The sequence below is a fragment of the Mustela putorius genome, unplaced genomic scaffold, assembly GCF_011764305.1.
Source record: "Mustela putorius furo isolate JIRA1106 unplaced genomic scaffold, ASM1176430v1.1 tig00003858_pilon_pilon_pilon, whole genome shotgun sequence".
Lineage (NCBI taxonomy): Eukaryota > Metazoa > Chordata > Mammalia > Carnivora > Mustelidae > Mustela > Mustela putorius.
In genome coordinates, this window is record NW_025422010.1 from 2,747,064 (window position 1) to 2,868,959 (window position 121,896).

Sequence of the window (121,896 nt, forward strand, 5' to 3'; positions counted from 1 at the left end):
AGTGGAGATGAGTGGACAAGACCCTCTCAGCCTCTTGGATCTTGCAGCACAGAGCCTCCTGAATGATGAGGACTCAGCTGTCCGTGCCCTGGAGAAGCTCCCTGTGGGCCTCTTCCCAACACTGTCCACGGCAGCTTTTGATGGGGGACACACAAAGACTGTGACAGCAATGGTGCAGGCCTGGCCCTTCCCCTGCCTCCGTCTTGGATCGTTAAGAGATCAGTCAATAACTCAAGACCTCTTGGAAGCTGTCCTAGATGGGCTGGAATTGGTTCCTACCAGTGCTGCTTGCCCCAGGTAACTGGAGAGACAGGGTGCTGATAGTGGCGCAGTGACTGAGGAAGTGGGAGTTGGATTCAGGGATGTGGGGCCCAGGCATGTGCCACCAGGTACAGTGTCAATCATTGGGAAGCCTTGAGCCATTGCTCAGGGTCCCTCTGAGAAGAGAGCCCTGGTGCAGTTCAGAGCCGATCACGCTGCTGAGGTGGTTAAGGGGGTGGCTAGGTTTCCGGGGGGTATCCCCGGAGTGTATAAAAAGGTGGGCACTGAGGAGGACCCTTTGAACGCATGGTGCAGGGCAGCAGGCAGGGCTGCTGGCTGGCCCAGCGGCCCTTCCCAGGGTTCACTGCTGCTGGTCTCCCAGCCCTGCTGTACTGGCCTGAAAGTCCCAGTCTCTACTATCCTTCTCATTCCCTGCAGAAGATCGAAGCTGAAGGTGCTGGATTTTACCCATGACTTTGAGCACTCCAACTGGGAGGAGTGCTCTGAGACGACTCCTGCCCCCTTTGTCATCACTCACATGCTGGAAGAGCCGGAGGCAGACCCGCTGGCGCCCAATTCCAAAGAACAACCTCCGCATCACCGAGAACCTGTGGAAATCCACACAGACCTTTTCCTCGGCGGTTTGTTCGGCTTCTTCCACCTGTCGGGGTTCCCCTCATACATACTGCAGAGAGTTGAGAAGAGCCATGGCTGTCTGCGCCTCCGCTGTCGGACCCTGGTCATCAACCAGGTGCCGTTGCGCAGCCTCGTCGAGATCCTGGGAATGCTGGAGCTGGAGACCATCCGAGAGGTGAGGCTTCATCACAGGAGCAGGTTCTGCTTCCGGTCGGACCTGATCCAGTTCTTCACCCATGTAGGGCAGATGAGCAACCTGGGCCACCTCATCATGAACGACATCCCCTGGGATTTCCCTGCAGACTGTTTCTCCTTGCTGAGTCCACTGGGCCACCTCCAGAAGCTCCATCTCATCTTTGGCTGTCTCTCAGGCCAGCTACAGAAGATGCTGAGGTGAGTGTGCGGCAAGTCCTCTAAAGGTACACAGGCCAGGGCTCCTGGACGCCGCTCTGGGCATTGCTGCATTGGAGCAGAGACAAGCCTGGGCTTCCCTTCTGTGAGTCCATAGAGTTGCTGCTGGACCCAGACTCCAGGGCGGTGGTCCTGGGCCAGCCAGGGGCTGGTGGCTGCTATAGAAGAGAAAGAGGCAGGTCTGAAATTGTCATCTCATCCACTCATTCATTCGCTTACTCCATTCATTCATTCATTCATGCGGTTGGTCTGTGCCAAGCAGTTAGCTAAGAATGGATATGCAACCTTGAAAAAAACCTGTCTAGAGTTTATGTAGAGAAGGTGAATAAGGATGGTAAGTTGTGAGAGGGTGGTGTTTGAGGGAGGAAACTGCCCCCCACAACATCTAAGCTGAGCTGATTTGGTGAACGGACTCTCCTCATAAATGTCTCTCAGATTTCTCTGTGGTATACCCTGGAATAGGCAGCTGTTCTCCTGGGGCACGGGTCTTTGAGTAAATAGAAGTATGGGGAACCATCTTCCTGAACCTTCTACCGAGTAGAATCTAGGCCTTAGCATGAGTAGGAGTTATATCTAAATTTCATTAATTCTACATTTTATGGAGCATGAGTAATAACTGTGTCAAGGTGGCTTGTTAGGAAGCTTAGAGGGGTGCCTGACACCATACTCTGAAAATAGAGAGGTCCTGTGGGGAATGGAGAAATGTTTCACTCCATGCTCTGTGTTCTTAACTGCTGCGGAAGATGGCTCCCACCATTTGCATCCAGACTGAGGTAGGCGTAGTGCAAATTTCTCAGGCCAGATTTCTGGATCTTTTCCAAATACATCTAGTGTACACTCCAATTTCCAAGCAGTAAATAGTGTTTGTCTCTCCACAGTGGCCTGCAAAAACCACTAGAGACACTGGTGATTAATGGATGTAGGCTTACTGAGAATGACATCACTTACTTATCCCAGAGCATTCATGCCACCCACCTGAAGGAGTTGGTCCTCTGTGGCAATAATCTATCCCAAATGGTTCCTGGGCCCCTCGAGGTTCTGCTGGGGGAGGTGTCAGGCACTCTGCAGCACCTGAACTTGAGAAGCTGCCGGTTGAAGGAAGCCCAGCTCCGAGCCCTGCTGCCTGCCCTGTGCTGCTGCTCTCGCCTCCGCTCTCTGGTGTTCTACGACAACGTCATCTCCACCTCAGGCATCATGAACGTGCTGCAGCGCTTAGCGGGGCTGAAGGAGCTGAAGCGTGTGCAGTACCCTGTCCCTGCTGAGTGTGTTGTGTACTTGGATGAATACAGGTGGGGGAACCTCAACAGAGTGGAGCTCGCCCGCGTGCATGCCAAGTTGCAGGAAATGTTGCAGGCACTACGGCGGGCGGACATGGAGTTGACGAACGCGACCTCAGTGGCCTGACTTATGAGAATGCACAGCTGACCTGATGGGAAAGAGGGGCAGCAGTGGATCCTGGAGCTGTGGCAGTGGATTTCCTGAGGATGGTGTGGCTTTGAAGAAAACTATGAAAACAAGATAAAACACGACAAACGCTGTGGTGGGGACTCCTATTTCTGGATCCAACTGGGGCTCCCTTACTCATTACATCGACAAGCACTGGTCAAAAATCGATCCTGGAGGTGCTGTTTTGGTGCTGGATATAAAAAGAGAGAGTCTCCCAGCACTTTTCCTTCTGGTCTGTTTACCCAGTTTCCCTTTCATTTTGCTTCAGCATTCCCACTTTGAACACCACGCAGTTGGGTGAGTTTCTTTTCAAAACACTTTTTTTAAAGTAAGGTGGGATCACTGACATGTTCGTCAAGGGAATAGATGAATGTAGGTGCTCAGTACGTAGTTTTTTTCACCTCTTTGTTCAGATATTTGTCGACTTCCTGTTCAGAAGCTGCTCTTATTGAGGAAGAGTGTAAACATTCAAGGTGTCTGCTTTCAAAGAACTTAGCTTTGAAAGGGATGGGTACCACTAAACAGGTCACCAAACCCCTATGAAAGCTGCTTTCAGAGGAGTGCCATGAGAACAACAGGATACCAGTATGGCGAGGGGTTACCGGAGTCGGGGACTGGGATGGTTGAGCATATGTATTGGTCTGTCCTCAGCTCCTGACACAGAGCTTCTGAAAGCAGTGTCATTTCCTAAGTAACAACTCTAGAAGTATCCTTTGTCCCAACATTTGGCCTTTGACCCCCACCCCGACACAGGGCTCTTGAAACCCTTGTACATACATTCCTAAGTGAGAAGAATACTAGGATCATTTTTTGTTCTAATGACACACTTTAGGCTGGGCAATCAGATGGCTCCCAGGTGGGGCTGGTCCCCTGAAAGACCAAACCATGATTAGCTTGGAATTTTCAGCCCCTGCCTCATTTTCCAGAGGGGGAAGAGGGACTGGAAACGGGAGTGAGTTGATACACCTACATGAGGAAACCTCCATAAAACCCCAGTAGTAGGGGTATGGAGAGATGTACCCCAACACTGCAAGGACAGAAGCTCCTGCACTTGGATCCTCTCCCCCCAGACCTCACCATATGTATCTCTTCATCTGGCTCTTCATCCATCCTATTTATCATCTTTTCATAAACTGGTAATAGTAAGTGTTTCTGTGAGATCTGTGAGCCACTCCAGCAAATTAATCCAACTTGAGGGAGGGGGTCATGGGAGCGCCTCTGATTTGTAGCCAGATCAGACAAGTGGTGAGTAAGCTGCGGGCTTAACTACTTGCTCTTGGGCATCTGAAGTAGGGCGGGAGCAGTCTTGTGGGACTGATCTCTTCAGCTGGGATCCGCCACTCTCTCCAGATGCATGGTATTGGAGATACAGTGTGACTTAGTTTTTGTTGCTTGGATCTTGAGAAGCTGCCGGTTGAAGGAAGCCCAGCTCCGAGCCCTGCTGCCTGCCCTGTGCTGCTGCTCTCGCCTCCGCTCTCTGGTGTTCTACGACAACGTCATCTCCACCTCAGGCATCATGAACGTGCTGCAGCGCTTAGCGAATCCCCACACATTTTGGTGACCAGAAGTGTTAGAAGTGCAGTGTTTTCTGTGAGGCATAAAGGAGACCCAGGAGAAAGACTCCCAGCAGCAAAGAACTGGGTTTTTCCCCATGAGGGAGGTAGAACTGGGGTTTTCCTTAACAGTGGCTGGTTTTTTTGTTTTTGTTTTTGTTTTTGCTTTGAGGGAGTTGGTGAGGGGAGATGCAGGAATTGAGGATTCTCTGTAAACATACCAGTAGCTGATAGGTGTGTGTGGAAAAGCATCCAGATATCAGAAGAGCTAGGGAAGCCCCCACTCCAGGCAGAGAAATGAGAGGAGAAATGTGAGAAGGAATCAAGGAGAGACAGAGGATGAAGGATACGTCAAACCTTTTGATGGTGAAAAGGGAGAATCCTTTCTCATGGAGTAGCCTTTTGCTTAGAGTCCCCTGGAGAAAAAGCAACTGAGCTGGAGCAAAGTTGATTAAGGTGGAGGGCAGCATAGTGGAGAGGAATTGTTCCAATTTTTTCTTCATAATAAATGGTGACACCTAAATACATGTCTCCTCTCCACCCAACTCCCTGTCCCAGATTACTTCCCAAGAACTGCCTTTAACTTTCTGGGCCCACTTCATTTCCTTCTGTTATTTCTAATAATTTATACTTTTGTGTTTTCTCTGTCTCTAATTGCAGCAGTTTGATTTGCTAATTTCAGATTCTGTTTCTCTGTTAAGATTGTCATTCCTTATCCCCCCGCCTAGGATCTCCAATACCATGATGAGCGAGAGTGGGTGTCCTTGTCTCATTCCTGGTGGTGTAAGCTGTGCCTTCAGCATATGGCAGTTTGAAATGATGCTGCTTTATTCAGGGTGATGTTTCAGTGTGTCCCACTTCTATGGTTTTGTTTTTTTCCTATATACAGGTGTGCCCCGCTTTTTGAAAATTTGCGTGATGCCACTTGTGCAAAAGACCTCCATTTGTCCCTGTTTCCGCTAAGCAAAAGAACTTCGAAGAGGATTTTCACTTTTATGTAAAAAGCGAAAATAGCATTCAGCGTTTGTTTTGCAGCAGGTCATCATAGAGGCAGCGCACACCCCAGCTTGCGAGAGTGCCCCTGCCGAGTGCACCCCCCTCCACCCCACCCTGGAACTCTGCTCCACATCTCGTCAACCCACCATAGCTGTGAACCATGTCTGTGAGTGTGTGTGCTTTTTCTTGGTTTATTTTGTGCTTTTGTTAGCAAGGTGTGTGCTGAGATGTCAGACAAGCCTAGGAGAGGTTACTTTTTGGGTCTGGGAACACTAAAATGTTTTCCATATAAATTAATGGCAGCTGCTTTGCTTTACACAAACATTTCAGCCTATGAAAGTTTTCATAATGCTCTACTTTTCAAAGATCAGGGTACCTGGGTGTCTCAGTTGGCTAGGCATCTGCCTTCAGCTCAGGTTGTGGTCCCAGGGTCCTGGGCTTGAGCCCCATGTTGGGGGGCCTGCTTTTCCCTCTGCCCACTGCTCCCCCCACTTGTGCACACACACTCAGTATCTCAAATAAATAAAATCTTTTTTTAAAAAAAGATTTATTTTTTTTAAAGATTTTATTTATTTATTTGACAGACAGAGACCACAAGCAGGCAGAGAGGCAGGCAGAGGAAGGGGGAAAACAGGCTCCCTGCTCAGCAGAGAGCCCGATGTGGGGCTCCATCCCAGGACCCTGAAATCATGACCTGAGCCGAAGGCAGAAGCTTAACCCACTGAGCCATCCAGGCGCCCCTCAAATAAATAAAATCTTTAAAAAAAAAAAAAAAGAACGCTCTACTTTCAGATAGCAAAGGAAATCTATAGCCTCTGAAAGCCTTGAAGTTTAGTAGGATTCCCTATGGAACTCTTTGGGCTTGGTGCTTCGTGCATAACTTTTTCTATTCCGTCTATGGAAATGAACCTGTTTTAGGTGTATAATTCAGTACATCCACAGTGTTTTTTGCAACCAGAACCACTCTCTATTTTCCAAAACTTCTTCACTCCAAATAGTCTCTGTACAGTAATTTCCCATTCCCCCTCTGCCATAATGAAGTGGCTTAAAATAACAAATTTTATTCTTTCACAGTTTTGGAGACTAGAATTGTGAAATCAAGGTATTGGCAGGGTTATGCTCTCTCTGAAATCTCTAGCATATGTTCCTTCCTTGCCTCTTAGACCTTTTGGTAGCAGCAGCGTGACTACAGTCTTTACTGTCATCTCACATGGTTGTCTTTCCTCCTTGCCTGTGTCCAGATTTTCTTGATTAGGACACCAGTCATACAGCATTAGGGGCCAGTGTAATCATCTATGATCTCCTATTAATGGATTGCATCTGTAAAGACTTATTTCCAAATGGTGTCACATCCCCAAGTACCAGGAATTCGGCTGCCAAGTAATCTTTCTGAGGGACACAGTTCAACTTCTAATGTAATATGGTCATCTTGATATGAAGTTCTCTGGTTCATGAACATAGGATATCTATTTCTGTAGGTCTTCTTTAGTTTATTCCTGTTTTATAATTTTGTAGTTTCCAGTGTACAGATCTATCACCTCCATGGTTCATTTTATTCCAAAGTATTTATTGTTTTTGATGCTATTGTAAATGGAAGTGTTTTTTAAATTTTTTTGGTGGTTCATGATCAGTGTATAGAAATAAAACAGATTTTTGTATCCTACAACTTTACAAGGAGATAGAACTTTATTTCTTCCTTTTATTTTATATTTTTATTGAGCTAACCGTACGGTCTTGAATTTCTAGTACAGTGTTGTGTAGAAGTATTGAAAGCAGACATGCTTGTCTTATTCCTGATCTTAGGGGAAAAGCTTTCAGTCTTTCACCATTGAGTTCAACGTTACATGTGGTATTTCCTTATGGGTGTTAATTACATTGAGGTAGTCTGTTTCTAGTCCTAGTTTATTGACTGTTTCTTTTTATCATGAAAGGGTATTAGATTTTGTTAGATACACATCAGTTGAAATGATCATTTGAGCTTTACCTCTTCATGATATTAATGTGGGTTGCATTTATTAATTGTTGAATGTTGAAACATCCTTGCTTTCTGGGGATAAATTCCATTTGGTTATGATGTATAATCATTTTTAAATGTTGTTAAATTGAATTTGCTAGTATTTTATTGATTTTAGAATCATTATTCTTGAAGGACATTGGTCTGTAGTTTCAATTTTTTTTTTAAAGATTTTATTTATTTATTGGACAGACAGAGATTACAAGTAGAGAGAGAGCAGAGAGGCTGAACAGAGAGCCCGATGTGGGGCTCAAACCCAGGACCCTGGGATCATGACCTGAGCCGAAGGCAAAGTATTTAACCCACTGGGCCACCCCTGTAGTTTCAGTTTTTTTTTTTTTTTTAAGATTTTATTTATTTATTTCACAGAGAGAGATCACAAGTAGACAGAGAGGCAGGCAGAGAGAGAGAGAGAGAGAGGGAAGCAGGCTCCCTGCTGAGCAGAGAACCCGATGTGGGACTCGATCCCAGGACCCCGAGATCATGACCTGAGCCGAAGGCAGCGGCTTAACCCACTGAGCCACCCAGACACCCCCCTGTAGTTTCAGTTTTGTAGTGTCTGTCCTTAAGTGTCAGGGTAATGCTTGCGTTATAGCATGAGTTGGGAAGTTTTCCTTTCTCTTCAGTTTTTTGGAAGCATTTATGAAACATTGGTGTCAGTTCTTTAAATGCTTGGTAGAATTTACCAGTGAAACCATCTGGTCCTGGGTTTTTCTTTGCTGGAAGCTTTCTGATGGTTTCAGTCTCCTTAAAAGTTCTAGATCTATTCAGAACTTCAGTTTCTTCATGATTTAGTCTTAGTAGGTTTTATGTTTGCAGGAATTTGTCCATTTTTTTCTAGGTTATCTAATTTGTTGGCATATAGTTGTCCATGGTGCTTTTTTATAATCCTTCAGTGTTTCTTAAAACAGCTTTATTGGGATGATTTTGGCATATAAAAATTGTATATATTTAAGTTATACATTTGGCATTTGCAATAAGTGTGTATATTGTGAAATGATCACCACAGTCAAGCTAATTAATACACATATTACTTAGGTAGTGTGTGTATTTAGGGAGAACATTTAGGATGTGTCCTCTTAGCAAATTACATGCATAAAATAACAGTATTGTTAACTATTGGCACCATGAGGTACATATATTAGATCTCCAGAAATTATTCATCTTGTATAGTTGAAACTTCGTATTCTGACCAACATCTTCACATTTCCCCCTCTCCCGACTCCCAGCCACCACCATTCTACTCTTCATTCTATGAATTTGAATATTTTATTTTATTTTTAAAAATATTTTTATTTGAGAGAGAGAAAGAGCATGTGCATGTACAAGTTGGGGAGAAGGAGAAGTAGACCCCCGCCAAGCCGGGAGCCCGATACAGGACTCGAGCCCAGGACCTCAGGACCCCAAGCCAAGGGCAGACCCTTAACTGACTGAGCTACCCAGGTGCCCCAAATTTAGAATATTTTAGACTCCACATGTGAAATCATGCAGTGTATTTCTCTTCGGTGTCTTGTTCATTTTGCTTAGCATACTGTCCTCCAGCTCCATTCGTTTTGTCACAAATGGCAGGATTTCCTATTTAAGGAAACATACATAAATAAATAATAACATACTTACATGAATGGATAAAGGAAACATGATAATCTTTATCCTTTCATCCACTGAGAGATATTTAGGTTATTTCTATAGTTTAAATAGTGCTGCGAAGAATACGAGAGTGCAGCTATCTCTTTGCTATCTTGCTTTCAACTCTTTTGAAATATTTACCTAGAAATGGGATTACTAGATCACTTGATAGTTCTTTTAATTTTTTGCGGAATCTCCATACTGTTTTCAGTGTTTGTACTAATTCGTATTCCCATCAGCAGTGTATGAGGGCTCCCTTTTTCCAGATCTTCACAAACACTATTTTTGTCTTTTTGATAGTACCCAACTGAGCAGGCGTGATGTGAAACCTCACTGTGGTTTTGACTTACATTTCCCTGATGAGAGATGTTGAGAACTTTTTCATGTCCCTGTAAGCCATTTGAATTTCTTCTTTAAAGAAGTTACATTTAGGTATTTTGCCCATTTTAAATCAGGTTATTTATATTTTTAGTGTTGAGTTACAGGAGTTCCTCATATATTTTGAATATTAATGCCTTATTGGATATATGGTTTGCAAACATTTTTTCCCATTGAATGGGTTGCCTTTTCACATGGTGGTTTCCTGTGATATGCAGAATCTTTTTAATTTCATGTAGTCCCATTTGTCAGTTTTTGCTTTTGCTGTCTGTAATTTGGTGTCCCATCTAAGAAGTTATGGCCAAGACGAATATCAAGATGTTTTTCCCATTTCCTTCTAGGAGTTTTGTAGTTTCAGGCCTGAGGTTTAATTCTTTAACTCATTTGAGGTGATTTTTGTGTATGGTGTGGGATAGGGATATAATTTCATTCTTTTGAATGTGGATATCCAGTTTTCTCAAAACCATTTGTTGAAGAGTGTCCTATCTCCATTGTGTGTTCTTAGTATCCTTGCGGAACATCAGTTGGCTATAAATGTGTGGACTTATTTCTGGATTCTCTCTTCTGTTCCATTGGTTTGTCTGTTTTTATGTGGTTTGGTTGTTATGTAATGTAATTTCAGACCAGAAAGCATTATGTCTCCAGTTTTATTGTTCTCAAGATTACTTTGGTATTTGTGGTATTTCGTGGTTCCATACGAATTCTATTTCAATTTTTCCATATGTGTAAAAGGTGTGATTAGAAAGATTTTGGTAAGGGTTACAATAAATATGTACATTGCTTTGAGTGTTATGGACATATTAACGATATTTTTCCAGTCTATAAACATTATAAAACATTGATGAAGGAAATTTTCAAAAACACATAAATGGAAAGAGAGTTAATAATTTAATAAATTTAATGTCTTTCCATTCATTTGTGTCTTTGAAAATGTCTTTCCATTTATTTGTGTCTTTGAAAATGTTCATCAATGTTTTATAATGTTCAACACATAGAGGTCTTATACTTCTTTTATTATTTCCTATGTATTTTATTCTGTTGTTGTTTATTTTTGTTATTGTAAATGTAATTGTTTTCTTAATTTCCTTTTTTGATAGTTCATTCCTTAGTCTTTTTTTTTTTTAAAGATTTTATTTATTTATTTGACAGACAGAGATCACAACTAGGCAGAGAGGAAGGCAGAGAAAGAGGAGGAAGCAGGCTCCCTGCTGAGCAGAGAGCCCAATGCAGGCCTCGATTCCAGGAGCCTGGGATCATGACCTGAGCCGAAGACAGAGGCTATAACCCATTGAGCCACCCAGGTGCTCCAGTTCATTCCTTAGTCTTTAGAAATGAGAATTTTTGTATGTTGATATCATATCCTGTAAGTTTACTGAATTTGTTTTAGTAGTTTTTTTGTGGAGTCTTTATGGTTTTCTATATATGTGATGATCCTACCTGCAAATAGATAATCTTTTTGCATTTTATTTTATTTTTAATTTTTTATTAACATTTAATGTATTATTAGCCCCAGGGATACAGATCTGAATCCTCAGTCTTACATACTTCATAACATGCACCATAGCACATACCCTCCCCAGTGTCCATAACTCAACCACCCTATCCATACATCCCCTTCCCTCGGCAACCCTCAGTTTGTTTTGTGAGATTAAGAGTCTCTTACGGTTTGTCTGTCTCCCCAATCCCATCTTGTTTCATTTTTTCCTTCCCTAACCCCCAAACCTATCACTTGCAAGTAGATAATTTTACTTCTTTATAATTTCTATACCTTGTATTTCTGTTTCTTGCCTGATTGCTCTGGCTAGGACTTCCAGGAGAGTGTTGAATAGCAGTAGTGAGAATGGGGATTGTTGCCCTTGTTCTGGATCTTAGAGGAAGATCTTCCAGTTGTAACTCATTGTTTATGATATTAGCTGTAAATTTTTCATAGATGGCCTTTCTTGTGTAGAAATTTGAGAGATTTTATCTATCACGATTGGATATAGAATTTTGTCAGTGTTTTCTACACCTTTTGAGATGATGATGTAATGTTTGTCTTGCATTCTGCTTGTATTGTGTATCACATTGATTAGTTTCTTTTTAATTTTTTATTTTTTATAAACATATTTTTATCCCCAGGGGTACAGGTCTGTGAATCGCCAGGTTTACACACTTCACAGCACTCACCAAAGCACATACCCTCCCCCATGTCCATAACCCCACCCCCCTTCTCCCAACCCTCCTCCCCCCAGCAACCCTCAGTTTGTTTTGTGAGATTAAGAGTCACTTATGGTTTGTCTCCCTCCCAATCCCATCTTGTTTCATTGATTCTTCTCCTACCCACTTAAGCCCCCATGTTGCATCACCACTTTCTCATATCAGGGAGATCATATGATAGTTGTCTTTCTCCACTTGACTTATTTCGCTAAGCATGATACGCTCTAGTTCCATCCATGTTGTCGCAAATGGCAAGATTTCATTTCTTTTGATGGCTGCATAGTATTCCATTGTGTATATATACCACCTCTTCTTTATCCATTCATCTGTTGATGGACATCTAGGTTCTTTCCATAGTTTGGCTATTGTGGACATTGCTGCTCTAAACATTCGGGTGCACGTGCCCCTTTGGATCACTACATTTGTATCTTTAGGGTAAATACCCAGTAGTGCAATTGCTGGGTCATAGGGTTCCTCAACATTTTGAGGAACCTCCATGCTGTTTTCCAGAGTGGTTGCACCAGCTTGCATTCCCACCAACAGTGTAGGAGGGTTCCCCTTTCTCCACATCCTTGCCAGCATCTGTCATTTCCTGACTTGTTGATTTCAGCCATTCTGACTGGTGTGAGGTGATATCTCATTGTGGTTTTGATTTGTATTTCCCTGATGCCGAGTGATATGGAGCACTTTTTCATGTGTCTGTTGGCCATCTGGATGTCTTCTTTGCAGAAATGTCTGTTCATGTCCTCTGCCCATTTCTTGATTGGATTATTTGTTCTTTAGGTGTTGAGTTTGCTAAGTTCTTTATAGATTTTGGACACTACTCCTTTATCTGATATGTCGTTTGCAAATATCTTCTCCCATTCTGTCAGTTGTCTGTTGATTTTGTTAACTGTTTCCTTTGCTGTGCAAAAGCTTTTGATCTTGATGAAATCCCAATAGTTCATTTTTGCCCTTGCTTCCCTTGTCTTTGGCGATGTTTCTAGAAAGATGTTGCTGCGGCTGAGGTTGAAGAGGTTGCTGCCTGTGTTCTCCTCAAGGATTTTGATGGATTCCTTTCACACATTGAGGTCCTTCATCCATTTTGAGTCTATTTTCGTGTGTGGTGTAAGGAAATGGTCCAATTTCATTTTTCTGCATGTGGCTGTCCAATTTTCCCAACACCATTTATTGAAGAGGCTGTCTTTTTTCCATTGGACATTCTTTCCTGCTTTGTCGAAGATTAGTTGACCATAGAGTTGAGGGTCTATTTCTGGGCTCTCTATTCTGTTCCATTGATCTATGTGTCTGTTTTTGTGCCAGTACCATGCTGTCTTGATGATGACAGCTTTGTAATAGAGCTTGAAGTCCGGAATTGTGATGCCACCAACGTTGGCTTTCTTTTTCAATATCCCTTTGGCTATTCTAGGTCTTTTCTGGTTCCATATAAATTTTAGAATTATTTGTTCCATTTCTTTGAAAAAGATGGATGGTACTTTGATAGGAATTGCATTAAATGTGTAGATTGCTTTAGGTAGCATAGACATTTTCACAATATTTATTCTTCCAATCCAGGAGCATGGAACATTTTTCCATTTCTTTGTGTCTTCCTCAATTTCTTTCATGAGTACTTTATAGTTTTCTGAGTATAGATTCTGTGCCTCTTTGGTTAGGTTTATTCCTGGGTATCTTCACATTGATTAGTTTGCATGTGTTGGACTAACTGTGCATCCCAAAGATAAATCCCACTTGGTCACGGTATGTGACTCTTTTGATGTGCTATTGAATTTAGTTTGACAGTGCTGTTGAGCCTTGAACAGCAGGGGGGTTAGGAGCACCAATCCCCTACATAGACAGAAATCTAACTTTTGACTCCCCTCAAACTTAATTACTAATAGCCTACTGTTGATCACAAACCTTACCAATACAATTAACATATATTTTAGATGTTATATGTATTGTGTACTATATTCGTATAATAGAGTAGAAAAAAGAAAACATTAAGAAAACCATAAAGAAGAGAAAACGGGCACCTGGATGACTTAGTTGGTTAAGTGTTCGACTGTTGATCTCCGCTCAGGTCTTGCTCTTGAGCCTCATGTCAGACTCCGCGCTGGGCATGGAGCCTGCTTAAGATTCTCTCTCCCTCTTCCCCTCCCCACCCCCACTTGTGCACCCACTCTCTCTAAGAGAAAAAAGAGTGAGATAATTCATTTATAGTATTATATACATACTTACTGAAAAATTTTGCATATAGGTGCACTGGGTCAGGGCAGGGTGGTGGCAGTGGCAGGCCTGGCCCTGGGATGGCAATGTTCTGCAGCCTGTAGCCTCAGCTCAGCAGTGGCAGCTGCTGGGTGCGCGCAGAGGTGCAGTATAGCTGCTCCCCCATCTGCCTACAGGGGTACCATCAGCCATGATCGATAGCCACCATGGCCAAGCTTGAGTAGGCTGGTCTCCAGGTGGCTGTGGGGCCAGGGAACCACTACAGGAAGGAGTCCACACCCAGTCCAGGGGGACCCAAGGCCTGCAGTGACCCCAGCACAGTCCTAGAGTCCTGTGCATGGAGGACTTGTGGGGGATGGGGGCACCAAGGGTGTGGGGCTCCCTTTGCAGCACTTTCTCTGCCCTATGGGTACTTTCTTCTACTTGAGCCCAGCCTCCTGCCTGCCAGCCCTAAGAGTTCAACCCAGCCACCCCAGTAGTATGGTTACCTGCACCCTGCCCAGTCCTGGGTTCCCCTGGGGGGGGTGGGGGGATGCTGGCAGCCTCATTAAGCCTCTCTAGGTACTCAGAGCCTGACCTCTGTGCCAGAGGCCTTCAGTTTGATCTTATGCTGTGGTAAATAAATGCCTTGTGGCTTATGCTGTCAGCACTTTAAAAAACCACATGTAAGTGGACCCAGACAGTTCAAACCTGTGGTGTCCAAGGATCAACTGTGTGTTTTTTCTTAAACATATGTACCTATAATAAAGGTTACTTTATAAATTAGGTACAGTGAGAGATCAACAACAAAGCTAGTAATAAAACAAAAAATTTAACAGTATACTCTGTGACCAAAGGAATGAGACTGACACAAAATGAAAATCAAGCAAAGCTTTATTTCACGCCAAGCATCGAAAATCAAACTGACCGGTCTGGGCCATCTCTTATGAAGAGGCGACGATGACGAGGACGCCGCTCCCGATGACAAAGAGGCGATGACGATGAGGACGACAATGCCGCTCCAGCGAGGCTGCTCCCCTGCAAGGCCACTCCCTGGATGAGGCCGCTCTGGACGACAAAGAGACAATGATGACGATGAGGACGACAACCCCAATGACACAGACTCTGCTCCCCATGATGCCACTCTGACAAGGCCGCACCCCAGACCACGCTGCTCCAGAGGAGGCCACTCCGGACGAGGTCACTAGGCCAATCCCCAGACCAGGCCACTCCAGATGAGGCTGCTCCCCGGAATGACACCCTCTGGCGGGGCTGCGGCTTGGGGCAGCAAGGCTGCTTGCTGTGGTGCTGCTCCTGACTATTACTCCAATGACTCCCCCAACAGTTGTTCTAATGGCTACTCTAACAGCTATCCCAATGGCTCTTCTAACTCCTCCTGCTACTCTCCCCCGCCCCAGCCTCACAGACTAACCTTTATAGAGGTGGTTGAGCCTGGCCCACACACAGGTGGCCAATGAAATTTCAACTCACCACAGTAAATATATGCGCGCCCCACTGATTGGATGTCTCCATCTGGCCATGTTAGGGTCTGTGATCAAAGGAACGAGACTGACACAAAACGAAAATCAAAGCGTTGTTTCGCGCCAAGCATTAAAAATCAAATTGGTAGGGGCCATCTCTTACGAAGAGACGATGACGTTGACTTCGACAAGGCCACTCCTGATGAGGCCACTCCGCACGAGGCCACTCCTCCATGAGGCTGTTAGGGTCCATGATCAAAGGAACAAGGCTGATAACAAAGCGAAGGTCAAGCAAAGCTCTATTTTGCGCCAAGCATCAAGAATCACACTGACTGGTCAGGGCTGTCTCTTACAAAAGGGTGACAACAATGACCCTGGCAAGTCTGCTCCCAACGTGGCTGCTCTGGACGAGGCCTCTCCACAGATGAGGCCACTCCCAGGATGAGACCGTTGCTAATGAGATCGCTCCCTGGACAGGGCTGTTCCCCGGACAGGGGCTGCTCCGGCAAGGCCGCTCCCCATACAAGGTGGCTCCCAAAAGAGACCACTCTGGAGGAAGCCTCTTCCCCGATGATGCTGCTCCCACAGGGCCGCTCACCGAGGAGGCCTCTTCCCAGACGAACCCGCTCCCTGGAATGATGCAGCTCCGACAAGGCTGTGGCTCAGGATGACAAGGCCGCTTGTGGCTCGGAATGGCAAGATCGTTCGCAGTGAGGTTGCTGGCTCTTGGGGCCGCTGACAGCTGGAAGCCACTGATGGCTCGCCTCGGGGCCGCTGGAGGCAGTTATAGCTCTTACAAGAGCTGTTACTGCTCTTCTGCTTCCGCCGACTCTTCCTTCTACTCCCTTCTCCTTCCTCCTTCTTCCTCCGACAGCTCTCCTACTTCTTCCCCCTGACAGCCTCGCAAACCAACCTTTATGGGGGATGGTTGAGCCCCACCCCTACACAGGCAGCCAATTGAATCCCAATTCCCCCAGTGGATATATGTGCGCCCCACCGATTGGACATCTCCACCCAGCCTGCCCCGCCCCTATATCCGGGGTCCACAAGCAAGTTCCTCTGGGAGGGGCAGGCCCTTACATTCCCCCCTTTTCTTTGGAATTTAGTCAATCCTTGACTTTTCAGCTAGTTCTATGTTATATTTAGCATATAAGATTAACATTTTATCACTCTAATTTTCTTTAGTACAGCAACAATAAACTTAGAGGTTTTTTTAGTCTTAGTTTTAGTCCATGATCAGTGGGGTCTGTTGGCTGCAGCTCCCATCTCTGGGGGGGCGTCCTTACTCTGGGCTTGTTTGATGTGACCCGCATGAATCCAGGCCTTAATGCCTTCTACTTTTACTGCCGTGGGGGTGGTTAGGATAACAGTAAACGGCCCCTTCCAGCGAGGCTCCAAATTCCCCACTTGATAGCGACGTATCCAAACCAAGTCCCTGGGTTGGTAAGGATGTGGTTCCACCACCATCTCCGTCCCCATGTGGGCAATTTGGATCCCTGCGTGGGCTTTTTTAAAGACAGACTGTAATGCCTTCAGTGACTGGAGTACAGACTGATCAGTCATTTCTGCTAGGGCAACCTCCTGTAGCCGAGGACAGAGCGGGGGGTGGGGGGGGCGGGGTCTCCCAAACATTATTTCAAATGGGGCCACCTTGCTTAAATAGGGTGTACATCGGGCCCTGAGGAGGGCAAAAGGAAGGAAATCTACCCATCCACCACCAGTTTCCAGAATTAGTTTTGTCAAGGTCTGTTTAAGAGTCTAGTTCATTCTCTCTACTTGCTTGGAACTCTTGAGGCCGATAGGCACAATGTAGTTTCCAATTTGTGCCCACGGCCTTGGCCAATGCCTGTGAGACTAAACTCACAAATGCAGGGCCATTGTCTTGTTAGGGTCCGTGATCAAAGGAATGCGACTGATACAAAGCAAAGGTCAAGCAAAGCTTTATTTCGCACCAAGCATCAAGAATCACACTGACCGGTCAGGGTTTTCTTTATAAAAAGGAGGCAACGTTGACCCCGGCGAGCCCACTCCCAACGTGGCTGTTCTGGATGAGGCTTCTTTCCCTGATGAAGTGATGAAGTGGCTCTCGCAGGGCCGCTCACTGGGAAGGCCTCTTCCCTGATGAAGCCGCTCCCTGGAGTAACACAGCCGTTTCCCACTGTGACAGTGCTGAGGGTTTTGGTGTGTGGAGCAGGGCCGCAGGCATTGAGGGACCGCTGACAGCTGGACCGCTGATGTCTCAGGGCTGCAGGCGTTGAGGGACCACCAGAGGTGGGGCCGCCAGGGGTGGGACCCCCGGTGGCTGGAGGCTGCAGGCGGGGGCTCGGGACCCCTGGTGGCTGGAGGCTGCAGGCGGTGGCTCGTGGCCACCAGAGGCTGGAGGCTGTTATAGCTCTTACAAGAGATGTTACAGCTCTACTATTCACCGTTGACTCCCCTGCTCTCGGCCGACTCTCCTGCTCCCCCGGACTCTCCGCGGACCCTCCTGCAGCAACAGCCCCCTGACAGCCTGGCGGAGTAACCTTTATGGGGGTGGTTGAGCCCTGCCCCTACACAGGCGGCCAATTGAATTCCAATTTCCCCAGTAGATACACATACGCCTCACTGATTGGATGTCTCCACTCAGTCTGCCCCACCCTTATATCGAGGGTCCACAAGCAAGTTCCTCTGGGAGGGGCAGACCCTTACAGTCTGACCCGATCGCAAGAGGCAGCCCAAACCTAGGAATTATTTCTTCTAGTATCTTTTTGGCTACTACTGCTGATGTCTCATGTTTGGCGGGAAAAGCCTCCACCCAGCCTGAAAAGGTATCCACAAAAACCAACATACACTTGTGCCCATCTTTTCCAGGTTTCATTTCCGTAAAATCTATTTCCCAATAAATTCCTGGTTCCTTACCTCTTTCTCTTTTCCCTCTTCCCATCTTAGTTCTTCCCACATTAACTGTCTGGCATTGAGCACATCTATCAACTACGTCCTGAACCATACGTCCTAATTTAGAAACCTAGAACTGCTTGCCTATAAGCTCCTTGAGTTGGAGTGTCCCCAATGAGTACCCTGATGTATCTGGTCTACTAACTTCTTACCTAGTCTTCGAGGAAGAATTATTTTTCCTGTTTTAGTCTTGGCCCAGTCCTCTTCATAGTCCAATTTAACCCATTTCTGTAAATACTTTAAGTCTTCTTCTGAATAGTTCGGTTTTTCTGGTAGGGCTGGAGCCGGGAGTGTAACCAGTTCTTGCACTGTTTTTCGAGCTGCTTGCTTTGTGGTTTGATCTGTGAAGTAGTTTCCTTTTGAAATCAGATCAGTCCTCTTTTGGTGTCCTGGGCAATGCATAACAGCCACCTCTTTTGGGTCCCAAATAGCCTGGAAGAGAGCCAATATTTCTCTTCTGTTTTTAATTCCTTTTCCTTCTGCTGTTAATAGGCCCCTTTCTTTATAAATAGCCCCATGTATATGGAGAGTAGCAAAGGCATGCCTGCTGTCTGTATAGATGTTGGCGGTTTTACCTTTGGCCATCTGCAGTGCCTTAGTGAGTACAATCAGTTCCGGTCTTTGTGCTGAAGTTCCATTTGGCAGGGCTGCTGTCCAGAGTTTCTGCTCAGGAGAAACCACTGCGGCCTCTGCATACCTCTTTCCATTGACCATGTAGCTACTCCCATCTGTGAACAGAGTCATCTTGGCATCAGGGAGGGAATGTCACTGAGATTCGGCCTTATTCCTGTGACTTGGGTTAAGACCTCCCCACAGTCGTGTGGATGGTCAGCTAACTCCTCTGGCAGCAGTGTGGCTGGATTTAGCACCGCTGGGGGGTCGGAAGGTCACTTTTGGTTCATTGAGGAGAAGGGCCTGATACCCTATTACTCGGGCGTTCGTCATCCATTGGTCTGGTGGAGTCCAGAGAAGGCCTTCAATAGCGTGTGTGATGATTACAATAAGATTTTGACCCAAAGTCAATTTACTCGCATCCTTGACCAGGAGGGCCATTGCAGCATTTATGCAGAGGCAAGGGGGGAACCCAGCTGCTACTGGATATAGTTTCTTGCTAAGATAGGCCACTGGCGTTTGCCAAGGCCCCAGAGTCTGAGTTAAAACTCCTTTGGCCACCCCTGCTTTTTCATCCACATACAATTGGAAGGGCCTGGTAACATCTGGGATGGCCAATGCTTGGACACTCAGTAAGGCTGTTTGTAATTTCCGAAATGCCCCTTCTGTCTCAGCTGTCTACTCTATCATAGTGAGCCCTCCTTTTGTCAGTTCGTAGAGAGGTCGGGCAATCTCCGCACACAACAGTATCAACATCCTACGGTAGCCCACCATCCTAAGAAACTCCCTCACTTGTCAGGACATGGTGGAGCGGGGATATCAGGTGATCACCTGTTTCCTGGACTCAGACAGTGAACGTACTCCTTTGTGGACACCAAAGCCTAGATAAGTGGCATGGCTCTGACAGAGCTGTGCTTTCTTTGCTGATACCCAATACTCTTTTTCCTGCAGAGTCTATAAGACAGCACTCAATCCCCGCAAACATGACTCATAGTCCTCAGCGGCTACCAACAAGTCATCAACATACTGTAACAGAGTGACTCCTGGGTTGGCGGTTCTGTACTCATGCAAATCCTTGTGTAGGGCCTCGTCAAAAATGGTGGGTGAATTCTTGAATCCTTGGGGAAGTCTTGTCCAGGTGAGCTGGCCTTGAAACCCTTTCTGTGGGTCAGACCACTCAAAAGCAAAAAGGGGTTGAGATTCCCTTGCTAAAGATATGCAGAAAAATGCATCCTTGAGATCTAAGACAGTATATACAGTTCTTTTGGGGCCCAGGAGGGAGAGTAGGGTATAGGGGTTAGGCACCGTCGGGTGGATATCTTCAACCCATTTGTTAACTTCCCGCAAGTCCTGAACGGGTTGGTACTCCCCAGTCTTGGCCTTTTTGACGGGCAGCAAAGGTATGTTCCATGGAGATTTGCAAGGAACTAGGATCCCGTCTCCTCGGAGGCAGTTAATTTGTATTCTGATCCTTTCCTTTGCTTCCTGGGGAAGGGGATACTGCCGAATGTGAATAGCTGTAGCTGTCACCTTTAATTGTACCACCACTGGAGGTTGTTCTTTGGCCAAGCCAGGGGGCTTCCCTTCTGCCCATACCTGGGGAAGCTCATCCTGTAGGATTTGGAGAAGGCTCTCCCACTTTGTCTCCTCTGGTTTTGAGACTGGCTTGTAAAGGAGATATTCATCTACTGCTGCCATAAGCACTTGTACAGTGGGTTGTCTCAGCTATAGTCATGTCTCCTTCCAAGAACTGGATGCCAACTCTTAACTTACGGATGACATCTCTTCCCATCAACTTATATGGGGCATTAGGGAGGACCAAAAATCGATGTTTAACTACTCCTGAGGCCAAATTTAAAGTCCTTTCTGTTGTCCATTTATGGCTCTCTGTGCCATTTGCTCCTTGTACCCAAACTTCCTCTCCAGATAGTTTTCCCATAGGTTTAAGTAATGATGAAAATTGGGCTCCCATATCCACCAGAAAATCAACTGATTTCCCCTGCACTTCAATTTTTATCCGAGGTTCGGGGAGGGTCTCTGAACCATGGCCCCTTCAGTCTCTGGTGGCAAGCATTGCTGTCTTCCTTTTGGGGTACTCCCTGGCCCAATGTCCTTTTTCCTTACAATAAGCGCATTGATCTGAATCTAAGTCTTCCCGCTGCCTTCTCTGTGCTTAGGCTTTTCCTTCCATTTATTATCCCCTACCCGTCTCCTCCCCGCCTCATGTAATGCCAAAACCTTAACCAGTTTTTTTTTTCTGTTTTTCATCCTCTTGTGCATCCCTGTTGTTAAACACCTTTTCTGCTATTCCCACTAACTCAGTCAGATTCTTCCCTTCAAATCCTTCGATTTTCTGAAGTTTCCTCCTTATATGTGGAGCTGACTGACTGGCAAAAGCAAGATTCATTGCCCTCTGATTTTTGGGTGCCTCAGGATCGATCGGGCTATACATTTTATAGGCTTCAAATAGCCTTTCTATGAAAGCTCCTGGAGACTCATTCTTACCTTGAGTCACTGTACTAATTTTAGATAAATATATGGGTCTCCTTGCAGCTACATGGAGGCCTCCCAGTAGAGCCTGGTGGTAGAAACGTAAGCTCTCCTTACCTTCATCAGAGTTGGGATCCCAGTCGGGGGGCTCCCTCAGGCAGTAGTCCTCCATTCGGTGGGGATTGAGGTCCCTGCCAAGTCTCTCGCTTATCACCTTATGGGTTTCTTGCATGATGCGATCCTGTTCTTCCCCATTAAAGAGAGCTATAAGGAGCTGTTGAACATCCACCCAGGTAGGTTGATGAGTAAGAAAGACAGTCTCCAAGAGGCTAATTAAATCCTGAGGGTGGTCAGAAAAGGATTTGTGTTGGGTCTTCCAGTTATAGATGTCAGAAGAGGAGAAAGGGATATAGCTTAGGTAGGGCCGTCCTCTCCCATTGGTAGAACAACCACGAAGAGGCAGCATTGGCACGGACAGTACCGGTGAGGTAAAGGGAGGCTGAGGGGAATAGAGGAAAGGGGAAGGATCAGGGCGGTCTCTCAGCTTGGTGGTCCCATAGGTGGACCCCGACTGTGTATGAGGTGGACTGGTAAAGGCATTTTGAGACTGAGAGTCAAGTTTAGAGGACAAGTGGGGGGGATTCCACATTCTCCATATCCAATGGAGGTAGAACGGTCTTCTTCCCTGGATCCCCCTCATGTGTCTTCTGGTTTTGGTGCTCTGACCTGCCTTAGAGGGAGAAAAATGGTTTCGTTAGCAGGGAGAAGGTGGGACATGAGCCATGACGGCAGCTCTTCTATCAGATATCGCCAGGCCACAATATACGGTATTTGGTCTCAATGTAGATCAAAGACCTCACTCAGGGTAGAATAGATCTGAGTCAAGGCAAACGTTCCTTCTGGTGGCCACCCTGTGGAGAAAGTGGGCCACTCTAATTGGCAGAGTGTTTTTAGTTTTCCCGGGTAAACCTTGTCACCTGACTGAGTGGCTTTACCTTAAAAATCCTTGAAATGTTCAAGAACAAGATCTAGGGGTGTCACAGGCCCCTCACTCCCTGTTTGTCCCATCTCTCCAAATACAACAAACAGCACAACAGACCAAAAAAAAACAAGGCGAAGACTACCGCAGACCCAGCGATCCCCATCCATAGCCTGCTGCTGGTGGGGACTCTCTTGGTCCCCTGCAAATACAACAAACCACACAACAGACAACAAAAGAAAAAACAGGCAAAGACAACTGCAGACCCAACAATTCTTACCCAGAACCTTCCACTGGTGGGGGCTTTCTTTATCCCCCAACCGCCTAGGGGACTCAAACCCCTCAACTGTCTAGGGGGACTCAAACCCCCCGACTGCCCAGGGGAATCTGAAACCCCTGTCAATCTACCAGCAGAGGGATGGGGCGTCCCCGCATCCACTCCAGCCCTGGGGAGCATGGCTGCGTCCAGCTTCTCCCCGGTGGGCTATACCCTGGAGCTCCAAACAGATAGGATCCCAATATCCAAGATCCCAATACCTCTGGAGGCTTTTCCCAAAAATTTCGATGCTGGCTCAGTTCTCGTCATTTGATCCCAGATGAGCCCCCAGTGTTACGCTCCGTGATCAAAGGAATGAGACTGATATAAAGCAAAAATCTAACAAAGCTTTATTTCATGTCAGGTATCAAAAATCAAACTGACTGGTAATGATGCAGGTCCAGCGAGGCTCCTCACGGCAGGGCTGCGGCTCAGGGGTGGCGAGGCTGCTGGCAGCTAGGCCTTCCCTGCGGCACCACTGCCGAGGGCCACGGTTCCGGGCATTGGGGCCACTGGCAATGGGGCCGCTGGCGTCGGGGCCACTGGCGTCAAGGCTGCCAGTGGCTCGGTGGTGGCAAGGCTGTCGGCGGCTAGGCCGTTCCCTGCAGCACCACTGCCAAGGGCCGTGGTTCCGGGCGTCGGGGCCGCTGGCTGCTCGGTGGTGGCGAGGCTACTGGCGGCGAGGCCACCGGCAGCTAGGCCATTCCCCGTGGCGCCGCTGCCGAGGCCGCAGTTCCGGGGGGCAGGGCCACTGGCGTCTCTTACAGTTCTGACAAGAGCTGTCATAACTCTTACAGCTCTTACAAGAGCTTTTACAGCAATTCTTCTTCTCTCTCCCCGCCGATTCTCCTCCTTCTGCCCCCAACAGCCTTGCAGACCGACCTTTTATGGGGGTGGTTGAGCCCCGTCCACACACAGGTGGCCAGTTGAATTTCAGTTCACCCTAGTGGATGTACGCGTGCCCCACTGATTGGATGTCTTCATCCGGCCTGCCCTGCCCCTACATCCTGGGTTTATAAGCAAGTTCCTCTGGAAGGGGCAGGCCCTTATAGTTTCCACCTGACCCAACCCACCCTTGTATTTGGGTGGTTACCTGGGACTGGTTTCCCGCACTTGCTTTTAAGTAAGTTCCCCTGGGAGGGTGGGGCAAAGTCAATATAAGATTTACTGCATAAACAACAATATGGAAGTTCAACCGGGGCCGCTCTGGCTGAATAGCCCCTTACACTATGTTACTGATATCTAACTTCACCCCACTGTAGTCAGATAAGGTACCTTCTATATCCGTCTCTTAAAATCTATTAAGTCTTGTTTTGTGGTCAGGCCTGATGAATATCCCATGTGTGTTAGAGAAGGAATGCAGTTGTGAATGCAGTTGTGTTCTATATATTTCTGTTAGATCAGGTTGGTTTATTATGTGCACATGGTCCATTTTCTTTTTTTTTTCCTGATTGTTACTGATTTCATTTGTCCTGTTTTCAAGTCCACGGATTCTTCTACATGTTCAAATCTGTTTTTCAATCTCTTCAGTGAATATCTCTTTTCAGTTACTGCACTTCCTAAGATTTCCTTTTGGTTTTGTTTTATGTTTTAGGAAACATTGCAGTTATTTCTGCTTTGTTCATATATTTTCTGGATGTTCACTGTTCCTTTAGCTCTTTAAGCAGTCTTCACGATGGTTGTTTCATCTAGTATATCCACCATGTAGTTGTCTCGGAAACAGGGTCTGTTGGTTTATTTTTTTTTCCTTTGAATTGGACTTTCCTTCCCATTTCTTTGTAAATCTTGTAATTTTGTTGTTGTTGTTTTTGAAAACTAGGCATTTGAATCTTACAATATGGGAACTCCATAAATCAGATTCTTACCTTTCCCCCAGGTTTCCTGGGTTGGGTTTGTTGTTGTTGTTGTTTTAGGAAATCTCTTTGCTGGGGATCACATCATCTGAGATAGACATTTTAAGGAGTTCTTTGTTCTTCTCTGAGCCTACATCTTTTCAGGATATATGCAGCGATTTTCTAAAGTTTTTGAAACTGTTGATTTTGAATACCTAAATCCTTCAATATTTAGCTCCCAAAAGGGGAAAATGGGGGGTGGGGTAGCCAGTATCTTTTTAAACTCCTTGGAAGCTGCTTTGGCCCATGGTTATTACAACAGTATTGGCCTGCACATGTCTGATCAAGAGCATTCAAAACATAGATTCCTGATTTTTGGAGGACAAAGTCCTCATTAACCATCCTGATTCTATTACCCAACAAATGCAGGCTGCTCTTTGGTGAATTATAGACAGAGACTATGCCACGAGGAGTTGCCTCACAAAGTCATCTTTATTTGCAGCAAATAAGGAAATCACAGGAACTCTTTTCCAAAGCTGTAACTTCCCCAGCCAGGGATAAGTAGGGTTCTTCTGTTAGGGTTAGGATGAATATTCAGAGGTGGAGGCCTTGTCATTACAGGTACACATGTGCACTCAGCATTCATACTGTATGTCATGCTAATGAGTTTTATGACCCTTCCAGGGATTTTAACATAATGGAACTGAGGTAGCTGTTAGGCTCTTTAGGATTCATTTGCGTAGGCATCATCCTGGGGGCCTGTTCTAACAATTTGTTAGTTTCTTTTTTTCTTTAATTCCTTTATTTGAGAGAGAAGACAGAGAAAGAGTGTGAGTTGGGGGGAGGAGCAGAGGGAGAGGGACAAGCAGGCACCCCTTGCTGAGCAGGGAGCCTGTTACAGGGCTCGATCCTACAACCATGAGATCATGACCTGAGCTAAAACCAAGAGCCGGACACTCAGCCACTTGAGCCACCCAGGCACCCCAATTTGCTAATTCTAAAAGATAAAATTGATAGTAGCATAGAAGCTTCTAGGAGTTTCCAGAGTTTTAGGGAGTCTCCCTGGTGATAGTCCCCACAAGCTACATGAGGAACACCAGTTCAGCTGCCTGCCACCGGGGTTGGGGGGATAGAGTGGGTAGCTTACCAGCCAAACCTTCCCCTGGAAACTGCAAACCTTCTAATAGACTTCAGAGTTCTAAAATAGCTCCTTCATACAGAGTATGCCCGTGTCAAATGTTTATGTGGAGCAACAAGTCCCTACTGCATTCTGCACAGTCCTCTCCATTCTTCCTCTCGTTTTTTTGTTAAAATTCCAATATCTTTATTGGTACTCTCATTTTGTTCATACATTGTTTTTTTCTGGCTGGCTTTAGGTTTGTGGGGTTTTGTTTTTTTGTTTTTGTAGACAGTGAATGTGTGGGTCAGGGGGAGGGGCAGGAGAGGTGAAGAGAGAATCTTAAGCAGGCTCACAACCACCTTGGAGCCCAACATGGGGCTCGATCTCACCATGCTAAGCTCATGACGGGGGCTGAAATCAAGAGTTGCACACTTAATTGAAGAGCCACCCAGGAACCCCTGGTTTAAGGTTTCTATTCATGGTTTTCCTTGTCGCTCTCACCAGCAAGAACGACCAGGAGACCTCAGAGAAGCAAGCTTTATTTCTGCGTAGCTGTTGGGATCTCCCTCTCCCCCACCCGTGCATGTCTATATATACCAAGGTTGCACAACCAATCACTCGCAACCACATAGATACAAAATCCTAAGTTCTGCCTACTGGCTCGCATCCAGCCACCATCTTAATGGCATGTTTACTTTCGGGCACCGAAAAAGTCATGCGGCGCCCAAGGCCCCCCCGCGGGCCCAGCCGGAGCAGCTCTGCACCGTCGCCACCCGGCGGCGGCGACGGCTTGAGGCAGCGGCAGCCGAGGCAATGAGCGGGCACGGCGGAGCCCAGAAGCATCACCGTGCATGCGCTACAAGCCGCTCGGGCACCGACATCTCCCCCTTTTCTTTTATATTAGGCATGCAAGGCAGGAGATCGTGCCTGTCTTAGGTTGTCAGCTGCCATGAACATGCTTACCCGTCATCAGATAATTCCCCCTGGTTGGAGAACTCCTGGCTTAGGTTGCTATGTGCATGCAGCCAATCTTACCCATCATTGACTACCGATCTAGCGCTGCCAGCCAGATTTGGGGAAATGTACCAGCTTCCAGTGCCATGCAAGCTTGTACTAGTGCCAACTGTTGCCTACATTGTTGTTTATGTAATGATGCAAAACGGCGGAACATAAGGATTTACAACAGATACCCAATCCTGTAATGGAGCTATGTCAATCTTATCTGCTTAACTCTTTCGACAGATTAGCAGCAATAGAAAGGTCATTATAGGCCACGGAGGTTATGCAAAGTCCAGAAAGTGATTAGATGCATCTGGTCGTCAATAGTTTCTGGAGAATGTCCACTTGTTACAGATGTGGTGAGAGCTACAGCCGCTGCAGTTGCTGCAGCTGCGGAGGCTGCTACAGCCGCAATAATGGCTGCAGTGATCCCAAAGTCTCTTTTATGTCTTGAGAGCAATACAGGTGAATTGTTAGGATTTACAGAAACGGGCATGGGAATGAAAGTAGGTATACAGGAGAGAGGATGGCGGACTCATTCGTCAGTGGCATGGGGAATGGCCAGGCTTTCACTATTGCCCATTGGTGCATCTGTTGAAGGGATGCTGGTGTCGCCAGGATCGCTATCAGGCCGAGCATCAGGACGGGGCAGGCCATGTTGATCGATTCTTCTAATCAGTCGATCCGGGACCCAGATGGCACTTGGGCATCCTGTGGAAAAAGACAAACAGAACCTCGGTGCCATCTTAGGACCGGGTCAGGGCCTCTCCATTGGCCCGTGAGTATATCCTTCCACTTTGCCTGGGCTAGAGTGCGTTCGGTAACCGCCGCATGCCTGTCCGCTGCAGATGTACCATTATGGTCCAAGGACAAAAAATTTAAAATGTAAAGGGTGAGAGATGTAAGATCACGGGGTGACTTGTAGTCATCCCCTATTCCCCCTTTTCTTATTTTTTGTAAGCATCGTTTGAAGGTGCCATTGGCGCGTTCAATTATTCCTTGACCTTGTGGATTGTAAGGTATACCTGTAGTATGGACTATAATAGGTCCTTAGACTTCCAAGGGCGGATAGCCTCTTTACACCATTTATTTGCTTGTTCATAGGCTAATTGTTTAACAAGGGGCATTGCTTGGTCCACATCCCCAAATATGCACCTTGCTACTTGGAGCAGACGATCTACAAAGTCAGCATAGGGGTCATTAGGCCCCTGCAACACCTTGGGAAGTTGTCCCTGCAAATCGCCAGAACCCTATATGGTCTTCCAAGCCCTAGTGGCTGCAGCTGCTATCTGTACATACACCCCTGGGGGGTAACCAATCTGATTGTGTTGTCCCACAAATTGACCTCCTCCCATGAGCATGTCAATATTCCAGTGGGGATTCCCTGACGCGGCGTTACGCCGAGCAGTTTCTGAGCTACACTCTTGCCAAGCAGTTTTCCATATCAAGTATTGTCCACCAGACAGAGTTGCTTTTGCCATGTTAGTCCAATCATCTGGGTAAGGTTCATGCTACCGACTGCTTCCAAAAGTGAAAGTGTATAAGCAGCCTGTGGCCCATAAGTAGTGACTGCTTCCTTAAACTGTTTAATAAGTTTGAAGTCTAGTGGTTGATTTTGATCTTCTAACACTGGGTATGCAAGAGGGGAGGGTTTAGTAAAGTCCGTAATGTCCCTCCATCCTGCATTTCTACATTCTGGACAACCGCATGCCCCTTGGGAGCATGAAGTGTTATATGGTGGCGGCCATTCTGCAGGTGGCCTACATTCAGGGGTAGGAATTCTTGACCTTCTGACAGAGGGCGCTAAAGAGTCATATTTTTTCCCGGCTTCTTTGTATGTCTTTCCCTTTAAAGGTTCGTTAGGGACTTCCTCTTTTAATTTTAAGTGTGTCATGGCTTCCCCAAGCTCATCTTCAGAGGAGCTCTCCTCTGAATTTTCTCCCCCTCTGCTAGATCCTGCCTTAGAGGCTTCTCTGACCTGCTCCTCGATAACATTTTTAACCGTTTTATGGTTAGAGTCTAGCAGAGTGCCGTTAGCCTTAAGCACCTCCATCAGCAATCCTCCCATCTTAGTAAACTTTGATCCCATTATTTCTTGTCCTATGCCTAGGAACCCTTTTACTTCTCGTCCTATACTTAGGAACTTTCTCACTTCTCGTCCTATACTTAGGAACTTTCTTATCTGAAATTTTGTGCACACTTACCGGATCGTTGCATTCATTGAGAACTCCTCGGTGTAGGTTTCGGGTTTCCCGGGTTTCGGCACCACTTGTCGCTCTCACCAGCAAGAACGATCAGGAGACCTCAGAGAAGCAAGCTTTATTTCTGCGTAGCTGTTGGGATCTCCCTCTCCCCCGCCCGTGCATGTCTATATATACCAAGGTTGCACAACTAATCACTCGCAGCCACATAGATACAAAATCCTAAGTTCCGCCTCCTGGCTCGCATCCAGCCACCATCTTAATGGCGTGTTTACTTTCGGGCACCGAAAAAGTCATGCGCCCCCCGCCCCCGCGGGCCCAGCCAGAGCAGCTCCGCACCATCGCCACCCGGCAGCGGCCACGGCTTGAGGCAGTGGTGGCCAAGGCAACGAGGGGGCAGGGCAGAGCCCAGAAGCATCACCGCGCATGCGCTACAAGCCGCTTGGGCACCGACATTTCCTAGCTCAGTGAGCATTACTGTCAACTTGTTGAGAACCAGATGTGCTGAGTATTTAACTGTGCTAACTCTAGAGACCTCATTCTTCTGCCTTTCAGAGAGAGATTGTTGATTTTTATTTGTTTTGGACTGAAAATACCCATTTTAGGCTTTCCCAAGCTCTTCCTGCAATGTGTATTCCATGTTGCATGGGGTCACTGAAGTTCCTATTCCATTATCTCTGGGGTCATTCAGTGATTTGACGAGGAATTTCAGTAATGTCCAAAAACCAGAAGAAAAAATAATTGTCCCTTTCAATGTCCCGATAGATGCCACTGGGGGAAACCAGTGTAGCTGAGGAAGCCAAATTAAGAAGAACTCTTCCTGAGGTGTTTTGGGTAGGAGCATTGCAAGTGGCATGATTGGTTGGGGCTGCATGTCTGGCTCATTTAAAAAGATCAAGGAAATGCTATAGAGCCAGAATTGGCTGGGTGTTTGGGGACTGGCTAACTGGATAGTACTGCATTTCTGATCAATTAGAGTATTTACAGTAACACAAAAACTTGGTTTGCTGACATGGCATCCCAAGCAGGAGTGGCCCATCTTGGCCCTAGAAATTTATCTGAACATTTTCTACTGTTTCAGCACAGCTCTTACTGTTTTGCATTCACCTGGGTGCTACAATGTCTTACATGGCATCTGGACTTCTCACAAAGGCACTTTGGTTCATGTATCTTTAAGTCAGTGTCTTTTGGGGGGAAATGAGGGTCTGAGGCTGTGTGTTCTGCCATTTCGCTGATGTCACCTATCAAGAATTTGGGCTCAAGGGATATTGGTCTTTCGCTTTCTTTTCTTGTAATATGTTTGGCATTGGTATCAGGGTAACACCTCATAGAATGAGAAAGTATTTTCTCATATTCAGTATTTGGGGACAGTTTGAGAAGCACCACTGTTATCCAGATGTTTGGTAGAATTCCCCAGTAAAGTTGTCAGGTCCAAGGCTTTTCTTTATCAGGCTATTTTTTGAATAGTGATTTAATTTTCTTACTATTTTAGGTCTGTTCAGATTTTCTATTTCTTCCTGATGCAGTTTGGGTAGGTCTTGTGTTTCTTTTTTTTTTTTTTTTTTAAGATTTATTTATTTGAGGGGTGCTTGGGTGGCTCAGTGTGTTAAAGCCTCTGCCTTCGGCTCAGGTCATGATCCTGGGGTCCTGGGATTGAGCCCCACATTGGGCTTTCTACTCAATGGGGAGCCTGCTTCCTCCTCTCTCTCGGCCTGTCTCCCTGCCTACTTGTGAACTGTCTGTCAAGTAAATAAATAAAATATTTTTAAAAAATCATTTATTTGAGAGAGAGAGAGAATGTGAGCAGGGGAAGGGACAGAAGAAATAGGGAGAGAGAATCTTCAAGCAGACTCCCCACTGAGTGAAGAGCCTGACACAGGGCTCAATTTCATGACCGTGAGTTCATGACCTGAGCTGAAATCAAGAGTAGGGTACTTAACTGACTCAGCCACCCAGGTGCCCCAAGTTTTGTGTTTCTAGGAATTTATCCATTTTGTTGGCATACAGTTGTTCATAGTACAGGCTTATCTTTCAACTGAACAGTTTAATCCATTCACATTTGAAGTAATTACTGAGAGGGGAACCTGGGTGGCTCAGTGGGTTAAAGCCTCTGCCTTCAGCTCAGGTCATGATTCCAGGGTCCTGGGATTGAGCCCCACATTGGGCTCTCTGCTCCGAGGAGAGCCTGCTTTCTCCTCTCTCTCTCTGCCTGCCTCTCTGCCTAGTTGTGATCTCTGTCTGTCAAATAAATAAATAAAATCTTTTTAAAAATTTTTAAAAAGTAATTACTGATAAGGGGGTTATGTTTTCTACATACTTATACTTTTTCCCTTTATTTTCTGCACTAGTGTCTCCTTTTGTGTTTAGTTTATTCTTGTAAGGAAAAGTTTTAATTATCTTAGCATGTCCTTTTGCATATATTCTATAGCCATCATCTGTGTGGTTGCAATAGGGATTGTGTTTAACATTTTAAAGTTACAACATCTTGGGGCACCTGGGTGGCTCAGTGGGTTAAAGCCTCTGCCTTCCGCTCAGGTCGTAGTCCTGGGGTCCTGGGATCAAGTCCTGCATTGTGCTTTCTGCTCAGTGGAGAGCCTGCTTCCCGCACCCTCCGCCCCCACTGCCTGCCTCTCTGCCTGCTTGTGATCTCTGTCAAATAAATAAATAAATAAAATCTTAAAAATAATACAAAGTTACAATATCCTTATTTGAATTTATACCAGCTTAATTTCTATGATGTACAGAAACTCTCCTCCTAGTAAGTTCTTTCCCAACCCTCTTTCAAAGTCTTGATTTTGCAAAATTACATCTTTATACACCATCAAAAAATAGACCACTCCTTTTTTTAATGCATTAGTCTCTCTTAAATCACTTAGAAAGCAAAATGTAGAGTTACAAACCAAAGTTGCAATAAACTAGTTTTTATAAAAACTACCCAATTTTTTACTTTTACTGAGACCTTTATTTCTTTATACAGCTTTGACTTAGGGCAGGTCTAGTGGTAACAAAGTCCCTATCCTTTTGTTTATCCGGGATGTCTTAATATCTCTCTCTTTTGAAGGACAGTTTTGCTGGATATAGGATCCTTGGTTGACATTTATTTTTATTCATCACTTTGAATAAATTAACCCACTGCCTCCTGGCCCAGTAAGTAGTCAGCATTTGCCACCCTAAAGGCGTATAATATAGGGCCGAGGAGGATAACTTCTTGCATTAGAAGCCCTTTGTCACCCTAAGGGCATCTTGGGTGGTCTGAAAACTCTAGGAGGGAAGCCTCTACAGTAACAGAGTCCCTGAAGTCCCCAGCAGGATTGCCTGCTGATTCCAGTTTGGACAGATTCCACAGCCTTTAAATTGGAGGGATTGCCATTCCATGTAGGTAGATTTGCAAGTAAGAGCACCAGTAAAATTAAGTAAAATTTGTAAATAGGGAATATGTTGCCTTTCAAGAACCCAAAAGGACTAAAAGATTTTCAACTTCTGTTAACATTATGGATGCTGAGAAGGTTAGTAACTGTTTCCTAATCATGCCAGGGATGGTTTACCAAATAATTGACTTACCAAATAATTTTCAGGATTTATTTTTAAAGATTATTCTTGTGAGGAAGCGGGGAGGGTAGAGGGAGAAGCAGATTCTGCACTGAGCAGAGAGCCCCATGTGGGACTTGATCACAGGACCCTGGAAACGTGAGCTGAAGGCAAATGCTTAACCAGCTGAGGCACCCAGGAGCCAAATTTTCAGGATTTTTAACTGAAGTGGTGGGACATTGTATTATATGAGGGACATTTGTGACACATCCTCCTTTTGTGAGCTCTAGTATTTGTCTCATTAATGAGTGTGTCAAATGAATCTTTTTGGAGGAGGGATATCATCAATATAATGTCATATTTGTGCTTCTTGAGAAAGTTGGATACAAGTAAGTGCTTGCCCTCAAAGATACCCCATGGGTAACCTGTGAAGGTATATTATAGTCCTTGGGAGATGAGCCCCAAGGACTCAATGTGGCAAAGAGGCATTGAAATAGGCAATGAACAGAACATACTACCCAAATCTATAATAGTAGACTTTTTATTGGTTAATGATTGGATGGAATTAGTAATTTCAATAATATTGGGTATTGGGGACTTGTGGGATGGGTCCACAGAATTGAGGTACCTGCCTTCTTTCCAAGTTTAAGTACAAGCAAAATTGGGCAATAGTGGGTATAGTCACTTTTTCACTCATTAGATCCTCTCTAAGTTTCAATTTTTGAAGTACATCTATTTTTTTTTTCCAAATGGGGCTTGAACCCACAACCCTGAGACCAAGACCTGAGCTAAAATCAAGAGTCAGACACTCAACTGACTGAGCCACCCTGGTGCCCGAAGGAAGGCCTATTTTAATTTACATTGGCCTATATTAACTATTTTAGTGGAGGAGGGGTACCTATGGGGGTTCACTTTTGTCAAGACAATTTGTTATTGTTAAAGTCTTTTCTTTATTGTTCTTTTTCTTTAAGTAAGCTCCATGCTCAGCATGGGGCTCAAACTCAAGACCCTGAGATCCAGAGTCGCTGTACCAAGTGAGCTATCCAGGCATCCATGTAATTGACAAAGTCTTAATTTTAACATATTACTCACTTGGGCAGAGCTTTCTTACCCAGCAGGGGATATTTTGGGGCAACAGGTGCTATGACTGTGAAGATTTTAGGCAAGACAGTAATAGTTCCAGTGGTCAAGATAAGGCCTACCTATTTGTCCTCCACTTTATATTCAGTTACTTCCTTAAAGGATTATAAGGAGTAGGGTGGTTAAATTTATTGGGGTCTCAATACAACTATAATTTGAGACTCAATATTAAGGCCATTTACCACCTAACACATTTAAGCAGAAATTAAAGTTAATTCAGAACCTATGTTACAGAGGCACAAGGCCAATCTGTACCTTTTTGTTACTGTATAAAATTTTTTGATTTTGAATTTCCAGTTGGGTCAAGTTTTGGGCCCTTATTTTAGCCTTTGTTACAGTTGTCACTGCATCCAGGTTTCTTTCTCCTTCCAGTCACTCAGCATATACTTCAGCGGGTTCTCCTATATTTCTCCTCATCTGTATGAATTTCTTCCTCCAAAGGTCCTCCAGTTGGCACCCTCAAGGTTAGGGGCCTCCCTCATGGTATGGTTGCTTTATAGTGCTTAAAGATCCTGGATTTAAGTTTAGGGTTTTTTTTTAATATTTTATTTATTTATTTGACAGAGATCACAAGTAGGTAGAGAATCAGGCAGAGAGAGAAGAGGAAGCAGGCTCCCTGCTGAGCAGAGAGCCTGATGCGGGACTTGATCCCAGGACCCTGGGATCACAACCTGAGTGGAAGGCAGAGGCTTTAACCCACTAAGCCACCCAGGCACCTCTAAGTTATTTTGAATTAACCCCTTCACTGTGCTACAGGGGTGCCACGAGTGTTTTGCCCTGTCACCTTGACAATAGGGATCTTTGTTACAGCAGAGGCACAGGTGACAAAAGGGGGCCGGACTCAACCCAAAGGTCAGTGGATCAAAACCATCCTGTGTTACAGTCCTACCTTTTCTGGCATGCCACTCTTTCTTCTCCTTTCTCTTTGTACAAAGAATATATTGAGTCTAGCCACATAAAGTCACAGCTTTAAGTTTCTGTCTCTGTCCAGTCATTCCTACTGCATATCTTCTGGGAAGTTATGGGCAAGTTCAGGAACCCAACGGCCAGGCTCGTGAGTGGCTGTTTCTTCCTCCAGGGAGTGCCAGTCATTCTCCCCCATATGGTGGTTCACATCCAGTGTAGTAAGGTCATTTTGTCTATGGCATATTTACAAAGCACTTAATGCTGTTACTTTCTTTCTAAGCACTGATCTAGCTGCATCCCATGGATGGCGAAATATGGCACAGCAGACTCTTGAACAACACATTTGAACTGCAAGGGTCCACTTATACCTGGAATTTTAAAACTTTTTTACAAATACAGTACAATACTAATATGTGTTTTTTCTTGTGGTTTTATTTTCTCTAGCTTTATTGTAACAATACATTATGTAATACATATAACCTACAAAATGTGTGTTACTTGAACTGTTTATGTTATCCTAAGACTTCCAATCAATAGTAGGCTATTAATAGTTAAGTTTTGGGGCCGTAGGGGGTGCTCGGGGCACCTGGATGGCTCAGTCATTAAGTGTCTGCCTTTCAGCTCAGGTCATGATCCCGGAGTCCTGGGATCAAGCCCTTCATCAGGCTCCCTGCTCAGCAGGAAGCCTGCTTCTCCCTCTCCCACTCCCCCTGCTTTTGTTCTCTCTCTCACTGTGTCTCTGTCAAATAATTAAATAAAATCTTCAAAAAAGTTTTGGGGGAGTCAAATTTATATGCAGATTTTTGCCTCTGTGAAGGTTTGTTGCCCCTAATCCCTGCACTGTTCAAGGGTTAGCTGTATTTTTACTTTCTCTCTATTCATAATATTTTAAAATTTCTCCTGACTTCCTGTTGACTTTCCTTAATCTTTAATTTGGAGATTTTATAGGTACCTTTGTTTGATTTCTAATTTAATTTTATTTTGTTCAAAAACCTGTGTTGTATGATTTTTAACTTTCTTCAGTTTGTTTTGTAGCCTAGGATATAGTCTCTTGATGCTTAGAAAATGTGAATTCTGCTGTTGGGTAGAGAGTTCTATAGATGTCAAGTTTGTTGATATTATATCACTGTATTTAAAGTAGGTTTCTTGTAGATAGCATATGGCTGGATCTTTTTTAAAATAAAATCTGAGAGTCTCTGCCTCTTAATGTGTTTAAGCCATATGTATTTAATGTAATTACCAGTATGTTGGGATTTATGTCTGTGTGATACAAGAAATAAACATTATCTGGGTCCTTGGCACAGAATTTCTAAAACTCTTGAAGTTTACTGTCTTTTTTATGTTAATGAGATAACTCCGGGGGTGGGGGGTGCCTAGATAGTTTCAGGATGTGGGCTGGTGGCCAGAAAAACCAACCATGCCAAGTGTTATATGCCACTAATGAAGTACTGAACTACATCAAAAACTAATGATGTACTGTATGTTGGCCATTTAATTTAAATTTAAAAAGAAACAAAAGAAAACCAACCACACAATTAGAGGATTAAAATTTTCGGCTTCCTCAACCTTCTGGGAGGGGAGAGGTGTCAGAACTTGAGCCCAGTCACCATGCCCAGTGATTCTATCAGTCATGCCTATGTAATGAAACTTCCATAAAAACTCAAAACAACAAGTTCTAGAGAGCTTCTGGGTTGGTGAACATATGGATGTGTTAGTAGGAGAAGGCATGGAAGTTCTGCTTTACCCTGTGTCCTGTACATCTCTTCCATGTGGCTGTTACTGAGGGGTACTGAACCTTTATACCAGTACTTGTAAGTAAAGTGCATTCCTGAGTTCTGAGTCTAATCAAACCTGAGCGGGTAGAGGGAACCCCCAAATTTGTAGTCACCCAGGCAGAAGTGTGGGTCGCTTGGGCACCCCATTTGGGGCTGGCATCTGAACTGGAGATGGTCTTATGGGACTGAGCCATTTAACTTGTGGAATCTGATACTTGCTAACTCCAGGTAGAATGTGTCATTATTGAATTGAATTTTTAGACACCTGGTTAATGTCAGAATTGGTTGATAGGGAAAACAACACATATTTGGTATCAGAGGAAAAACCCCACACATTCTTCTCCTCTTACTGTTTTTCTTCTGTTTTCCCTTTCCTGCCATCTTTTCCTTTCCTGGGCTCACTGTTATAGGCACCACCTGCCCAGGATGGGGAAGGGGCAGAAGGGGTGAGTTGGCTGAGGTCTTGGGCATCAGAGAAGCTGATTTCCCTGTTCCGGTTCCTCAGATTCTCCCTCTCTCCCCCGCAATCCCGGAACCCTTCTCCCCACAGTGCCGCATCGTAGGCTCTTCTGTGGACTTCCCCAGACCTTCTGACTCCATGAACCTCCTCATTCTGAACAATCCCTGGAGGGTTTTCTTCCCGCCTAACTGATGCTATTAAGTTCAATTCCTAGAAATTACTTCTACCTCTGCCTGGATTAATTTCACATTTTTTGAGGACCTGACCTATAAGTGACCATCTCCCTGTGACACGCTGGGAGTGTTAAGTCTGCAGAGACCTGCTCCCTGCACCACTGAGAACAGACAGCAACACTGCAAGCCCCATTGGTCTTTTTTTTTTTTTTTTTTAAAGCTTTATTTGAGAGAGCATGAGCTGGGGGAGGGACAGAGGGAGAGGGAGAAACAGACTCCCCACTGAGCAGGGAGCTTGACAAGGGGCTCCATCCCAGGACCCTGGATCATAACTGAGCCAGAGGCAGATGCTTAACCGACTGAGACACCCAGGTCCCACGCCCATTGGTCATCGGTAGTGCCACTGGTTCCTCCACCTACTGCGCGTTTATGCATGAGATCTCTATCTTAGGAGGGTCAATAGAAAAACAGAGGAATGCCTGGGAGGGTCAGTTAAGTGTCTGATTTTTTTTTTTTTTTTTTTTTAAGATTTTATTTATTTATTTGACAGAGATCACAAGTTGGGGGGTGGGAAGCAGGCTCCCCACTGAGCAGAGAGCCCGACGCAGGGCTCGATCCCAGGACCCTGAGATCATGACCTGAGCAGAAGGCAGAGACTTAACCCACTGAGCCACCCAGGCACCCCTAAGTGTCTGATTCTTAATTGCAGCTGAGGTCATGAGACTGAGCCCCATGTGGAGCTCCGAGCTGGGTGTGAAGCCTGTTTAGAATTCTTGGTCTCCCTCTGCCCCTTGCCCATGCTTGCTTACTTGCTCGCTCTCAAAAACAAAAACTGAGGGCAGGGCCATCCTATTTGGATAGATGGAGTTATTTTTAAGTTTTCATTCCAATCTGGTAATGACCCACCTCTGCATTTTTTGGAACATAAGCTGTTTCTGGGGGTCATAAAGTAGGTCACTGTGTAGACAAGCCTCCGCTCCTGTGGCTTCGTGGGATAGCATGGAACTTTGAACCAGGTTTTAGATGCCATTACCACCCTGATGTCAGGAGCATCCTGACGTCAGCACACTCCCCTAAAAGGACTGCAGACAATCAGAGCAGCTGGGAACAACACAGAACAGGATGCAGAAGAAACACGAAGTAGAACTATGAAAGAACGGGATGATCGTGTGAAAACAAGTGTTGGTGAGCTTCATTTCCATACCTCATGTGTTGAAATAAGACTGGAAATAAGACTTCAGGGGAGCCTGGGTGGCTTAGTCCATTAAGCACCTGACTTCAGCTCAGGTTATGATCCCAGTCCTGGGAGGGAGCAACTGTGGGGCTCAGTGCTCAGTGGGGAGTCTGCTTCTCCTTAAAACAAAAACAAAAACTGGAGCACTCTATTTCAGGGTGGTCTTGAGCTAAATTAGCCTTTTTGAGTTCTCAAACATATTTAATGGGAAGATAGGAGGGGGAGAGACTAAATGACCATAAGCACAAATTCACTTCCGATTGCTGTTCCCATAAATTAGGATCGTAACAAAGGCTATTCTAACAGCCAAGAAGGATCACAGTACTGAGAATCTGTGAATCCCAGCCTCTCGTTGTTGCAGTGAGGAGACAATTGGGTCAGAACTGGTTAGAGTCAGAAGCAGAGGTCAGGCACCAGCATCTTTAGGTCCAGAACAGCCGCTGGGGACCCAAAGCCTGAGGCTTCCTTGAGTCTGAAGACAGGGCTAAGAGAAATGGAGAGGGCTCCCTGGTTTCTGCTTATACCAGGACATCCTGTAGCCACCAACCCAGAAGCCGTGGCTCAGGGTGCAGGTGGGTGTGGCCGGTTCATGGGGAGATGGAGAGATGATAGCGGACTTAGCACAGGCTGGGAGAGCAGACACACGGATTTCTGGAGTGGGCCAGGGTGCACCTGCTCTGGGCTCTGAGCCAGGGGGGGCTGACTCCTTCTGGGGAGCAGCCCCCAGGTATCTGAGGACCATCCCCGCCCACACAAGGAGAGGAGCGCAGGAGGAGACTAGGTAGGCTGTAGGAGATGCAGTGGGGCTGGACTACCCTAGGTCTTCACTGACCTACAGGTTCCTCACATAAGCTGGTCCCACCCAGTGCCTTCTCCAGTCTGTCCCTGAGCACTGCTTCAGGCCTGGGCTGAGATCTATAAAAAGAGGGGGGCTGAGAGGACTGTGTATGCCAGTAGTTACTTCAGAAATTCTACAAGTGCATAAGTAAATGACCACTTATGCCCAAAGAAGGGTGTCGGTGCTTTGGTGGATTTTCTGCCATTCTTTTGACTGAGACCATTCTGCAACTGAGAGTAAATTACTTCCCAAACACGACAATAACATACTACAGGGCAAAGGAATGGATGAAGGCCAGACTGGGATCCCATCAGCTCCAAATAGCTAAGGGGGGCGGGCAGTGAATGAACCATAGGGTTGGAGAGCGCCAGAAGGAAAAACCCAAAACAATTAACGTCTAATCTGCACCTTTTGCTTCTCAGGAGAAGCAGAATCCGGGGGAGACTCTCAGACTGTAACTGCCCGGCTCTGTGGGTTTGGCGGTAGAAGGAAGGGAAGGCGACTTCCCTGAGATCAGACAGCCTCCACTTGCTCAAAGCTCAGCACCAGCCAAGCCTTGGGCGACGGCCCTGGTTCTGGACCAGACTGCGTGTGGTTCAAGGTGTGGGTTTGTGGGTAGTGTCTCTCCGGGCAATGAAACTACAGCAGTTCCCTACCTATCCTGGCCTCTGACCGGCAAGCTGTTGACAATATCAAACTTCACCTGAGCCCTGTGCACCCAGAAAATTGCCATGATGAAGAAATTGTCCCCAATCCTCTGTTTCCTGAAAAGCTGTGTTCTAGGAATCAGCTTACCTTAAAGAATTACCTTTCCCCAAATGACCTCGATAAGATTCACTCCCCACTCTTTCTCAGGACTCCCTTGTTTACCTGAGGCAAGGCCAGACACAGACCCTGAAGCTGGTGAGATTAGAAATGTTTGTCCCCTGCAATGAACCACAAAGAAAAGCTTTTGCTGCTCAGACCTCTGAGCCTTCCCCTACTTGCCGACAATCTCTGCAGCTCGTTTCCCTCTCTCTATATAAGTGGGAAGCTGAGCCTTTGCTGAGACTCTCAGATCTTTGGATCTGGAGTGTTCTCCCTGTTGCAACAGCCTACATAAAACCTCCTTACCTGTCCAGTGGATTTTGTCTTTGACCCTGGGCTACCTCCCTCCAGCTCCAGACCAAAGCCACCATGCCACACATTGCCATTCCAAACCACCTGCTCTTTACCCCATCACCATACTTTTCTCCACTTTCCCTCTCTGACCCTACCAAGTTGATCTTGGAAGTTCACAACTTGATTAGTCTCAGCTCAAACAGAATAAAGAAAAAAAATTAACATCCAGTCATCAGACCAGCTCTTGCTAAGCTGATCACCCTGAATAAATCAGTTTAGAAGAGAATACTCTTTAAAAATAAATGCCATACCTCTCTCTCAGCCTCCTCGTCTCAAAGAGAAAGGTTCTGGAAAATCACTATCGGAAGGGGCCATGGGTCGAGCATGTTTCAGTTTTTGCTCCCAGAAAAGTTTTCCATGCCCTCATGAAGTTTCATTCTAATGATGGGCAGGTGAAGAGACTGTACACCACATACGTAGTATGTAACATGACAGATATTAAATATCATGAAGGAAAATGGGAAGGGGGAGGCCACAGTGCTTGTAGGCAGGCTAAGACTAAGTCTCTTCCTTACACTTTTTAAAAGATTAAATCTATAGGGGTGCCTGGGTGGCTCAGTGGGTTGAGCCTCTGCCTTCGGCTCAGGTTGTGATCTCAGGGTCCTGGGATTGAGCCCCACGTCGGGGCTTCCCCCTTCTCTCTGCCTGCCTCTCTGCCTACTTGTGATCTCTCTCTCTGTCAAATAAATAAATAAAATCTTAAAAAAAGATTAAATCTATAGGGGAAAAAAGACTATGGATTTAAAAAGCATGAAACGATGCATCATCCAGTCATCATGTGGACTTTTCTCTGGATCCTGATTTAAGTCAACCACTTATGGGATGATTAGAAATTTGAGTACCGACTAGATACTGAATATCACAAAATTAATTTCTTTCCATGTGCTAAAATGATGTTCTATTTTATACTTTGGAAGTAAATGCTGAACTAGTCACAGAAGGAGTGATGTGATGTTGGGGATTTGCTTCCAGGAAATGCAGAAGGAAAGAGGAGGCTGACGGTGTGAATGCAGAAGGATTGGCAAAGAGTTGATGATTATTGAAGCTGAGTGATGAGTACATGGGATCCATTGTACCATTTCTTTTTCTACTTTTGTGTTTCCATTGAAAAAGGCTTTAAAAAAAATACTGTAGTGGGCTAAGTTGTGCCCCCACCTGCTTCCAAAATTCATATGTTGAAGTCCTCATCCCCAGTTCCTCAAAGAGTGACTGTATTTGGAGATGGGGCCTTGAAAGAGGTAATAAAAGTAAAATTAGGTCATAGGGGTGGGCCCTAATCCACTATGACTGATGTGTTTATAAGAAGAGGAGATTATGATGCAGACAGTGGCTCCATCAGTTGAGTGTCTGCCTTTGGCTCTGGTCATGATCCTGGGGTCCTGGGATCGAGTCCCATATCAGCCTCCCTGGTCCATGGAGAGCCTGCTTCTCCCTCTTCCTCTATGTGCTGCTCCCCCGGATTGTGCTCGCTCTCTCTCTCTCTCTCTCTCTCTGTCAAATAAAATCTTAATAAATAAATGAATAAACTAGAAAATTTAAAATAATGCCAGGCAAATTTGCGGAGTATAGCTTTCTGACTCTACAGTATTCACTTTAGCAAAGTTGTGAGATTCAAATGATCACATGCTGACAGAAATGTGGAAAATGGCATAAGGGTGCCTGCATGGCTCAGTTGGTTATGTGACTGACTTCAGCTCAGGTCATGATCCTGGAGTTCCAGGATCGAGTCCTGCATTGGGCTCCCTGCTTAGCAGGGAGTCTGCTTCTCCCTCTGACCCTCCCCCTTCTCATGCTCTCTCTCATTCTCTCTCTCAGATAAAAGATTTTTTTAAAAGTTTAAAAAAATATGGAAGATGAAAACTACTCATAATGAACTAGGATCTCTTGAGGTCTCACTACATGCCAGGCACGAGGGTAGAGCTCTCCGTGAGATATTTTATTTGCCACTGCCAATAGTTTCATGATCAAGTTACTACAGCACCCATTTTATAAATGAGGTAATTAAAGATCAGAGAGATTAGGTAGTCAGATAATTTAGTTGGAGAGTGAGGTCTCACCCCAGATCAGCTGACTCCACACAGAACAACCCCCCCAACCTGGGCACTGTTTCTTTGGAAGCGGTGGAGTTTCTTTTTCATCTTTGAGAAATCTCGTTTAGATCTTGCTGCCAATACCTGAGGTAGGACAATTGGAAGATTATCTCAGGAAGTAAGAGCCCTTTGTTCTCATCTTCCGGCAATGCACCATTGGGAATTTTCATCCTCAAAATCATTGCTGAATGGGGCTGAATTGGCAGAAACCAACTTGAGGCTGACCTTTTATCCAGACACCTCCAGGATCCTCTCTAAGGGAAGCCCTAAAAATCAGTCACTTGAGCATTCCTTCATGCCACATCACGTATGGAACTGAGATGGCACTTCACCTGTATTCTATGGAAAGCTGTCCTCTGTTACCCTACGGGGTAGCTGTAATTTGCCAATTCCACACTGTCTAAAGATTCTTAGTCTAATGCACACATTATAAATACATGAGCAAGAAGGATAATTTGAATGACCACTGTTTAACAGGATTTACAAGGCCATACAAGACAAGGCACTGCTTTCCTCTTAATATATACTTCTTTCCATCCCCTCATTAATATCTCCATTCAAACGAGGCTAACTCCAGTTCCCTAACTCTACCATGCTCCAGCTCATTTCAGGACCTTCTCATGTGCTATTCCAGTTGTCTGGAATGTTTATTCATTCGTCTTTTCCTTCCATGGTCTCTTCCTCTGAGAATCCTTTCATGAACCTAAAGACTGTAAACTATGGGTAACAATCAGTGTTCTTTTGCCCTTTTTTTTAAAAAAGATTTTATTTATTTATTTGACAACACAAGTAGGCAGAGAGGCAGGCAGAGGGAGAGGGAGAAACAGGCTCTCTGTTGAGTTGGGAGCCCTAAGTGGGGCTTGATTCCAGGACCCTGAGATCATGACCTGAGCCGAAGTCAGACGCTTAACCGACTGAGCACCCGGGTGCCCCACTTTTACCTTTTTTAAAGCAATGTGAACCCACCTCATACTTCCCTTAATTAAACAGTTTTCAACATGTGATCAATCTTTATTTGGGCCTCACTGGTTTTCCAAGAGAGTGCCATAGGCCACTAGGACAAGATGAAGCAAGATAGGCAAACGTTTTCATAATTCACATAGTGTTGAAATAGCAAGTGTAAATTGATATTCACTATGTATAAGGCTGAGTGCTGCGTGATCTATGTAATTTCTCACAGTAACTGTAAAACAAGTATAATTACTTCCCTCTTTTTAGAGATAAAAGTACGAGCTTTAGAGAACCTAAGTTACTTACCAAAATTACACAGGAAGCGAGACATAGCCAGGATTTAAGCACTGATCTGTGTGTCTTTAGATCACAGCCTGTGTTGCTATAACTCTCCTAAATGGTAAGAAAACCTCATGAGGAAAAGTTGAGACCAATGCCATGGAGATGCTTGGCCCCACAGCCCCCTTCAAGCTTTCTTTAATCATCTTCTTTTGCTTTAACCAAGATTCCAGTTAGTAAGGGGGTTTATGCAAATTTTTTACCGCCAGGGTAGTAAGAGGCTTTTCTCACCCAGCTGCACCACACTGAGATATTCCTTGGCACCCGGGCCTTCTAGACCTTTCAGGACCAACGCAGCCCTACCTACAGAGATCATTCATAGACAACTGGCACAGGGCACAGTGTGGGCCTTAAGAGCCTCAGCTTCAGTTAGTCCCTAGGAACTAAGGAACAATACTCTGCCCACGGAGTGGAAACAGGAATGGACCTCTGGCTTTACCTCCCATGCCCGGGGCCACTACATGCAAGAGCCACCTGCCATTTTGGGACTCCTCTCACTGAGTTCCTGGAGGGCTCTTCTGTGACCCTCCGTGCTCAGACGTCCCTGGAAGTGGATCCAACCAGTCCCTAAGTGAGGCTCTTCATGGAGGCTCTGAGAAGCCCTTTACTGGTGTGATATTCCTTGAGTTGTTTCAGAGGTTCATCCTTTTCTGGAACCCTAGGTCTGTTGGGCTAAGTCCTTACAGCAGCACTTCCTTCCCACTTACTCTTAGAAAATGGTTTCTCCCTTTCCATGGTGCTTTATATTCTTAATGATGGCCCACTGCCTTCCTAAAACGTCCCTGCAGTAAGCATCTTGAATCCAGAGATGTTAATTGGGTTACTGAAAGTCATCTCTGAATTAGAGATCTAGGAGTTCTCATCCGGAGATACTGAATGATAGACACAACTTTCTCCTCAATGCTGTCTCACCCGTTCTATTTGTATACTCATTTTATGAATGAGGAAACTGAAGCTCAGCTTAAGTAAAATGGCCAGTGTCTATTTTGCAGTAGAGGCAAAATTCCAATGCCAAACTATTCCAAAAGCCTCATCCATTCAATCATATCTGTACTGTAGAACGTAAAACATCAGAGATGATCTGATCCACTTCTTAAGGCATGGCTGTCTATGTTTTGTTCTGAATTTTAAAAATATGGATATATTGGGGCTCCTGGGTGGCTCAGTGGATTAAAGCCTCTGCCTTTGGCTCAGGTCATGATCTCAGGGCCCTGGGATCAAGCCCTGCATCGCTCTCTGCTCAGCAGGGAGCCTACTTTCCTTCCTCTCTCTCTACCCGCCTCTCTGCCTACTTGTGATCTCTGTCAAATAAACAAATAAAATCTTTTTAAAAATATGAATATAATAAGCTTTTTTTGCTTCAAGTAAAAAATAAGGAATATTAAAAATAGAGGAAATTAAAAATAATAAGGTTGTTGTCTGCTTGCTCTGCAGAGCATTCCTGAACTTCCCATACCTGCGTTAGCAGTCTCTGGGCAGAAATCCCCCACCTTATAGGAGTAACTGCTTTGTACCCAAAGTAATCACAACTTTGTGAGCTTTGTGGAATCACAAAGTTGAAGGTATTCTCACTTGTGTAACTCTTGATACAGCAGCTGTATGGAGCAGTTTTCATTGAAGGGCATTTTCCTTTGGCTAGAAAGACGATTAAAATTTTGCTTTTTGATTTTTTGTTACTGAGTAATGAGACAACAGGACCCCCCCCCCCAACACTCCCTTATCCAACATCTAACAAGATGCTGACAGTGATAGGAGTTTAAGAAATTTATGTGTTGGGTGCCTGGGTGGCTCAGTGGGTTAAGCCGCTGCTTTCAGCTCAGGTCATGATCTCAGGGTCCTGGGATCGAGTTCCGCATCAGGCTCTCTGCTCAGCAGGGAGCCTGCTTCCTCCTCTCTCTCTCTCTCTCTGCCTCTCTTCCTACTTGTGATCTCTCTCTGTCAAATAAATAATTTTTAAAAAAAAGAAAAAAAAAGAAATTTATGTGTTGGCATGCCAGGGTGGCTCAGCGGGTTAAGCCTCTACCTTTGGCTCAGGTCATGATCTCAGGGTCCTGGGATCTAAGCCCTGCATCAGGCTTTCTGCTCGGCAGGGAGCCTGGTTCTTCCCTCTCTCTCTGCCTGCCTCTTTGCCTCCTTGTGATCTCTCTCTCTCTCTGTGTCAAAAAAATAAAAATCTTTTTTAAAAAATTTATGCATTAAAAGGATAAGGAAATATTAATGCATGTTAATTAATGAAATATCAATGCATATTAATTAATGCATTAAATATGCAGAAATCAAGTTATTCTGTTACTCCAATGAAACCTAATAAATTGTATTTTAAGGACTCCTGAGAGCAGAACTGACTCAGCTGAGTTACAAGGGAGTTACTCTTTAAGGGAAAGAAGTTTGAGTTGACTTTCATGTAACTTGAATTTACAACCTCCAGATTACATTCATTCATTCAAATATATATTGAGTTCCTAGTGTGTGTCAAGCTCTGTTCTACAAGTCAGGGATATGGTGATGAACAAACATCCAAGAACCTGCCATTCTAGCAGAGGAAGGCAGCCAATCTCGGAGATAAGATAATTTAGGTAGTGATAAATGCTACAGAAAAATAAAACACCTCCTAGGCTTTGGTAGGATTTGGAGAGAAAGAGCTCTGGTTATGGAAGAGATTTCCCATGGACAACCTGGGAGCAAGAATTTGTTCTCATTTCCAGAGCAATAAGGGGTTAGAATGGCCCATTCTAGGAGAGGTATATCTCTAATTATACACACATAATTGACAATGTGATTTAAAGATTCGTTATTTGGTTAGTTTGGTTCATTTTAATAATTTCCAAGAGCTTGAATAATTCTCCGGATACCTTCTAAATCTAATTTCCGGACTGCAAGTGCTGAGAGCCACGCTCTAGAATGTGGTGCCCATCCCACAGTCCTGCCATCGTGAGTCCAGCAACTAGGATGGCCCCATTAGCCCATTACTCTCTTACCACATCATCCTGACCCACCATTTCACTAACTGGGGAGTTAAAATTTTTCAGCTGTGAGTGCTTCTCTATTTTCCTAGTCTGTTAAGACTAGGGTTTAGTGGAATCACAAAGCTGAAGGTATTCTCACTTGTGTGCCATGTGATACTGAAGTACATGGATTGAACACAATGGTTGGAAAGCCATTCCCTCCATGGAACCCCCGATATGCACAAGTAAACACTATTATTAATAATTTAATAATAATAGCTATAATTTAATTACTACTTAATACATGGCAGGCACGGGGCTAAGGAAACAAATGTGACTTAGCCCACCAAATCCTCAGAACTGCCCTCTGAGTTAAGGCCCTTGCAAGGGAGAGAAGAGTGTGCAATGTTAGGAACACCTAGCTCCAGTTACTAGCTGCGTGACCTCAAGTAAAGCATTCCTCAGCTGTAAAATGGAATAAGGTGCTACATACCTCATAGAGTGTGTGTACGTGTGTGTGAAGATTAAATGAGTTAATAGTTACAAACTGATACTAAATGTGCTTCCTGTGAGCTTTTAGAGCTACTGTTGTAAGTCTCAAATGTGCTATACTGGGTAGAAATTTGATGTCATTCGGTTCCATTTTCTTTTTGCTCTCCATTTAAAAAAAATATTTATTTATTCATTTATTTATTTGACAGAGAGGGGCACAGCAAGAGAGGGAACACAAGCAGGGGAAGTGGGAGAGGAGGAAGCAGGCTCCCCTTTGAGCAGGGAGCCCGATGCAGGGCTTCATCCCAGGACCCCGGGATCATGATCTGAGCCAAAGGCAGATGCTTAATGCCTGAGCCACCCAGGCACTCCTCTTTTCATGTCTTTATATCACTTTCTCACCAGTCTGGCAGGCTTCTGGCTGGATGTATGCCTGCTTACAGTTTATCACAAAAAGAGCTTCATGTACACTTCCTTCCAATCATTGCCCCAATCCCTGAGCCAAAGGGAAGTACGGACAAGCCTTTTGAAAGGAATGTTTGCAGCACTATGTGAAGAGAGTGAAAACCAGCCACCATAACATGTTGTTGTTATGCCTTTAAGGCTTGTTTAGAGCATATGTATCTTAATAGAATCAAACACACTACATAATAAAAAAAATTATTACATGTAACTTTATTTTTCTTTTGGAGTAAGAGGCTTTATACACATTTGACTTCATGAACAAAACAAACCACACATCAATAATTACCAGAAAGCTTTATGGATCCAAAAGTATTCGCCATCAAAAATAAGCCACTGTAGGGGCGCCTGGGTGGCTCAGTGGGTTGAGCCTTTTCTTAAAGAACCCTCCAAATAAGCGTTTTGCCAAAGGATCATAGTTGTCAGCAGCAGTCAGGAAATAAGTGACTCCAAGTCCAACACAGCTGATCCTTCCTTACTCAACTGCTGGCCTATTCCATAGTGAAGGATTTGGTGAGCTTATAAACACCTGCTCTGGCAGCCCCACTATGCACAAATCCTGGAAATCCATTTTTAGTAAGGATAATAATCATGACAATGGATCCTCCATGCTCTTTTACCCAGGAGCTGTAAACTGCTTTGCACCTGTAGGAGGTGCCCGTCAAGTCGGTTTCAATGCCAGCATGCTGTCCCTTTGCACTAAGGTGTTTTGCAGGAGTCATGAACCTCCACTGTTAACCAAAAAATTGGGTCTCACCATAAATATCCAATGGATTTGATCAAATTGTTTGCCTCCGCTTCTTTACAGATGTTGTGTTTTATGGGATTGACCTGAGCCTGGTTGGCGGGGGACAGGCTAGCCTTCAGTTCATCTGCAATAGATTTTAATTCATCAAGAGAAAGTGATATAAAGTGAGATGAAGTGACCACATTACACCCCAGCTGCAGGAGCTCAGTCACGATGGCCTTTCTTGTACCCGTGTCCCCATTGATGATGGGGTGATGATGGCCAGTAGGTCTTGCAGCAAGCTAGCCACCTGGCAGCTCTTGTCCTTGCCCCAAGTGCCCATCTCCTCCAAACAGCAGAGTCTCGGGAGCATCAAGGTCACTCACATAGTAACATTCTTTGTATTTGAAAAAAAAAATTGGCTGTCTAAATTATCTTATTTTATTTTTAAAAGATTCATTATCATCTTAAATACTGATATTCCATCATAACTCTCTTATTGACGGTTATTTTCAATTTCAAACTATAAATAACCCAGAAATAAATGTTAACACACCTTTATCCAAATGTCAGATTATTGAGTGTATGAGTCCTTTACATTTTTTCTCCTTTATGGAGATGATTATGTGGGATTTTTCCCCCTCTTTTGTGTCATTAATATGGTAAATTTTGTTAAAAGATGTCTTATTGGACTGTCTTTGCATTTCTAGTATTTCTCACGTAATCAAATGCTATCCTTTTTTTTTTTAAGATTTTATTTGTTTATTTGACAGAGAGAGAGCAAGATCACAAGTAAGCAGAGAGGCAGGCAGAGAGAAGGGGGGAGCAGGCTCCCCACCGAGCAGAGAGCCTGACACAGGGTTCAATCACAGGACCCCGAGATCATGACCTGAGCCAAAGGCAGAGGCTTAACCCACTGAGCCAACCCAAGTGCCCTAGTCAAACAAACACTATTCTTATTTTCATGTGCTGCACAGTGCCATTGCATTGATATTTATCAGTGAGATTTGTCTCTAATTTTCTTTTTAGAGGCCATCTTGTCAACTTGTGTTTGGGGATTTTTTTTAGTGAAATAGCTCTGTCAGTTTGGATCTGTGCTGGACTCCAAACTTGAATCTAGTGTGGCTTGGGATGAATGAGCTAGCTGAAGGACAGACCCCATCCTGTAATTGATGGAAAAAATGTACTTCAGTGAAAAACTGCATTGCTCAGATCTTACCTGTCCAGTCTTCATTGTTTTCTAGTCTTTCATTGTTGTTGTTTTTGTTTAAGATTTTATTTATTTATTTGACAGAGAGAGTCACAGTGAAAGAGGGAACACAAGCAGGGGTAGTGGGAGAGGAAGAAGCAGGCTTCTGCGGAGCAGGACCCTGGGATCATGACCTGAGCCAAAGGCAGACACTTAAGGACTGAGCCACCCAGGCACCCCTCTTTCGTTGTTCTCGAGCTACTTTGAAAGACAACTAATAGCAACGCAAAATCGTTCTTGTCTCTAGACCCGTACATTCTGTCCTACTCCAGTGACTTCCCTCCCCCCAGGGTCCAGTTTTACCTTCCTTTGCACATTTGTTTCTCCTTAGAACTGACTGTAACACCTCCCCATCTGCTCACTAACCAGTTAAATAAAATCTTTAACACTTGTTCATTTTTATATCTGCATGAGTCGTGATTTTATCGTCTTTTTGAAAATCATCTCTTCTTAATTGTAAAATATACATAAAATTTGCCATCTTAACAGGTTTTGTTTTGTTTTTTTACTTAAAACTCCCAGGAACCTGTGAATGTTAACCTTATATGGGAAAAGGGTCATGGCAGATTAATTAGGTTGAGAAACTTGAAATGAGGATATCATCTTGAATTATCCAGATGGGCCTGAAATTAACAGGTTGGTTTTTTGTTTTGTTTTGTTTTGTTTTGGTTTGGTTTTTTAAGCTATTCAGGTCAGTGGCATTACTCACATTCACTTTATTCTGCAACCATCATCACCATCCACCTTCCAGAACTTTTTCGCCTTACTAAACCGAAACTGTTCCCATTAAGTAATAAGCCTGCCTTCGTCTATCACCTAAGCTCCTGGCAACCACCATTTTATTTTCTGTCTCTATGAATTAGACTACTCTAGACATCTTATGTAAGTGTGCTGGGAGGAAGAACTTCCTACCAATTCAGATAGCCTGCCAATTAACTGACAGATTCACAGGAGAAAAGACGAGATCCACTGGCACATTCAGGCAGGGCATTCAGATGGGGGAGGCTGCCTGAAGAGCTGGAGCTAGAGATTTATATACCAATCTAACAAGGGAAAGAAATGGAGAAGAAAGAGATTCTCTGGGCAGGACTAGTGGGCTTATAGGAAAACAAATGCAAGGTAGGATACTGTGATCATGTTTGTTTATGCAGTTTCTCAGATGCAAGTGGTCTAAGCCGGGAGTGAACCTCCCCCAAAGGAATTTATGGCAGCTTCACTCTCTGAAGGATCTGCCTTTAATCAGGTAAAGGAAAGCTCCAGAAAGGCTTCTGCGTCTGCCTCTGCTATATGTCAAATGTCTTCAGTTTAAAATAATTGTCACTCCAACTCAGGGGGTACAAGTGGGTCCCTACAAGTGGAATCTTACAGTATTTGTCCTTTTGTGACTGGCTTATTTCATTTAATCTAGTGTCCTCAAGATTCACCCATGCTTTAGCATGCATTAGAATTACCTCCCCTGCCTCTTTTTAGAATTCCCTTTCTTTTTAAGACTGAAATAAGTGTTTACCATTCATCCACTGATGGACACTTGAGCTTCTTCTGCCTTTTGACTATTGTTAATAAATGTTCTTATGGCTATGGCTGTACAAATATTCTTCAAGATCCTCCTTTCAAATCTTTGGGGTATATACCCAGAAATAAAATTCTAATTTTAATTTTTGAGGAATCACCATACTGTTGTCCATAATAGCTATACCATTTTACATTCCCACTAATTTCCACTGATTTCACATTCCCACGAGTAGTACACAAGTGTTCCAATTTATCCGTATCCTCTCCAACACTTGTTAGTTGCTGGCTTTTTTGATATTAGCCATCCTAATGCATGTGATGTAGTATCTCATTATCATTTCGATTAGCATGTCCCCATAATGATTAGTGATGCTCAGCATCTTTTTCATGTGCTTATTGGCCAGAAAATTCTCTTTTAACACTATACTCACCTTTTAACACTGTACATCCAGCCTCCAAGGAGTCCTGCTCACTATACATCAAAGCATAATACATCAGAGATTGAAAGCTCAGAATCATTATGAGCCTTACCTTCACTGGGTGTCAGTTTTATTGGTGGTGGTCTTTTTCTTTCCTGTGTGATGTATCTTACAAATTCATCTTTCTCAAAGCCATTTGACATTTGGAAAAGAGACTTTTCAAGGCTTCAGCACCAAAAAGTAATGGTCAGTGGTGCCTCGCTGCGAGGCTTGGTGGGAAAACTCATTAAGAGGATCCATGGAAACCCTTTGGAAGAGTGGTGGCCAGGTAGGTCCTTTTCAGTAAGTGCCAGTGTTTCCTTTCCTGTCTTGGTTCAGAGTGGCAAGTGCATCCCTGGAGGATCCCTAGGAGGAAGAAGCAGGTGCACAGAGCACATAAGCCTCATGTCAGGCTTCAGCCACAAGAGAAAAAGGAGGAGAGAGAGAGTAGAAAAAGAAGGTGGGGAAGGAGAAATCCAAAGGTTTCAGTTGGCAAGGAGGGGAAGAATGGATGCCCACTGCTGCCCTAGAGAAGGGACATTGCTGTGGTGGTGAGCTCACCCAAGGCCAGATGGTCATCTCACCAAGATATTCCTTGCTTCCAAATGGCCATCGAGACTCTCTAAGTATCCTCACTGCTGCAGCCAGCACCTGCCCACAGCCACTGCCAAACATGAATGGTCCCCAGAGATGCCAGCTCCATAGAAACTCCTAATTGTGGAAGCAGGGGCTCCCAGCACTTCGTGCACCCCAGAACACCACACATACCACAGCTGTAGAGACACCCGGTGCCCTGCATCATTAGCAGTTGGGAAGAAAAAATTCTTGTGTTTCTCCTCTCCTCCTCACACAGAACCTTCTGCGAGCAGATGTGTGGGTCTTCTCCCAGAGTAACCAATGCTCCAACACCAGCTGGGTGTGCTACAATTCAACTCAGTTCTGGCTCACTACCCACATTTAATGGTACGTCCCACAGATGAAGAGCTCAGTCCCATAATCTGCTCTCACTTCAGATCCCAATTGCAAGTTCCAGGTGGTTGCCAGTATGTCTGACCTGTTGGCTATAAATCGAGATTCCTACAGTGCCTTCTTCAGTTCATCGATTTTCTAGAATGGCTCACAGAAATCAGGGAAACACATTTCCCTGGGCATTCCATAATTGAGGATATGAAAAAGGATACAGTGGAAGAACTAGATGAAGAAATACAGAGGGTGAGGTCTGGATGGATCCTGGACCAACCTGGGTTCACCAACCTGGAAGCTCTCTGACCCCATACTTTTTTTTTTTTTAAGATTTTATTTATTTATTTGACAGAGAGAGACCACAAGTAGGCAGAGAGGCAGGCAGAGAGAGAGGAGGAAGCAGGCTCCCCGCAGAGCAGAGAGCCCGATGTGGGGCTCGATCCCAGGACCTTGAGATCATGACCTGAGCCGAAGGCAGAGGCTTTAACCCACTGAGCCACCCAGGCGCCCCTCTGACCCCATACTTTACGTTTTTTTCTGGAGGCTTTGTCATATCAACATGATCATTAGCTTGATCTCCAGCCCCTGTCTTCTCCTCCGAAGATGGGGGTAGAAGTGAAAGTTCCAAACATCTAGTCACATGAGGTCGTTCTTTTTTCTTTTTTTTTCCCAAGAGATTTCAAGAGATTTAGTTCTGTATGAAGAACCAGGGTCAAAAAATAAATAACAGCAGGAACTGGGGGGGCAGAGACCAGTATTATTTCACAGGGGTGTTGCCCACATTCTTTGGGCATGTGATTAGCATTTGGCAAAGTCAGCCTGGGGCATATAGGGAACTATTGAGTAATGAACTAGTGGATGGGTCTTTCATTCAAGCCCTGATTCTTGATTGTTGGAGACCTAAAACCAACAGGATGATAGAAATTGTGGTGGCCCTGGATTGTTCACTGTGCTATGTATTCTCTGTATTTTTCTCCAAGGTAAATACCACAGATCACTAGAATATAAGCCACAAGAGTGTAGATGGGTTTGTCTGTTCTATTCACTGCTGTATCTACAATGCCTGGCAATTAATAGGTCATCACATAAATACTGGATGAATGTGAGAACAAGAGAAGATGTGAATGGATAGACGTTGGCAGATGTAATTAATACGGTGAGCTCTTAGAGGTCAGTCTTCCTACTGTCATTTCCAGTGATCTATGTACTGCTGCCTTAGCCTTTTGTAGCTTCATATTAGACAGTAACATTTTCTCTCTCTCTTTTTTAAAGATTTTGTTTATTTATTTGACAGACAGAGATCACAAGTAGGCAGTGTGGCAGGCAGAGAGAGAGGAGGAAGCAGGCTCCCCGCTGAGCAGAGAGCCTGATGCGGGGCTCGATCCCAAGACCCTGGGATCATGACCTGAGCCAAAGGCAGAGGCTTAATCCACTGTGCCACCCAGGTGCCCCAACATTTTCTCTTTTTTAAAATAAGTTTCTTTTTTCTCTTTATTTATTTGAGAGAGAGAGAGCACAAGCAGGGGGAGCAGCAGGCAGAGGGAGAGGGAGAAGCATGCTCCCTGCTGAGCCAGGAGCCCGATGTGGGGCCAGATCCCAGGACCCTGAGGTCATGACCTAAGCCAAAGGCAGAGCTTAACCCACTGAGCTACCCAAGCACCCCTAGACAGTAACATTTCATCTCCCCATTCTCTTCTCATTTTCCCAGGCGTCATTTTTGTTTGTTATTCTTAGGCATGAAAGCACAAGTATTTAGCCATGCTCCAAAATTAATACTACAAGTATTATGGGGCACCTAGATGGCACTGTCAGTTAAACCTCCAACTCTGGGTTTCAGCTCAGGTCATGATCTCGGGGTTGCGAGATTGAGCTCTGAGTCAGGCTCTGCACTCAGTGTGGAGTCTGCTTGAGATTCTCACCCTCTGCCCCTTTCCCCAATTGTGCATACTCTCTCTCTCGCTCTAAAATAAATGAAATATTTTTTTTAAGATTTATTTATTTATTTGACAGACATCGCAAGTAGGCAGAGAGGCAGGCAGAGAGAGAGGAGGAAGCAGGCTCCCCGCCAAGCAGAGAGCCCTATGCGGGACTCTATCTCAGGACCCTGGGATCATGACCTGAGCCAAAGGCAGAGGCTTTAACCCACTGAGCCACCCAGGTGCCCCATAAATGAAATCTTTTTAAAAATACCATAAGTAGGGGTGCCTGGGTGGCTCAATTGTATTTATTGGGGCGCTGCTTCAGATTCTCTCTCCCTCTCCCTCCTGCTTGCACACTCTGTCTCTAAGATAAATAAATAAATAAAAATTTAAAAAAGTTTTTTATTTATTTTAAGTAATCTCTACACCCAGTGTGGGGCTGGAACTATGATGCACACCTGAAGTTTCATGTTAATTATACTTCTTTTTTTTAAAGATTTTATTTATTTATTTGATAGAGATCACAAGTAGTCAGAGAGACAGGCAGAGAGAGAGGAGGAAGCAGGCTCCCCGCTGAGCAGAGAGCCCTACGTGGGGCTCAATCCCAGGACTCTGAGACCATGACCTGAGCCGAAGGCAGAGGCTTTAACCCACTGAGCCACCAAGACACCCCTGTTAATTATACTTCAATAAAAAAGAAAAGAAAAATGCGGTGAAGAATTTAAATCCGCAGTATTCATCATTCCATATAGTACTGTGCTCTGCTTTTCTTTTTATTTCACTAGATTAAAATAATTACTATTTAGGGGCACCTGGGCGGCTCAACCCATTAAGCATCTGCCTTTGGCTCAGGTCATGATCCCAGGGTCTTGGGATTGAGCCCCACATAGGACCTCCCACTAGGCGGAGTGTCTGCTTGTCCCTCTCCCTCTGCCCCTCCCCCTGCTTGTGCTCCCTCTGTCTGTCTCTCTCAAATAAATAAAATCTTAAAAAGGAAAAAAAAAGAATTAGTATTTATATTGCACCCAACTTTATCATTAGGCTATCCTTAGATATTTTAGGGGAGACAGGAAGGCAGCTTCTCTTGTGCAGGAAATTCATGTTTGCACCATTTATTTACATGGGTGTTTTGGTGGTGTTCACAGAATATACCTGCTCATTCTGGTGATTCTTCAATTACTTGTTTTGTGCAGAAAGGAATGTGAGGATGTGCTCAGTCCAGGTCACAGGAGAGGGTCCCAAGACCTCTTTCTCCTGAAATCCTGAGAAACATTTGGGCTTCTGAGACTCTTTAAGCTCTGCCCACTGCTGGGGGTGGCGCTGTGAAATGTGACGGGAGTCTCCAGTCCGGACCCAGGAGAAGGAAAGCTTCAGTGCAGTCAATCAATGTTACGTTCTTCAATGCAGTTTTGTATTCTGCAATTTTAGCTTGTTTTTCCAAATTAATAGTCTACAACAAATACCATTTTATCCAAATTTCAAAAAGTAATTTTGAGGTCAGTATAATTATCCATCATATTTGGGGCATTTATACCCAAATTTATTTAAGAATTCCCCTAATTCTGTTTATTTCAACCCTGACGTCTAATCTGGCAGCCGCTAGTCCCATGTTGCTGCTGAGCACTGGAAATGTAGCCAATCCGAATTGAGATAGGCTGGGCACTTGAAATACACACTAGACTTTGAAGGTTTAGTTTGAAAAAAAAAAAAAAAACTGTTAAATGTTCAATTTTATATTTACCTTAAATAAATATTTAATTGTTTAAATTTAATATTTTTACAGGGATTAGATGTTTAAATTATACTATGCTGGATATACAGGGTTAAATAAAATGTAAAAATTACTTTTACCTGTTTCTTTATAGCTCTTTTTAAAAAAGATTTTATTTATTAATTTGAGAGAGAAAAGAGAGTGACAGAGAGAGCATGAGGGGGTTAGGGTAGGCAGAGGGAGAGGGAGAGGAAGAAGCCGGCTCCTCACTCAGGAGTCTGATGCAGGGCTCAATCCCAGGCCTGGGGCTTGATCCCAGGACCCAGGGATCATGACCTGAGCCGAAGGCAGAGGTTTAACCAAATGAGCCACCCATACACCCCTATAGCTCTTTTAATGTAGGTAAAATTATAGATGTGGCTCTCATTTGTGGCTCACATTCTATTTCTATTGGACAGCACTGATTTAAACCATTTCCAGCTTTAATAAACCATAACCAACCAAGATTCATCCTTGCTGTCATTTCTGATCTTTAAAATGTATTTTCCCCTCCATAATGAGCTTATGGGTTTTCTCCTTTGAGCTACTAATGTGGAATTAATTATAAATTCCTAACACTGAACTCCTTTTCAATTTGTGGAATGAAACTCACTTGTTGGTGATGGGTTGTTCTTTTCTTCTTTCTTTCTTTCTTTTTTTTTTTTAGATTTTATTTTTAAGTAATCTCTACACCCAACATGGGGCTCAAACTTACAACCCTGAGATCAAGAGTTGGATGCTCTACTAATAGAGCCAGCCGGTGCCCTTGGGTTGCTGCTGTCTTCTTTTCTCATTATGTTTAGGACTGATAATGAAAAGGTTCTTTTCCTTTTCTCCTCTTTTATTTATTTGTATGTTAGACTACAGTGAGGGCTTGGGGTGTCTGAGTGGTGCAGTCGGTTAACCACTGAACTCTTGATTTCAGTGGAGGTCATGATCTCAGGGTCATGAGATTGAGCCCCAAATTGGGCTCCGTGCTCAGCATGGAGTGTGCTTGTCCCTCTCACTCTGCTCCTTCCCTGCTCTTTCACTCTCTCTCTCTCATAAATAAACAATAAATAAATAATTAAAAGAACACAGTGAAGCCCTGTGAGCCCACCGTCTAACCCGAGAACTGGAATTGCTTACGTCTTCTTCTGTGTCCCCCCCTATTTCAGACCCCTACCCATCCCGCCACATTTCTGAATTTTATGTTTATCATTTTCTTCTTTATCACAAATAATATAACAGATATGTATCTTCATCTGTTCAGGCTGCTATAACAAAATGCCAGAGGCTGGGTAGCTTTTAACAACAGAAATGTATTGCTCACAGTTCTGGAGGCTGGGAAGTCCAAGATCAAGGCACCAGCAGGGTCATGTTTCACGACGTCTCTTCCTGGTTCATAGCTCACAGCTTCTTACTGTGTCCTCACGTGGTGGAAGGGGATAGGGATATATAAGACACTAATTCCCTTTGTGAGGGCTCTACCCTTACAACCCAGACATCTCCCAAAGGCTCACCTCCTAATATCATCATCTCTGGAGATTAGAATGTCAACATAGGGAATGAGCAGGGAAGAGGGGAGGCACAAACCTCCAGAGAACAGCAGTGTGTTTACCTAAACAGCATAATTTACTGTGTAGTTTTAATTGTATCTGAACTTATACAAAAAGGATATCAGGCTGTATTAATGTTCTTAGAGTGTGTGTGTGTGTGTGTGTTTAAAAGATTTTGCTTATTTATTAGAGAGAGAGAAAGACACAAAGAAAGCATGAGCAGGGGGAGGAGCAGAGGGAGAAGCAGACTCCCCAGTGACCAGGGAGCCCGATGTGGGGCTCCATCCTAGGACCTGCAAGATCATGACCCAAGCCAAAAGCAGACACTTAGCCATCTGAGCCACCCAGAAGCCCCTGGAGTGTGCTTTTTCATTCAACATTGTATGACTAAAATTTATCTCTGTTCTTGCTTGTACATCACTCATTTTCACTGCTATGTAACATTCATCATGGGAATCATTCATTCAGTCTCACCTATGTGCCTTTGAGTTGTTTCTAGGTTTTGGCTATTTCTTGCATCTGCTAAAGAAATAGAATCTCTTAACTTAAAATTTTCCCACAAAGAAAATTCTATGTCTAGATGGCTTTGCTACTGAATTTTTCTAAGCATTTAAAGACCTAATACTAATCCCACCTATGAGGCCCCACAGCTGGAGATGAGTAGCCTCCAGTCTCTCCTATCACCCCAGTGAGACAGGGAGGTTCTCTTTGTGCAAATCAGCTCCCCTCCTCCGTGCTGTGCCTGCCCTCCCTGCATTCTGCCTGGGAGATGGTCCTGTGAAGGATGGCCTAGGGAGGGGCAGGAAGACAGCTCTGGACCCCTGGGAGCACAGAGCTTCCAAGGAGCCTGGAGTTGGTGTCTTGTTGCCAAGGCCCTAAGCATCTATCAGGGATATACCCACAGCACCTCCTGCTGCTTTCAGGAAGAAATTACAGGTGCTGCTTCCTATGTGGAGCCTGAATCCACACTAAACACACATGTAGACCCACCCATACACACACACACACACACAGAGCACAGGGCAAATTCAACCCCTAACAGCAGAGTATGAGGGCAGGTGCTAAGAGCGCCTTCTGGAGTGTTGGAAATTTTTGTGTCCTCATCTGGAAGGTGGTAACACAGGTGTTTGAAGATTTTATTTATTTATTTGACAGAGAGAGACCACAAGTAGGCAGAGGCAGGCAGAGAGAGAGGAAGGGAAGCAGGTTGCCCAGTGAGCAGAGCCCAATGTGGAGCTTGATCCCAGGAGCCTGGGATCATGACCCAAGCCGAAGGCAGAGGCTTTAACCCACTGAGCCATCCAGGCGGCCCAACATAGGTGTTTGTATGTGAATGGAGTCATCAGGGACGCCTGGGTAGCTCAGTTAAGCATCTGCCTTTGGCTCAGGTCATGATTCCAGGATTGTGGGATCAAGTCCTGCATCCAGCTTCTTGCTTGGCAGTGAGCCTGCTTCCCCCTCTGCCTTTCCCCCATGCTTGTGCGTGCTCTCTCTCTCTCTCTCTGACAAATAAATAAATAAAAATCTTTTATAAAAAAATGAATGGAGGGGCACCTGGGTGGCTCAGTGGGTTAAAGCCTCTGTCTTCGGCTCAGGTCATGATCTCAGGGTCCTGGGATAGAGCCCCGTATCTGGCTCTCTGCTCAGTGGGGAGCCTGCTTCCTCCCCCCACCTCTCTGCCTACTTATGATCTGTCAAATAAGTAAATAAAATCTTTTTAAAAATTAATGGAATCATCATGTGTACATTTATGATGACTGCCCTTTGCTGTCTATCCATTTTACATTAACTTTTTTTAGTCTCTGGGAGTTGAAGTTTGTTTCAAGCACCACTTATGGAAAAGAGTTTGCTTTCTCTTATTAATTGCTCTGGTGCTTTTGTGAAAAATGAATTGATATTATATATGTTTTTCCTTGACTGGAAGCTCTATTACATTTCTTTGATCTGTCTTTCTCTTTACACCAGCACCTTGATTTTTGATGACTGCTGTGTAGGAAGTGTTGAGAACAGGTCATGTAAGTCTCCCACCTGTATTCTTGTCTCTCAAGTATATAAAATAGACTAACAAAACACATTTGAGAAAAAAGTTACAAGTTTAGAAGATAGGTGCGCAAATACACACACACACACACACACACACACATATTAAAAGGATCCAACACCTGTATAATAGGAGACCCTTAAAAGGAAAACCAAGACAAGAGAATAGGACAAAGTCAAGTACAAAAAGTACAGATTCAAGAAAACTTGTCTTAAATTTGAAAAAAAAAATCTTTGAAACCATATATTCCAAGGGAAACAGTGAATGTGAGAAAACATCCCAGTTACAAACACGAAGATGTATTCTGATAAAATCAATAAACGTAAAAGAAAAAGAAATAGACTTGGGGCATTGAGGCAAAAAAAAAAAAAAACACACAAGAGAAAGAAAAATCAGATGATTAGACTTATTGAGAGCAACATTTGATACCAGAAGAAACTAGAATGACATATTTAAGATATTCAAGGAAGGAAAACATGAGTGAAGGAGTTTAGGTCCAGCCAAACTGACTTGCAAGTATAAAGGCCACAGTTATCAATATGCCACCATCCCCCATGAAGACAGAGATGTACGTGGAGCGGGCATACATATGGTATAAATACTAAAAACACAAAAATGCCAGAATTGACTTACAAACCATCTCAGTGACAAGAAAGTAAAATTTACCCAGCAGATGTCATGATGTGCTATAAGAGCCAAAAGTTTTGTGTCCCACTTACTTTAGGGTCTGGAGCTCTGAGCCATGCAGGCTTAAATGTGATATTATAGGAATGACGGTAATAACTAGCTTTGTCGGGGCACCTGGGTGGCTTAGTCAGTTAAGCGTCTGCCTTCACATCAGGTCAAGATCCTGGGGTCCTGGAATCCAGTTCCGCATAGGGATCCTTGCTTCGTGGGAAGCCTGCTTCTCCCTCTGTCTCTGCTTGCTTGCTTGCTCCCCCTGCTTGTGCTCTCTGTGTCAAATAAAGAAATAAAATCTTTAAAAAACAAACAAACAAACAAAACTATGGTGTGCCTGGGTGGCTCAGTGGGTTAAAGCCTCTGCCTTCAGCTCAGGTCATCATCCCAGAGTCCTGGGAACAAGCCTCTCGTCGGACTCCCTAATCAGCAAGGAACCTGCTTCCTTCTCTCTCTCTGCCTGCTTCTCTGCCTACTTGTGATCTTTGTCTGTCAAATAAATAAATAAAATCTTTAAAAAACCAAAATTAAATTTAAAAAATTAAAAAAAAAAAACTAGCTTTGTCCTCAGCTTGGAGTCCAGTGATAGGAGGGCCATGATGCCAAACTTGGAACCAGAGAACCAGTCCAGACTCCTAAGGGCTGATTGTTGTTCTTGTAGGTGAGGACTTTGGAGACCTGGAAGTTGCTGGTACAGTTTAAGGTACATCCCACAATGTTGCTGCTGTTTCCTGTGCAGGATATGGTTACCATGTCTCTCAGAGACCCTGACATTGAGGCAGCTGACTTAGCACAGACTGAGCCCTGAAGCCTGAAAAGATAAAGAGAATGAAAGCAGTGAGAAGCCCCGCAGCCAGTGGTTGAGAACTTGGCTTCTGGAACCTGGCCACCTCACCTTGAAGGCCTGGCTCTGCCATTTATAAGGGTATTAATCATTGTTGTAATGAGATTTAAGTGCACTAATATTAGAAAATTGCCTAGAGCGAGTAAGTACTGGGTGGATGTTAACTGTTAACAGTATGATCAGGGGGTGCCTGGGTGGCTCAGTGGGTTAAAGCCTCTGCCTTCAGCTCAGGTCATGTTCCCAGGATCCTAGATCGAGCCCTGCATCGGGCGCTCTGCTCAGCGGGGAGCTTACTTCCCCCATCTCTATCTGCCTGCCTCTCTGCCTACTTGTGATCTCTGTCAAATTAAAAACAAAAAAAAAAAAAAGCAAAACAAACAAACAAACAAAAAAACAGTATGATCAGGACCATGGCCCAGCCTACACCCAACAAGAGGAGAGACCCAGAAACGCTCACGTTTCCCACCCACCACTACAGGTTACTACAGGTACCCGTGTAGTAACTAAGGAAGGTCGGTGGGTTCCTTTGAATCTGGGTCATTTGTCATCCTAAGGGTCCACAGGAAGTCCTGACCCACAGTTCCCTGGGAGGTCTGAGCAGAGGATTTTCCAGGCAGAGCTTGCAGAGCTTTCCAAGCAGAGAGCAGAGGGCAGGGGCAGTTTCTCAGCTCTGACCAGAACACACTTGCGAGCCCCCAGAGCTGACCACTCAGTGGCCCTGCTGGGTCCAGGCTGCAGGTGCTATCTCCCAGTGGGCAGAATGAACCCAAACTGGATTAGAAGAGCAGAGGGGCTCTGGTGTTGCCTCTCTGCCGACTGGTCGCACCCCTTAGATCCAACCTTAGACCTCAGTGCTAGCAGGGTGGGAAAACAGACTGTAGGGCGCAGGGTGGAGTCCAGGAGACCAGGAGGGAGACGGGGCTTGGATCAGGATGGTGGCAGTGGAAATAGGGAGGACTGATTGGATCTCAAACATATTTTGAAGACAGGGATGGTAGGATTTTCAGATGGGCCACAATCGAGAAAAAGAGAGGAATCCAGGGTGTTTTAAAGGCACTGGGCGTGGGCAACCAGAAACATGAACCTGTCATTTTGGAGCAGACCTTGCTGAGGAGTGGGTGTGGAACCAGGAATTCTGTTTTTGTTTTTGGTTTTTTTTAATTTTTATTTATTTATTTGACACAGAGAGAGATCACAAGTAGGCAGAGAGAGAGAGAGGAGGAAGCAGGCTTCCTGCTGAGCAGAGAGCCCGATGCGGGACTCGATCCCAGGACCCTTAGATCATGACCTGAGCCGAAGGCAGAGGCTCAACCCACTGAGCCACCCAGGTGCCCCAGGAGTTCTGTTTTTAAAATGAATCTCACTGTGACTTTTGATTTTTGGCATTTTCCAATCTTAATTTGACCATAAAACATTTCTTTTTCCAGAGCATCTATAGGGGCTCCTATTCCAAAAAAGGCAGGTTGGGGAAAGTGTCTACAGGGAGCAAGGAAACTGTGCGAATACTATTATTTAAGAAATATTTAACTAGGGTCATGAAAATTATTTTAAGCTTTCCATAACCCTAATGCTTTAACACACACACACACAAAATTGCTTTTATTGCCCAATTTGTTTTCCAGATATATTTTACACAGTTCATTCATTCATTCCACAAACGTTCATAGCATTGAAAGAAGCCTGATATACACATTCATATACACATGCGCAGTTTCATGTTAATTATTGACAGCATATATATATTTTTTCCTATCATCCAGTTTTTATAATCATTATAAAATGTCATTCTTACTTCCGCGGTGGCAGAGAAGAATAAGGCGGAGAATTTGGGGAGGCCGCGGAGAGGGGTCAGGATGGAGGTTTGGGACCCCCGCCTCCCCAACCCCAGGGCCGCTGCGAGGAGGAATCTGGGTGGAGGGTTGGGGATCCCAGACAACCGCGCGAGCAAGGGCCGTCTGGAGGCTGTGCCCCCGGTACGCACCAGCCACGGAACCCGCGGACGCGGACGAGCACGCGTCGGAGGGCAGATGGGGGGACACCAGCCGCGGCCGGACCCGGAAGTAGAGGTTGCCGAGTTCCTCGCCCCCACCCCCGCCACGCCCCGAGCGAAAGCTGAAGCGGGAGTCCAGGCGGGAGCCGCGGTGGGGCTGCGGGTGAGAGGCGAGTGGCGGGCGCCAGGCGACCCCGGGAAGTGGGAAGCGCCGGCCTTTTAGGGGCACGTTGTCCGAATGCTGGCCGGGCGCCGGGTGGGGGGTTTGGTAGCCCTGGGGCATGAGAAAAGATCTGGTCTTGCATATTCTCGCCGCCTCTTTCCCGGCAGGGTGGACCCCCACCCCAGGGTTTGCAGTGGGGGTTCAGGAGGTGATGGGCCAGCGCTTAGTCCGGTGCCTGGAAGGAATAGGCACTAGAGTTAGTAACTCTCCTTCATGGAACCGCCCTGTAGTTCTTTGAGGTGCGGTCTGTTGTTAGACTCTGTTGTGACAGGTAGGGAAACTGAGGTTCGGGGAGGTGGTGCAGCTGTCGCGGCCACTGGACGCCTCCTGGGCCCTGCCTCAGTCTTGAGGGCACCCTGGTGTGTTTCTCTGACTTGTTCTTGACGGAGAGGAAGGAGGGTCCTTTGTGAACAAATTAGCTGGAATCCAGGGGTAGTAATTTCTCCGCAGGTGAAAAGAAAAGGAAGAGCGGGGGGCTTCTCTTGCCTTTCTATTACTCAGCCTTTGGGAACAGGACGTGGGGAAGTCAGCCCAACGTGGGCTTGATGGCCTTTAGCCCTGGGGTCCCTAGAGCTTTGGCAAAGGTCACTTGACACCAGTCGGAATTGTTCTGAACCTCGGTTACTCTTAGTTCAAAAACAAAAATTACAAATCCAGCCTTGTAGAGTGGTTGGCAGGATCAAACAAAGTAGCAGTTTATAGAGATTGCTTGCCTGCAGAGGAGGAGCTTTTGTTCCCTCTTTTCCTGACTCCATGGGGTTTGGGTTAAGTTCCTAAGGTAGGAGATCCTAGGGCTCTAAATGCTCTTTGAACCACTGCTAGGCCTCCACTACCACTTTAAGTTCCGTCGTTCCTAAGACTGACAGGAAAGGACCTTATCGACTATGTCTCCCAAAGGCCACATACTGCTGGTGGTACTGCTGGTGAGAGTTGACTAGGTAGTTAGTAACAGGCCAAACTGCTACTCTCTTTCACTTTGGGCCCTCCTAACTACAGTTCCAGTTTGGGGTGCTAACTCCATAGCACTTGCCGATCTTCCCTTTTGAAGTAAGAAGACAAACTTCAGACCCAGCTTTAGCAGGCCATAAGATCAAATGTGATTAACCATGCAGGTTACAGAAAGAAGCTGGTTCTGCCATTGACTACAGGATTTCAGGTCCTACAAAGCTATAAAATTTCTTTTTTAAAAGAATATACATTGAAGCATTTGTTAAGAAGCAAAAACTTAAGTGAATAATAACGTTGGTAGAGCAAAAGGGTTTTAAGATGGTATGTGGTATGATCAGAGTTTGCAAACCATTGCTTTCAGCTTTTATTCTCCTCATTGACTTCCCTTTTGAAATTGGAGTGTGCCTTCATGGAAAAATGGAGAGGCCCAAGATAATCACAGAAAATTAGCCACAGTAAAGACTGCAGAATTCTTTTAAGAGGTAGAACCTGATGCAGTTTAAAAAATATATATACCTGGTAAGCAAGCAGGAGTTTCAAAAGCAACTCAGCTAACTTCCCAGGTAACTTTTGGAATATCTCTTTCTGAGTCTTAGTTTTTCCTTGAGATGGCTGTATCAGACCATCACCAGCGTTCCCTTCCCGGGATTCCGTGATTCTGAATCCTTAAAGGAAGTCCTATCTTTTTCCTAGTAAATCAGTGATACTGAGATCATTACAAAGTACTCATGCAGAACTGAAATATAAACTGTTGGACCAAGCCAGAGCTGCGAAAGACCTACACGTATTGGGGTGGAAATGGCAACTAGTCTGATGTGTGGACAGGTGATGTGAACTCAGGAGGGATGCTGGTGTGCTTTTGTCCAGTTGTATCCCTAGCCCGGGATAAATGAGGTACTCCCTTTGAAGATGAGTTAGGGGAAAACATTTTTCTCTAAAGAGATCTTTAGAAAAGACTGTTAATTTTTACTGAAAAGGTGTTTAGGATCCTTAGGTATAAAGAAGAGTACTAGAAATATAAAACTTCTAGAAACTTTGACACCATTGGAAAAAAGGACATTGAGAAATGTTGGCAGTACTCAGATGTAAAGTCCATTTTTAAAATTTAGATATCTAAAAGTATTATTTTCAGGTAAAATTATTATTATTTGAGAGAGAGAGAACGCACACACTTGGAAGCAGGGGGAGGAACAGAGGAAGGGGGAGAGAATCTCAAGTGGACTCCCTGCTGAGCACAGAGCCCAATGTAGGCCTCCCTCTCACTGTCCTGAGATCACGACCTGAGCCAAAGTCAGACACTTAACTAACCAGGCGCCCCTTGTCTGTACTTTTAAATCTTAGTTCTCTTTGACCAGTCATTGACCACTAAATGTAACAGGTACATAAGGGAGTTTGGTTACCAGAAGCTGCCCCCAGCCCCAGCTTCCAGATCCTAACCCCAGGCCTGTCCCCGGGTAGTTCATTGCCATTTCTTGAGCGTGTGTATGTGTACACATGCACCCACAGAGGGCAGTGCTTTGTACAGTCATACACCAGACTTTCTTCATGTAATTTCTCTGAAACCTGATGCATGTTAGTATTTGCCGAGCAGATGCACTCCTTTCTAATTGCTGCTTGGTGTTCCATGGTACACCATACTTGGATTTAATGATTCCCTGTTGACATCTGCTACATTGTTTCTAATCTTTGATTATGAATGGTAATACTGCAGGGAATTTCCCAGCGGTTTGTCTCATCACAGGTGCCCCTGTATCCTCCCTCTTGAGAACCCAGTGTCCACGTCCACTGCTTGCTTCGCAGCCTCCTCTCCCTCTGTGGCCTCATCCCCCACCCCGTTCAGGCCCCACACCACTGCCCCTTGCCCTCTGACCTCTATTTTCTTTGACTACTGCTCCCTACTCTAGCACTTACAGTTTTTAGGGCCTCCCATGGCCTCCCGTCCTCCTTACCCATCTTAAAGAATCATTCCCCTCAACCCCGGCCCCTCTCTCTCCCTCATACTGACCGGGCAGATCCCATCCTTGCTAAATTTAGCTCTCCTGCAGCTGTCAGCCTGCCCCAAGCACCGCCTCCTGTCCTAACTGGTGACATTTGCCCTAAGAGAAGAGTGGCCCTCCTTCTGGCCAGGGACAGCCACGGCTTCCCACCCCTCACCCACCCGGAGACATCACTCCAGCAGGTCCCTCCTTGCCTCCTGCATCTTCTCTTTTCCCTCCTTACTCGAGCTTTTCTATCAAAAACCTGGTCGATACTGATTTTTCTATTGAAAAAACTGGTTGGGAACTCGATGAGTTCTAGTCTCAGACAAACATGCCAGCATGTTTGCCAGCATTTCTTCCATCTTAAAATGAAAAAGCCCACTGTGCCCTCTCCCCTCCTTCCAGGCCTTCTTGAGCTCCCCCACTCGGGCTTTTACCTCTGGCACTCACTGCAAGAAACAGCACCCAGCAGGGTCACCTGGCACCCACAAGTTTCCAGACTCCAAGGTCAGGTCTCTGCTGTTCCTTCACCCGGCCTGCAGGTATCTGTAGCCTTCTACATGGTGGGGGCTCCCCCTCTGAAGGGCCTTTTCTCTGGGCTTCCAGGATCCCACCTTTCCTGAGTCAGCTCATCTCCCCGGCTCACAGCCTGGGCTCCTTTGCCTGCTCCACACCTGCCACGTGCCACTGCCTCCTCCATAGTCCAGCTGGCTGGCCAGCAGGCAGCTTGCATTGAAGACACCTGCACCTTCGTCCCGAGAGCTGCTGCTTCTTCCTAGTTCCCATCTCAACAAATGGGGAATCCCATCCTGTAGCTGCTGAAGCCAAAGGCCCTGGAGTCTCTTCTCCATTCGCCTCACTTCCCATTCCCAGTCTTGCTGGCTCTGCCTTTGGAATCTGCCCAGACCCCAAGTTTCACTCAGCACCCCCACCCCGCTGCTTCCCAGGGACCCAGATGCTCCCTTCTTGGAGCAGCCAGAGAGGTCCTTTGAATGCTTGAAGTCAGGTTATCCTGCCCCTGCACTACCTCCCAGTTCCCTCAGAGCAAACCCAAAGTCTGAAGGCACACTCCCTGCTGTCCCCCCAACCCTCCCTGGACCTCCCCCCCAGATGCTACAGGACTCACCCCTGCCAATCCCTCCCTTCCCTGGCTCTGCTTCGCCCCATGTGGCCATGGCGACACGTATTGGGCACGTAGTAATAAATTGCTCAGTAAATAATTGTGGGACGATTGAATTCATTCCCAGCGGTGGGATTGCTGGGGATATGCACCTGGAGTTTTGAGAGACCTCTTCAGTTGCTCTAGGTAGAGGTCGTTCCAGCTGAACTTCCACCACCTACTAACGAGTTTGTCACCAGCCCCTCACCTACGTGTGTGCTTACCCTGTGATCATTGCTGGTGAGACAAGCACAAGCTCTTTTTATTTCTGATATTCTGTGCTAGGTGTTATTGGCTATCCTATCACAAAGGGCTGGTTTCCTCATTACATAAACAACTGCTAAAAATAAGAAAACAGCAGTCCAGCTGGGGAGAAAAAGCTTTAATAAAATTTTTTTATTCACATAAAAAATGTGAATAGACCATTTACAGAAAAGGAAGGCAAATGCTTTTAAACACAAAGAAGTGTATTTCTGCACTTCTGAAATCCTTAGGTGTCTTCTTTTCATACCAAAGTTTATGTTTTCTTCTAGTATTTTCCTAGTTTGGGCTTTTGGCTTAAACTTCTGCTAGATCTGGAATCTGTTTTGGTGGAAATTATAAAGTAGGAGTGTAGCTTTACCCCCCACCCCGCCCCGCCCCACCGCCGAAGTTTGCCCAGTTGTCCCAGTAGAAGTTGTGTGGTTGTTGTTGTTTGGTAATACAGTGGCATATTTGTCAACGTCCAGGCCATATGTATAATGATCAAAAAGACAGACAGGGCTCGTGTTTCTTTTATTTAGCCAGCAGGAACTCATTGTCCAAAAGCAGTCTTGGAACCAGCTGTCACCATCACCAGCAGTGATGTAGACCTCAGGCTGCTCCTGCGCTGCTGGGAATATGAAACAGTAACTAACCACGGGGTTGGGGGGGCGGTCTGTTGTAAAGGGCTGGGGGCCAGCAGGAGGCATGGAGAGCTTTTTAAACAACAGCACTTGAACTGGGCCTTTGAACAGTTGAGCTGCATTCTCTGGGCTTGGCAGTATGTTCCAAGCAAGGGAACGCAGGCCTGAGAATATGTTTTTCTTTAGACAGTTGTGTCCAGTTTCATGGCCAAAACATGGTCTGCAATGTGAGAGGTTGCTTGGGGCAGGCAGGAAGGTAGATCAGAGTCCATTGGAAAAGGGTTGCCAAGTTCTGCTGGGATCCGGATTCCCTGGCCAGTGGGTCTCAGGTCTAGTTTTGGATCAGAAGGATCTGGAGAACATGGCCTGGCATCGGCATTTTATAAAACATCCCAGGGCCAGGTGCCTGAGTGGCCCATTCAGTTGAGCATCTGATGACTCTTCATTTTGGCTCTGGTCCTGAGCTCAGGGTCCTGAGATTATGAGCCCTAAGTTGGGATCTCTCAGCAGGGAGTCTGCTTCTCTTTCTTCCTCTGCCCCTCCCCTGCTTGTGTGTGCATGCTCTATCTGTCTCTCTCTCTCAAATAAAACTAAATCTTAAAAACAAAAAAAGTCCCAGGGCATCCCGATTCTCAGCTGAGGTGGAGGTGAGCCTCTGCCCTGGGGAGCAACCGGAACTCTGCCCTGGGAGGAGGGCCAGCCATCTGCCTACCCCAGCCTATCAGTCCAGATCCAAAGGCCCCAAAGTCTTCCCGGCATGGATTTGATGACAAGGCTGACCTGAGGTCATGGAGCCACATCTGCTTCTCCCAAAGGAACCCAGTCCCCCAGGTGTCCATCTCTAAGCCAGTTCCGTTGCTCTGGTTTGTCCAATGTCTTCAAGTTTCCCTAACTTCTTTTTCTCACCTCAGGTTTGGTGTTTGCTTGTTTGTTTTTTAAGTAAAGTCTACATCCAGTCTGGTGGGGCTTGAACTCACAACCCTCAGATCAAGAGTTGCATGCTTTACAGACTGAGCCAGCCAGGCACCCCTATTTTGGGGGTTTGGTTTTGTTTGTTTTACTTTGTTTTGTTTTGTTTTAAAGATTTTATTTATTTATTTGAGAGAGATAGAAAGAGCACAAGCAGGGGGTGGGGCAAAGGGAGAGGGAGAAGCAGACTCCCCACTGAGCAGGGAGCCGGACATGGGGCTTGACCCTGTGACCTCCAGATCATGACCTGAGCCAAAGGCAGCTGCTCAACTGACTGAGCCACCCAGGTGCCCCCTTTTTTTGTTTTGTTTTGTTTTGTTTCGAAGTAGGCTCCATGCCCACCATAGAGCCCAACACAGGACTTGAACTCAGGACCCTGAGATCAAGACCTCAGCTAAGATCAAGAGCTGGACACTTAACTGACTGGGCCACCCAGACACCCTAAAGAAATTGTGTTTGCTTGTTTTCTTTTTGTTTTTTTTTTTTTTTTTCTTAAAGATTTGTTTCTTTATTCTATAGAGAGAGAGCACGTGCACATGTGAGGCAGGGCGGAAAGAGGAAGAAACCCAAGCTGACTCCTCAAGCGTGGAGACCAACGAGGGGCTTGATCTCACGGCCCTCAGATCAGACCCAAGCTGAAACCAAAAGTCTGACGCTAAAGAACTGCTTTACACCCAGGTGCCCCCTTTTTTCCTTTTTTTAAAGTGAGTTTCCTTCTTAGTGGTAGAGGTTCCATTAGAAGCATTTCTGTTTTCAGGGTCTTGTCTTCTCATCAGGAGTCAGCATTGACAGTAGTGTTGAGTCACAGAAGAGCGGTTTCTGAACCTCATTGCCATCACTCTGAAACCGGCGTGTGAAGGGCCGAAGCCCCCAGCTGCCTTAAGACAAGATGAGGACCGTGCTCATGGTTGCAGAAAAGCCATCCTTGGCCCAGTCCATTGCTAAAATCCTCTCTCGAGGTAGGGAGGACAGCCCTTGGGGTGGGGGTGGGGCACGGTCCTTTCCTTCTTTTCCCCAAGTGTACCCAGCTCCCTGGAGTTGATGTGCTGCAGGACAGCAGGCGTCAATGCAGCATCTCAGTATTATCACTGTAGGATGCGTTTATGGCCACAGCCAGTGTGGGCCAGGACTGGGACTCCCAAAACCTACGTGCCCAGGTCACAGCCTGGTCACAGCTTGGCACCAGGTAAGCCACTGTAAGAGGGGTGCGCTTGTCCAGTTGTTGGTCATAAGCAGCAAGCAGCCCTGGTGACTTACACAGAGAGAGAATTCACTGGAAGGAAGAAAACAGAGCCAGGCGCCCACCCTGGTCTAAGTCTGACACCCATCTTAGACCCTAGTCTAATTCTGTGGCCATGCCACACACACTGCCCTTACCCCAGGACCCTTGTCCCTTCCCTCAAGTGCTGCAGCTGCAACCTCTGTGCCTCATGTCACTCAAGAGGAGCCACCAGACTGACCCTCGTCTAGGCCCTCCTGGGACACCAGGGCACTAGCCCTGCTCTGGCCAATGGGGCAGTGGGTGGGGTGCTGCTTCCCTTCCTATCTCTGGATTCTGTCCAGGTAGGAAGGGTGCCCGGGTGCTGGGTACCTAGAAGTGGTACCCACATACCATGACCACGGTAGGACAGTGCGTTGGCATCTCTCTGAAGGGAAGGGGAGAGCTGAGAAGTGCCAGGTCCCCAGATGCCGAGGGGCTTTCAATAGGGAGCATGAAAAGACACCGTGGGACTTGATAATGAGGAGGCCCCCCAGAGGCCCTCAAGTAAAGTTGGAAAGAAGTGAGGCAGAAATGCAGGGAAGGTCCCAAGAGTGTCAATCTCGAGAGCATTCAGAGAGGGTGCTCCTTGCCTTCAGCCTGCCCAGAGCTCGGCAGGGGAGCACACTGTGTTGGTTGGTGAGCTGCAAACTGCATTTCCCTTGAGAAGCCATGACATCACCCAGCACTCAGTTATGTGCAGTGGCTGGGGACCATAATCACTAACTGCCCTGGGGAAGGGCATGGGGCCGCCTCAGTGGCTGTGGCTTGTCGGAGTGGCCGTCACCGTGCTCCTCCCCTGCAGGAAACATGTCCTCACACAAAGGCCTGAACGGAACGTGCTCGGTGCATGAGTACAGCGGGACCTTCGCTGGCCAGCCCGTCCGCTTCAAGATGACGTCTGTCTGCGGTCACGTGATGACTTTGGACTTCCTAGGTGAGCCCCCAAGGCCGTGCTCATCTCCTGTCCTGCGGAGGGAGGCCCTGCAGAGTGCCTAGTTGGAGCCAGGGGAGGGCTCCAGGCAGAGGGGTTTGTGCAGAACCCATGAGTCCTGAGGCCAGGGAGAGATGACCCAGGGTCCCTGGGTGAGGTGCCCAGAACCCACATTTTGGAGCTCAGCACCCCCTGGATCCCCATCCCAGAGAGAGTCCTTAGTCACTGCATGCCCTGTGCTCCTTCCTGTGCTTCCTGGAGACAGTGAGTGCCCACCTCGGGGGCGCCTGGCGCACACAGGCTTTTGAAACATGGTTCCTGCTAAGTGTGACTGTTGTCCAGTGGCCAATCGGTGGCCGTCACTGTCATCCTTCTATCTTTGCTATCTGTCACCTTGGAAGAGCCCGCTTCAGTGACCCAACAGGCAGGTGCAGGGTCCTATGCTTGACAAGAGTCCAGCCAGGCTCTGACCCTTGCTCCAGAGGCTCATGGGCTGGGACCAGGGCCCCTAGGAGTTTCTGTTCCACACGGGTAAAGTGAGTCTTCTGAAGGTGCCATCTACTTCCTGGGATTGTTTGAGGACTCAGTGTTACAGTGAAGATAGAGAGCCTAACACACAGCAAAGTCTCAACATTTCTTGCTGCTCAGTAACAACAATGACATTGATTCAGTTGTGTGGCCAAGCATTTGGATTCCTGAGTTTTATCACCAACCAGGAGGCGGGGAGCTGGGATTTGAACTTGATTCTGTCTGACCCGGTTCTCCCAGGCTGTACGAAATGGGGATGCTCAGCATGCAGGCATGAGCCCTGCATGGAGAAGTGGTTGGAGGTACCAGTCATGAGGCTCCAAAGATTGGTCCCTGACAGGGATCCCCTGAGCACCTGTCCTGTGTGCCGTCACGTGCTGGGTGGGGGGAGACTTGCAGAAATCCAGGCTGGGAGAGAAGGCCGAAGTATGAGTGGTGTGGTTCAGTGCTCTGGCAAAGTGAGCCAGCCCAGGAATGGTGCTGCCAGCCACAGGGCATGTCCTGAAGTGAGGCTGGGGCAGCAGTGGCCCTGCCCAGGGGTGGCTCCTGTGAGTGGCGACGGTGTGGTTTCCCCTCTGTGGCCTGGGGGAACGAAGGCCCAGGTCTGCCCCTAGTTGTTTTCCAAACCTCGCTCTCCTGGGGTTATGACCATTGCAGAGGTCAAGCTCTGTGAGCCAGGAAGTGTGATTCAGATGTCACCGTGGCTATGTTTGTAGGAAAGTACAACAAATGGGACAAGGTGGACCCTGCAGAGCTGTTCAGCCAAGCCCCGACAGAGAAGAAGGAAGCTAACCCCAAGCTGAACATGGTGAAGTTCCTGCAGGTGTGTGCGGCGCACTGGGGCAGTGGGGCCTGGGAAGTCTCAGTCCTGGCCTCCTGGCAGTGCAGGCAAGCACCTGAGTCCTTCCCCCTTTCAGGAACCAGGAGGCCTTTGCTGGATACCGGCCTCCCAGCGATTTCTATCAGCGCCCCCTGCTGGCTCACGAGGCACCTTTCAGGCCTGTTCCTGGCCTTAGAACCACCCACAGGCCCACCTGGGCAGGCCTCTCACTGGGCCCTGGAAAGCAGAAATTCTGTTTTTTAAATTGTTTGGTGGTGCTGGTGATTTTCCTAGTTTTAAAACAAATGCATACATATTGTGGAAAATATTAGAAAGTAGAGGAAAGAAAAATTCATCTAGAATCACACTGCCTAAGACAATCCCCATTAACCTTTAGGCTTATTTCATTTCACCCCTCTCCCCGAGCACTTTTTGGGGTTAAGATCATATTGCATTTATAACCTTTTTGTGTCCAAAACACTAAGTTCTGAGCGAAGTTCTCTGAGTGGCAAAGGCAGCCTAACCATGGCTAGTACATCTGCTCAGCCCAGGCCTTGTTCTGGGCACCTGTCCTGCTCCACAGGGCTCACGTGCCAGGAAGGAGCACATGGACAGTGTGGGCCAGGCCATGGAGGTGCCAGTGGCTGTGTGCTCTGTGGCAGGTGGAGGGCAAAGGCTGCGACTACATCGTGCTGTGGCTGGACTGCGACAAGGAGGGGGAGAACATCTGCTTTGAGGTGAGAGGGGGACCCACTGTGGTCCTCACTTCTGGTCTTCCCGCTGACTGTATTTGCAGTCACCCCATTCTGGGGGCTGTGGCCAGGAATCCATGATGTTGCCTTCAAAATGCCTTTTTCCCCCCTCCTTTATTTTGGAAATTGCATAGACACTTCCAAATTTACAGACTCTACCAAGGGCAAAGGTGTGTTACTTCCCCTGCTGGGACCACTGTGTGAACAGACAGAAAGGGCAGAATTTTCTAGGTGGATGGATGGGAGGGGGGTCGCTTTCAGAATCGCAGCCTACTGGGACTGGGCACCTCTCAGGGACCTTCGGCCGAGGCTGGTTGCCACTTGGCTACGTTCCTCACTCCTTTTCTCACCTCTTGCCTTCACCGTCCACTCCCCACCCAAGATGCCCTCCAGCCTTCTGTCTCCAACCTCCCTGTATGCCTTGGCTGCATGTGTGGCACCCTCACACGGGTCCTAACTTGACTGCAGGTGTCCTCTGATGCCACTCACCCTCCTGCCTCTGCACCCCAGCTCTCACCTGGGGCCTGGCACACCTTGGGGCTCAGGAAACGCTTCCTGTGTGACAGAGGGAGCTCAGGGCACCCCGTGTTCCAGCACAGCATCCTCAATAAACATGATCATGCTTTGTCCCTTCCCAGACACTCCACTCCCAGCGCCTCCCCTACAGGGCTGCTCCTCCCCTGGGGGGGCCTTTGCTTCTGGAGATGGAAACTCATGGGGCTTTCTCCACCTCAGAAACGAAGGCACCTCTTTCTCGTAATGAAGCAGCGTGGCCAGGCTCCCTCACTGCACAGCTTTCTTGGTGAATCAGGCTCCAGGTCTCATGCTATACTTCAGCCCTGAGGCCTCCCCAACAACCTCCCACCTTGGGAGTCCCCTGTGCCCTCCCCAATCCTGCCCTCTGCCTTTTCCTCCTCATTCTATTTTCCTTCCCTGGCTTTTCTTCAGTCTCTTAAAAGTTCCATCTACCCCTCCTAGCCCTCTGCCCTCTAAAAGGAAGGGAAATGGGTCAAGCGGGGAGGATTTTGTGACTGAGCTCCCTTGCATCCAGGACATTAGCATTTCCTGGTTTGGCTGGGATGAAAGAAGGTGAGAGAGAGGATGGTAGTAAGGGGCGGGTGTTTGAACAGGTTTGTCAGTGGAAGAAGAAGAAGCCATGTAGCAGGAATTCTGGGGAGAGACTGAAACTTCTGGATGGGGAAGGGGATGGTGGAGGGGCTGGCAGGAGGGAGAGGAAGTCCCACGCGGTGAGGTTCGGCTGGGAGAAGAATCGTGCCTCGCAGGTGGGATGCAGAGCAGAAGGCAGAGACCTCCGAGGTAGGTGACCACTGGGCCGCCTCCCCCAGGTCCTAGATGCCGTGCTCCCCGTCATGAATCCAGCCCACGGTGGCGAAAAGACGGTGTTCCGGGCCAGGTTCAGCTCCATCACGGACACGGACATCTGCGCCGCCATGGCCCGCCTAGGGGAGCCCGACCACAATGAGGCGCTGTCGGTGGACGCCAGGCAAGAGCTGGACCTGCGTATCGGCTGTGCATTCACCAGGTGCCGGCTGCCCACCCCATGGCCAGAGCCCCTGCCTCACCGTTCCCCCTGGTCACCCTGCACTTGGTTAGCACTAGGCCAGTGCCAATATTCTACAAACCCTGAAGGAAGCCATCTGTCTGGCTGATTTAGACCACACAGGGCACCATGTGACAAGCAGGGTGTAGGTCTTGAGGAGAGGGTGGAGGGAATGGAATAGACTAGAAGGGTTTTCCAGCCCCAGGATCGGTGCAGCGTCTGCTCTTCTCTCTTGCCTTCCACGCCATGTGTGCCACACACACGTGATTCCTCTCAGCCCACACACAAGCCTCCTCAGGTTCGCTGCTGAGTATGTCCTCACCTTGTCCCCTGTCTTCTGAGCAGGGCGCCGCGACCAGCTGGCCCCAGGCTGGACTCACATGGCTGGTTAATAATGGTGTCTTGAGCGAATCCATGACCAGAATATCTTTCTCTGTCCCATGCCTCCCTGTAGGTTTCAAACTAAGTACTTCCAGGGAAAATATGGCAATCTGGACAGCTCCCTCATCTCTTTTGGGCCATGTCAGACCCCTACCCTGGGCTTCTGTGTGGAGAGACATGATAAAATCCAGTCGTTCAAACCGGAGACCTACTGGGTGCTGCAGGCCAAGGTTTGCTTTCCCTTCCTTCTGCATGCTGGGTCTTTCCGGGTTCAGGCTGTGGACTCTGAGGGTTTTCCATCATCATCCTAGCCCTGCAAGCCCTGAAGGCCAAGGGCACAGAGGAGAGAGGCCAGAGTGTTCTTCAGGGTACCCAGAGAAGGGACCCTAGCCTTCATTGGCTTGGATGCATTGAACTTACAGAAGCAGAAATGAAGTCAGCTTTGGCAGCGTGGAGGGGAGAGGTCATACCTCGGGGCCATCAGCTGTGATGGTCGGATCCAAGATCTGAACTGAGGGCCATAGGCCCCTGACTTCAAATGTTTTGAAGTCTTAGAATCCTCTTTCCAAATAAAATCTTCCATGTAAGCTGCCTGTAACATTTAAAACATAATACAGAGCTGGTCTGGTTGACATAGGGCAGGGGGGCACCCCAAAGGGCCACACCTAGTGTTGTCCAGGCATTAGATGGTGGGCGGGGATGGCCTTAATGTGTAGGTTCCCATGTTCCTTAAAGACACAGCAGCCTCAGCTTTGGGCTCGCATCATTAGACCACCAGCCTAATCTCAAGGGAGAGGCCTGAATCAGAACAGCCCTCCCTCGGTACCGGGCTGGGTCTCAGCCTGCCTGTCTATGCACCTAGGCACACCTGTACAGGTATGGCCGTGAGACTCAGAGATGGGACCGCTGCCCCCCCAGACAAGGAGCAGCTTCATCTGCCTCAATTCCCTTCCCTGGCAGTGTGCTCAGCTGGATATTTCTTTCCCGTCTTCTTTTTTTATCCTTTTTCCTACAGGTTAATGTGGATAAAGACAGATCTCTTCTTTTGGACTGGGACCGAGTGCGAGTATTCGACCGGGAGATCGCTCAGATGTTCTTAAACATGACAAAGTTGGAGAAGGAAGCCCAGGTGGGCCTTCCCTGCCCACATCTGTCATGTTTGCTCTGGGTGGGAGGAGGTCTTTAGACGCCTCTGGCTGGAAAAGCAGCTTGTGACCTAGGGTGCCATCTTGGTCTCCTTTTCAGAAACAGACATGTTTTGGAAAGAAAAATGGTTCCTGATGCTCGCAGTCACTGTGGTGTGCCCCTGCTCTGTACTGGGCACTGCCCCACGTCCACCGACTGCCAGGCCCTTTCCACAGGAGCCCAGGGGCATTCTCTCCTTTTGGCAGGACTCCCATTTCACACAAATGTCCCTTTTCTGTGATGCTGAATGCTAACAACTCCACCGGGACCTATGTGACCTGCCCAGGGTCACACAGCTAGCGCGGGGTAGCCCAACCTCGGTCAGCTTTCATGGGCTCTGTGGTGCTGTGGTTCTTTCTCAGGGTTTTATTGAATTTGAGGGTCACGTGCTTGGCTGTTAGGAAGAGGATGATGCCACCTGGCAAGGGGCTGGCTGCCTGGGGTGGAGACAGGTCCACCATCATCACGGCATCCCGCAGCCTTACCAGCTACTGGAGTTGTGAAGGTGCGGCCTGGCCTCCTTCAGCAGCCTTCTCTTGTCCTTTTCAAGCTTTCCTTGGGTGCGCTCTACTCAGCCTATCGCGGTTGACTCAGGTTTTCAGAGCTTTCTCCAAAGCTGCTTCATTCTTTATCCACAATCACGTTCCTCGGGAGACCCTTGCCACCTTCTCCAGATCTCACCCATAGTGGTCCCAGCCTCCCCTGATGCATATACCCATTTTGGCCTAAATTTGCCTCCACTTTTGTTGGTCTAGAATTCAGAAGGCACAGTCCTGACCTGTGGCTGGGTCTCCATGGGATTGGGAGGGGCAGGGCACTGGACTTGAGTTGTTTGGATTGTTTTTGCCTCAGGCAAGACAGAGCCCTCTCTTCTGACAGCAGCTCAGCCCAGACTTTGAAGCTGACCAGTATTTTCTTTAAACTGCTTGGTGTTTACAAGTATTTCAAAATAGTTACCAAAATTGGAAAATTACAAGATTTCACATAAAAGTCCTGATTTGCAGCTTTTGTTGACAAACTGGAAGATGAGGCAATGCCAGTAGGCCCTTGTGGGATGTTCGGGGGCAGCGAGGGGTGAGCGGCTGCCCCTGGGGTGGGCCGGAGCTCCGTGGCCTGGCCCAGGCCTCACCTGCCATCCCCATGGCCGGGCCGCCTGGCTGCCACTAGCTCCTGGAGGATTTTGATTTTGCAACCCCTTCTCTTGGCTCTTTGCCATTCTTCTAAGTTTTCTCTTTCCCTAGAAATTCTCTAGAAAAGAGTTTTTTTTTCTTTTTCCCTTTCTGGGCCTAAATAAATATTCAAGTCTTGAGACCACTGTAAAGAGTGAAATTGAGAGGCAGAAAGACCAAGTGAATGAAACCAGACCTTCGGCCACACAGCCGGATTCTCTATTACGGCATCCTTCCCCCGCCACCAGAATCCCTGACTGTGCTGTCTTCTAGGTGGAGGCCACAAGCAGGAAAGAGAAGGCCAAGCAGCGGCCCCTCGCCCTAAACACTGTGGAGATGCTGCGAGTAGCAAGCTCTTCTCTGGGTATGTAGGGGTGTTCCTCAAAGCGCACAAAAGACTTCTTGGGACGGTTCCGTGGCTCACCGTTCAGCCCTGGTGCAGCGCCTGGGGATGGGGGCCAGTGCTGATGCTCTCGCCACTACTAGTGGCACTCTCCCTCCACGCTCACCTGTGCTGCATGCCCCCCCAGTCCCCCACTGTCCTTACCCCTGCAGAGGCCCCTCACTCTGCTCACCTGTGCCGAGTAGCCCCCTCCATGCTCACCTGTGCCAAGTGCCCCCCCGAACCCCTCTCTGTGTGCTCACCTATACTGAGGCCCCTCGCTCTGTGCTGTCCTGTGCCAAGTAGCCCCCTCCATGCTCACCTATGCCAACTGCCCTCCAGTCCCCGCTCTGTATGCTCACCCATGCTGAGGCCCCTTGCTCTGTGCTCACCCATGCCAAGTGCCTCCCCCACCCCCCGCTCTGCTCCCCCATGCTGAGGCCCCTCACTCTGTGCTCACCTGTGCTGAGGCCCCTCGCTCCGTGTTCACCTGTGCTGAATGCCCCCCCCCGCTCCATGCTCACTTGGTGTCAAGGAGCAGCCCACCTGCAGTATCCTGTGAGGCTTAGTGGGAATCTGAGCTTCGTGCAGAATTCATTTTTCTTAAATTGCAGAGTGAAAATAACTAATAACAAACTAACATGCAAGAGGATCCCTTCTCAGAGGATTGTTGGTTAATATTCAACAGCTTCTTTGAATTTATGTGGGGAAAATGCGACCATTTTGTATGACTAAACATCTCCTCAGCTGCTGCCTGGGTTGAACGCATGGAAGCCCATGGTTAGGGATCCCCTGCAGGGCAAGCCCTCATGTGTCAGTAGCTCAGTGGAGTCCTCTCAGAGGCGTTAGACGATGGAGTTCCAGCTCTGGACCCAAACTCTGGTACCATCTCAGCTTGGCTACTTTGTTTCTTGTCCCAGAGCCTCGATTTCCTCACAGGAACCCAGGGCGGCCGTCATGGCCATCGCAGAGTCTTGCTTGTTCTGAGGATGACATGACTGAGATGGTGCACCCTCACAAGAGTGGAGGCAGTGAGTGCCACCACCCAACAGGGGGCATCCTGGCATTAGCAACCCAGAACAGCTTCTCTGGTATAGGGGGAGAGGCCACGAGTGGGAGGCTAGCGCTCTGGACCCACCTCCTGCATTGACAAATGCGACCAGTGTTGACGTAATCTCTCTGGGCCTCGTTTCCATGGCAGTGAGAAGGGGTTGGGACTGGAGAGTCAGCCTTCTCTGACAGCTTTTGGCCTCAAGGCATTGGTAGCCGCTGCAGCCTGGGGAACCTGGACAGTGTCCTTGGAGAGTGGCACCTTCAGGGATCCTCAGGGCAGTGATGACACCAAGTGACCAACAGCTGAGGGCCAGCATCTGCTGGTCAGGGAGAAGCAGGAGGATAAGCCATCCCTCGGTGGTCCCGGAGTGCCATGAGGACAGAAATACCCAGGTGGCTCAGAATGGGGGGCGATTGCTAATTCTGCTGTCATAGTGGGACATCAGCCAACCCTGAAGCAGACCCCAAGTGCTCCACGGAGTGTGCGAGATCAACACTCTGGAGCCCATATTGAATCAGCAAAACCATGTCATGAGGGTGGGACTGTGGAGCGTTCCTATCCTAGGTTCACTTCACAAGTTCAGGACTTGGCCTTGGAGAATGCTGCCCAGGCACAGATGCCTGGCCAGTAGCTCCATGTGCTTGCGGTGCCCACTCGGAGCTATCCTGATTTACCAGGAGGCCCTGGCCACCTTTGGTGGGGAGCCCGAGTGCCCAGACCCATAGGCAGGGACCTGGCCATCCCCGGCACTTTGGTCCAGCTAAGCCTGCCCTCTCTTGCAGGCATGGGGCCTCAGCATGCCATGCAGACCGCCGAGCGGCTCTACACACAAGGCTACATCAGCTACCCGCGGACCGAGACCACCCACTATCCCGAGAACTTCGACCTGAAGGGCCCTCTGCGACAGCAGGCCAACCACCCGTACTGGGCTGACACAGTGAGCAGAGCCACTGGGCACGCTTGTTGCCAGGGTCTGGGGACCCAGCCCAGGCACTTTGGCCAAACCTGGGACTGGTGCTGGCTCCCTCCCTGTGGGAATATGGCTATGTCCAGACTCACACACCACCTTGTCTTCTCTACCTCAGGTAAAGCGCTTGTTAGCAGAAGGTATCAACCGGCCACGGAAGGGCCACGACGCTGGTGACCATCCCCCCATTACCCCCATGAGGTCTGCCACTGAGGCCGAATTAGGTATTGGACACTCCCCCAACACACACGCACACATACCCACTCCAGGCTTCTGGGTGGGAAGTACTGTCACATGGCACCTTTGGACAGTGTCAGGTCCCGTTGGCAATGTGGGGGCTCCCTCCCTTCCCCACCTGCTCCTGGCTATGGCAGAGGAGGTCCCCTGAGAGTTGTGTTCTGTGGCTGTGAGACAGGACAGAACTGCAGTGGCCGCTGGCAAGAGGCAGGAGCAGGAGGAGCATACAGATGGGCCAGGACAGAACAGGCCAGGACCAAGACAGGGAGTGCTAGGGCCCCACCTACCAAGGCGGTGCTGGTGGCCTGTGTCCTGGGAGGAGGCAGGGAAGGGGAGAACTGTACCTGTAGAGACTGGCCACTGTACACAGCCCGAGTTTGAAGTGATGGTTGCAAGTCCCTTGCTGCGGACCGGCCAGGCCCTGAAGAGCAGTCCCACGTCAGTGCGGGGATAGAATGTGGGAGCCCGAGCTGTGAAGAAACCACCTCAGCCAGGGAGAGTCACTTTCTCTTCCTGTGTTTCCTCCTCCTCTCTTGAGCGTCAGTGCAGGCCAGCCCTGCCATCCTGTGCCAACAGCCAAGGCTCTGCAGCCTAAGGGAGAGCTGTGGGGGGGGGGGTCCTAGAACCAGTCCCTGGCCAGTGACAAGCTTCTGTGCGTGTTGCAGGGGGCGAGGCATGGCGGCTGTATGAGTACATCACCAGACACTTCATCGCCACGGTGAGCTACGACTGCAAGTACCTCCAGAGCACCATCGCCTTCAGAATTGGGTCCGAGCACTTCACCTGCACAGGCAAAACCGTCATCTCTCCAGGTACAGCTGGGCATCCCACTGTGGCTCATCCCACACCTCCAAAGACTAACAGAATGTTCTCCATCGTTCCGGGAGAGGGAGGCCCAGTGTCTCAGGCCTGAACTGCCTGGGCAGGACCCTGAGTGGTCGCATCTTGTGTCCCCAGGCTTCACGGAGATCATGCCCTGGCAGAGCGTGCCTCTGGAGGAGAGCCTGCCCACCTGCCAGAGGGGCGACACCTTTCCTGTGAGCGAGATAAAGATGCTGGAGAAACAGACGAGCCCGCCCGACTACCTGACTGAGGCTGAGCTCATCACACTCATGGAGAAGCATGGCATTGGTGGGTGCACCTGTCTGCCCGGGCCCTGGGCACGAGGGTCCCCATCCTGGGACCATGGGCCAGGAGATGGTGCTTCCAGAGCTGCTCTGTGACCCCTCCGTGCCCAGCACCTGGTAATTGGGGCCCAGGGTGTGGCCAGCTCCTCAGGCAGTGTTCACTCTGATGGGAGCTGCCTGGTCCCTGATGTGCCCTGATGTGCCCCACAGCTGACCAGGCTCTGGAGGGCCTCGAGCATCCCAGTTGTTGTACCTGGCTTCTGCTCTGTCACCAACAATTATGACGGGTGATGTCCCACCTGAGGCTGGGGCTCTGGGGACAATGGAGGCCTCAGCTGGAGAGCTGCACCTGCTTCTTCCCAGGGGCCTGGTGCCTGCTATGGGTCCTGCCCTGGGTCCTCAGGTACAGAGGCTGTGGGGTGTGGGTGCTGCTCCCCCAGCATCCTCTGTGTTTCTCCATTGACAAATCCATGGCTCCTTAGACCCCATGACCAAAAGTGAGTTTGTGTCCACAGAGAGGGCTCTTGTGACCTTCTGAAGGGCTCTTGTGACCTTCTGGCCAAAAGCAGCCCTGTTGACTTGGGGCCCCCAGAGCTGTTTGAAGAGGCTCTCCCCTCTAGCAGTGGCAACAATGCAAGGGATTCAGACTCCAGTCCCAGCATTATCCTTTAAGTGTGATCCCGTTAGCCTCTGAGCACCATCTAAGGAGATTCCTCAGCACGGTGGAGCCGTAAGGGCAGCATCTGACAGTGCCAGGTGACTTTGAAGTCTCCAGGGGAAGTCCCACCCTGGAAACTGATCACGAGGCACCTGGGAGCCAGAAAGTGGGTGATCCTGAGCAGGTTTCAGAGGGCACAATCTGGCAGCAAGCCTGGGAGTTCCTCTGTGTTCAGGGGTCTTGAGCCCTGGTTCCAGAAGGCTCAGGTATCTTAGAATCAAGGCAGGAGAGCCCGAGGCGGTCACCTTTTCCAGATGTGAGGGGCAGGTGGAATGAGCTCCCGTGACATTGGCAGAGTTCCTTAACCTCTGTGAGCCTCTGTTGTCTGTAGACCGGGATTAAGCCCCCAGCACTGGCACTGGGAGAACCATCTTTGGATTCACGAGACCATTCTTGAAACACACACTTGGTGTCCCACACAGTGCTGGCCGGAAATAGGGGAAGGGGCTGAGAACCGGGGGCCCCGTGGGAGGTGGGTGCAGATGTGGAGCCTACAGCGTGATGGGGGCAAGCTGAGGAACCCCAGAGCCTTGCTGTGTATTGCAGGGACAGACGCCAGCATCCCTGTGCACATCAACAACATCTGTCAACGCAACTATGTCACTGTGGAGAGTGGGCGCCGGCTCAAGCCCACCAACCTGGGCATCGTCCTGGTGCATGGCTACTACAAGATTGGTGAGTCTGGCCGGCTGTGGCTTCCTGGCTGCCGCCTGGGCTGTGGCACTGCATTTTTTGGCCCGTGGTCTCTGATGGGCAATGGCCCTGTGGGAGGGCCCTACCTCCCACTGCAAGGGTACTATACCAGCACCCCCCAGAGGATGTTTCCCAGCAGGGTGCTCCATGTTGTTGATGGATGGATGGACAAGTGCAAAGGTTCCAAAAGAGGAGGTGCAAGGGGTGCTTCCCCACAGATCAGCTAGGCCCTGGATCCTCCTTGCAGAGCTGTCGGCTCTGTCCCCGAGAGATTCCAAGGCGATCAGGGGAGATGGTGGGGCATAGGCCTGGTCCCAGGACTCCCAAAAACTGTGACACTGTCCCAGGGACAGGATGCCCCCGGCCACTCCACACGGGATTTTCTGGGTAGGAAATGAGGAAGGGCCTGGGATCATGGGACTCCAGGCTGAACTGTTGGGGGCTGGCCACAACCCCTCGATGTGAGTGCTCCCAGTGGCACCTGACCCCTCCCCACCGCCACACCTTGCAGATGCAGAGCTGGTGCTCCCCACCATCCGCAGTGCAGTCGAGAAGCAGCTAAACCTGATCGCCCAGGGCAAGGCTGACTACCGCCAGGTCCTGGGCCACACACTGGATGTCTTCAAGAGGAAGTTTCACTACTTCGTGGACTCTATCGCTGGTGAGGCCCCCCTCTTCCCTACCCCTGGGTCAGGGCCACCATGGCTGTATGCGACTGGTATCCAGATCTGGAGTCCAGACTCTGGGGCTCCGTTGGGAGGACAAGGCAGTGGCTCCTCACTGCCAGGCCGTCATCATCATCAGGGTTAAAGCACGGGCATCTCACCACCGCACACAAGCCACCGGCTCAAGTGACCAGTGAGGCGGCAGCTCTGCCCTTCTGTGACCCCACACCCTCGGGGATTGAGAGGCACGCACTCAGGTCCTGGTCCACTTATGGGGACCTCCCCTCCGCCTGTCCATCTGAGGTGAAGGTGGGCTGCCAGGCCCAGAGGATGTGACTCTTCTCTGCACTGCTTGCCCCCAGGCATGGATGAGCTGATGGAGGTGTCTTTTTCGCCCCTGGCGGCCACGGGCAAGCCCCTGTCCCGCTGTGGGAAGTGCCACCGGTTTATGAAGTACATCCAGGTAAGCAGGGTGAAGGGCTATAGCCTCCCCTCTAACCTCCGGCCCTGGCGGGCATAGACTCAGTCAAGTCTTGCCACCTGTGGAAGCCTCTGCTTTATCTTCAGTCCTGCAGGAATAACGGTCTTGGTCCTGGTTGTCACACAAGCATGAGAGGCCTACCCGGCCTTGCCCACAGACACCCATAGTGTCCCCTGACTCCAGGGACATGTACACTGTGAGGCCACTTAAACACATTGTCTGGTTTTTCCTAACAAAACATTATTTGCTGTGCTGGGTACTTGTGTACACACAGGGGATTTAGAACTGCCTTTCTTCATGCGTGCAGCAAGTGTGCTGAGACTCGTGGCCAGGGCTCCTTGTCTGAGAGGTTGTTGCCTGGCAACACATTCCACGTTTTGTGTTATGTGTGACCTATTACCTGTTACATATGACACATATTATGTGTCTGCATTCTGTTACATACAGAGGTATACTATCGTGTTACACGTTACATGTTGGTGCTATGTACTACACAGTACCTACATATTCTCTACACAACATATGTATGATATATATATGACATATATATGACACAGCGTATGCATGATACATATCATATATATGACATATCATGTATTATGTATTGCATGTTATATTTTCTGTATCACATATTACATTGTGCATGACTTGTTACATGTTGCATATTCTGTGTTGTGTGTCCTATGTTATAGATTACATGTTACATGCATTGTGGATTACATGTTACCAGCTACTTCAGTACCATGAGAATGAGGGTAGGCAGGAAAGTTGGGTGGCCTCAGTGACCCTGAACCCCCTCACTGGTGTTACCTCAGGCCAAGCCGAGCCGCCTGCACTGCTCACACTGTGACGAGACCTACACGCTCCCCCAGAACGGCACCATCAAGCTCTACAAGGAGCTCCGGTGCCCGCTGGATGACTTCGAGCTGGTCCTGTGGTCATCGGGCTCTCGGGGCAAGAGCTATCCACTGTGCCCCTATTGCTCAAACCACCCGCCCTTCCGAGACATGAAGAAAGGTGAGTGCCATGTCTCTGGGCCTAGGCCGCTCCCTCCGGAGACAGGCTGGCCTGTCCCCCTGGGTGTCCATAGTGCCTCTTTGGGCCCCGCCCCGGCCCCACACCATGCTGGTCTCTGAGGGGCTCTGCCCCAGCCCCAGCCCCGACACCAGGTGGGAGTGGGAGTCCTGGGGTGGATTTGGGCCCTGCTGAGGTGGCCCAGCTGTCTGCCTTTCTCCATGCCGATCAGAGTCGACTGGGCAACTATAGTCAGCTCATTCAGGATCTGGGCAGCAGGCGTGCTGTCCCCCCTCCCAAGTGAGAGGATGCAGCCGGCTGGCGGACCCCTCCTGGCAAGGGGGTATGCTCTCAGTCAGTGTCTACCACTGTTCTGTTTCCTCACGGTGATTACTGGAGAAAGGAAAGCATGTGTCCGGGTGGGGCCGAGAGTCTAGAGGGGGCCCAGGGCCTAGCATGCTCGCCCTTGGCTATGCTGTCCTTTACACCACACCCAGCCCCTTGTGTCATCACCCCATGCCATGGACAGGAATGAGGCACAGAGAGGCATCTACCCGCCTTCACCTGGAGGCCTGGGGAGTCCTCAGGAGTCTCAATTCACCCCTCCTGACTTGGGCCTCACCTGTGTGACAGGGACAGTCTGATTTAAGCTGCTGGCATCCCTGAGGCCCTGCCCTGCCCTCCAGCAGCTTCCAGGGAGGCCAATGGCCCTGTGTAATCTGATGGCATAAGAGCCACTTGGCTGGAGCTTGGAATGAGCTGTGGAAGCAAAACAAAGGGGGGCGATGAACCTGGCTGGAGGCCACCAGGAAGACCTAGAAATGATGGGGGGTTGGCTCTCGAAGGTTGAGGAGGTTTTAGAGAAGCAGGGGCAGTGGCAGCAGGGGTACCGAGACCCAGCATAAACAAGGCCAAGAGGAACGCTTCTTGCTGGGATGCGTGTTCCAGACCTTGAGACCCTGGGAGGAAGCCCCTGGGAGGGAAGGGGGAGGAGCTGGGGGTGTGCATCATGGGCTGCCCTCCCCCCACCAGGCATGGGCTGCAACGAGTGCACACACCCCACATGTCAGCACTCGCTGAGCATGCTGGGCATCGGCCAGTGCGTGGGCTGTGAGGGTGGCGTGCTGGTGCTGGACCCTACCTCGGGCCCCAAGTGGAAGGTGGCATGCAACAAGTGCAACGTGGTGGCACACTGCTTCGAGAACGCCTACCGCGTGCGTGTGTCCGCCGATACCTGCAGTACCTGCGAGGCTGCCCTGCTCGCCGTGGACTTCAACAAGGCCAAGTCCCCGCTCCCAGGCGACGAGACACAGCACACGGGCTGTGTCTTCTGCGACCCCATCTTCCAGGAGCTCGTGGAACTGAAGCATGCAGCCTCCTGCCACCCCATGCACCGCGGCGGCCCAGGGAGGAGGCAGGGCAGAGGGCGGGCTCGGGGCCGGCGGCCGCCTGGCAAGCCCAATGCCAGGCGGCCCAAGGACAAGATGTCAGCCCTGGCCGCCTACTTTGTGTGATGGCCTTGCCATTCCTCACCAGGCCCCACATGGGTGTCCTGTGGGCTGCAGAAATCATTAAAATGCATTTTGTTCTTCTCCAGAGCAAGCGGCTCAGGACCTTTCACTAGCGCCCAAGGATTATGGGGTCCTCCCTGCCCATCTTCTTGCCCTTCCCAGCATCCTTGCCCCAGCTCTCCCTCCATTCTGCACACACCTCCTGAGTACCCTTGCTCTGCCCACAGCCCGGTGCTGCCCATAGGGAGGCCATCGAGTGTGGAAAGGGGGATCGAGCCCAGTTCAAGGCTCACATCTTACTTCAGAACGTGTGGGAATGCATGGTAGCTTTGTGCACAAGTAGGAGGTGTCCCCTCCTTGCAGGAGGCATTCCCTGCAAGGCAAGGAAGAAAGAAGGGCCTCAACTGCCTGTCTTCCCAGGCGGATGTCATAGGAGGGCCACCTGTGGAAGGAGGCAAGGCTGAAAGAAGTCCTCACCCGACCTTGGCCATCTCCACAGCCTACTGTTTGGCGTCAGAGGGTGGCTCTGAGCAGGCTTGTGTGTGGTGCATGCAACCCTTGTGGCCTCCCAGGGCCGGTCCTAATTCCTGCTCTCCCATGAGCCCTTATTGTCCCAGACAGAGGCAGGCCAGCCACTTCTTAGGAGGAGCTGGGTGTTGGTGCTGTGCTGAACCAGAGGGACCCTGCAGAAGCTATCTACGATTTGTCGGATAGAAGCCATCTGTCCGATTTAGGAAAGAACCCATCAGCCAAACCACCCTGTGAGCTGTGCTCCACCTGCCATCCTTCCCACGCCCCTTTACTGCTCCAGCCCCAAGGTGGTAGATAGAACAGCTTTCCAAGCAGTACAGTACTACACCTCTGTGAGGGACAGGTCAGGGACATTTTGCATGTGGACTCCCTATCTGGGCAGCAAGCTCACAGTCCACACTGGAACGTACAAGGCTCTGGGAAGAGCTTCCATCAATAAACTTGTGACGGCCCAGCATTCCAAGCCAGTGCTGCACCCTCCAGGCTCCCTCTTTTGGGAGGCCCCAGCAAACAACCCAGGTGTCCCAGGAACACCGCGAAAGATCTCCAGAAGCTCAAAGAAAATATGCAGTGAGCCGGGGAGATGACGACATGACCTGAGGGCAGACCCCAGAAGCTGCTGAGTGGGATGGTATCCCAGAGGAAGGGGGGGCACTCGGAATGCTTGTGTTCCTCCCCACCTCCCCTCTTGCTAGGAGCAGACTCGGGGGGCACTGGCAAGGTGCTCAGTCGAGTGCGGCACACCTTCCAGGGCTGCTAGACGGAGAAGCCACCGCAGATCTGCCGTTACCAGCGGCCAAGATGCTCCGCGGGCCCCCTTGGAGAAAGCGGCACTGCTGGCAATGGGAAGCTGAGCGGGAGTCCCGAAAGTCAGGGGTGAGGGTTTGTCCCTTCTTTCCAAGGTCACAGCATGGCTGATGGTTCGAAAACCCAAGAGCAATGTCACCACCCCATGTAGACCTGTGTAGACCCATGTCTACAATGGGTCTGGCAAAGTGAGAAGGGGCGGGGCAGGAAGATAGGAGGAGGTAGGTGTGACCACCCACAGACGCCTGAGGTCGCGTCAGGGAGAGTAGAGGGTTTGGGATGGGGTTTCAGAATAACGGACATGTGGGGACAAGGAAGGGGTTGTCAAAGGGGGCAGAGACAGTAGCAAAACCTAGGCTGAACACTTTGGGAGCTCCGTGTGGTCTGCTCACCTCCGCCAGGGGCGCAGCCCAGTAAGAGAGGCAGAGCTCAGAGCTTGAAGGCAGTAGCTGGGTGGGGTGGGAGACATGGAAAGATTCCTTTCACAAAGGTGAAAGCCAAGAGCCAGAAGCTGAGGTGTGATGGAATTCATAAGGGGAGGGATTGCCAGAAGCCACAGGGCACAAATCATTTCACAGGCAATGCCTTGGCCTAGTTCCCCTAAAGGGCCAGCTCCAGGCCAAGTGGCAGTGCCTCACTTTGCTGTTATCTCTAAGCCACCAACATTGAATGCAATCAGTGCTTCAAAGAATCTAATGTAGGCCCTCGCAAAGGAGGCCCGCAGGGACCCCAGCTTTCACAGGCACCCCATTTCACCGTGCAGGAGGGCCTGTGCCAAGCACGACTTCCCCTGTGCCCTGGTTCTCAAACTTCACCCCATGGTAGGACAAGTCATAAGAAGTAACCTCAAGGGGCACCTGGGTGGCTCAGTGGGTTAAAGCCTCTGCCTTCGGCTCAGGTCATGGTCCCAGGGTCCTGGGATCGAGCCCCGCATCGGGCTCTCTGCTTGGTGGGGAGCCTGCTTCCCCCTCTCTCTCTCTGCCTGCCTCTCTGCCTACTTGTGATCTCTGTCTGTCAAATAAATAAATAAATCTTAAAAAAAAAAAAAAAAAAAGTAACCTCAAGCCTTGCTTGGGGTCATCACACTGACAGGGGTTATGGGATCTAAGAAGGTGTAAGTAGGAGAATGACATGAGCCAGCGCCTCTCTCCCACCCTGCTTTCTCTGCCTAAATACTCCCTGCCTTCCAGCTTGCCTCTACCTGAAATGGTTTCCTTTCACATCAGCCAACTGCTAGTTCTCTAAGGTTCCTTGCTTCCCTAAACCCCCCTGTTAGTGAAGAATCCCAGAGACTGAGATTCCTGGGAAGGACAGAGCCCCATATGTGGGCCTGAAAGTCAAGGAGGTGGGGCTGCAGTACGGCTTTAGAGGGCCCTCCTTCCATAAAAATGTTTTTAATTTTTTTAATTATACCATACAACTGCATTAATATAAAAATAACTATATTAATACTGTATGTTAAAACATGTCCTTTGATCTCAAAATTCATTTATTTCTTCTAGCTCGAAGACAAAATGTTTTCATGAGCATCTATGATGGCAGAAATATGCCCCCTCCAAAGATGTCCAGGTCTTCATACCTGGAATGTGTGTTAGATGGCAAAGGAGAACCAGGGTTGCAGACAGAATGTAGGTGTCACATCTACACATCTAACTTTTTTTTAAAGATTGATTTATCTATCTTATTTATCTATCTTATTTTATTTATCTATCTATGGGGCACCTGGGTGGCTCATTCGTTAAGCAGCTGCCTTCAGCTCAGATCATGATCCCAGGGTCCTGGGACAGAGCCCCACATCGGGCTCCCTGCTCAGCAGGAAGCCTGGTTCTCCCTCTCCCACTCTCCCTGCTTGTGCTCCCTCTCTCGCTGTGTCTCTCTCTGTCAAATAATAAATAAAATCTTTAAAAAAAAAAAAAGATTTATCCATCAGAGAGAGAGTGCCCATGGGCAGAAGGAGAGGCAAGAATCTCCAACAGACTACCAGCGGGGCTAGATCCCAGGACCCCTGGATCACGACCTGAGCCAAAACCAAGGATTCTCCGGCTCAACCCACTCCAGCACCCCATCATCTAACTTTACAATACTGAGATTATCCTATCTCATCTGGGCAGCCCAGTGGCATCATAAGGGTCTTTAAAAATGGAACAGGGAATCCAAAGAGAAGACTAGAGAGGCGGCAGCAGGGGGATTTGTCCAGATGTTCCTGGCTTTGAACATGGAAGAGGCTGCAAGCCAAGGAATGGGCAGTCTATAGGAACCAGTAAAGCAAGGGAACAATTCCTGGCTAGAGGCTCCAGAAAGGAACGCATCCTACCAACACTTCAAACTTAACAGCCCATCATCTCTTGCAGGCTTCTGACCTTCAGAATTGTAAATAATTTGTGTAAGTTTGTGGTAATTGTCATAGCAGCAATAAGCAACGAACACAACGCCAAAAGTATGCTGGGCCCCCAGGGACTGTGCCTCCTCGCCTGATGGCCCACCGGCCCTGGGGCAGTCTGGGTCTGTATGTGCCTGCTCTGCCGTTCACCAGCTGCCCACAGCACATGTTGCTTAATATCTGGGCGCTGGGGTCACCTGGGTGGTTCAGTGGGTTAAAGCCTCTGCCTTCAGCTCCGGTCCTGATCCCTGGGATCGAGCCCCGCATCGGGCTCTCTGCTCAGCGGGGAGTCGGCTTCCTCCTCTCTCTTTCTCTGCCTACTTGTGATCTCAAATAAATAAATAAAATCTTAAAAAAAAAAAAATCTGGGCGCTGTGAAATAGGGATTGCTTTCCCCACCTACCCAACCACCCGAGGCTTGAGAAGGGAAGCAGTTCGCCAGTGATCACACATTTTGCTCCAGAACCCAGGATGGGGACCATGTCGCCGCGCGACCCTTTTTGGGTGGAGCGCAGCTCTTCTCCACCGGTAACGAGAGGGCTGCGAGGCCGCCAGGGGGCAGCAAAGGCCCGACCCCGCCCGTCCTCGGCCAGACTGCGCCTGCGCGGAGCCCGAGGCGGCGGGGGACGGGAAGTGGGCGGGGCCGGCCAGGAGCAGCTCGCGGGGCAGGGAGCGGCGGAGTAGCAGGTGAGGCCATGGGGGTCCCCAGAGTGAGGGGGCCCGGGGCTTGGGACGGGGGGCTGACCTCGCAGGAGTGAGGCTCAGGTGGGGAAACGGGGCGCTGAGAAACCGGAGGGTGCGGAATAGGGGGACTGGAGAGGCAGGGAGGCCGAGACGGGGAGACCCAAGGGGTTCAGGGGCAGAGTGGGGGACTGAAGAACGGAGGGAGTAACCAAAGACCTGAGGAACCCGAGGCAGAGGATTGGAGGGCCAGGGAGGCAAGGGTGCAGACCTGGGGGGCCAGGGGCCGGCGGGGGTGTGGCCAAACCGAAGACCAGGTGGGAACCGAAGGCGGTGTTGCAGAATGGATGTTGAGGGGTGACGTGCCCCCCTTTGCCCGTGTCCGATCCCCTGTTCTTAGGAGCATCTGGGTTGGGCCCACTGCCCTGACCTCTACCCCACCAGCCTGCACCTTTGCGGGTCCACATCTCTGCCCACGTGCCCTCACCCCGCGGCCTGCCCCCGCCTGTGGCCCCCATCCAAGTGATTTAAAGCGAGTGTTTTAGTGAAAGCGAATGCTTGGGCTGCTGCCCTTTCAGCCCTAGGTGTGTGAGATAGGAATATCAGGCAGGGAGGTGATAGACTTCACCACTGGTTGCTCTGTGACCTCATGCAATCCTCTTAACGTCTATACAGTAGGGAGAAATGGCACCCCGTTTTAGAGATTTTAATGCAGGGCTTAACACATAGCCAGGGCTAGTTGATAGTGATGGACTCCTCCCGCACAGCCTTCCACCCAGCAGGACACATGGCCTGACTGACACATGTCCTCATGGTATTTCCTGGGGCAAGGCCTGTGGGCAGGGCTATACTCCCACCATGGGAGATGGACTGTAAGGCCAGCTCTGTGAGGTCATCTTTAGCACACTTCTGGCCTTTTTTCTTCTTCTTCTTCTTCTTTTTTTTTAAGATTTATTTATTTCAGAGAGAGAGAGAGAAAGCCGGAGTGAGAAGCAGGGGAGAGGGAGAGAGAAACCCCAGCAGACTCCTGGGTGAGCACGGAGCCCAGTGCCTGGCTCCACACTAGGCTCGATCTCACAACCCTGAGATCACAACCCCAGCTGAAGCCAAGAGCCGGTCGTTCAACCGACTGCACCACCGAGGTGCCCCTTACTTCTGGCTTTCATGGCCATATATGTCCTATTATCAGATCTCACTCTTTCCCTCCTGTAACCAAGCCCAAAGCGACAAAAGGTATCAGGAGACCTTCTGTGAGTCTGGCTTTGCCATTTCCTACCTGTGTGACCTTAGGCAGACAGCTTACCCTTCCGGAGACTATTTCTTCATCTGCAGTGTGGCCGAACAGCTTATTCTCAGGAGAATTGTGCAAGAGGTAACAAAACAAATACCACTCCAAATACCACTTTGAAAGCTGTAAACCTCCTTACCAGTCAGTCCATTTGTAGAATTCCTTTGAGATACTGCCGGAGGCCATCCCTGCCTTTAAACCCTTTCTCCTCTGATCACGGTCATGGTCGGGGTTCTCCCCAGAATATCCTAACTTCCTCTTTGAAGGTGTTAGGCCTCAGGGTGCTTATCTCAGCGCACACCACCCACTGGCAGTGGCAGAAGGCAGCCTGCGTCTTCCCTCTGCCGTCACACTTGCCAGCTGCCATGCACAGAGGGCCGGGCTCATGCCTCGGAGGGCAGGGGTGGGCTTCCTGACTCAGGAAGCAGAGCGTCTAGTTGAGAAAGTCAAGCCTCTAAGAAAGTGGTGGGTCCCCAAAAATGTGAGTGGACCTAATGCCCCAGAACTGGAGAGGGGAAAATGGGCAGAACAATGAATTGTATGTCACGTGTATTTTACTGCACATTTTTTAAGAAAAAAAAGATACATGTGTAGGAAAAGATCTAGAAAATTGACAAAATATTCTTCACAGTGGTTACTTAGGAATAAACAAGATTCTCCATTTACAGAAAAGCTTTTAATAAAGAAGGCAATACTGTTATAACGATGACACAGTTTCCTTTCTTAAGGATTGCTGTTTTTTGCTTTACTCCTGGGTTCTGAAGTTGTGCAGGACTCTCAAGTATTTTGTCTGTACCATCTAGAAAAAAGTAGTTGAGGCGACTGGGTGCCTCGGTTAAGCGGCCAACTCTGGATTTCAGCTCAAGTCATGAGCTCAGACCTGGGATCGAGCCCTGGGTTGGACTCCGCCCTTAGCTGGGAGGCTGCTTGAGGATCCTCTCCCTCTGCCCTTCTACCTGCTTATGCTCCCTCTCTCTCTTAAATAAATAAAAATTTTTTTAATCAAGAAAAAGCCAGGGCGTCTGGGTGGCTCAGTGGGTTAAGCCGCTGCCTTCGGCTGGGGTCATGATCTCAGGGTCCTGGGATCGAGGCCCGCATCAGGCTCTCTGCTCGGCGGGGAGCCTGCTTCCCTCTCTCTCTCTCTGCCTGCTTCTCTGTCTACTTGTGATCTCTCTCTGTCAAATAAATAAATAAAATCTTAAAAAAAAAAAAAAAAGAAAAAGCCAGTTGTACAAATATGCGTTAGTTGAGTTTATGAGTCAAACCCGATAAACTAGAGGAAAATAAATATTTTTTTCTTTGGGATTGAGCACATGGAAGGCACTTTGGACCCCAAAGGTGTTGCAGTTCAGCAGAGCTTGGCTCAAAGAGGTCTGGGGTAGGGGTGGGGCTAAAGTGGGATTGGACAAGGCAAATCACAGAAGCAGGGAGATGAGGGGCTGGAACAGAGTGATGGGCACAGAGATGGAAGAAGAGGCCATGAGTGACTGAATTCCCAGGCTGGTGACCCAGTGGGGGGAGGGGGCGGGTGAGCCCCCAGGGTGAACCCCATCGAGGGACTTTGAACAAGTCACTTGATTCTTTTGCTCTCTCCCCCCACTGGCAGCCCCCACCTGTCATGACCCCTACCTGGAGAGAATGACAGCAGGTTGCTGGGAGTGGGGAAGAGGAGCAGCAGGGAGAGTGCCATGGGCGCGGGCAGCTGGGGGCTGCTGGTGGGTGTTAGCTGGGATGGCCGTTATTCCCGCTGCTGTGGCTGCCAACTGATGGGCTGTGCAGGGCAGCAGCATTCCGGGAGCCAGAAGGCCATGGGCCATGTTTGGCCAGTCTGGTGGAGGCAAGTGACAAGGGGTTGGCAGCCCAGTGTACCTCCCTTGGCCCCTCCTTGTCTTGATGACTAACCCGGACTCACAAGCAAGTCCCCCTCCCCAGCCCTATTCAGCACTGCATCCAGCTGGACAGCCTGGAGCCCCAGCTATTGCACATTTCTCCCTTAAGCAATAGGCCAGAGCTGTTAGCAAGCAGAGGAGGTAGGTGGCTTGGCCTCTCTCTCTGCTGGAGGGTGTGGGAGCCTGCTGGGAAATTCTCACCATCTTCTTGTTTTTCCCTGGCTTGGTTCTCCCTCAGCAGCTCGGCCCGCTCGCTCCCCAGGCGACCCTCACCACCACCCCACGAGGCTCCCCGCCTTTTCTGATCTCCCCATTTTACAAAGTCTTCCCCTCATTGTCTAACTTGCTCTTGTCCTGACTCCTCTTTGCCTTTTGTGACCCGGGTCGGCATTGTGTTTAATTCTACTTATAAGTAAAGTAGGGGTGAGAGCGATGATTTTAAATCCGTCCCCATAACCTTCCATCATAAGTGCCCTAATTTCTGTATTATTTCTGTGTCTGCTTTTAAAAGTCAACTTTGACAAGGCTCTGAAGGAGAGAGGTTTCGTGGGTTTGGGTTAGTTTTGTTTTGTTTTGTTTTGTTTCACTTACTCCCCCCTCCCTTGTCCTTGCAAGTCCTTTCCAGATTAGGCACTTAACTAACTCCCTTTCCCGTTCACCCCATGCTCTTGTGGGTTGTTTTTTTTTTTTCCTCTTTATTCTGCCACAGACTTGTGCTGAGTTAGTGGCTCTAGACAAAGGCAGCTGTGCCCACGGGTGTGGGTCCTGAGCGGGCTCTCACCCCTCCTCTCGGTGGCAGGCCCCTCCAGCCTCCAATTTCCAACCCCTGTCACCACTGCCCTCTGGTAACGTTTGTAAGCATGAGGAATTCCAGAAGAGTCTGCCATGCCTTCTTTCTCCCTGCTTGTATTCATCAGAACCCGGAAGGCCTCAGGGAGGGGATGGGCCGTGAAATTGCTCCCCGAATTCTCTGCCTGCAACTTGGGATTGGACCCTCGAGTTCAATCTGGTTCTGCTCCCAAAGCAAGCTTCCCACCTGGGTGTTGTGGAGGCGCTGGGGGTGCCCCAGCCCTGGGAAGGCTCAGAGGGAACAGGCTGGAGGGGAATGGGCTAGACAAGGGCCTGTGCTTGGCGTTGGTGGCCCAGGCATTGCACACGTGGGTGTAGGGTAGGAAGTAGGGCCTACAGAGCAAATGGGGGAGGGTGTATGCCAGAAGAGGGATGCTCTGGGACCATTTGGGTCTGGAGGGTTGAACATAAGAGGCGGTAGTGCAGGTGGGCCATGTAGGAGTCTGACACACAGGCCTTCACTGGCCCCTGAACCCTGGGAGGCAGGGTGAAGGAGGAGGGTACATGGAGGCCCTGAGCTGGGGGGAGGAGCTGGAGGCCCACCTTGGGGAGGTGGATGTGGCGAGAGCCCGCCGTGAGTAAGGCCCTTGTGGGAGAAGAGCTGGGTGGGATGGTGATGAGTATGGGCTCCAGAATCCCTCCTGGACCCCATCATCTCCCAGCCTCAGTGTTTCTGTCTGTGAAATGGGGACTCACCCTGGCTCCCAGGGTTGTCAATGAGCAGTGCACAGGTCCTAGCAACTAGTAAGCACTTGGCCTTCCTGAGGACAGGGCATGAAGAGCCTGAGAGGGGGAAGCCAGTGCCCACAGCAGTGGGGTCAGTGGCCTGGTGCCTCTCCTTCAGCTGGGTTTCAGGAGGCCCAGGGCTCTTTCTGTTAGAGAGGACACATCACAGGTGTCCCCCTTTCCTTGCTTCTCTCCTGCTCACACGCCGAGGTGCCCTGCAGCCTCTGTGGCCTCTTCCTACTCCCCCTCTGGTCCACATCCAAAACATCCCAGGACCAGCCCCAGCACCATCCAGGCCCTTCTTTTTCTTCCCTTGACAGGCATTCCTTCTCTCCACTAGGCTCACAGACGTGATGGCATCACCTCCTCACCTTCCGTCTGTCGAGCTCGCAGGGTCAAGTTGAATCCATTTACCTGCTGTGTTTTCCTGCCTCAATGGGCTGGCCCCGGTGTCCCTCTCCTGCCTGCCTTTGTCCATGCCAGCCATCTCCTACCAGGAACATCCTTGCCTTCTCTGTCACTTGCCACTTGCACTCTGTCACAAGGCATCCATGTGGCTTCTTATCCCAGCTCTGTCTCCTGAAGCCACTTCTCTTGGGCTTCCGAGTGCCCCTCTTGGAACTGTGTCAGGACACCAACTAGGCTTGTTGCTCCCCCTTACTTGGGTCCCCTGAACTCTCTGTGAGGCCAGTAGCCCTGCCCTTCCACTTTGAGGCCCCAGGCTTGGTGTGACACTTGCTGCGTGATGCCTCCAGGTGAAGGAGAAAAAGCAAGGCACCACGCACTCCGCACTGTGGGGTGAGGGCACCGATCCCCCCTGTGTCTTCTGACCCTCACGTCTCTCCTCAGAGTGAAGACCATCGGGATCCCAGCAGAGACACAACCCCCCCCCCGCCCCGGGATGCTCTGGGTATGGCCTCTGAAGCCCCCCAGCAGAGCAGCCAGCCGGCAGAGGAGATCCCAGGCTTCCTGGACGCCTTCCTCTGCGACTTCCCAGCTCCACTGAGCCCAGAGAACCCTGCACCATGGAAGCTCCCGGGGACCGTGCTGAGCCAGGAGGAGGTGGAGGGCGAGCTGGCTGACCTGGCGCTGGGCTTCCTGAGCAGCAGGTAGGTGACAGGCCTGCCAGGTGGGGACAGCATGGGGGCCGGAAGCAAGGGTCTTGGCATGGGCCACCTGCCAAACTGGACTACAGCTGCCGCTCACCCCACATGCCCTGCCCTGTGCCAGTTGTGCTGCCTAATGACACCCCCATGATGGGGCTGCATTGCTTCCCCAGGGCTGCTGTCACAAAGTAGCCCGGTCTGGGTGGCTTGGAACAACTCTTTTGGGGGAACACAGTCCAACCCATGACAGGTGCAGCCAGTCCTGTTTCTCATTTCACAGATGGGGAGCCAGAGACCGGGGGGTTAAGAGCCCGGCCGAGGCCTCAGGGTGGGGCAGGGCCAGGCCATGTGCCCCTAGTCACAATGACCCAAGAGGTGATGGTGCTGTCCACTGTTCACAGGCCAGCAGCCAGGGCACGGAGATGAGACACAACAGGCTGAGCAGATTAGAAGGGAAAAACAAATAGACAGTAAAGGCTAGCAGCCCATACCAAGTCTACATGAGCCTCATCCCTCCCTAGGGGCCAGGCCCACACCCCTGAGTCAGACCACGCCCCCAGCCTCAGCATCCTGGCATTTGAGTGTCCCCAAGCATGCTGGGGACTGGTCAGCTCAACCCTGGAGCACCATCCCCCTCCATACCCCTCAAGGGCCTGCTTGCTAGAGTCAAGCAGAATTAGTGACTCTTACTCACCCCTGCAGTGTGGGGACCCGGGTCCCTGAGCATGAAGGTCAGAGTAAGCTGGCTTGGTCCTTCCTGACAGCCCCACGCCCCACTGAGCTCAGACGTACATGCCCAGTGACCGTACCCCTTTAGGGTGTGGCATGTATGGAGAGTGTCACTGGCCTGTTTTGTTCTGCTTTGAAGAAATATTTTGGAGGGGACATAAGGCAAGTAGATGCAACAGAATAGGCCTGGGTTGCTGCATGCGGGGGAGGGGAGGGCTCCCAGGGCTCTGCCTTCCTCAGCGCCATGGGTCCCACAGGGTCTGTCCCACCAGCAGCCACCAGGCCCCCTGTGGGTTCTTTAGGGGTTGTGGGAAGAAACGCAGGCCCAGCAGGATTGGTGCTTGTGCTAGCTCTGCATGCATGCGAACCCAGAGACAGGAGAGCCACAGGCTGCTGGCTCAGAGTCAGAAGAGGGACAAGCTATAGGGCCAGGCCTGGGAGGGGCACCGGGGTGAGCCATCAGTCCGCTAGTGGGGGGAAGAGAGGGCACAGAGGAGGGATGGGGCCAGAGGGGCAGGATCCCAGAAGGCTGGGCTTTTTTTGCTTCACGGCAGTGGAGATGGAAGCTGGTGAAAAAGAGGAGGGTAGCCGGTGACCAGCTCTCCTGCCCAGGGAGGGGCCTGAGCTGGAGAAGTCAGGGGTCTGTCTGTTGGGGTTCGCAGGGTGCAGGGCCTTGGGGGCGAGCAGGTTTTAGATATGTTGGAGGGCAGCTATCTCAGGCTACGGGTAGGAGAAAAGCAGGATTTGCCTGACATGACTTGGGGCCCCTTGAGGCCCTGTGGCAGGCCCAGGCTCAGGTGTCGAGCAGGTACCCCATTAATTAGCAGGATGCCAGAGCAGGCCTGAGACGATTACCCATGAGGGCAAGAGAGGCCAAGGGTCATAGCCCCCATCAGCCTCCTAATGAATCCATTTTATTTATTTAAAAGATTTTATTTATTTATTTGACAGGGAGAGATCACAAGTAGACAGAGAGGCAGGCAGAGAGAGAGGGAAGCAGGCTCCCTGCTGAGCAGAGAGCCCAATGTGGGGCTCGATCCCAGGACCCTGAGATCATAACCTGAGCCGAAGGCAGCGGCTTAACCCACTGAGCCACCCAGGTTCCCCTAATGAATCCATTTTAAAACACCTTTAAAACATTATATTTTAAAGTCATGTATATCCTACTCACCTTAATGGATTTATTTTTGGTTCCTCTTGTTCTTTTCTAATATTTCTTCCCCATGTAGACATAGTGTTCATGTGTGCGAGCGCACGTTGTCTGCTGAGTCTGCCTGTCAGGAGCACCCCCACGGATGTTCCTGGCAGCTTCCTGGGGGCTCCTGTCCCTCTCCTTCCCCTCCCTGTGGCTGACGTGTCGGGGGCCCCAGGCAGAGTGGTGCCTGGTGTTTTTTCAGATTGTAGATCGTGTCCTTCATGAGACTGTTGGGAAGTCAGATCACCAAGTTCAAGAGTGCAGTGATTTACGTCTTATCTTCCCCTCATTGTCAGCGTTTCTGTGTCCCATCTCAGGTCCCTGATCAGTGCACACCTCAGGCTGTAAATTATTCCTCTCCATTTTTTTTTTTTTTAAAGATTTTATTTATTTATTTATTTGACAGACAGAGATCACAAATAGGAAGAGAGGCAGGCAGAGAGAGAGGAGGAAGCAGGCTCCCCGCTGAGCAGAGAACCCGATGCGGGACTCGATCCCAGGACCCTGGGACCATGACCCGAGCCGAAGGCAGAGGCTTAACCCACTGAGCCACCCAGGTGCCCCTCCTCTCCATTTTCAACTCAGCTGCTAGGCTGCAAACTTGAAAACCCCAAAGCAGGTGGAAATGGAATGTTTCTTGGGTACCTGGCCTTGCATACACCTTCTGTTTACCGGGCATCATCTGGAGTCTTTAGGAGCCCTGACCCCGGGAGGATGTTGCAGGGCGGGAGGGCAAGCTAGTGGGGAACCCCTGGGCGGGCACATCCAGGAAACAAGGCCTATGGCCTGAGGCCAGGCATTGTCTTTGTCTTCAGGCCGGAAGCTGCTTCCCTGCCCTGGTGGCCTTTCAGGCCTGCAGGAAGCCATGGCACCACCCCCCAGAAGCAAAGAAAACAGCACCGCTTCTCCCCGCTGCGAGAAAGGAAAACCCAGTCGTTAGCAGGAAATCCCCAAATGGCAGGGGAACTCATTTCTCATGTCTTGGCTGGTTGTTTCTCAAAGGTAGTTCCAGAGGCCTCTCCCCTGAGTCACCCCTCTCATTTTAAAAAAAACATAGATTCATCCCTGTAGGTTCCTAAGGCTATATATAGACACACTGTGGACGCCCAGCCCCCAAAGAGAAGTGACCCATTTGCGTGGCTGTTGGGAGGTCCTTGTACTCAGGGAAAAAACAGGTGTATCTGCCCCGCAGAGAGGCACTGGCTGCCCTGGGTGTGGACCCCCAGCCCTCGAGGACAGACACACAAAGGCGAACACACATTGTCTGGCCTGTGACGGGTTCCCACTGGTGGGGAGGCAGATTCCGAGGTCAGGATGCATCTAGCGGTACGGGGGCAGCAGAGGAATGGACCCCTTCTGCGCAGGGGAGCCAGGAAAGGCTTTCTGGGCTGCGGTGTGGGAAGCACTGCAGGCCAAACAGTTCAAACACAAAAATGTATCATGTCAGTGCTTGGGAGTCTGGAAGGCCAAGATCAGGGTGTTGGTAGGACTGGTTCCTTCTGGTACTTTCTGGCTCATCACCTCAGCGCTGCCTTCGTCTTCACACACAGTTCTCCCTGTATGCATCTGTGTCTGGGGGATGTCAGCTCTGTGGTCAGCTCAACCCTGGTGCACCATTCCCCTCCGCCCCCTCCCCAAGGGCCTGCTTGCTAGAGTCAAGCAGAATTAGTGACTCTTACCCCTGCAGTGTGGAGACCCGGGTCCGGGAACATGAAGGTCAGAGTGAGCTGGCTTGGTCCATCCTGACAGCCCACGGCCCCACTGAGCTCGGGCTTTTTTCATAAAGACACCAGGGTTCCTGGATTAGGGACCCACCCTTCTATATGACCTCACCATAACTGATTGCATCTATTTCCAAATCAGGTCACATTCTGAGGCCCTGGCAGCTAGAACTTCAACATAAGAACTTTGAGGGACATAATTCAACCCCTAAGACTCCTGAAGTGCTAGAGGGCCCCAACTGGGGTTGGTGGCCGGGAGCCGTCATCAGCCTGAACACCAGGCAGTTTGTGCAGCCCCCCACAGCCCCAACCCGTGCTTGCTGTAGCCCAGGACCTGGTAAACGGCATCGAGCTAGTGTCCCATCCAGCTCCCTGAGGCCCAGAGGCCAACCTGCCACTTGTTGCCGCACGTTGTGGCACAGGCAGTCATCACTCCCTCCAGACGGGTGTCCCTGAGTGGGAAGGTCTCCATCCGGAGCATTCGGGGAAGCACTGGGGTCTTAGCTTCTGCCAAGGTGCCAGCCCGTCTTCACTCCTTGTTCCGGTCTGCAGGGGCGCCGCACCACCACTTGGTTCATCTCTGGCCCACGAGGCCGTTTCCCAGCTGCTACAGACAGACCTTTCTGAATTCAGGAAGTTGCCGGGGCAGGAGGAGGAGGAAGATGACGACGAGGAAGAGAAGGCCCCTGTGACCCGTGAGTTCTCTTTCCTCTCTGGCTGGGATGCTTAGCAGACGACAGACTCAGGCACCAGAAAAAGGATGGGATGGGGTGAGATGTGGGGGAATGCCAGTTCCGGAGCTGTCAAGGCTCACCTGGCCGCCACCGCCCTTCCCATTTTGCTGGAGGAAGGGCGGTCATAGGCAGCACATGGCTGAGGGCAGCGTCTACTCGTGCTCCTGACGGCCGTCTGGATGTGGAGAGAGCGCTCGCTCCAGCCTCAGGTCGGCAGGAGGAGTGCAGCCGCTGTCTCCCTGAGCTTTGGAACCGCCCAGGAGATGAATAATGCTTTTCCCGTTCTACGTGGGAGGAAGCTGAGGTGGCAGCTCGGTCGCCCACTTGCTCTTCTGCCTCAGCTGACACTGCCCCAGGTGGCATAGGAGCTGGAGGGTGACATGTGCGTGGCTCCTGGGGGCGGCCTCAGGGTCCAGTTGGCAGAAAATGCCTGTATTTGGGCCGGTTGCCCGACCTGATCCAACTCAGGACCCTGACAGGTGGAGACTCCATGGCATCTGGAGAGCTAGCTTGAGGAGGGGCCATCGGTCTGCCTCCTCCTGGGGTACTGGTTAGTGCGGCATGCCCCCAACCACGCCGCACCGCTTGGGGAACCCAGAAATGGGCAGGGAACCTCATGATAAAAAAATCAGAGCTCGCTCTTTGCATGTCTTCGTTTCACTTTCCTGATACAGTGAAGGAATTAATGAAATTGGGAATTAATACGGTGAAAACTCGCCCATCACCTCATCCAAGGGGGATACACTTTAAGACCCCCAGGGGATGCCTCAAACTGCGGATCGCACCAGACCCTCTGTATATGCTGCATTTTTTTCCTATACACGCACACGTCTGATAAATTTTAATTTATAGACTAAGCACAGTAAGAGAGTAGCAACTGATACTAAAATAGAAGAGTGATAATAATACACTGTAGTAAAAGTTACAAGAAGGTCGTCCTCTCTCTTGGTCTGTACTCACCCTTCTTCTGGTGATGACGTGAGATGCCTGCGTGGTAGGATGGAGTGAGGTGAGTGATGTAGGCATCACCGTGTAGCACTGGGCTACTGTTGACCTTCTCCTTTTTTTTTTTTTAAGATTTTTTTTATTTATTTGAGAGAGAGAGAGATTGAAAGATAGAGAACATGAGAAGGGAGGGTCAGAGGGAGAAGCAGACTCCCCACTGAGCAGGGAGCCTGCTTCGGGACTCCATCCCTGGACTCCAGGATCATGACCTGAGCCAAAGGCGGTTGCTTAACTGACTGAGCCACCCAGGTGCCCTTGCTGTTAACCTTCTGACAGTACCCTCTGATGACCCCGTTTCCAGAGCGCAGTTGACTGCCGGTGCCTGAAACCTCGGAAGGCAAAATCGTGGCTAGGGGGACCTCCTGTATAATTTGTTGATTTGCTCCTTTATATATTGCTTATGATTACTTCAGTCTTTATCAATTTAGTCTCTTTATATATTGCATATGGTTACTTCTGTCTTGTCCCGTATTTGTTATCTGTGTTACTTGAACTTGAGCCTGAGTGTGAGTGTTTAGGGCAAAACAAGGGACAGGCTGGGGGAGAAAGAAGACAAATGCACGTGGCCCCTTGCTTCAGCACATGCCGAATTCTCATCTGCCCCCCCCTTCCGTTGGCTCCCTGCCCACATTCCATCCCAGCATGGCCTCACATTCCTGCCTGGGAGGTGCAGGAGACCGCAGCTGACAGTGACAGGCAGCCTTTGTTCTCCGCAAAGCCCCACAGAGGGAGTGCCCCACCCCAGAGTCCCAGCGGGAAACCAGCACCACCTGCTGGCAGGAAGGCCCTACACGGGGCTCCTGCAGGCCAGGGTAGCGGGGGGAGGGCCCCTTGGGGTGGGAACTCACAGCCTGCCCTGGCCCTCCATTCAGGCCTGGGCTCACGGCCCTGATCAGCATTCCCTGTCACTGGGGCAGAACCTAGGAAAATCTATCATCTTGAAGCCCTTTCCTGCAAAATGGGCTTCCAGGCAGGTATTATGAGCACCACTGCTCAACACCAGAGTTATGACTAAACCCCCCAGGGCTGGGTCATGTGGAAACACCAGCCAGCCCCTCTCCAGTGAGCTGGTCCTGTGGGCGCCAGGATGAGGCCCTCAGCAGGGAAAGCAGGTGTGTCCTGCCAGTGGCGTCAGGAGTCAGTGAGCCAGCCAGTTGGTCCACGGCTTACCATTGCTTATCATTGTTAGTGGTAATTGCCTTTGCTGAAGCTGAAATTCAAGTTCAAATGTGTTGATGGAAATGGTAGCACAACCTAAGGCAGGAGAGTACGTGGTGCCCTGTGCCTCACCGGGTGTCTCAGGCCTAATAAAATCAGAGCCCGGGGGCACCTGGGTGGCTCAGTTGATTAAGCGTCTGCCTTTGGCTCAGGTCATGATCCCGGGGTCCTAGAATCAAGCCCCACATTGGGCTTCCTGCTCAGTGGGGAGTCTGCTTTTCCCTCTGCCTGCCATTCCCCTGACAAATAAAATAAATAAAATCTTTAAAAAAAGAAGCAGATCCCAGAGGGAGAGGGAAGGAGCCCAGGAGCCCAGATGGTCATCTGAACGTAACTGTCTACAGAGAGGAGGAGGAGGAGGCTAGGGAGACAGCGCTGTGCAGTCCAGCTGAACGAGGGGTCTCTGACTTTTTGGCAGGGGGCTGAGCACGTGTGGGCATGTCTTCCCAGAGCTGAGCCTTCCTGTTCCCACAGCCCCTCAGGCCAGCCTGGCTGGTCTCCCACTTCTTGCCAAACACCTGAATGGTGCCTGTGTCCTGGGTGTGCCTACAATGGCTAGTACTAGACACACCCACCCCCCACCCCCCACTTTCACGTGTGGATTCCCTCAGACATGTCTTCCGTGGCCTCTTGTGCCTTCCCTGGCCTCTCCCCATTTTTCTTTTTTGCTTTTTTTTTTTTTTTAAGATTTTATTTATTTATTTGACAGAGAGTGAGACAGCAAGAGAGGGTGCACAAGCAGGAGGAATAGGAGAGGGAGGAGATGCAGGGCTCGATCCCAAGACCCCTGGGATCATGACCTGAGCAAAAGGCAGATGCTTAACCAGCTGAGCCACCCAGGCGCCCCCCCTACCTTTTTCTTCTGCACCCTCTGCCTTTGGGCAGGAGCTCTTCCTTGGGCAGGAGCTCTGAGGTGACCGGCTCCAATTCACCTGTGCCTGCTGCATGCACCTGGGCCAGCAAGAGTCCCAGGAGCCCCCCTTTTTTTAAAGATTTTTTATTTATTTGTCAGAGAGAGTGAGCGAGAGCAAGCACAGGCAGACAGAGTGGAAGGCAGAGTCAGACGGAGAAGCAGGCTCCCTGCGGAGCAAGGAGCCCGATATGGGACTCGATCCCAGGACGCTGGGATCATGACCTGAGCCGAAGGCAGCTGCTTAACCAACTGAGCCACCCAGGCGTCCCCCAGGAGCATTTTGTGTGTGGAAATGACCTGAGCCTCTGAGGCTTACCACCCAAGGATTCCTTGGGACCTGTTCCTTGTTAGTTCCTTGTTAAGCTTTTCTTTAAAAGGCAGGTTTAGGTAGGATTTGGGGTGTTTGTGTTTGTGTGTATGTGTGTGTGTGTGTTGTAGGGGCTGTTATCTGTTGTGTAATGAATTCCCCCCAAAATTTAGTGGCTTAAAACCAACATTTATTATCCCATAGTTTCTGTGGGTCTGGAATTTGGGAGCCGCTGAGCTGGTGGTTCTGGCCCAATGTCTCTCATGAGATTGTGGCCCTGGGCTTGTGGCCAGTGGAGCAGAGGTTCCATTTCGAAGGGGTTTGGCCACTTAGCTGTTGGCAGGAGGCCTTAGCCCCTCCCCACATGGACCCTCCACAAGGCTGCTTAAGTATCCTCCCGCCATGACGGCTGCTCTCCTCAGGGCCAGTGATTCACCAGGGAGATGGAGAAAGAGAGACAGAGACAGAGACAGGGAGGGAGAGAGAATAGGCCAGGTGGGAGCCACAGCGCCTCTCAGGAAGCAGTTCATGGTCATTTCCAGTTGATTCTGTTCATTAGGAGCAGGTCCCTAAGGTCCACGGCCACCGGGAGGAACCAGGCTCCCAATCAAGCATTACAGAATTTATGGACGTATTCTGAAACCATCACCTGGGGCTAACACTTGTCCTCGAAAATTAAGAAAACACCAAAAAAGTCTTAAGAAAAAAACATGCGCTGTCAAACCACCACCTGCAGACACCCACTGCTGCCATTTTGATTGTATGCTTTTCCTGCCTTTAGTTTTCTGGTCCAAGCCGTTGAAGGCTTTTTTGGGTCCTCATGATCAAACTGTGTGTGGGATTTTCTGTTCTCCTTCTTTGCTGTGACATTTTTTTCCTTGATAATTGTGACATAAGCATTCTACACCATCACGCATTCTTTAGAAGTCCATTTTAGTTTTACCCTTTAATTTTTTCCCATTAAACTTGGCAACAACCGTAGGCTCACATGCTGTCGTAAGAAATAACAGGGGTTCCATGTGTCTTTTACCCAGTTTCCCCCAATGGTAAGGTCTTAAAAAACTATAGTAAACCATCACGACCAGGATCTTGACATCGTCAAGATACGGAACGGTTCAATTCTACAAGGATCCCTCACATTGTCCTTTGTGGCTACCCTAATGCCCCATATTCCTGTCCCTAACCCTGACAACCATTAATCTTCTCTGCTTCCATAATTTCATCATTTCAAGAATGCCTAGAAATGGAATCCTAGAGTATATAACTTTTGGGGATAGGCTTTTTTCTCTCTGCACCATTCTCTGGAAATTGATCTGAGTTTCTATAACATGCCAGGAGTTCACTCCTCCCTCCCTCCCTTCCTTCCTTCCGTGAGTAGTATGCTGTGGCATCATGTACCAAAGTTTACCTGCTCTCGGGTTGAAAGTCATCTGGGCCATTTCCAGTTTTTGCCCATTGCAGGTGAGGCTGCTGTGAACACTGGGGCACCCAGGGTTTTGTGCGCGCGGTGTCTTAATTTCTCTGGGCTAAATCCCCGGGGGTGCAGTTGCTGGTCCATGTGTCCATTACGTGTTTCGTTGTGAAAATCTTGTTTAATAGCAGCTTAATTCTTCATCAAGAGACTGGGCCGTCATTTACTCTGTCGCTGGATATGTATTGCTTCTAATTAATGTGCCATTATAAATTATTTTAAGCTTTGTCCTGAAATTACCTTTGCATTTCTGGCTGTTTCCTTGGGGAGGGGTCCCGTCAGTGGAGCTGCTCACACTGGGTCGGGAGGCTCCTTCCTGAGCATGTTGTCCATGCAGACATTGCCCAGTACTGATGACATAGGCTGTCATATACAGGCTAGGGTGCTTGGAATGCCCCTGGGGCTGATGGGCTGGGGGGTGGGGTGGGCGTGCAGGGCTGTGGTAGGCACTGTCTGGAGACCTCCAGGGGCCACGGGGAAAGGGGAGGCAGGCAGAGTGATTGGAGCCCAGCTGGCCTGCATCGGTGCCTCCCTAACAGTCCTCCTTTGTGCCCAGCAGTGCTGGATGCCAAGGGCCTGGCACACACCTCCTTTAACCGGCTCTGGGAAGTGTGCAGCCAGTGGCAGAAGCAGGTGCCCTCGACTGCGCGGGGCCCTCCAGGGCCGTGGCTGGTCTCCATGCATGCCATCCGGAATACCCGCCGCAAGATGGAGGACCGGCACGTGTGCCTTCCTGCCTTCAACCAGCTCTTCGGCCTGTCCGTGAGTGCTTCACCTCCAGTGCGCCTCCTCCTGGGCCTCAGTCAGAACAGCTGAGGACACCTTGCATCAGGGGTGAGGGCCAGCCAGGGTTCTGAGCGGAGCTGCCAGCCAGAGCCAAGGCAGGAGTGATGCCTGTAGCTGTGCCCTCCAAGCACACCACTGGGGGGAGCAGAGGACTGATTCGTTGGCCCAGCATTTTTGGGCTGGAGCAACCACCAGCTACCTTGCTTTCCTAGCTGACGGACTGAGAAAAGGGAATGACCTGCCCAACCCTGTTAGAACGGGGGAGGAGGGAGCCCAGGATTCACACCCACCCCAGACTCAACAGTTGCTGAGCCCTGCCTGGTCTCAGGCACTGGGAGCCACCTGGCACCCCTTCCCTCATTTTATGCTACAGCAGCTCATTACAGAAAGTGAACCAAGGCTCCAGAGGCTTGTCCTTTTCCAGTGCTGATGGCCAAGGCCGTGCTGATTCTTCCAGTCCCACCCCAGTCAGCGCCTGGGCTCCACCCTCTAGACCAGAGCATCCAGCTAGGTGATAGCCTGGGTCAGGGCGAGGGCGGTGTAACTCCCACGGCACTCCCCACCAGGACCCCACGGACCGAGCCTACTTTGCCGTGTTTGATGGTCACGGAGGGGTGGATGCCGCCCGCTATGCCGCTGTCCACGTGCACACCAATGTCGCCCGCCAGCCCGAGCTGCCCACAGACCCCGCCAGAGCCCTCAGAGAAGCCTTCCAGCGCACTGACGAGATGTTTCTCGGGAAAGCTAAGCGAGAGGTGAGAACCAGTGAACGGGCCTCACACACAGCATGCAGTCCGCAGCCATTCACATCAGAGAGGCCCCGCACCAGGGTTGATCTGGAGGCAGGGGGAGGGAGCGCCCCGTGGCAGATTCTTCCCAGTGGCCTCACACGGAGGCCTGGGCGAAGCAGGGCAAGGCAGGTCACGGCAAGTGATGGGTTGAATAGTTTGAATAACCCTTTTGGGCTCTGGGCTCTAATCGAGGCCACCTGCCACCATCCGGGCCAGGAGAAAGGGACTGGCCTGAGACACAGGATGTGACTGAGGACACAGGTTCAGGCCAACTGTCTCGTGCATGAAGTTTGTGCACTCAGGGAGGGGGACCTTTGCTATTTCTAGGACCAGCCTGTCCTGGGAGAGAACTCAGTCCACGATTAGCAAGTACCCCAGTTTGTCAGAACATCAGAATAGAGGGGCACCTGGCTGGCTGTCGGAAGTGCGGGGGACACTTGATCTCAGAGTTGTGAGTTCGAGCCCCAGGTTGTATGTAGAATTTACTTAAAAGTTTTGAAAATTTAAAAAAAAAAATTTATTTTTAAAAGAAGATACAGAAAATAAAACCCATGATTAATACACACAACCCCCTGGGGCACCTGGGTGGCTCAGTGGATTAAGCCTCTGCCTTCAGCTCAGGTCATGATCTCAGAGTCCTGGGATCGAGCCCCGCCTCAGGCTCTCCGCTCAGCAAGGAGTGTGCTTCCCCTTCTCTCTCTGCCTGCTGCTATGCCTACTTGTGATCTCTGTCTGTCAAATAAATAAATAAAATCTTAAAAAAAAATAATACACACAAACCCCCACCCTGCCCCCACTCACCTGGGCAGGGTCTTGGCAGGCTGCTGGTGCCCACTGTGTGTGTTCTTTTTTTTTTTTTTTTTAAAGATTTTATTTATTTGACAGACAGAGATCACAATTAGGCAGAGAGGCAGGCAGAGAGAGAGGAAGGGAAGCAGTCTCCCTGCCGAACAGAGAGCCTGATGCGGGGCTCGATGCCAGGACCCTGGGAACATGACCTGAGCCAAAGGCAGAGGCTTTAACCCACTGAGCCACCCAGGCGCCCCTTACTGTGTGTATTCTTTCCTCAGGAACTGTAGCCATGTAGGGATGCGGCCCTTGTTTCTGAAAGAACACATCCAACACCTCCTCTGTGAACTTGCCACCCACTGGACCTTACCCACAGAACCTCATGGGGCCCTCCCAGCAGCCCTGCCAGGGAGCTACTAAAATGGTATCCATTTTAGACATCGGGAAACTGAGGCCCAGAGCGCTTAAAGGACCCGCCCCAGTTGACGTGGCTCATCAGGAGACTTGGGAGGGGATTCGCTGTCATCAGGCGCTCCAAGCACAGACTCCAGTGGAAATCAGCAAAGGCAGACTTTGCATCTTACCAGAAAACCATATAACATCTAGACCTAAGTGGCAACCCCATGAAAAAGGGACAGGCCTCAGCCCCCATGGCCTCTGTCACCCTGGGCCACCTCCCAGGGTAATGATTCTCTGAAGCAGGCTCTCAGATCAGGTTGCTGTTATTTTAAGGTAGCTTTGTGGAGATGTAATCCACACAACAGATTACACATATTGCCAGCATACAACATACCGTCAGTTCAGTAACAAGTAAAGTGTGAAGTTGGATAGGTTTTGGCATTTGTCTACAGCTGTGTAACCCTCCCCCCGGTTACAGACCCAACCACCACCCCTGAAGAGTTTTCTTCTGTCCTTTGTTACCCCACCCTCCTGCCCACATGCTCCCCAGAAAGCACTCATCTGCTTTCAGACATGACAGATGCTAGAGCTCCTGTTTTCTAGAGTTGTGTGCAGACGAGACCACACAGGCTCTGCTCTCCTGTCGTGCAGCGGAGACACCTCATGTCCTTATGTGCTTCAGCAGTCCGTTCCTTCTTTCTGGCTGAGCACTGTTCCAGGAGTCGGTCTGGCTGGCTGGGTGTGAGCCCTCCGAGCCGGCAGCCGGCCCACCATGCTCCTCTCTCCTGGCAGCGGCTCCAGAGCGGCACCACGGGGGTGTGTGCACTCATCGCAGGAAAGACCCTGCACATCGCCTGGCTCGGGGACTCCCAAGTCATCCTAGTGCAGCAGGGACAGGTGGTGAAGCTGATGGAGCCGCACAGACCTGAGCGACAGGTAAGGGCCTCCTCCCTCTGGGCCTGAGACATCCCCAGCCCCCATCACACCGCACTGCGCAGGACGGCAGATGGTCATCGAAGTAAGAGGGCCCTGGACCACCTTCAAAGGGAACTCCTGGTGTTCCCCCGGAGGGAGGGCTCTTGTTGACTTGAGTGACTGGAGTTTGGGGGTGGTCCCTGAAAGCTCACAGCCAAGAGTCCCAAGTAAGTCCTTCTCACCACAGTGACATGGAGCCTAGAGCTGTGGGGGAGAGTTGGGCCCTCTGCCCAGCAGGCAGCCCAGGAAGGGGCGTCAGAGGGCGGGATCCTACACTTCATGCATATGGCAAGGGGTCAGCCGGCCACCTGGGCTATGGGGGGAGAAGGTTCAAGGGAGGAGGTATTGCTGAGCCAGGGTCAGAAGGAGCCAGGCTTGGGTCTTGGTTGGGTAGAGGCTGCGCTAAAATCCTGAGGTCACCAACTGTCTGAACCTCGGGGTCCTCACCCAGATATGAGGATGGTCTTCCTCCACGGACCCCCATCTCCCAGGCGTCTAGTCTGTCTCCTTATATAGGGAAGCAGGGACTTGGCTACTGGGGAACGCCCGTATGCCCTGTCCCCGCTCGGCTTTCCCCACGTGTATGGGTGTTCCAGGGCATTCCACATTAGCATGGGAAGCGCCCCCACCCTCCGGTAGGGCTCCACGGAGTTCCAGTCTTCCCCAGCCCTGTCCATGGATGTGGAGGCTTCCTCAGTGTCTTCATGCTAACAGCAACACAGTGGCAGATGACTCAGTACTGTATTTCATGGCTCAGGGTCCAGCACGTTAATAGAGCAGCGTCCTAGAAGTGGGATGGAGGGATTGGAATGTTCTCAATGGTGGTCCTGGCATGGTTGCCACACTGCTCCCCCCAGGCTGTGTGTCCACGGGAGTCCCTTTGCCCACAGTCGCACTGAACCGCTGGCTCCTGCCAATCTGAGAGGAAGGAAAGCAGCTGTTGGGTTTGTTTGTCTTAACGGACTGAGCCCGAGCATCTTCTCCAACACCAGAGGTCATTTACACTGCCTTTCTGGAGAGCCCTTCCTTCTTGTCCTTGGCTCACAGGTCTCCTGGGCTGTTGCTGTTGTTCTTATCAGTTTGTAGGTCAGCTCCTTGTCTGCAGGGTGATTTCCAAATAGCCCCCTGCTTTGTCTATGTTTAGGGGCTTTTTGCCTTGTAGACACTTTGGTTTTTATGTAACTGAACGGAGCTGTCCTTTTGTGGTTTCTAGATTTGGAAAGCACTGCAGGGAGTGTCAGGCAGCCATCACCAAAGCAGCCAGGAATGACAGCATTCCTGGGCCTCGCCTCCTACATATGCTCTTCTCATCATATGGAGGAGAGGACTGAGGCTTAGAGAGGTTAAGTAACTTGTCCAGAGCACACAGCTGAGAAGTGGCAGCTATCCTATGGCCCTCCACCATCACCACATTTGGTGTCTGCTCCCCGTTGGACCATCCTACCCCGAGACAGGCAGTGAGGTGAAATGCAGTCTAAGTCAGGACTAGATGCAAGCCTCTGGGTTCTTGCCTGCCTGCATCCCTGCAAGTTCACTGTCAAGCTACACTACCTCTGTGGCCCAGCGGGGACTTTTCCAGGCAGCATTTCCCGAGCCCCGCTGAGCCCCACTGTGTGGCACCGTGGCAAAGAGCACAACCCCCCAGCCAGCCTGCATATCCACCTACCTCTCCCCAGACCCTTCTGAGTCTCTCTTCCCCCTCCACCTGCTTACTCCTTCCTCCTCCTTCCCTGCCTGTGTTCATGCTCCTTTTTGCCTTTTTCTAGAATTGCTCACACCACAGCGGGTTCTCAGGCCCAGACGGAGCCATGCAGGCAGGTCAGGGCTCCTGCAAACCTTCCAGGTCCCACTGCTGCCCTCATCTACAGGGAATCACATGGGAGGCTCAGCCTTTGCTATTGGTGTTCCCCCACCCTCCGGCCCTGCAGTAGGTCTGTATCTGCACAGAGACCTAGAGGAGGGGCCCACTTCTGTGGTCCCAGAGAGAGGGGACTGGGATCTCCAGTAGACACTGTCCCATGGGGCATGGAAAGCTCCCAGCTGAGGAAGCTGGTACCCCAGTGTCTAGCATAGTGGTACTGCTCATTTCCGGGTAGTGGGAAGGGGCATGGTAGAGGCAGAGAGACTTCAAGAAAGGACAGGGCCTAGTTCAGGTTTCTTACAGGCCTGCCAGGTGGCCACACATAGCACAGGCTTGCTGTTGCCAGTGGCTAGCAAGGAGGAGACAGTATCCCAGAGTGAAACGTGAGGCAGCGAGGATCTGGGGCCGTGGCTGCACTGGCACTGAGGTGGCCCTTGCTGCAGCTGGAGGAGGACCTGCAGGTTATTCGTGGTCCATCACCATTCTCCTAATGCCACCTCTGTGCGTCATTCCCGGGCCACAGCTCCCAGCACTGTCTCGGGAACCAGTGCATCTTGGCTGATGCAGCCTTGCCAGGGACCCTGCCCCAGCGCCTACTCTGGCTGTCCCCCATAGGACGAGAAGGAGCGCATCGAGGCACTGGGTGGCTTCGTGTCTCACATGGACTGCTGGAGAGTCAACGGGACCCTGGCCGTGTCCAGAGCCATCGGTAAGGAGGCAGGAGGGTGGGAGACCAAGGCCTCTCGTCTGCGGCCCGAGGGTCACCCAGCTCTCAAGAACAGCAGCATCTTCTGCTGAGAAATACAGCACCTGTGGTCTGTGGGGCCGTGGAATCAGACTGAGAGAGCCCTGGTGAATTTAGTGCATGAGCAAACACCTCAAGGTCTTCCATCTCACACACGTAATCCCAGTTTAAGTGGTATGCGAGTCTCTTCTTGTTAAAACATTTCCCCAGAAAAACCTACCAGGAGACCCTTGGATAGCTACTGTATGTGCTGGAAGGTCGTTTTCAAATATTCCATCAATGAGGATTATCGATTGTCCTCTCCCCATTCATGCTGATTCTTTTCTCCATCTTAAAAAAAATAAAGGGAAAATCCTCTTCCATAGTCCTGTTTTGTCAGCATCCTGCTGCTGCTGGGCCTCAGACTAGGGCTTGGCCGCCACACCCCATACCTCTCCCCTTGGGTACTTCGATGCCGCTCTGTTCCTGCTGAGCCCCACAATGTGACACCCGTCGCTCGGCCGCCTGGCACGTGCCGGCTCAGAGCCCTTCTCCCTGCTGCTGCCGCCAGTGGGCATCTGGACACACCGCAGTGAGGAGGTAGCCGGGTGGGTCTCTCCAAGCAGAGGCTCCTTCCACAGAGCAGAACACCCCAGGCAGTTCAATGGCAGAAAGTGGTGGGGGCTGGTGTGCCCTTGGAGGGCAGGTGTGGAAGGAGGGGACCTGAGGGCCTGGGCAAGGTATAAGGAGGAGGCCGTGGCTTCCAGTAGCACTTTGAAAGTAAAGCCACCAGAACTTGCTAGAGGACTGGATGTGGGGTCCCAGGGAGAGGGTCCTGAGGGGAAGGGAAGCTACAGACCTGAGTATAAGGAAGGAAAGCTAAGGTCTTCTCCCTCAGCCACCCCAACTCTCCGACTCCGGGCCTGGCTCCACTGGAAGGGAAGAGGCTGTTGGTCAAGTTGACCTCTGGCCCGGCTGGGCTGTGACTCTGCCCACTGGGACACCTGGATAAGTCTGCCACGTCGCCCTCTTGTTTTTTTCATAGCCTTTAGCACCCCGTGAGTGTTGAATTTCACCAGTGAGCGTGGGTGTCAGAAGGAGGGTGGCGGGGGCCTGGCGGGATGGCACTCGGCAGTGGGCAGCCTGGCCCTCTGACATGAGGCCTTTCTCTCCCGTGCCCAGGGGATGTCTTCCAGAAGCCCTATGTGTCAGGCGAGGCGGACTCGGCCTCTCGGGAGCTGACCGGCTCCGAGGACTACCTGCTGCTGGCCTGTGATGGCTTCTTCGATGTCGTCCCCCACCAGGAAGTCGCCGGCCTCGTCCAGAGCCACCTGGTCAGGCAGCAGGGTGGCGGGCTGCAGGTGGCTGAGGAGCTGGTGGCCGCAGCCCGGGAACGGGGCTCCCATGACAACATCACAGTCATGGTGGTTTTCCTCAGGGACCCCCGAGACCTACTGAAGGTTGGGGCCCAGGGGGCAGGGGATGTGCCCTCTGGCCTCTCAGAGCCAGAGACCAGCACTCCACAGAGAAGCTAGGAGCTGCAGGCCATCGGGTCCCACCCCCCGCCCCATCCCATGCCCTTCCCCCTCAGATGCCTTAGGACCTGACCAGTGGCGATGGGGTGGGCAGATGCCCCCCTCACAGTGCTTTCCCAGGGCCCCGAGTCCCCCGTGCTGCTTGCCATCAGTCCGTCCTGGAGGCTGTGGGACTGTGCTGGGGGGTATGGATGGGTTATTTATGTCCTGCTCGCACAGGCAGTGGGATGGCCCGGATCTCGTAGGAGGCCTAGGGAAGAGACCTCACTAAAGAGAAGAGGACCTGGGAAGTGGGGCAGCTCTTATCCGGGCCCCATTGGGTGGGGGCAGGACCAGAGGCCACAGGCGTGAGCCGCAGCCAGACCAAAGATGCCAGGCGGGCGCCTGGGGCAGCAGGGCGCTGCACGTAAGACCCCGGGTGGACCCAGGGCACTGGCCACCTCCAAGTGTGTCCCGGGTGAACGGCGCAGGTTTCTCATTGGCTCCTCCCTGGTCACAACTGGGAGGACTTCTCTTTCCAGATGCGCCTGGCTGCTCCTGGCCTGCCAAGCCAGGTTCCCAGAGTGGGGAGCGCAGCCCCACCGGGAAGGAGGGAGCACCAGGGATCTGGTCTGTGGTGGGCGCTTGTGGCCCCCTCCCCCAGCCTCCCTGGTTCCCTCCCAGCCCTGCACACACCAAGGGAGGGGAAGGTCAGAATGATGACACGTGGGTCTTTTGTTTGTGGTCTTCGCCCCCCACCCCAGGGAAGTCTTAACTCAGAAGCAGTATTTCAGGTTTTTGTCTGTTTTGTCAGTGCCAAGTGGACATGTTGTGTCATATAACTTAAACAGAGCTGAGCGTTTATTTTATTCTTAGAAAACTTAAGTATTGATTTTTTTTTATTTGAAGAAACTTCTTTTGCAGTATTACTGACTTTTTTTTCCTTAATCAAGATTGAAACAAAAACTTTTCCAGGTGGCAGCCATTCAAGTGCCTTAAACAGCTTTAGGTAAAGGCTAGGACCGCCGGGCCTGGGACGGATTCTAATAGGCATGTTTCCATTTTTACAAAAGCAGGATTTATTTTGTTACAGTGGCATGATCTGGGCTAGAATTCTTCCCGGACGTGTTCTTTCCACCTCTTGTGATTCCATTCGCTGCTGACAGCAGAGCAGCCCTGAAGAGCATAGGCTATGCTGTGCGACTGGGCCAGACCGCGGGGCTCCGGGAGATCAGGGTGACCGTGGTCCTGCCAGCCTCCCTCGTTTGACTGGAATGTCTTGTGTTGGTAATCAAATGGGTTTCATTGGGAAGCACCGCTTAGAGGCCCCAGCAAGTCCAGAGGCAGCCCGGGGGTGCTCGGGCTCTGTTCGGAGCCCATCCTACACAACTGCTCCATAGCCCCCAAAACCTCTCCTCCTGTCTCTCACCGGCCACAGCGGGCATCCTGTCACCTTGCTCTGCCCACAGCCTGACCACCTGGGGGAGAGCTCTACATTCCCTAGCATGCTCTGGCCAGGCGGGGCTCAGGAGCTGCAAAACTGGGGTGACTCCAGCGAGGCGGCTGTGGTGTGGGTGTCCAGTGGGAAGTGACAGGGCTGTTTGCAGAGTCCAGGCAGAGGTCAAGGGCCCAGAGAGAGAGCTCTCTGGTGGGAGGACCCAGGCCTCCAGGTCTGGGAATGGCCGTGGCTGGCCAGGAGAGTGCAGGGAGGACCCTGATCCTAGTGTACCGAGGGGCGCCTTCTGAAGAGGCAGCAGGGCAGTGGGAGAGGCCCCCCGCAGCCTCAGCGTCTACCCCACACTCCCGCAGCAGGGATGAAGGAGCCCGGATGACGCGATCAATGCCGTGACCCCCAAGGCTCCTGATGGACGGCATCTTAAACACAATTGCTGCAATTCAGAGACAGTTTGATGGGAGCCAACAAGGACCTAGTATTGCTCTCACTGAATCTGAAGGCCCCACTGTTTTCTGGGGGTCCAAAGCCCCCTGTTTGGCCCTTCCTGGCACAAGGCTGGCAACAGCATGTGGCCCTGCCCTTCACTGCTGGCCTGGCTGCCCCCGGGCGTGATCTTAGCAGAGGGAGGAAGCGGGGACTTCTGTTGTTCTCCCTTCTTTGCCGGTCTCTGATTCCATGATTGCCACCAAGAGCGGAGCTTCACCCGTGGAGCCCAGATCTCACTGTGTGCCAGTCTGATTCGTGCCCCGGCCTCGGGCTTGTTGCAGCGACACACCCCTCTGGCAGAGGCTTCTGCTCTCTGGGGCTGCTCGTCCTTGCCTTGGGGCTGAGGGAGCCGTTGTTCCTTCTGCACAGATGCCAGCTCTGGGCCAGCCCCTAGGCATAGAGGTCTCTTCCCTCTTGACCTAGACTGGGAGCCATGGGCATCTTCAGCCTCTGAAAGCCCTGGCCCCCCTCCTCTTCGGGCCACAGTCCCAAGAGGGCCCCTAGCCAGGACCCCAGGTCTGGAAGCCTCAGTCTCCATCTCAAATCCTAGCTTTGCCACTAGCTCATTGTCTGAGCTAAGCAAGTCACGGAGCCCTCCTGGACCTCAGTTTCTCCTCTCTAGGGCCCAGGGTTGCACGGAAGCTGTGATTCTGGAAGGTCCAGGGCTGTCCTGGGGAGCTGCTGCCAGTTCCAGGGAAGCCCTCCCCTGTTGCCAGCGGGAAGGAGTGATGAAGTATTATTAGGGTCTATTCTTACAGTTAAGTGGGCTGGAAGGGAATGGAGCTGCTGATGCTTGCACCCAATCTGGAACACAAAAGCTTGAGAGAGCCCTACTAGAGAGCTCTGCTTTTACAGGTAGAACAGATTCTGAGCCAGCAGGGGTGGGAGAAGCAGACTGGGCCCAGCTCCCCGCCTCGCCCTGTATCTGTGAGGTGGAAGGACATGGAGCTGGGCTGGGCACAGCCAGGCTCTCCTGACCTCGCTTGTCCTTGGCACCCAGGCCAAGGAAGGAGGTGTGCTTTAAGGGGGCAGTTGTGGGGACAGGCCCCACTGGAGACATGCAGGCTCTCTGAGGTCCCGAGCCAGCCTCTGGCCACAGCCCACTCTCTCCCTACCCTCCCCAGCCAGCACGCTGCCCTCGCCTGTTCCCGTGCCCTACTGGCTCAGAGTTCCGGGTTCCCTGCACAGGTGGGGTATAGTCCCGGGGCCAGGGGTACAGCCACGCCAGTTCCCAGGCCTAGCCCTGACAAGGGCTCAACAGAAACCTGCTGGGCCTGTGCAGAGTAAGCTGGTTTGCCTTGGGATCCTGCCGGTCGCCCCCAGGAGGCAGCCCCAGGAGACCAGCACTTTCTGCCGAGGCTCCACAGCTTTGCCAAACATGCCAAGCTTTGCCATTCATGCGCCATGCAGCCTTGCCAAGGGTTTATCTGTGCATATCTCAGCAGGGCTCCTGGGAGAGGTGTTTTCTGCGAGGGGCATCTTGTCCCAAGACAGGATGGCTGTTCCCTCTGTCTGTAGGGATGAGTCCCGGGCTGAAGGGGCCAGAAACTTGGTTTCCTCCCAGGGGTCACTGTGCTCAAGTGTCAATAAACCATGAGTTCTGAAACCCTGTCACCTGAGTCCTGCCTTCTCTTGCCTCTGAGCCCCCGGTGCCCCTGAGTGTCCAGGGCGTGTTTAGAAAGTGCTGGGGCATGGAGTGGGGGGCTGGGGACCATCTGGCAAGCTCCCCACAAAGGCAGCACACGAATTTGGAACATTACTAGTCTGGCCTGGTTCTCTTCCCTGGGCTCCAAGCCCACCCTGTACCAGCAGCGCGAGGGCCTGGCCACTGTGGGCCTGCACAGAGGCTGACAGGAGAGGGGTGAGGCCCCTGGGCGAGGGGGCATATTACAACACAGGGGCACCCACGGGAGCCTGGAGTGGCCCAGAACCACTGAGGATGGGGACCCTCCCAGCAAAAGACTCAGGAGGGACAGAGCAGGCCAGCAGCGGCCAGGACCACTCTTGAGCTCCCAGATGAGCTCAGACTCCAGGAAACAGGAAAACATCCAGAATGCCTCCATACAGATGCCGCTTAGCCAAGGGCCCAAAATGCTGCCTGGACTTCCCAGAATGGAAGGGAGGCCCTTCCATTTGTATTTTGGGCTTAGTTGGGGTCAGCTAGCCAGACGGCTACGTCCCTTCCAACCCCCACCCCCCAAGCCCTGCCCTGGATGCCAAGACTTGGCCCACGTTTGGGCCTTGCCAGAGCAGCTTCTAGTCCCTTCCCAATTCACCCTCAGAGCTTTCCGTGCCCCTCCCGCTCCAGGCCTCATTGCAAGGGAGGCAGCTTTATCTGTCTCCATCTTGTCACCAGAGGGGGCTGGGGCTCCCAACCAGGCCCTGAGCACCACCCCCCAGCCCCGCCTACTCACCCATCTGTCTTCCCCCTGCCCGATCCCCTCCGCCTCCTTGGAAGCTCCCTGCAGAATCTGCCCAGCAGAACCTCGTTCTTAAGTATATGCTGTCTTGATTGTTCACAAACGAATTGCCTCATGTGTCTGACTCTCATTGCTAGAGCCAGATGGTGGCTCCACATTCCCCCCAACCCACTGTCACTGAGCCCTGAGCCCCAGGAGAGCATCCTCTCTGGGGCCATTGGGGTGAGAGAGCGGGGAGGGGGGTATGAGGGACCAGGCACCAGGCAGGGACCGAGTGGCTTCTGGGGCAGCAGGGTGTCCCTCACCTGCCAGAGCAGCCCATCCTGATGGCCCCTGGGGACTGGGTATATCAGCCAGGCTGTCTGCCAGCAGGGAGACAAACCTGTACCCAGAGGCCAAGTCTGGCACAGAGAACTGTCTGCCTCCAAGAAGGGTGAGAGCAGGGTGGTCAGAACTGGGTCTTGTGCCCTGGGGGTAGAGGGGGCAGGGGGATGCACTCAGCCTGGGGAAGCAAGCCCAACAGTGAGCAGAGCCAGGAAGACGGAGCCAGCTGGGAGGGGATGATGACCACGTTGCCCCCAGAGTTCCCCTCAGAGGGTCCCAGAACGCCTAGCTACCTCCTTCTGGTCATGTGTGGTGCTCCCATTCTGGTCAGACTGGCCTGGGGCAGAACAAGGTTCTGAACCAGTCAAGGACAGGGCTTCCGCGAGGTCTGCACAAAGCCGCATTTCATCTGGGGTCTGCTTCTGGGGACCCGGGCCAGTGGAGCCCCAGACATCTGCGTGCCCAAGGCCAAGCCATGGCACAACCTCCTCAGAGCGGCCCTGGGATTTCTCTGACCCGGTAGAGGGGCCTGGGCAGGTGCCAGCCCTGGCCACAGCACAGGCAGCCTCAGCGGCCCCGCTGCCCATTGCAGGCAGGCCGCGCTGTGGGAGACCACCATCCCTCCTCCTCCCTCTTTTTCTCCCCCTTCCCGAAATTATAGAAGTAATAGGATGACATAATAAAACTTGGAAAAAAAGAGAAGAGGAAGAACAAGATTTGATTTCGGGTGGAGAACAGAATAACCAAGGTAAGCAAACAGTTCTAGACTCAATGTCCTCAATACAACACAGAATCATTACAGCCCCCCCACCAAACTCAACAGGATCTGGCCAACAGTATCAAAGCTCTATGTGTGCCTTTGAGGGCCTACCTCTCTGCATCATCTTTATAAAGATTTTTTTTAAGATTTTATCTTTTTTTATTATTATTTAAAGATTTTATTTATTTGACAGAGATCACAGGCAGAGAGACGGGGGGCGGGGGGCAGGCTCCCCGCTGAGCAGAGAGCCCAATGCGGGGCTCGATCCCAGGACCCTGAGATCATGACCTGAGCCAAAGGCAGAGGCTTTAACCCACTGAGCCACCCAGGCGCCCCAAGGTTTTATCTTTTTTTTAAAGATTCATTTACTTATTTGAGAGAGAGAGAGAGAGCACATAAGCAGAGGGAGAGAATCTCAGGCAGACTTCCTGCTGAGCGTAGAGCCTCATGCAGGACCTGATCTTACAATCCTGAGACCCCTACCTGAGCTGGCCACCTAACCGACCAAGCCAGCCGGGCACCCCAGGATTTTATTTTGAAGTAATCTCTACACCCAATGTGGGGCTCAAACTCACAACCCTGAGCTCAAGAGTCCTGCGTGCTGCTGACAGAGGCAGCCAGGCACCCATCATGACACGTTTCTTTTTTCTTGCCTTTTGTATGAAAATGGTACTCTGTTGCATGTGTTCTTCCCATTTTTGGCACTCAGCATTCTGTTCTCCCATTCGTCCGTACTGTGTGGGTCTCTGGCCTTTTGCAGAAACAGAGCTGCTCTGAACATCCTCGATGGGTCTCCTAGTACTCGCATGTGAGAGTTTCTCTAGGGCCCATACCCAGGAATGAAATCACCGGGCAGGACTGGCTGCCGAACTTGCAGGGCAGGGCTCAAATCAAACGTGTACCCCTTGATAAATTATTAGGAATTTCAGTGCAGCAGCAGCAGAACGTTAAGCCATGTGTGGGCCCATGGGACTGCTCGGTTCCATCAGACTTTTTCATTCTTGTCAGTGGAACATGAAACGGCATCTCCTTGTGGTTTCAGATTGCGTTTCCTTGGTTACCCAAGAGGGCGGGCAACTTACACGTATATTGACTGTTGGGTGACTCTCTTTTTAAGGAACAGGGGACAGGGTTGTTGCCTTATTCTGCTCTTGCCCCTAAATGACCATGTGGGTTTAGGCAGGTCACTTCCCTCCTGGGGACTTATTTTCCTCATCTGAGCCTAGAGATAGGCTGCTTTGCAGTTCTGCCCTTAGATTCAAATCTCTTAGGGCAGGAACCATGTTCTCTTCATCCTTGTGTCTCCAGCTCAAGGCCCGGCCCCGGGATGGTGCTGCTGAATGTCACATCTACAGAATGAAGGCCGTAATTCACCAGGTCTGTCTCTAAGTGTCAGCAACAGCAAAGGCAGACTGGTGGGGTTGTTTCCCCTGGAAGCAGATGGGGCAGCAGGCCGAGGGGCAGAAGGCAGAGACCTGGTTCAAAGGCCACCACTGCCAAATTTCTGCAACCAGGGGACATCACTTCTCTGAGCTCCTGCTTTCTCATTTGTAAACGGGGTGGGGGGGCGGGTGATGACAGCCCCCTCCGAGGGTTGCAGCGAGGAATAATTTAGAGGTGGAGTGGTGGTTACTCTTTTCACCCTGCCTCTGGAATTCTAGGATGCATCCCCCAGACAAGACCTTGAGGGGTCACTCTTTTCTCTGGGCATCAGATCTTTCCTCTGTCAGTGAGGGGAATGGGCCACCGTTGATTCCCCACTGGTGGGCCACTGAGTGGGCATAGGTTCCAAGTTGGAAAGTAAAGCCAGCCAAGCTAGAGCTGTATTTCAGTGTTGACCCTCTGAGACCTGTGTGTGATAAGCTTAGGGGAAGGTCAAGATAAATTGCTGGAAACTTCGGGGGCTGGTCTCCTCCTTCTCCTCTGCCACTCACCGATGCCCTAACACAGGTGTTGTTGGTGAAGTGCTGGGGATGGCTTCTTCCTTCCACTGAGCAGCTGAGCAATCCCTGGAAAGCAAAGTACACCCCCACCCACACTGAGCGACCACTGGTGGGCGAAAAATTGGTCTCCAGCTGCTCCTAGAGAATGTTCTGGAAAGTCTCCTGGACACTTCTGACTCAACATATCCCAAACGCATCACACTCCCCGCAAACTCCACCTCATTTCAGGGATTGGCATCTGCAGCCTCCACCCAGGTGCCCACAGGAAAATCCAGGGACCACCTCCATCCACCTCCCCCGATCCTGTGGTACCTCTGAGTCCTCTCAGGGAGGGCCATGTAATCTAGTTTCCACAAGGTGACACCTTGTGAGAGCAAGCGAGGGCCCCATTAGTGACTGAACTGGGACAAAAGGCAAACACTCCGATGTCTGAGTGCATAGCTGTATATCACAGGAGGCAAGGACAATGAGTAACAACATAACTACCGGGGCTGCTACTGTAGCCAGTGATGGAACACCGCCTAGATCTCCACCAGCAGGAGTTGCTCCTCCGGCGGACTCTTACTCAGCCTTTGAAATGCTGTTCCCGAATTTTAGGAGGCTTACATAAGAAAATGGGAAATTTAAATAATCAGAAAAATATAAAAATTAGGAGAAAAACTCAAGAAAAATGATGTTAAATGACAAGAGC

The 121,896-nt window shown here is 49.6% G+C and overlaps 3 protein-coding genes and 1 pseudogene across 12 annotated transcripts in view; 3 read left to right on the top strand and 1 right to left on the bottom strand.

Annotated features, from left to right (window-relative positions):
- The window catches only part of PRAME (PRAME nuclear receptor transcriptional regulator), a 9,190-nt gene extending 6,219 nt beyond the window's left edge, over positions 1-2,971 (top strand). For all 5 annotated transcript variants that reach the window (XM_004742514.3, XM_004742512.1, XM_045065257.1 and 2 more), the window contains 3 exons: positions 1-297; positions 700-1,290; positions 2,187-2,971. The exon at positions 1-297 is cut by the window's left edge. In XM_004742514.3, coding sequence (XP_004742571.1) covers positions 1-297; positions 700-1,290; positions 2,187-2,712 — 1,414 coding nt within the window. In that variant the 3' untranslated portion in view covers positions 2,713-2,971. The remainder of the gene's footprint in view (positions 298-699; positions 1,291-2,186) is intronic.
- A 44,418-nt stretch (positions 2,972-47,389) lies between these two features.
- On the bottom strand, positions 47,390-48,365 carry LOC101675357 (annotated as a pseudogene).
- A 14,505-nt stretch (positions 48,366-62,870) lies between these two features.
- TOP3B (DNA topoisomerase III beta) lies at positions 62,871-86,514 on the top strand. 6 transcript variants are annotated; one of them, XM_004742519.3, is made up of 20 exons: positions 62,910-62,991; positions 66,384-66,520; positions 69,510-69,668; positions 69,748-69,949; positions 71,054-71,185; positions 72,427-72,533; positions 73,193-73,267; positions 74,629-74,825; positions 75,298-75,454; positions 76,240-76,353; positions 77,852-77,942; positions 79,797-79,951; positions 80,100-80,205; positions 80,884-81,030; positions 81,176-81,349; positions 82,610-82,738; positions 83,268-83,417; positions 83,784-83,884; positions 84,718-84,919; positions 85,949-86,514. In XM_004742519.3, the coding sequence occupies exons 4-20, from the start codon at positions 69,880-69,882 to the stop codon at positions 86,428-86,430; spliced, it is 2,589 nt and encodes an 862-aa protein (XP_004742576.1). In that variant the 5' UTR covers positions 62,910-62,991; positions 66,384-66,520; positions 69,510-69,668; positions 69,748-69,879; the 3' UTR covers positions 86,431-86,514. The 6 variants fall into 6 exon arrangements, with proteins under 6 accessions (XP_004742575.1, XP_012906749.1, XP_004742576.1 ...); XM_004742518.3 differs by lacking the exon at positions 66,384-66,520 and having other exon boundaries at positions 62,871-62,991; XM_013051295.2 differs by lacking the exon at positions 66,384-66,520 and having other exon boundaries at positions 62,871-62,991; positions 69,767-69,949.
- A 4,235-nt stretch (positions 86,515-90,749) lies between these two features.
- On the top strand, positions 90,750-117,370 carry PPM1F (protein phosphatase, Mg2+/Mn2+ dependent 1F). The gene is made up of 8 exons (XM_004742522.3): positions 90,750-90,832; positions 96,428-96,687; positions 100,882-101,024; positions 106,537-106,739; positions 107,330-107,518; positions 109,535-109,678; positions 112,194-112,287; positions 113,485-117,370. Exons 2-8 carry the CDS (start codon positions 96,491-96,493, stop codon positions 113,835-113,837), a joined length of 1,323 nt encoding a protein of 440 aa, XP_004742579.1. The 5' UTR covers positions 90,750-90,832; positions 96,428-96,490; the 3' UTR covers positions 113,838-117,370.
- The last annotated feature ends 4,526 nt before the right edge of the window (positions 117,371-121,896 follow it).

Bases quoted from the DNA above. Each gene is read 5' to 3' on its own strand.
- TOP3B (XM_045065258.1), top strand. From the start codon at position 70,032: ATGTGCTGCAGGACAGCAGGCGTCAATGCAGCATCTCAGTATTATCAC. The intron at 70,177-71,053 runs GTAAGCCACTGT...CCTCCCCTGCAG, and splicing joins TGGTCACAGCTTGGCACCAG to GAAACATGTCCTCACACAAA. The intron at 79,952-80,099 runs GTGAGCAGAGCC...TCTCTACCTCAG, and splicing joins ACCCGTACTGGGCTGACACA to GTAAAGCGCTTGTTAGCAGA.
- PPM1F (XM_004742522.3), top strand. From the start codon at position 96,491: ATGGCCTCTGAAGCCCCCCAGCAGAGCAGCCAGCCGGCAGAGGAGATC. The intron at 107,519-109,534 runs GTGAGAACCAGT...CTCTCCTGGCAG, and splicing joins TCGGGAAAGCTAAGCGAGAG to CGGCTCCAGAGCGGCACCAC. The intron at 112,288-113,484 runs GTAAGGAGGCAG...TCCCGTGCCCAG, and splicing joins GGCCGTGTCCAGAGCCATCG to GGGATGTCTTCCAGAAGCCC.